This window comes from Schistocerca americana, chromosome X (assembly GCF_021461395.2).
Source record: "Schistocerca americana isolate TAMUIC-IGC-003095 chromosome X, iqSchAmer2.1, whole genome shotgun sequence".
Taxonomy (NCBI): Eukaryota; Metazoa; Arthropoda; class Insecta; order Orthoptera; family Acrididae; genus Schistocerca; species Schistocerca americana.
In genome coordinates this window covers 927,396,387-927,540,565 of record NC_060130.1, presented here as the reverse complement: position 1 = coordinate 927,540,565, position 144,179 = coordinate 927,396,387, and the positions used below count along the sequence as shown (strand labels likewise).

Here is a 144,179-nt window from a genome sequence, read left to right as displayed (position 1 = left end):
ATATCGTTTTCGTTGTGATTATCGATTCCTGAATCAAAAAACTCTATCGGATGCATACCCAATGTCTAATATCACTGAAACTCTGGATAATTTGGGTCAGTGTCGGTACTTCACGACCTTGGATCTTCGAAGCTGGTACCAACAGTTGGAGGTCGCCCCGGAAGACTCACCGAAGACAGCTTTTTCAGCACCTACAGGTCATTTTCAGTATCGACAAATGCCTTTCGGACTCAAAAATGCTCCGGCAACCTTCCAATGGTTACTAGATAGCGTGTTACGAGGGCTGAAACCTATTCAGTGTATGGTACATTTGGACGACGTAATTGTTTTCTCAAAGGACGTGCAAGAACAGCCGGCCGGTGTGGCCGTGCGGTTAAAGGCGCTTCAGTCTGGAACCGCGTGACCGCTACGGTCGAAGGTTCGAATCCTACCTCGGGCATGGATGTGTGTGATGTCCTTAGGTTAGTTAGGTTTAATTAGTTCTAAGTTCTAGGCAACTGATGACCTCAGAAGTTAAGTCGCATAGTGCTCAGAGCCATTGCAAGAACATGTGTGCCGTTTGCGCGAAGTTTTCGATCGTCTGAAAGCAGCGCGGTTAACTCTTCATATGGAAAAATGTTATTTTTTGTTGCGAGAAGTCCGTTATTTAGGTCATATTATAGGACAGGAGGGTGTCCGCACATATCCAAAACTTGTAGAGGCGGTAATGAATTTTCCGACACCTACAAAAGTAAAAGAATTGCAGTCTTATTTACGTCCCGCCAATTTTTACAGGAGGTATATTCCAAAATTTGTGGAAACTGCAAGGCCCCTCATGCAGTTGTTGAAGAAGGGAGCAAAATTTCACTGGTCAGCAGAATGCGAAGAGGCTTTTCAAAAGTTAAAAATATTTGTTAACATCCAGTCCAGTTTTGGCTTTTCCAGATTTTAGTAAACAGTTTATATTATCTTGTGACTCTAGCAATTTTGCTTTGGGTATTGTGTTATCTCAGGAAATAGATGAGCAGGAACACCCAATGGCATATGCTTCCAGACGGCTAAACAATGCAGAAAAAAATTACTCAACAACCAAGAAAAAGTTACTGGCATTAATTTTCGTAATAACCTATTTCCGGTGTTATTTGTATGTACGACGTTTCAAGGTGATTACTGACGATGCAGCACTTAAGTGTGTAGGGAAGCAGCCTACTCACGCCGTATGAAATTCACATCAGTCTTTCCATTGTGTGCCAGCCTAGTCCGCTGTAACTAGCCCTGACGTCATAAATGTTGCGCAATACTTTAAAAATCAAGTAAATAACCTGAAACGATTCTAGCATGTCAGGAATAATACTAAATCAATATGTGTTGAATATCAGTTCAATAACTTTAACCATTTTCGAAATTTGGACGTTTTTCTGTAAAAATCATTGGCGCACCAGAAAAGAGCTAGAAACTTAAAAATTTATATTTAGAGTCCTTTTGCATAATAATTTAGTAGAAACAGTATTCTGGCTCTCACAAACTAAAATTTTAGTTGAAATTCATGATTTTCTGGTTTTTGTCTTAGAAATTAAGGAAGCAAGATAGATTAAGTAGGCGAATAAATAAGGCTAGGATGTTTAAATTTAAGTAGAAGGGAGATCCGCTATAATCATAAAGATGTGAGAAGTTTCAGTTGAATAACTATAAAACTATAGCGATAGCGTGTCTCCAAAGGGCAAGTTCAGAGCTCGTCTACTGCATGTAGTGTAATTAAATTAATTCTCTCGCCCAAAATATTTGACTTAGCCTCGTCAGACTTTTATTATGATTACTTACCTGTGTGCTGATTGCACATTTAAATTGAGAGCTTCATCGGCCATCAGCAAAGGAAGCAATGATTTATTCGATAACTTAAAGTGGTGCATTACTAGCCCAGCGGCTAGTCGGTAGAGCGGAATTGATCAGGCGTTCCCTTAGCCGTCCGCACCGCGGCTTTATATATAAGAACGCTGCACGAGGAGAAAAGGCCCCAGTTCTCTCCAGACGCTGAATAGCACACCACCTGTGTCAGGAGTCGAGTCGCGTCGCGTCGCGTCTCGTCGCGTCGGTATCATTGCTATAAACAGCCTCGGATGCCGTAATAAGTTACTCGGGATACGCGTAACCATGAAATTGTTTTCGAGTGAAGTGTTAATTCTGGGATGACTTTAATGATCTATCTTCAGTTTTCGTATGTCGTATTTTCACATGCCGTCGCGGGACAGACATTCTACCATTATTTAGCATGGCGTTTGATGAACAAAAATGGCTCTGAGCACTATGGGACTTAACTTCTGAGGTCATCAGTCCCCTAGAACTTAGAACTACTTAAACCTAACTAACACACACCCAAGCCCGAGGCAGGATTCGAACCTGCGACCGTATCGGTCGGGCGGTTCCAGACTGTAGCGCCTAGAACCGCTCGGCCACCATGCCCGGCTTTAATGAACATTATCATCAAATTATGGCGAGGATTCACTTAAAAATTTAATTTGAACAGTTATAGTTGCATCAGCGCATTAGACTCTGAACTGCTCTGTTAGTTGGATTGTGTGGATTCTTTTTGGTCTGTGACTTTCAGAATATAGTGAACATTTTCAGAGAATCGTTTTTGATTATGAATCCCAGACAATCTCCTAATTCCTCAGAGCTATAAGCTGTAGCTATAAGTGTATTTCTCAGATGAAGTGGGCACTAGGAATTCTAATTACAGGCTCCACGTTTTGCTAATCACTTTCTGGTTGCCAATATTGTAGTTAGTGAGCCAGGAACATTTAAATTACAACATATATAATTCCACCCGCCGTCCCACATATGGTGAATCGGCCGGGAAATGCATCCTTTCTACATTACACTTTACATTATTATTCTCAATTAATATCCACCCCCCGCACCACATATGTTGCTAATCGGCCGGGAAAAACAAACAAAAGATTATTTTAAATAACAATAATTCCACCCGCCGTCCCACAAGTGGTTATTAGGGCTTAAAGACCCAACGAGTAGATTAACTAAGTGGGCTTTGCATCTTTGTTGTTGTTGTTGTGGTCTTCAGTCCTGAGACTGGTTTGATGCAGCTCTCCATGCTACTCTATCCTGTGCAAGCTTCTTCATCTCCCAGCACCTACTGCAGCCTACATCATTTTCAATCTGCTTAGTGTATTCATCTCTTGGTCTCCCTCTACGATTTTTACCCTCCGCGCTGCCCTCCAATACTAATTTGTGATCCCTTGATTCCTCAGAACATGTCCTACCAACCGATCCCTTCTTCTAGTCAAGTTGTGCCACAAGCTCCTCTTCTCCCCAATTCTATTCAGTACCTCCTCATTAGTTATGTGATCAGCCCATCTAATGTTCACCATTCTTCTGTAGCACCACATTTGGAAAGCTTCTATTCTCTTCTTGTCTAAACTATTTATCGTTCACGTTTCACTTCCATACATGGCTAAACTCCATACAAATACTTTAAGAAATGACTTCCTGACATTTAAATCTATACTCGATGTTAACAAATTTTTCTCCTTCAGAAACGCTTTCCTTGCCAGTGCCAGCCTACATTTTATATCCTCTCGACTTCGACCATCATCAGTTATTTTGCTCCCCAAGTAGCAAAACTCCTTTACTACTTTAAGTGTCTCATTTCCTAATCTAATTCCCTCATCATCACCCGACTTAATTCGACTACATTCCATTATCCTCGTTTTGCTTTTGTTGATGTTCATCTTATACCCTCCTTTCAAGACACTGTCCATTCCGTTCAGTTGCTCCTCCAAGTCACTTGCTGTCTCTGACAGAATTACGATGCCATCAGCGAACCCCAAAGTTTTTATTTCTTCTCCATGGATTTTAATACTTCCTCTGAACTTTTCTTTTGTTCCCTTTATTGCTTGCTCAATATACAGATTGAATAACATCGGGGATAGGCTACAACCCTGTCTCACTCCCTTCCCAACCACTGCTTCCCTTTCATACCCTCGACTCTTATAACTGCCATCTGCTTTCTGCACAAATTGTAAATAGCCTTTCGCTCCCCGTATTTTACCCCTGCCACCTTCAGAATTTGAAAGAGAGTATTCCAATCAACATTGTCAAAAGCTTTCTCTAAGTCAACAAATGCTAGAAACGTAGGTTTGCCTTTCCTTAATCTTTCTTCTAAGATAAGTCGTAGGGTCAGTATTGCCTCACGTGTTCCAACATTTCTACGGAATCCAAACTGATCTTCCCCGAGGTTGGCTTCTACCAGTTTTTCCATTTGTATGTAAAGAATTCGCGTTAGTATTTTGCAGCTGTGACTTATTAAACTGATAGTTCAGTAATTTTCACATCTGTCAACACCTGCTTTCTTTGGGATTGGAATTATTATATTCTTCTTGAAGCCTAAGGGTATTTCACCTGTCTCATACATCTTGCTCACCAGATGGTAGAGATTTGTCAGGACTGGCTCTCCCAAGGCTGTCAGTAGTTCTAATGGAATGTTGTCTACTCCGGGGGCCTTGTTTTGACTCAGGTCTTTCAGTGCTCTGTCAAACTCTTCACGCAGTATCATATCTCCCATTTCATCTTCCTCTACATTCTCTTCCATTTCCATAATATTGTCCTCAAGAACATCGCCCCTGTATAGACGATCTATATACTCCTTCAACCTTTCTGCTTTCCCTTCTTTGCTTAGAACTGGGTTTCCACCTGAGCTCTTGATATGCATACAAGTGGTTCTCTTTTCTCCAAAGGTCTCTCTAATTTTCCTGTAGGTAGTATCTATCTTACCCCTAGCGAGATAAGCCTCTACATCCTTACATTTCTCCTTTAGCCATCCCTGCTTAGCCATTTTGCACTTCCTGTCGATATCATTTTTGAGACGTTTGTATTCCTTTTTGCCTGCTTCATTTACTGCATTTTTTATATTTTCTCCTTTCATCAATTAAATTCAATATTTCTTCTGTTACCCAAGGCTTTCTACTAGCCCTCGTCTTTTTACCTATTTGATGCTCTGCTGCCTTCACTATTTCATCCCTCAAAGCTACCCATTCTTCTTCCACTGTATTTCTTTCCCCCATTCCTGTGAATTGTTCCCTTATGGTCTCCCTGAAACTCTGTACAACCTCTGGTTCTTTCAGTTTATCCAGTTCCCATCTCCTTAAATTCCCACCTTTTTGCAGTTTCTTCAGTTTTAATCTACAGTTCATAACCAATAGATTGTGGTCAGAGTCCACATCTGCACCTGGAAATGTCTTACAATTTAAAACGTGGTTCCTAAATCTCTGTCTTACCATTATATAATCTATCTGATACCTTTTAGTATCTCCAGGGTTCTTCCATGTATACAACCTTCTTTGATGATTCTTAAACCAAGTGTTAGCTATGATTAAGTTATGCTCTGCACAGAATTCTATCAGCCGGCTTCCTCTTTCATTTCTTAGCCCCTATCCATGTTCACCTACTATGTTTCTGTCTATTTCTTTTCCTACTCTCGAATTCCAGTCACCCATGACTATTAAATTTTCGTCTCCCTTCACTACCTGAATAATGTCTTTTATCTCATCATACATTTCATCAATTTCTTCATCATCTGCAGAGCTAGTTGCCATATAAACTTGTACTACTGTAGCAGGCGTGGGCTTCGTGTCTATCTTGGCCACAATAATGCGTTCACTATGCTGTTTATAGTAGCTTACCCGTAATCCTATTTTTTTAATTCATTATTAAACCTACACCTGCATTACCCCTATTTGATTTTCTATTTATAACCCTGTATTCACCTGACCAAAAGTCTTGTTCCTCCTGCCACCGAACTTCACTAATTCCCACTATATCTAACTTTAAGCTATCCATTTCCCTTTTTAAATTTCCTAACCTACCTGCCCGATTAAGGGATCTGACATTCCACACTCCGATCCGTAGAACGCCAGTTTTCTTTCTCCTGATAACGACGTCCTCTAGGAGATCCGAATCGGGGACTATTTTACCTCTGGAATATTTTACCGAAGAGGACGCCATCATCATTTATCCACACAGTAAAGCTGCATGCCCTCGGGAAAAATTACAGCTGTAGTTTCCCCTTGCTTTCAGCCGTTCGCAGTACCAGAACAGCAAGGCCATTTTGGTTAATGTTACAAGGCCAGATCAGTCAATCATCCAGACTGTTGCCCCTGCAACTACTGAAAAGGCTGCTGCCCCTCTTCAGGAACCACACGTTTGTCTGGCCTCTCAACAGATACCCCTCCGTTGTGGTTGCACTTAGCCAGCCGCGGTGGTCTAGCGGTTCTAGGCACTCAGTCCGGAGCCGCGCGACTGCTACGGTCGCAGGTTCGAATCCTGCCTCGGGCATGGATGTGTGTGATGTCCTTAGGTTAGTTAGGTTTAAGTAGTTCTAAGTTCTAGGGGACTGATGACCATAGATGTTAAGTCCCATAGTGCTCAGAGCCATTTTTTGTGGTTGTACAGCTATCTGTATCGTTGAGGCACGCAAGCCTCCCCACGAACGGCAAGGTCCATGGTTCATGGGGAGGACTTGCGTCTTAGTGAGTACGATTTTGAAGTGATTCATCGACCAGGTAAATCACACGGAAACGCGGATGGTCTGACTCGTAAAGTATGCGCCATGGAATGCACAGGAATAAATAAGAACGAATGGATGGAGGCGCTAACCGCTGACACAGATTGTCGACGATTTACCTCGCAGCGACAGTTTGTCGTGGAAGACGGGATATTGTACCGTAAAACTAGGAACGGTCCACGCATAGTCGTACCAGAAAAATTGCGAAACGAAATTTTAAGGCAAGCACATGATTCAATGTTTTCTGGTCATTCGGGTCGAAGAGCAACGGAAAGGGGGGTAGCACAGAGTTATTGGTGGTCAACGCATAGGCAAGATGTCGATCAGTATGTAAAGAACTGCATTCCGTCTGCTCAACGGGCGGAATTGAGTCATCAGAAAATTGTGTTGCAATGACTACCGGAAGTGGATAGACCTCTCCAATTACTTGGCGCAGACGTCTTGGGACCTCTGTGCAAACACCAGCGGGTGATCACTATGTTTTAACAATAATAGATCATTTTTCGCGCTATGTGTCTATGACAGCTATTCCGGACCAGCAAGCCGAAACAGTGGCTCACGCCATGGTACGCCAATGGATATTGAAATTCGGAACACCTGAAATTATAATTATAGGTCAAGGGACAAACTTTATGTTCGATTTGATGAAACAGTTATGCAAATTGTTACATGTAAAGAAATTGAGAACGAGCGCTTTACACCCGCAGACTAATAGTCGGACTGGGAGAGTTCATCGTACAATAGCTAAGATGTTAAGTAATTATGTAAATTTTCAACACAACAGTTAGGATACCCTATTCGCGTTTGTAACCGTGGCGTATAACTAAAAAGTGCATGAAAGTACAGGATTGTCTCCGTATGAAGTACTGTTCGGTCGGAAGATGCCATCTCCGTCTGAATTGATCAAGACCCCACCAGGAAAAGATATTTCGGCTGTTAAGGATTTATCCACAAAGTTGAAAACAATATGGCGGCAGGTGAAAAAAATGAACACTAAAGTGTTAGATAGACAGGACAAAGTTCACAATAGAAAGGCGGCTTTACCCAAATATCATGTAGGACAATGGGTGATGATGACTAATCCGTATGTGCAAAAAGGCAAAACGAAAAAATTTGTATCCCGTTATCAAGGTCCTTTCCAGGTGATCGAGATGACATCGCCAGCGAATGTAAAATTACAGATTCCAACTCGCCCTACTATTGTGCATGTGAGGCGAATTAGGCCTTTCAAGGGAAATTTTGAGGAACTTCCTTCATTGTCTGCAGTAACTTCTAGTGGAGAGAAAGATGCAGCTAAGAAAAAGAATAAGAAAGGAGTAGATATACAAGAGAACCAAGTTAATTGTATAAGCGATCAGACATGCTATTACGTTCTTAGGCCACGCGTAAAAAGGAAGAGCTAATGTGAGTTGTTTTTCTTTTGCCGGCCGCGGTGGCTGTGCGGTTCTAGGCGCTCCAGTCCGGAGCTGCGCTGCTGCTACGGTCGCAGGTTCGAATCCTGCTTCGGGCATGGGTGTGTGTGAAGTCCTTAGGTTAGTTAGGTTTAAGTAGTTCTAAGTTCTAGGGGACTGATGACCACAGCAGTTGAGTCCCATAGTGCTCAGAGCCATTTGAACCATTTGAACCATTTGTTTCTCTTTTGTTTCTCAGAAGGCGTGACGTTCTGGTAAGACCATCAGTTCCAGCGTCATGGGTTGCGCTGAAGAGTGAAGATGGAAGGGGTGCACTATCTCTCAGCATAGTTATTCTGTTTTGCTGTTGCAACTTAGCTGAAGCCTTGAAAGCACGTCCTATATCAAGTGGTGTGTTGTTCTCGCGGCAAGCGGACGTAATTATGTCTGGACATCAATGGACCTTAAGGGTGGACTGTGATATTTGGGCGGTTGAAGACGAAATCTGTAAATTAGAGGATACATTTAATGAACTTCATTCCACGGTGGCTAATCAGTCAACGTTTGATGACACACAAGGGGAATATCAGCTACTACGATCAGCTTTTGCACGCTTACAAGCTCAGTTGCGGCAAAGTGCAGGGTTAATACCGCACCTCCGTAGGAAAAGAGGATGGTTAGACGCAGGTGGCCGTATCCTAAAAACTGTTTTTGGGACCGCTGACACGGAAGATATTAAAAGTGTTAATGAAGCGCTACAGCAGGTACAGGATAATGTGAAAAGCAACCACGGAATGCTAGATCTTCACACAACCTAATTAGAGAGTTTGGAGTTAATAATACGCGCCAATTGCGAGCTTTGGCTGCGACCTTGATGTCCTACATTAAGGCCACAGCCGACACAACCAATCACGACTTGGGTATAATCAAATACCGGTTGGATAACATCGATTCACAGCTGATAATCGCTAAGCTGCTCCGTTTTCTTGCTGATAGTATTACGGAAGCACGCATAGAAGCCACGGAACTACAGGAGGCTTTGTTGCATGCAATGTGCGGGCACCTAATCCCGGTACTGTTACCTTCGGAACAACTTCGGGAAGAATTACGGAAAGTTCAATCGGAATTGCCCGAGTCCCTGGAGCTACTGACGACATTAACAGACGTACACTTATCTCTGTACTACAAAATGGCCACTGTTACCAGTACGCGGACGGGCACCCTGCTGAGAATTCATATCAAAATACCAACATGTAAGGATTGTATATTTGAATGTTACACCTTGCATGCGTACAATTAACCGTACGGGAAATACTGTTAGTGGCACATAACAGACAAGCTCATGCGTTCCTCGATGCACAAGACTTGCTGCATTGTTGAACAGGTCCAGTTACCATCTGCCCCGCGAAATTGTTACACACTGTTCCCAAATCTTGAGAGTATTCTCTGTTCCGCTCTCAAGAACCAGTCGCGGTGTGATCTAAGGAAATTATAGCAGGCACGGTGCAGTTCTTTCAGCAAATGGGTCCACATTGGGTATTTTCAGTAATGGAAAACACAATCGTTATTTGAGTTTGTTACGAGCAGGGTAAGCAAGGGAGTACGTAAAGAGTAGAATTGAAGGGGCAGGGACTGTTAATTAACGGCACACAGTGTGACATTTCAGGGCCAACTTTCCGTTTACCAGCCGTGATTACTGGAGCTACAATCGTGAACATGACATGCACATTGATCTATGTACCCGACCAACCGATGTAATTCGTCAGGAAAGAAAATTTCACTCTTTTGAATAGCACGTTAGATCCGACTTTGCTCGCCTCTTTGGACCAGATGCTAGCAGCTCAGGATGGACGTATAACCATGGAACATATTTTTCAACGAGTGCATGAGTACTGTAATGAGCATAAGCAACGCTTACTAGTTATTGGATCATCAACTACCGCCACCTGTATTTTTACCTTTGTCATAGGATTAGTGTACTATCGGCTGAAGGGGATGGTAGCCCAAATCCCGCCCCTTCCAACCTTTAACCTAAGGGTCTAGACAAAATCACTGAACAGTTGTAAGGCACTGCAGCAGAACACTGAGTAATGTTTGTGAACATAGATTAGACTAAGGATAGAAGTGAATAAACACAGAGTAAATAGTGAATCAATCGCATTTTGTGGTGTTTGTGAAGTGAACTGTAGTTGTTTTGACTTTTTGGTTGAATTCGGGGACGAATTCTTTTCGTACGAGGGAGGAATTGTAGAGGACAAGGGGTTATTTTTAGGAAATATGGTGCGAAATTGTGATTTAGTGTGTTTCAAAGCGCGATGCGCCAGCCTCACGGCAGACGGCGGACGAACATTGGCCAGTGCGTTATGCAGGTGACACAGTTTTGCAACGAGCGTCGGTACGTGTGTTCGTGCATGGCAGCCATCAACAACCAGAACGCAGCATTAGCAGAATTACGCAGGCGCGGGCTACGTGTGGCGTGGTTGCGTTAGCCAACTCATCGAGAACCTTCTAACAACATGGCGCCGCGTAACTGGCGGATTCAGCAGCGGTCTGCACTATTTAAAGAGCATCAGAGCTGGGAATCGGCATTCGGTTCGACCGATTGGGCGTTCGGTCGCTGTTACATCGTCGTCATCAGTGACACTGTCCCTTAAGACCGGCCAGCGGAGGGCGTTACCCGCTGCTGCACTGGCGACTCCTGGCGTCGTCATGAGCCGCACCGTCTGCAGGAGGCGGGCTAGGCCGGGCCTCGTGCTGCTAACCTCCTACCGCCTGTGCAGCCTCTGACCGAGCACAGCGTCGCATTCCCCGGGCTGCGTGCATCAGCACGTCTCCACCATGACACAAATGGTGGGGCTGAACTTCCGGAAAATGTATTGGAAGAACAAAGAATAAAGAGGAAGATTTCTAAAAACAGCCACCTTCATCTACCCAGCCACGCCCTACAACCCTGACCACGTCACCCGGCCCGGTCATCCTATTACAAAACATAACGAACTTTGCAACTCTTTTCTAACAGGGAAATAAGTTCACAACTAAATTCAAGTACTTGGAACAACAAAAGGAAGGCTTTCACAGTCAGAGTTCATTTTCTACTAGTTGACTATAAAATATGTAAGTCCTCACCTTCCTTGAGCAGAGCACATTAGAACAGATTAATAGTTAAGTTACAGTCTGTACAACTTCACAGTTTCTATAGTCTTGCCAAGAGAGTGACAGAACACCAATAGGCCATCAGCCACTTCCAAGGCGCTTTGGCGGTGACAGTGGCATGCAATCAGCAGTGTTGGATCTGGAGCAAACTCCCTCTCTTGGCTGGCTGCATTGTAACTGCCATGATCATCATGGACACAGTCCTAAATACCCACATGGCAGATTTACACTTCATCATGATTGGCTGCTTGGGACATTGGCAGATGCAGGAAAAGGTTCATTGTATGAATGACTTCTCTTGCTGATTTACACACAATCTTTACTGTGGTCCAGTGTATACAAAAGCCCTCTTCATGTTGTGCTGCGAATGATGGAGTCAGAACGTCGTGTAGTCGCAGGGGCTGAGCTGACAATCAACCCAATTGTGGTGTGTTGCCATGTGGCATCAGCACTTGACGGCTTTTGTGACATGTCAGTTTAGGTTACCAGAGATAAACTAGAGCTCTCAGGGTGGGACCAAGTGACATAAAACACTGTCATTGCTAGCCATAATAGGGAGTGCAGTAATGCTTAGTTTTCAGCTCAATGTAGTTGCTACCAAACTTGGAGTTTGTTCATATAAATGATGGGAAGATTCCCACCTACAAAGCAGGAGAAGGGGTGACATCTGAATGTGTCTGGCCAGAGACGTCAGGGAGATGCAGAGCTGTGTGTCAGATTGTCTGATACCTGTAAAATGCCTGTGTATTGGCAGGCAGACTATAGACAGGGGGAAATAGTGCACCACCACAATCACCACAATCCTTTAAAAACCCAGCCTAAGGCAGGCCAGTTGGCTAAAAGAAAGTTAGATCCTCCAGAGGAGACGATTTTGATTATAGAAGGTGCAGTTTGTTGAACAAACAAGAGTTGCAGGAAGGTGTGTACCTAGCAGCACTGCTGAGAGTACAAAAAAGCTCTTGATTAATTAGTGAGTTGCATGAGAGGAAGTGGTTTCTATTGAGATACTTCAAATTAAACTGGAAGAAGTCTCACAATTTAGCTCAAGTCTGAAGCAGGCTGTACGTAAGATAGAAAAGGTCTTGATCGAGAAAAAATGGACATTTAGTTGATCATTTAAATGCCATAGAGAAGCAGGGGTGTGTTCCATGTATAATGATATATTTCATGCGCCAGGAGATATGTTACATATACAGATACAATGCAATATAAAATAAAACTGTTTCCCAAAACTGAGGGACAAGTAATTTGCTCTCATCCTCACAGAATACCATAAGTGTAGAAGGAAGCATTACAACAGGAGATAAACCAGATTTTTAAAGATAACATAATAGTGCCTTCAATTAGCCCCTGGCATTTTCTGTTAATAATGCTTTTCAAAAAGACTAATGCATCTGGCAAAAAGAAACAATAACTGGTAGCTGATTACTGGAAACTAAATGACATCACTATTGACAACCTTTCCCCTCTTGCATATCAATGAAATTTTGGATGGTTTAGGCAAGGCAAAACATTTTTTTGACACTTGACTTGTCTAGAGGGTATTATGAGATATTGTTAGATGAAAAAGATTGGGAACTTACAGATTTTAGTACACCATATCCCAATTACGTGTATAAAAGAATGCAAAAGGGATTCCATTCTGCATCCTCCACACTCTAAAAATTAATGAATTCAGTCCTTATGGGTTTACCAGGTGAAAAAAAATGTTTATTTATTTAGAGGACATAGTAAGTTTTGGTCTATCTCTGGTAAAACACATTGCTACACTGGGCAAGGGTTTCAAGAGGCTAAGGCAGAGCAATTTGAATAGCACATGGATAAATGTGAATTATTAAGGAAAGCAGTCACATATCTGGGACATGTCTTAACTGCAGATGGGTTCAAGCCAGAAGCAAACAAGCTAAAATCAGTAGCAGAATATCCTCAGCCCAATTAAAAGAGCATTAAAGAGTTTTCTCAGATTAATCTGGTACTGTAGACACCTTCTTGGTGACTTTAGTAAAGTGGCAGAACAACTACATGAGTTTCTGAAAAAGGGTGTTAAGTATGAATATGGTGACAAGCAGGAGAAGATATTCCAAGTGCTAAAAGAGAAGCTACTCAATCCCCATGTATTACAGCATCCAGATTTTTCTAAAATGTTTATAATTATGACTGACACTAGCCAGGATGTGAATGGCACTGTTTTTAGCCAAGGGGAGGGAGCTAAAGACCTTGCATGCAGAACACTGAACAATGCAGAGCAACATTATAGTACAATTGAGAGAGTCATTGGGCATGGTTTTCCTTGGTCTGCTTGTCTGTACAGTAAAATATTGCAGTTGATTTGAAAAGAAACTTCCAAATGATCTAGAGACTTGAAAATTTCAGCATAGCTCAGAACTGGATGAAAATACTACATTAACTTGCTTTCGTGTCCAGTGTGAGGTGAATGGTATTTTTGTTTTTTGTTCGATACAAATTTTGCAGGCTCATTTGAAATTTACTTGAAAAGTTCAACATAGCTCAGAAATAGGTGACAATGGCTATATTAATGCACTTTCTTCTCCACTGTGTGGCAGAGGGTACTATGTTTTTCTGTCTGTCTGACTGTTTGGTACAATTTTTGTAACTGAGTTTAAAGTAACTTCCCGATGGGCCGGAGACTTGAAACATTAAACATAACTCAGAACTGGATGACAATGCTATATTAACTTGGTTTTTTGTCTAGTGTATGACAGATGGTATTTTGGATATCTTTCTGCTTGACTGATTAGTACTAATACTGCAACAGATTTAAAACTAAATGCCTGATGAGCTAGAGACTTGAAAATTTCATCATAGTTTAGTACTACATGATAATGTCATATTAACTCACAATTATGTATGTTGTGTGGCACAGGCTACTTTTTTCTGTCTGTCTATTTGGTACATGTTTGGAATTAATTTTAAACCAACTTACTGATGAGCTAGAGCCCTGAAACTATCAGCATAGTTCACCAATGTACTGTTAACTCACTTTGTTGTATAGCATGTGAAGGATGATGCATGAGTTTTTGTCTGTTTGTCTATTCAGTAAAATTTTGTAATTGATTTCAAACTTATATTCCAATGAGCTAGAGACTTGACACTTACAACAAGGCTTAAAGCTGGACAACAGTCGAATACTAACTCACTTTCTTGGATATTGTGTTATCGGTGTGCTTTGTTCTATTGTCTGCCTGTCTGCTGGGAACAAGATTTGCAGTTGACTTCAAAGAAACTTTAGACATGAAGCTTTCAACATAGCTCAGAACTGGATGAGAATGCATTATTGACTCACCTTCTTGCCTGGTGTGCGGCAGAGGGTGCTTTGCTTCTCTTTCTGCTTGCTTCTCAAGTAAATATTTTATAGTTCACTTGAAAATTTCGGCATAGTTCAGAACTGTATAACAATGAATATTAGCTCACTTTCATGTCTCGTATAAGGTGTATGGTACTTTGTTTTCATGTTTTTTTTTCCATTTCGTACAAATTTAACAATTTATTTCAAGTTTTCTTCATATTGAGCAATAGAGTTGAAAATTACAACATAACTCTGAACTGGGTGGTACAGTTATATTACCTTGTGTCCCTGTTTGGAGTATGTTAGTGTGTACTTTGTTTTTCTGGTTCTGCTAGGTACAAAACTTTCAATTATTTTCAAACTACTTCCCCAATGAGCTACACACCTTAATCATTCAGCATGGCTCACAACTGGACGATAATGCAATATTAACTCTCTTTCTTGCCTGGTGTGTGGCAGAGGACGCATTGTTCCTCTGTTTGCTTGTATACACAATAAAAAATTTGCACTTGATTTCAAACTGTTTGTTCACTAAAAATTTTGAAATTCATTCTAAGCTAACTTCTCGGTGAGTTACAGATTTCAGTGGTTCAATTTCACTCATAAATGGATGACAATCGAATGTTAATTGACTTTTTTGTCTGGGTTGTGGAGGAGGATGCTTTGGCTTTTCCTCTACTTGTTCAATACAAATTTTACAATTGGTCTCAAGCTAATTTCTCAATGAACTAGAGTCTTGAGTCCTAAATAGATGACAATTGAGTATTAGCTCATCTCTGTGACTGGTATGAGGTGAAGGCTACTCCATATTCCTATGTATTCGTCTGTTTGGCAGAAATTTTTTCAGTTTGTTTCAAATTTACATCCCAATGAGCTAGAGTCGAAACACAGCTCTGAACTGGACAACAATCCAATCCAATACAAACTACTTTCTAAGTGTACCTGATAAACTAAGCAAGAGCTTTACCAAAGAAGAGAAACCAACAGCACCAAAAGTAGTCAGTAGCATGACAATAAGTCCCACTAATAAATATGAAATATTGAAAGTAATTAACAGTACAAAACCCAGAATGTCTGCAGGACTGGATGAAATGCCAGTGACAATAATAAAAAAAAGTCGCCTCACAAATCTTGGAACCACTGGTACATATTGCCACTTTATCATTCAATGAAGGTGTGTTCCCCCAAAGGTTGTAAATTTCTAACATTAAACCATTATTCAAAAATGAGGATACACATGAAATAGAAAACTATAGACCTATATCCCTCCTTCCATCTTTACCAAAATTTTTTGAAAAACTGATGAAAATTAGACTCATAAGCTACCTTGACACCTTCAATCTTCTAAATTGTAATCAACATGGTTTTTGTACAGGTCACAGCACACAAACAGCTATACAGGCCTGTATGGAAGAAATTATTAGAAATTTGGACAATAACAAATGTGTGGTAGGATTCAACCTAGATCTTTCCAAGGCCTTCAATACAGTAGACTGTCAAATTCTCCCTGACAAACTGGAGGCAATAGGCATCAGAGGAATTGGGAGGAAATGGTTTGAATCCAATCTCCAAGATAGAACTCAGGTTGTGGAACTTGCCTCATCTCAGAATAAGCAAAAAATAAAGTGGGTATCTGATGCCAAGAAAGCGGCAGTAGGTGTCCCTCAGGGTAATGTTATTGGTCCCCTATTATTCCTAATCTATATAAATGACATTGAAAGGCCCAACAGATCATCAAAAATTATCTTATTTGCAGATGATACAAGCATAATTATAAGTGATAACAGCAAATACTTATTCACTACAACTGAAAAAGTTCTGAAGAGTGCACAACAGTGGTTTTACGCTAATAAGTTAACACTCAATTTAAATAAAGCAAATTATATACAGTACGGTAAAGTAAGTGAGAAGGATGATCACCATTTATCATTGAGTGAGCATGAAATAGAGAAAGTCTGGTCTAAAAAATTTTTGGGTATCTACATTGATCAGCCCTTGAGCTGGAAAGACCATGACACATACATATCCAATTCAGCATGTTTTACACTGAGAATAATTTCTAGAGTTTTCAGTGCAGAGTGTACAAGATTAGTGCGTATGGCTTATTTCGATTCTATTATATCTTATGGAATAACATTCTGTGGTGCAACTAAATGTCGCCTGAGAGAGGTTCTTAAATTACAGAAAAGGCTCATTAGAATTATTAGACACAGCTCTCCACAAACACAATGCAAGCTCTTGTTCATACAGCTAAACATACTTACAGTACCACCTTTGTACATATTAGAAAGCATAGTGCATACAAATACAAATGTTTTATTCCACTGTAGAGCACATTTACATGCAATTGGTGTTGTCAGTGTTTACATAAGAATAATAACAATAATAATTATAATATAAATTTCGACATGACAAATGTTATTAAGTACAATATTGTAATCCAGGATGGATGCAATACATATTTGTGCAAATGTAAATAACAACAAGACGTTTCCTAATAGATCAATTACAAGATAAATGAACTACATAGTTCAGTAAATGACAAATAAATAATCAAACAGATAATTAACAATAAGTACATGAAATAGTAATAAAATAGTTGCACAGTATGGCATATGTATAATTTGCAGTTAATTTATAGTTCATTGTTATAAGGAAAGTGGGTCATTTGTCACATGCTTAAGGAACTCTTGAGCAGAGTAAATTACTTTACTTTTGATCCTTCTTGAAAAACTAGTTTTAAATTTATTTACTGGCACTGTGTAGGCATTTTCAGGTAATTTGTTAAAGTAGACAGGACCAAGATATTTGTAGCTGTTATGTGTCTTTGCAAGCCTAAATACAAGAACACACTTGAGTATTTTACATGTAAATTCAGATCTTTGTGACTACAATTCACATATCTGTAAGAATCTGCATGTATAAAGAATTAGAAAAACAAAAACTCAAAAACATGTGAGCCAGTATGGAATAAAGCTTTTTAATGCTCTGCCACTCTGCATCAGGGGAACAGAAGACGAAGGAAAATTTAAGTCAGAATTAAAAGAGTATCTGATAAATGAATGTTTTTATAGCACAGAAGAATATTTTGAATCCTTAAATCACTAACTGATAGTTGTATTGTCAATATCACATTGTTCTCATTGTCAGTTCCATGTCTCATTTACACTCTTTCAACTCTAAATTATCTGTAATATGTGTTTTCCAAAATGTACTAAATATATATAAATTGATCACATACGGTACATGTTAAAGGAGCATGTACAAGAACAAGCCATTAATTCAATGTTTCAATTTTCAACGTATTATATAATGTTAATTTTATGTGTGATAGAAACCTGTAATATTCTGCTGTGCATATTCTGGACAGTATTATGACAATTCCTATATCATGTAAATGATGCAAAGGATGATAATAAATTAAATGAAATTAACTCACTTTCTCTGATGGTGTATTATGGATGTACTTTGTTTTACTGTCTGCCTGTCTACTGTGAATAATTTTTGCAGTTGGGTTCAAACAAACTTTCTGATGTGCTAGAGACTCAAAAATGTCAGTGTAGTTCGAACTGGATAACAATGCAATATTAGCTCACTTTTTTTTACATTGTGAGCTGGAGGCTACTTCGTTTTCCTGTCTGTGTCTGCTTGGTTCAAATTTTGCAACTGGACTCAAACTAAATTCCTGATGAGCTATAGGCTTGAAAATTTCAGGATAGCCTCCAGCTGGATGACAATCCACTATTAACTCTCTTTCTTTCCTGATTTGTGGCAGTGGGCGTTTTGTTTCACTCTCTGCTTGTATGTTCAGCAAAAAATTGCAGTATATTTGAAACTTACTTCCTGATGGGCTATAGATTTGAAAATTTCAACGTCGGTTAGAACTGCATGACAATGCAATATTAACACATTTTCTTGGCTGTTGTATGCCAGAGTTTACTTCGTTTTTCTGTCTGTTTGACTGTTTGGTACAATTTATGAAACTGATTGAAAACTAACTTGCTGGTGAGATAGAGACTTGAAACATTCAACATGGCTCAGAAATGAATGACAGTGCTACATTCACTCACTGACTTGTCTGGTGTGTGGAAGAGAGGCTTTGTTTTCTGTCTACTTGCCTATTCAGATAAAAAATTTGTACTTAATTTCAAACTTACTTCCTGATACTATAGAGCCTTGAAACTTTCTACATATATTGAAACTAGATGAGAATGCAATATTATCTCACGTTCATGTCTGGTAGGAGACAAAGCGTACTTTCTTATTCTGTATGCTTGCTTATTTGGTACAATATGTGCAATGGATATCAAACTAACATCTTGATGCTCTAGAAACCTGAAACATTCAACATAGCTCAGAACTGGATGATAACGCAGTATTAACCTGACTTCAAGTATATTGTGTGCCAGAAGGTCCTTTGCATTACTGCATGTTTTCTCTTTGGTACAAATTTTGCAAATGATTTCAAACTAACTTCCTGACGATCTGCAGACTTGAAACTGTCACCATAGCTAGTAACTGAATGATTATGCTGCATTGTCTCATATTCATGTTTGGTGTATGGTGCAGTGCACTTCGTTTTTCTGTTTGTGTGACTGCTTGATACAAATTTTGCTGTTTATTTCGAATGTACTTCCTGATGAGCGGAACTATAAACTTACGAATATCACAATATTCAGAACAGGATGACATTGTAATATTAACTCTCATTATAGTCTGATATGTGGCAGAGTGTACTTGGTTTCTCTGTCCCTTTGCCTAATTGGTACAAAATTTCCAATTGATTTTTAACCAAGTCCCCACCGAGCTGGAGACTTGAAACTTTCAGCACAATTTGGAAGTGGAAGACAATGCAGTATTAACATACTTTCTTGTCTGTTGTGTGGCAGAAGGTTCTTTTTTTTCTAACTTCTTGTCTGTTTGGTACATATTTTCTAATTCATTTCAATCTAGCTTATGGTGAATTAAAGGCTTCAACCAATTGAAACAGATCGGAACTTGATAACAATGTAATTGTTGTGACTCGCCGATCTTTCAATGTGGCGCCGCGCAGTTACGCGCGTCCTCTACATGCGGCGCTGTCTGCCAGCCATGCAGCAGCCGCGCCACCTAAGCGGCCAGCCAGCCAGCGGCCACTAGACTTGGACTCAGTGCTGATTCGACTCTTACCGTGTACACATGTCTTACTTTGTCTACTTGATCTGTGACTTACATGTAATGTGTCGTCTCTGAAATATATGTGTTCAACTTGACGTTATAACAATTGGCGACGAGGTAGTGATTTTTCTTTTCCATCGTTGACCCACAGATTTCCATGGCTACTTTAGAGCAACTATTGCAGGGTCTCATAGAACAGCAAACGCTTCTCACAAATGCGATTCGTGATTTCGTCGCGGCATCCAATGCGGGGCGTCTCTCGTCGTTGTCTATACCTCCTTTTCCTCCTTACGACGAGACGGCGGAAGACTGGTCTGATTACGAAAAACGTCTTCGACTGCACTTCTTGGCATCTCATGTCGCGGACGAACAAACATGTAAGTCTCTGTTCCTTTTATGGATTTCACCTCAAATGTATCGGTTGTTGTCGCAATTGGCTCCTCGAAAGATCATGCGTCTTTGTCCTTTGCTGAAATGTGCTCACTTCTGTTCGTCTATTTTCTAAAGCGAATGCATGTGGTAGCCTCTCGTGTTGCCTTTTATCGTTGTCACAAACAACCGAATCAATCCTATCGCGCTTGGGCTGCTGAACTTCACGGCCTCTGTCGAAAGTGTCAATTTGTTACAGACATTCACAAAGAATCCTACGCCGATTCCATGGTACGGGATGCTATTATCCGGTCGGCGCCTGACAAAGAAGTTAGGCAACGTGCCCTTCAGTTGGCAAATCCGACTCTAAATGAAGTCCTCTCCATCGCGCAGTCTTTTGAAATTTCTCGCGCCTCTGGAGCGCAAATAGAGGCGTGGGGTGACGTCGGGGAAATACAACCTCTGCGCGCTGTTGACGACGCGTGCGGCGTGTCATCGCCGGCCGACGTGGCCGCATTACGCTCCCACGCACAGCCTCGGCCTAAACGTAAACAACCCTCTAAGAAACTGCAGCAAAACACACGGCAACTTCCTTCATGTCCGCGCTGTTTTACGAAACATTCACGGGAGGATTGTCCCCAACGTGGGGCCGTGTGTCACAATTGCATGAAGGAGGGTCATGTGTGTTCCGTTTGCAAATTCGACCGCATACATGATGTTCATGACCGTGACGCTGATTCTGCTTCCGTGTTGTCTGTCAATTGTACTTCTTCCCTTTCAGGGAAGTTATTCCTCACTGTCCAAATACTTGGTCGGAATGTTCGCATGCAGGTGGATACTGGTTCTGCTGCCACAATCATCAATTCTCAGACATATCCTCAGTTGGGTTCTCCAAGCCTATCACCTGTCACTAGGCAATTACGGGCGTACAATGAACAGAAGATTTCTCTCTTGGGACAATTTGATGCTGAGGTATCTTACAAATCCGTCGTTCACACTGTTCCCATATTTGTGGTCGACCATAGTAACGCGGAGAATCTTTTTGGTTTCGATGCCTTTCGCGTTTTTGGGTTCTCCATAGATGACTGTCAATGTCGTCTCTGATGCTACTCATATGCTCACTTGGATTCCTTCTCGACGACGTTTTCGTCCTTTTTTTCTCCTTGGTTAGGCCGTGCAAACGACTTTTAAGCTCATATCACGCTCAAACCTACTGCTCGGCCTAAGTTTGTTTCGGGCTCGGCCCATTCCTGTGGCCCTTCGTGATCGGGTCAAACGGGAGCTGGATCGTCTCACTGCTTCAGGGGTCTTGCTTCCTGTCACTTCCAGTGAGTGGTCCTCTCCTGTCGTTGTCGTTGCTAATCCAAATGGTGATATTCGTCTCTGTGGCGATTTCAAAGCCACTGTAAATGCTCAATGCCACATCGACACTTACCCTATGCCCCGACCTGAAGAATTGTTCATTAAACTTGCTGGAGGCCAGTATTTTTCTAAAATTGACCTGTCAGAAGCTTATCATCAACTTCCACTCGACGCTGCTTCCCGGCAGTTCCTGGCCCTATATCAATACCAACGATTGCCTTTCGGGGTTGCCAGCGCCCCTGCTCCCTTTCAGAGATTCTTGGAACAATTATTGCTCCCTGTCCCTGGGTGTATCAATTACATGGACGACATTGTTGTCACTGGCTCCACCACTGAAGAACATCTTCAGAATCTCCGCATACTTTTTCATGTCTTACAGACTGCCGGTCTTAAGTGTAACCTTCAGAAATCAAAATTTTTTTCAGGCATCTATCACGTACTTGGGGTTTCAACTCTCTTGGGATGGTATTCGTCCGCTTCAGCAAACTGTTGCTGCGATCGATGCTCTTCCTCGCCCTACATCTGTTAAGGAACTGCAGGCCTTCTTGGGGAAAATAGCATACTATCATAGGTTTTTACCGTCTGCTGCTTCGGTGGCTCAGACGTTGCATCGCCTGTTGCATAAAAACGTGACTTTTCACTGGTCTGCGTCATGTGATGCGGCTTTCCAGAAATTGAAGACTATGCTGAAAAAGGCCCCGTACCTGGCTACTTATCGACCTGGCCAACATCTTGTTCTTGCCACGGACACCTCTCAATACGTGGTTGGTGCAGTCCTTTCGCACCGTTTTTCGGACGGTTCTGAACAACCCATTGCTTATACATCCAAAACTCTCACGGATGCCCAACGAAAGTATTCTCAAATTGAAAAAGAAGCTTTGGCCATTATTTATGCTCTTCATAAGTTTGTTGTTTTTCCCTATGGATCCAAATTTCATCTTGTTGCGGACCACAAACCACTTGTTTCCTCATTTCACCCATCGTCACTTCCCGACAAGGCTGTGCACCACCTCCAGTGTTGGACTCTTTACTTTTCTCGTTTCAATTATGAGATTCATTTCCGGCCGACGGCTCAACATGCGAATGCTGATGCATTGTCTCACCTTCCCATGGGTCCTGATCTGGCATTCGATAGGGACGAACTTTTGTGTTCCACCTGGATGTTGCCGAGCAGCAGGTTGTGGCTGGGTTCCCCATCACTGGGGACCGGCTGGCGGCTGCTACGGGTTCTGATCCTACCCTCTCCCAGGTTTTACGCTGTATTCAGAAGGGTTGGCCAGATCGTCCATCCACTAAGACTTCTGATCCGTTGCGGAACTACTACGCTTTGCGTTACCGCCTCATGGCTCGGGATGGTGTTATCCTCCTTTCCACCGACTATGCTTCACCGCGTGTTGTGGTACTTTGCGTGCTTCGGTCTTGCGCCTCCTTCACGAAGGGCACTGGGGTGTCTCTCGCACAAAATCTCTGGCGCGCTGTCATGTGTACTGGCCCGACATCGACTCTGAAATCGCACGCATGGTCGCTGCCTGTGGCCCTTGTGCGTCACAGGTTGCCGCCCCGAAGTCGTCTTTGTCACCGTGGCCTTTGCCTGAGAAGCTCTGGGAGCGTTTTCATGCTGACTTCGCGGGACATTTTTAGGTACTTATTGGCTTCTCATTATTGACGCCTACTGTAACTTTCCTTTCATTGTCCATTGCACGTCGCCTACCACCACGGCAACCACCAATGCTCTAGCTTGCATTTTCTCTTTGGAAGGCCTCCCCTCTACTCTTGTTACTGATAATGGTCCGTAATTTGCCTCTTCCGATTTTAAGGAGTTTTGTGCCCGTCACGGCGTCATGCATGTCATGGCCCCTCCATTCCATCCACAGTCAAACGGTGAGGCTGAACGACTGGTCCGCACATTTAAGGCTCAGATGAGGAAACTCCTGACTTCTTCTGTGGGTGATGATGCACTTCTCCAATTTTTGGCTTCTTACCATTTCACCCACGTGGGCGACCACAGCCCGGCTGAGCTCTTACATCACCGACAGCCCCGCATGCTACTTCATCTTCTGCAGTCTTCCACCTGACGGCCGCAGGTGCCTTCGCTTGGCCGATTCACCCCTGGATACCTCGTATGGGTATGGGGATATGGCAGGCGGCCAAAATAGAGTACTGGCCGCATCTTACGACACTGTGGCCAACGCCTGTATGAAATCCAGACACGCGGGTGTTGCAGTGCGTCATTCAGACCAACTTTGGCCCCGTGTGTTGGCAACGCCTGTTCCGAATGCCGCTACGCCACGTTCGGCTCTACCTGACGCTCGGGATACTGGAATCCCTCATTACTCACAACGCAGTCCTCTCATCATCATATCGGTGCCAGCACAAGAACTGACGCCACCAGGAGATGTGCCCATGCAGGAACCAGATGACCATCATTGGTCAGAGCAACTCTACTCGCCTCCTTCTCCTACGAACGCGGACACATCACCCATGTCTCCTGTTATAACAACCGGACTTGCCGCAACGGGCAGATTGGTGCAAGGGGCCCCAGCAGATTCGACCCCCACGTCTCCTCTCATCTCGACCCGTTACCATCGGGGACACTTCCGTCCGTACAGGAAGCATCCTCCTCCAGACTTTACGGCCAGTCAAACAACCCTTATGGACGTTTGCAATCTACAAGCTACCTCCATCAAGACCTGTGCAAAAAATTCAAAGGGGGGGAAAGTGTTGTGACTCGGCGATCTTTCAAAGTGCCGCCGCGCAGTTACGCGCGTCCTCTGCATGCGGCGCTGTCTGCCAGCCATGCAGCAGCCGCGCCACCTAAGCGGCCAGCCAGCCAGCGGCCGCTAGACTTGGACTCAGTGCTGATTTGATTGCTTCCGTGTACACATGTCTTACTTTGTCTACTTGGTCAGTGACTTACGTGTATTGTGTCGTCTCTGAAATATGTGTTCAACTTGACGTTATAACAGTAATGTTAACTCGCTTTGTTTTCAGGTGTGTGTGTGTGTGTGTGGGTGGGTGTGTGTGTGCAAAGGGGGAGGGGTCGGGTGGGTACATTGTTTCTTTGTTTTTCTGAGTGCTGGTCTGTTTCATATCAACTTGCATTACTGTATGATGTGTTACCGAAGGTAGTCTCTTGTCCTGTTTGTTTATCTATTCAGTACAGATTTTACAGTTGATTTCGAGATAACTTGCTGATGAGCTACAGACTTGAAACCTCAGAACTGGAAAGAATGTTATGTTAACTCGCTTTCTTCTCTGGCATGTGGTAGAGGATTTGTTTTTCTGTCCACTTGTCTGTTAGGAAAAAAATATTTGCAATTAATTTGAAACTAACTTCCTGACAAGCTAGAGTCTTTAAACTTTCCTCATAGAGTGAAACTAGATGACGCTGGGATATTATCCCACTTCCATGTCTGGTGGGAGGCGAAAGATACTTTCTTTTTCCATATGCTTGTCTATTTGGTACAATATGTGAAATAGATATCACGCTAACATCTTGATGAGATAGAAGAACTTGAAACTTTCAACATAGCTCAGACCTGGATGATAATGCAACATTAACACATTTTCAGGTCTGGTGTGTGGTGGAGGTACTTTGCATTACTGTCTGTTTTCTCTTCAGTACAAATTTTGCGGTCGATACCAGGATAACTTCTCAACGATCATCAAGCTTGAAACTGTCACCATAGCTTGGAACTGGAAGATTATGCAGCATAAACTCATATTCATGTTTGGTGTTTGACGTATTGTACTTTGTTTTTCTGTTCCTTTACCATCTTGTTACGAATTTTGCAACATATTTCAAACATATCTCCCAATGAGGTATAAAGTTGAGAATTTCAGCTTATTCAGAACTGGACAACAAGGCAATATTAGTTCTCATTGTAGTCACTGTGTAATAGAGTGTACTTAATATTTCTGTTTTTTGCCTGTTTGGTACAAATTTTCCAATTTATTTTAAACCAAACTCCTATGGAGCTAATGACTTCAAACGTTCAGCATAGTTAGGAGCTGGATGACGATGAATTAATAACACGCTTCTTTTATTTTTGTTCTCTCGTCTATTCAGTACAAATTTTGAATTGATTACAAACCAACTTCGGGGTGAGTTAAAGACCTGAGCCATTCAATAGCTCAGAACTTTATAACAATGCAATGTTAACTCACATTGTTGTCTGACTTGTGGTGAACAGTACTTCCATTTTGTCTCTATCTCTTCGGTTCCAAATTTGCAATTAATCTTACACCAAAATCCGGATGAGCCAGAGACCTGAAAATTTGTACATAGCTCAAAAGGGACAGCAATTTGATATTAACACATTTTCGTGTCTTGTGTGTACAGTAGAATACTTTGTTTTTCTATCAGCTTGTCTCCTTGGCACAGATTTTGCGGTTGGTTTCTAATTAATTTACTTATGCTCTAGTGACCTAAATCTTTCAACATAGCTCAGAACTGGATAAAAATGCTGTATTAAAACGCTTTCTAGTCTGGTGTGTAGTAGTAGTTATTATGATTTTCTGTCTGCTTATGTATAGGGTATAAATTTCGTGACTGATTTCAAGGAAATTTCCCTATGAGCTAGGGACTTCAGCCATCCTACATAGCTCAGAATTGGATGACAATTAATATTAACTCCCTTTCGTGTCTGATGTGAGGTAAAGGGTAATTTATTTGTAACCTCTGAGGCAAACAGAGATGTGTTGTAGGTTTATTGCGTGTATCTGTCTGTGGCATCCGATTTTATCACAGTTTCTTTCATTTGAAAGCTGGTTTAATCGGGACGGTTCTTAGCTGTGTTCCATGAAAGTCTCTTCAGCCATTCAAATTTCATCAGTTAATTTAAGTAAACAAAGTTTTCCACTAATGCACTCTCTTGATATATCTTATGCTATGTAATACATTAACAGCTTCAACAAATTACATAGTACCTAATTGTAGAGCTAAAAGTCCACAGTAATATCTGTTTATTTTTTACGGTTGAACAACAATGATGATTTATGTCTTTTGATGTCACTCGTTCCAGCACCTACAAAGCAGAAAAAGGATGATTGTGACTCAGCTGCGAGAGATAACCATATTCCTCGCAGACTTACTTGTAGTTCTTTTTGATGCCTACAGTTCAGTGATGGAACTAAATTAAATGCTTTTGCGCTAATAATTTAGACAGCCTATTGCAACAGAGCCCAATGGCAGCCCATTTTCTTCAGCCTTGATTTAGCACTATCGTCGCTACTTATTGCTTATGTTACCTAAATTAGCTGACTATATATCAAAACATAGTCAATGAATATATGTGTGAATTACAAAAAGAAATCCATAAATTGCACAAGTGATAATGACAAAATACGATGGTAGTGTTTAATATATTTTAATTACTAACAGTAAATAAAAAAAATGGAAAAATTATTTCAAGTTGAAATTCAAAACTGCACGTGCGGTTTTGCATTACCAAAATCTTGCAACTGTAACAATATTTTTGAAATTTCATCTATTGTCAGAATACGCAGATTTCAGCTAGGAAAGATACAGTAGTATTTGTGTGAATGGAGGATAGTGTCGATCGTACCATGTCTAATAGTAAAATATGAAGTTTAATAAGCATTATACCAAAATATGGTCATCAATATATGTGTGAATTAAAAAAGAAATAGAAAGCATAGGGACAAACAGTTCAAGAGCAAAATCACAGCAGCATGTTGGAAATGTAACTTTCATTAAGTCCAGTCATATGAGTGTATAACCAACTTCTCGTTTTGAAATTAAGAAAATTACGCATTTTCTCAGAACTAAAAGTTCATCAGGTTTTGACATTGTTTGCAACAGAGTACTAAAAATTTGTGCCCATGTAATAAGCCCAGTCTTATCTGAAATATGTAATGCATCACTAACTCAAGGCATTTTTGCAGAGAGACTGAAATTTGCCACTGTTAAACCGCTCATGAACGAATGTGATAAGAGATTTCAATAATTACAGTATCTCACCTTAGCAATAATAGTATCCTTAGCAAATCATAGTTTGGGTTTTAGAAGGGTTGCTCTACTGAGTATTCCATTCACATGTTCACTCACCAGATTTTACTAGCACCGAAAATTTTGGAAATTTGTGGTAAGGTCTTATGGGACCAAACTGCTGAGCTCATCAGTCCCTAAGTGTACACACTACTTAATCTAACTTAAACTAACTAATGCAAAGGGCAATACAAACACCCATGCCTGACAGAGGACTCGAATCTCCGATGGGTGGAGCCCGTGCGAACTGTGACAAGGCGTCTGACTGCTTCGCTAGCCCGCGCGGCACCAGCACCGAGTGAGGTGATGCAGTGGTTAACACTCTGGACTCGAATTCGGGAGGACAACAGTTCAAACCTGCATCCAGCCATCCTGGTATAAGTTTTCTGTGATTTCCCTAAATCACTTCAAGCAAAAGCCGAGACAGTTCGTTTGAAAGAGGGCACGGCCAATTTCTTCCCCATCCTTCTCTTCTCCAATGGGACCGATGAACTCGCTGTTTGGTCCCCTCCCCCAAATCATCCAACCAAGCTTTTACATGTATTAAATAATAAAAGAGCACCGGTTGGTATTTTCTAATAACCCTCTAAGGCATATGACTGTGTGAACCACAGAATTCTCCTAGATAAATTAACATTTTACAGCATTGACGGTGTATAATGTTATATCTAACGAAAAGAATGAGAAAGTTGTACTTAGTAATTCAAGCATTATAGTCCATGGACATAATTCTCACTAGGGAGAAATCATGTGTGGGGTTCCTCAAGGTGCAATCTTAGGTCCACTACTTTTCCTCATACATGTAAATAATCTTCCATCCAGTACACAAAAGCAGAATTACTTCTTTTTCAGATGACACTAGCACTGTAATCAATCCAAGCGTGCACACACAGAAACAGAAGAAATGGTAAACAAGCTTCTTAAAAGTATCATTGACTGGTTTTCTGCGAATTATCTCACCCACAATTTTAAAAAGTCCCACATAATCAATTGTGCACGTCTAGAGGTACTACACCAATGCTAAGTGTAACACATGGTGAGAAAATAATAAATATGGCGCTTAATGCTCAATCCGATTGTGAAAGTCAGAACCTAACGTGATATTGAGACCATATGTCACTATACATTATCGGTATACTACGAAACTGAAAAGTAGACATTCAGATAGACACTTAGGGCCCAATTTTTAAAATCATTTTTAATACTTTTATGGAATACTAAATAATGGCCATTCTATGCCTTGTATGAATTACAAAAACATATTTCAATAGACACTGAAACTGTAATATTTCAAACATTAAAATTGTTATAAAAAATCTATAAGATGGACTTAACCATTCCTTTCCATGTAGTCTTCAGCTGGTTTCAAACTAACTTCTCAATGAGCTAGGGAGTTGAACCTTTCAGCAAGCACATCTTACAAGGAAATGGTCCTGTCCTACATGTCGAAACCAAACCTGAAATTTTTTGGGGGAGTAAGAAAACAATGAAAGGAATAAACTGTCAAACTTTTAGCTGCTACGATGCACTGAAAACATTTTAAAAAAATTGTTTCAGTTACTCGTTTTTGCCACATGAAGAACCGCTTATGACAGCGGTTTGTACAGCCCTTCCTGTCTGGTGCACGATCTGCTGTGCGTACCGCAGCATAGTGCCAATATCAAGAGCGACACAAACAAATTTGAAGCATTACACCATACAAAATAAGCCATGTATCATTAATTTTTTGAATAAGAAGCAATTCTTATCGACAGCTTAACTGTTGCAGATAATTCTTACAAAGGTGAATACCAGAGGAAAATAAATCTAAGTACTGTTTGATTACAGTTGACTTCCATCACCTGTGACTTTAATTTGATGAAATGATATAATTCTCACACATACATCACTTTATAACAATTTCTGTAACAAAGATCCTCTAATGTGAGACCGGAGATTCTCACAGCCTATACAATGTTCAAATAATTTACAGGAACGCAGCTAGGTGACAACGTCATCCAGCTCCATACCTGTAACTTATTTGAAGTTCTTATGATGATTTTTGAATAATGAAAGCGTTACCAAGGACTAATTGTAACAGTTGTTTCGATGGTAGGGCGTGTTATATATAGCTTAACATTAATCTTAGTCTGAGAAATGGAAACTGAGGATAAATGCATTTACTTTGTGTATAAACAATTCACCTGTTCGGAATGCATTGCTAGTAGTGAAGATTTTACCAGACACCCACAGAACAATGAGGCTTAGGACGATGGGGTTTTCTACATGGAGAGATATGAAGCATGTTCAACATACAGGTAACACAAACGTAAGGGGTATGATGTTTGTGAATGTAAACGAACGTTAGTGTCTGAAGCAGACTTCCTCCACCTTTATGTAAGGTGATGAAACTTCAAAAGTTTAAAGAATAAGGATCCTAGTCAGACAGTCCGAAGACGAAACAAATTGTAAAAGTGTGTGAAAAAGTTGTTTCTAATAAAGAAAAATGTAAATTATCACACTAACTAGAAAACATCTTTTGAACGTGACGTGTGAACAGCGATTGCAAGTGTAAGTGCAAGTTAATGGCAAGGAAATCAATTATACTCTGTTTATGATCGGTGTGGTGAAGTTTTGTAACTGTGATTTGGTTTTCATTTGAAAGGCGTGTCGAGTCTTTTACAAAAAAGTTAAAAATTCTTTTGCTCTGGATTCGAACCAGTAAACTATGAGCATCTGCTTATAACAGCTGAACTACTGAATAACCTACGTGAAACTCCTTAAAACGACAATTTTTACTTAGAGTTTAATTTCTTTGAATGACGCTATCCTTACTTGTAACAGTGGGAAAGCATATCTCACAGTTAAATTAATGTTAACTTCAGAGTTCAAGACATTTTTAATTTTGTTATGGAACTTGTGCGTCAATGTGGTGGCATTTTGCTGGTTTGCTTTTGTTTGATTTGGTTTTTACTGGTCCCATTTCATTACTTTTTGTACAAAGTGTGTACTTGTAATATAGGACAAGTCAACTTAAACCTATTTTCCTATTTTCTCGCAATATTTAACCTATTTATTACAATTTAATACATGAAAGTGGCAATACTTACACTAATGTTGCATCCATTTTCCACCCAGTTTATAGGTCCAGAAAATTATTTACCTTCTGCATTATACTCATATTTAGTTTCGTCACTCAGTATTCGTTTTCTCCAGTTATTTACATATGTTCAATTAGTCACAGTACCTCTATATCAGTAATAGTAGCAGTTTTCATTCATTGATACATATACTCTTCTACACTATAAAATTCTTTTTCCATTAAATAATCCTTTAAAAGTTTTTGGAATCTTTTTTTGCTCACACTGTTCTGTAAACTCTTTGGAGGCACTTTATGAGTTTGACACCTGAGTATCTAGGACCTTCTGCAGCAACTCAAAGTCGGTGTTGGCCTTTATTTCTTGTTTCATATGTGTGAACGTCTGCATTTCTTTCTAGTACTGCAATTTCTTAAACTAGTGATATTATTGTTTTGTAAATGTATAGAGATGTAAATGTTAGTATTTTTAGACTATGGAAAACAATTCTGCACGAGTCTCTTTGTTGTTTGTTCAAGATGGTCCTAACAGCTTTCTTTTGCAATGTAAATATTTTTTTTGTATTTTTGCTGCTGGAATTTCCCCAAGCAGTAATTCCATATTGTAGGTATGGTTCAAATAGAGCATGGTACATTGTACATAGAAGCACTTGTTGGGCTGTTTCATAACAAATATTGCAGTGCTTACTTTACAGCAGACAATACCTATGTGTTGACTCCACTTGAGCTTACTATCAACTGTAATCCCCAAAAATTTAATAGTGGTAATTTCTTCCAGTCTTGTTTCATCTATGAATATATCTATGTGTTTTTCCTTTTCTCTGTTTGTGAACACCATGAACATTGCATTTTTTTAGGTTTAAATTTAAGTCATTTTGTTATTTATTGTCATTTTGTTATTTATTGACATAAACGCACTTATTTCCGGCGTTTCCAGATCGTTTTGTTCATTCATTATAGTTATGTCATCTGCATACAGTATTTTTTATCTTTATCAACAAATAGGTTCAACACAAGTGCGCCAAGTTCAGATCCTTGAGGCACTCCATACGTAATATTTCTGGTTTGAGATCTGCATCCAGTTTCTGTTTCCACATACTGCTTTTCTGTTGCTGATTCATGATTTTATCCACTTGACTGCATGTCCACGAATATCAGAGCTTTCAAATTTTTCAGTAAGTGTAGTATGCATAATTGTTAAACGCTTTAGGTAAATTCATAAACATAGCAGAGACAGAGACCTGATATGGCGGTTTCTGTAGATTTCCCTTTTGTTGTGCTGGAATCAGAATACTGTGTTTCTCCAGGACTATGGTCAATCTACTATGCATGGGCATCTCTACTATTTTTGAGAAACCAGCGATTAAGGACACTGGTCTGTAGTTATTTGGATCATTTTTATGTCATATCTTAAGTATTTGTGCTATTTTGCTTACTTTCAATTTTTCTGGGAATATTCCTTCTCTAAATGAGCACTTAGCAATATCCAAAAGAGGTTTGATTATTTCTTCATTCACATGGTTTATTAAATAATTTGATACTTCATCATGAGTTCTGTTTTTGTCACTGGTTCCAGGAACATTGTGTGGGATGGTTGGCCAAGTGTTTTAGCATGCTTTGTCCACTGATGATTTGTTTCCTCTTTTAACTTTTGTACAAAATCTATAAAGTTGTTAAATTTCTATCATAGATACAAAAAGATCCATAGGAAGGTGCTGATTGCTGAAAAAAGTCATTTAATGACAATATAATATATGATGCAGAGAATAAAAGCAGAAAATGAGGAGAGGTAAACAAACGCAGAATAACATACTGCCAAGGGAGGGGGATAAGGTATTAAATAATAATAATGTCATGTGATGGGGGTCTCCCGTCGGGTAGACCACATGCCTGGTGCAAGTCTTTCGATTTGACGCCACTTTGGCGACTTGTGCGTCGATGGGGATGGAACGATGATGATTAAGACAACACAACACCCAGTCCCTGAGTGGAGAAAACTGCGACGCAGCCGGGAATCGCACCCGGGCCCTTAGGATTGACAGTCTGTCGCGCTGACAACTCAGCTACTGGGGGCGGACAAGGTATTAAATGATCCACAACAATAGCAAACTATGTAAACGAGCATTTTTCACGTATTGCAGAGAAGTTACATCAAAAATTCCCCAAAACAAATATAAAACTTGTAAACAATGTTGCACTAAATACAATGATGTTACTTCCAACCACAGAGAATGAAGTCAATAAAACTGTTCAAAAACTAAAAAATAAAAAGTCAGTAGGCTTAGGGTACCGATGTGGGTACTGAAAGAATGCATAGGGATTATACAAGGCTCCTTAACAAATATAATAAATGAATCCTTCACGTCAGGAACATTTCCAGAACAGTTAAAGCAGGCAGGAGTGGTACCTTTGCTTAAGAAAGGTAATGTATTAGACATAGAAAATTACCAGCCCATTTCCCTGCTGACACCATTCTCAAAAATAATAGAAGCAATTATGAAAGACAGATTTATGAATTACCTGAATAAATACAGTCTTTTAAGTGAATCACAGTTTGGTTTCCGAAGTGGGCAAAAATACAGAGTCAGCCATAGTAGAATTCTCAAAAGTTGTACTTGATTCTCTTGATAAAGATGAGCGTGTTACAGGCATATTTTTGGATCTTTCTAAGGCCTTTGACACAGTCGACCACAAGATTCAATTAAATAAATTAGAAGAATCAGGAATAAGGGGGGCAGCTAATGACTGGTTTTGATCATAACTAGCAGATAGGGTAAAAAGAGTAGAGATAACACATACTTCAAATGGATCTAAACATTTAGTAAAACACTTATCAGAACGAAAATACATTAATATAGGGATTGCACAAGGTAGCATATTAGGACCAATACTACTCCTGATATACATCAATGAGTTACCCAGTAGTGTTACACATCGTGATAAAGTTCTCTTTGCTGATGACAGCAATATTATAGTCACTGAGAAAACAAGACAACTCCTTGCAGAGAAAGGAAACTCTCAAGGAAGTTTATGATTGGTCAATAAGCAATGAAGTGACATTGAACATAAAGAAAACTAATGCCCTGAATTTCAGTTTGAAGAGGAAAAATGACAATGTTAAATTAAATGTAGATGGCACCTCTATAGACTGTGTAACAAATGCAAAACTTCTAAGAATGAATATTGATTCTCAATTGAAGTGGTGTGAACACACAAAGGCACTTGCAAACAGAATGTCATCAACATGTTACGCCCTTAGAATCCTATCATCAGTGTGTAACATTCAGTGTCTTTTAGTTACATATTATTCATATGTACACTCAAGTCTTAGCTATGGCATTCTTTTTTGGGGAACAAACACACTAAATATGAACACAGTTTTCAAACTCCAGAAAAGAGCCATAAGAATATTAACCAAAAATACTTGGGTTGGTTGGGTTGTTTGGGGGAAGAGACCAAACAGCGTGGTCATCGGTCTCGTCGGAATAGCGAAGGATGGGGAAGGAAGTCGGCCATTCCCTTTCAAAGGAACCATCCCGGCATTTACCTGGAGTGATTTAGGGAAATCACAGAAAACCTAAAACAGGATGGCTGGACGTGGGATTGAACCATCGTCCTCCCGAATGCAAGTCCAAAAATACTAATCGAGCTCATTGTAAAGACCTGTTCAAAGCACTGGGGAATTTAAATGCTCCATGTGTATACATTTACCAGTCAGTTGTACACATCAAAAATAACATTGGTAATTACTGCACAAACAGCTCTGTCCATGCCCATGCAGCAAGAGCTAGACTCAACTTACATTTACCAGGGAAAAATAAACATAAAACACAAAACAGCATTTTCTACCAAGGAATAAAAATGTACAATAAATTACCAGAGAAGAGATTAAAGAAAATGCAAAAATCCACTTATTTAGAAAGACAGCTAAGAAGTACCTGTTATGCAATACATTTTATATATTGAAATTTTACTCAGATAAAACAGAGTAGGGATTTGATAAAAAAATGTTATGCAAATAAATAATAATAATAATGAGGATTATAAAACATCTATCATTCCACATAACACCTTTACTTTGTGGTTTATTCTTCATATTTCTTTCTAGAAATAGTTACCCCCAAGCTATGCATAGCACAACACTAAAACCTATTCCTCTTTCTGAGCTCAACATCTCACTCATTATGGAGGGATGCTGAGTCAGTTTTTCAGAATAGCAAATGAGAAGTTGCGATACATAGTGTGTGCAGTGACTGATAGTGAGATATGAGTGAACAGTGTGTCATTACATTATTTAATAAGTTATTTTAAAAAAGTATTGTATGGCAGGTGGAAATCTAATGATTGTCTCTAACTAGAAGCCTGTAAAAGTATGTGTATACGAATCATCTTATTTTAAATTGGTCTAAACTTGTTAATACTTTGGCATGTCCTATATCCTTGTAAAAAGAGATCTACAGATGAATAAAGCTACTACTACTACTACTACTACTACAGTATATTTGCAATTTTTGGTACAGTGCAACCACTTTTTATGCATATTCACATTCTTTGGAACACTCAAAAACAATTTTTCAGTACTTTTTTTTACAGATGTGTTTCTACAGTGTGGTATTACACACACCATTTTGAACCCATTTTCCGAAACGGAAATTCGAAAAGAGCTAACTAGTGGTGTTACAGGCATCACATGGTCGAATGGAGCGTTTTAGCAACCTTTCAAATTATTCTTATTTCATTTCCGTTTTTATAAAAGAATACAGAAATTCAAGAGGAAAAAAGTATGTTATGAGCATCAGATGACATAATTAACGATGTAAGACGATTTCCAGAAAACAGTCAAATACCCTGTTTGTAAAATTTATTTATTTATTTATTTATTTATTCTTTGCCCATGGACTCCAGCTGAAAATCCAGCTGAGAGTATTGGGTGTGTCATACAGTAGCCTTTTAACATCAAACTTGATTTCAATATATATATAAACGAAAACAATGATTAAACAGAAATAGTCCATAATCATACAAAGGTTTTACATATTTCACATTATACGTACACACAAATAAAAAAAAAACATACAGAAATGATAATTTTTACAGGTACATTTCAGTAATGATATATTTAAACACCATCTTAGTATTCACTCAAACTGTATATACATTTCTCTGTGAGATATAGTTTCAAATGATTTTTAAAACATTTTAGATCTGTTTCTTTTTTAATGATTTTGGGGAGTTTATTAAAAAACCTTTTGCCTGCTTCTTCTGGGGCAGTCATAGACAGTTTTAGATTTCTGTTTATCATGTAGTAATTTTCATTTCCTCTTGTACCGTGTTTGTGTACATCTTTATTTAGGAGGTGTTTATCACTTGACCTTACCACCATTATGCTTTGGTATATATACAGTGAATATACTGTCATAATATTATAGTGTACAAAAGCTTGCCTACAGGTCTGTCTTGGTGGTATTTTTGCAATGCATCTCACTGCCCTTTTCTGAATTGTGAATATTCTTTTTAGGTAGCCAGCTTGTGCATTTCCCCATATATGAACTGAATAAGACAAATGTGGGAAGACAAGTCCATAATACATTGATCTGAGGACTTTATCATCCACAGTCTTAGCTGTTTTATGCATGATGAAGATCTGTTTGTTTATCTTTTTACACAGTGCATCTATGTGCTCCCCCCATGCCAAATGTTTGTCTATTATAGTTCCTAGAAAATTTGTGATGGTTACTTCTTTAATAGTCTTTCCATTTATATTAACATTTATATTATAATTTTCACTATGCTTGGTCTGAAATACTACATTCATTGTTTTAGACTGATTCATAAACAGGTTGTTTTGTGTTAAATATTTATTTGCATTTTCAATAGTCAGGAGTGCTTCCTTCTCAAGCTCCTCCTTTGTGTCAGCTGTGCAAATGATTGTTGTGTCATCAGCATACATTATAAGTTTCTGATTTATATAGCTAGGGAAGTCATTTATAAAATGTAAATAGTATATAAATTACATTTATAAAATGTAAATAGTATTGGCCCAAGCACAGATCCTTGCGGCACACTGTGTTTAACTGTTTGTAATTCTGATATGTAGTTTGTTATATTTCCCCCACTAGTATGTCTGATTTCTGTGCATTGTTTCCTATTTGTAATGTATGATTTAAGTATGTCATAGCATTTTCCTCTAATTCCATACTGATATAATTTCATCATTAATTTTGAGTGGTTCACACAATCAAATGCCTTAGATAGGTCCATAAAAATCCCACAAGTCTTTTGTTGCCTGTCAAGTAAATTAAGAATGTGCTCAATTATATCTGTTGATGCTGTTTTTGTTGACTTCCCTTCTCTGAAACCATGTTGTGATGAATGCAGTATACTGTACTTTGTTATAAAACTTACAATTCTATTCTTTATTATCATTTCATAGATTTTAGCAAATGTTGAGATCAATGATATTGGCCTCTAATTTCCTAATTCATCCCTGTTCCCTTTCTTAAATATTGGCTTCACTTTACTTACTTTCAGTGAATCTGGAAATATACCTTCTTCTATCGCAGCATTCAGCATGTGTGTCAATGGTTTTAATATACATTCTCTGCATTCCTTTATGAGATGTGATGTAACACCATCCAAGCCAGAAGAGTGTTTAATTTTAAGTTGTTTTATTAGGTTTGACACTTCTGCATCTGTTGTAGGTATGAAAACCATAGTACGAGGGTCAGTCAAAAGGAATGCCTCCTATTTTTTTTTTTTCTACGTTTAATTGTCAGGAAATTTAAATGCAATTACATAGGTTGAAAACCACAACATTGAGGATCATTTTGTCATTTTTCAATGTAATCTCCGCCCATCTCTACAGTTTTGGTCCATATTTGAACAAGGGCATGTATCCCAGCACGGTAAAAATCACAGCTCTGCTTCCTAAGCCATTGACGCACGGATGTTTTGACGGCCTCCTCATCTTCAAAATGAATCCCACGATGAGCTTCTTTTAGTGGCCCGAACAGATGGAAGTCTGATGGTGCCAGGTCAGGGCTGTATGGGGGATGAGGCAAAACTTCCCATCCAATTTTGACAATCTCGTCAGAGGTGTGACGACTGGTGTGTGGTCTTGCATTGTCATGCAAAAGAAGAACATCTGCCATTGATTTTGTTGGGCGAACTCGCTGAAGACGTGCTTTAAGTTTGTTGAGGGTTGTGACGTATTGAACAGAATTTATTGTGCATCCCTGCTCCAAAAAATCAACCAGAATCACACCCTCTGTATCCCAGAAAACTGTTGCCATAACTTTCCCTGCCGATCGCACAGTTTTGAATTTTTTCTTCCTCGGCGAGCTTGTGTGACGCCACTCCATTGCTGCCTCTTTGATTCGGGTTCAAAAAAATGCACCCATGTTTCGTCCCCGGTCACAATTTTTTTCAGAAACTCATCTCCCTCCAAACGGAAGCGCTGCAAGTGTTGGGAGGCTATTGTTTTCCTTGCCTCTTTATTCTGATCGGTTAACATTCTTGGAACCCACCGTGCACAAACTTTTGAGTACCCCAATTGTTTAATAATCGTGATCACACTGCCTTTACTAAGAGAAATAATGCGACACACTTCATCTGCAGTCACCCGACGGTCACCACGAATGATGTCATCAACTTGCTGAATGTTGTGTGGAGTCACTGCACTCACCGGCCTGCCGCTCCGCTTTTCGTCAGTCAACGGTGTTTGCCCTTCAGCTTCCTTACAACGACGAACCCATCGTCTAACAGTGCTGACATCCACTGTCACAACACCATACACCTTCTTCAGTCTTTCATGAATGCGTATGGGCGTTTCACCTTCTGCATTCAAGAATTCAATCACACAACGCTGTCTCAAACGAACATCAATGTCGGCCATCTTACAAACTTCTGCTGTGCTGCCACCTGTTGACACAGAAAGTTACTACTGCAGTGGATTGCAGAAGAAGGTTTGAGGAATGGCGCCAAATTCAAATTTTTCACTTAACTTAATTTCTTTAAGTAGAAAAAAAATGGGAGGCATTACTTTTTGACCGACCCTCGTATGATTTGTATGTGGGGGGCTTAACAATTTACTTACTGCATTTGTTTTATTTTGACTTATTAATTCGTCTGCTACAATAATATAATATCTATTAAAAGTATTGGCTACTTCTAGAGGGTTTGCGTTGCTTTTCCCACTCATCAGTGGGCAGATGTCCTCTGCCCGATTTGTTACTTTTCGTCTCTCTCCATTAATGAACGACCATAAACCTTTTGAGTAGTTCTTTCCCTTATCTATAGACATCCTGATGAATGATGCTTTAGTTTCTCTGATAAAACTACAGTACTCTTTCTTTTTTATTTTATACAGTGTGTTGTAGGCCTCATTATTTTTTTGTTTGGAGAGGTCATAATACACTCTCAGATTATTTCTGGCATGGATTACTTCTCCAGTCACCCAGCTTTTCTTTTTTTGTTGCTGTTTGACAAGCCTTTTACTAACAGGACATGTAACATCATAATAATAATTGAATAAAGAATAAAACTGGTTTCATTTGGTGTTTGCATCTTTAGCAGCATATATTGTTTCCCAGTTTTCTGCCTCTAACATCTTTTTTAGCAGATTTATGTTATGTGGGTAGTTCTGTCTTCTCATCTCCCATATCTTCTGCACTGAATCACTAGTCTTTATACACTCCTGGAAATGGAAAAAAGAACACATTGACACCGGTGTGTCAGACCCACCATACTTGCTCCGGACACTGCGAGAGGGCTGTACAAGCAATGATCACACGCACGGCACAGCGGACACACCAGGAACCGCGGTGTTGGCCGTCGAATGGCGCTAGCTGCGCAGCATTTGTGCACCGCCGCCATCAGTGTCAGCCAGTTTGCCGTGGCATACGGAGCTCCATCGCAGTCTTTAACACTGGTAGCATGCCGCGACAGCATGGACGTGAACCGTATGTGCAGTTGACGGACTTTGAGCGAGGGCGTATAGTGGGCATGCGGGAGGCCGGGTGGACGTACCGCCGAATTGCTCAACACGTGGGGCGTGAGGTCTCCACAGTACATCGATGTTGTCGCCAGTGGTCGGCGGAAGGTGCACGTGCCCGTCGACCTGTGACCGGACCGCAGCGACGCACGGATGCACGCCAAGACCGTAGGATCCTACGCAGTGCCGTAGGGGACCGCACCGCCATTTCCCAGCAAATTAGGGACACTGTTGCTCCTGGGGTATCGGCGAGGACCATTCGCAACCGTCTCCATGAAGCTGGGCTACGGTCCCGCACACCGTTAGGCCGTCTTCCGCTCACGCCCCAACATCGTGCAGCCCGCCTCCAGTGGTGTCGCGACAGGCGTGAATGGAGGGACGAATGGAGACGTGTCGTCTTCAGCGATGAGAGTCGCTTCTGCCTTGGTGCCAATGATGGTCGTATGCGTGTTTGGCGCCGTGCAGGTGAGCGCCACAATCAGGACTGCATACGACCGAGGCACACAGGGCCAACACCCGGCATCATGGTGTGGGGAGCGATCTCCTACACTGGCCGTACACCACTGGTGATCGTCGAGGGGACACTGAATAGTGCACGGTACATCCAAACCGTCATCGAACCCATCGTTCTACCATTCCTAGACCGGCAAGGGAACTTGCTGTTCCAACAGGACAATGCACGTCCGCATGTATCCCGTGCCACCCAACGTGCTCTAGAAGGTGTAAGTCAACTACCCTGGCCAGCAAGATCTCCTGATCTGTCCCCCATTGAGCATGTTTGGGACTGGATGAAGCGTCGTCTCACGCGGTCTGCACGTCCAGCACGAACGCTGGTCCAACTGAGGCGCCAGGTGGAAATGGCATGGCAAGCCGTTCCACAGGACTACATCCAGCATCTCTACGATCGTCTCCATGGGAGAATAGCAGCCTGCATTGCTGCGAAAGGTGGATATACACTGTACTAGTGCCGACATTGTGCATACTCTGTTGCCTGTGTCTATGTGCCTGTGGTTCTGTCAGTGTGATCATGTGATGTATCTGACCCCAGGAATGTGTCAATAAAGTTTCCCCTTCCTGGGACAATGAATTCACGGTGTTCTTATTTCAATTTCCAGGAGTGTATTTATGTCTATCATGATTGCAAAATGGTCTGCTAATGTGGAGTTTATTACCTGTGTGTCACAATAGCATGTAGGAATATTTGTTATTACATGATCAATAATAGTTTCACAATGCTTTGTTACTCTGGTTGGTTTATCTATTTTTATTTTTAGATTTTTAGATGTGCTGATGCAAACTGATAATGCGCAAAATGACTGAAATTTAAGAATGTTGTTCTCTTGATATACCTCAAGTGAAACGAAACTATCAGAAATTGTAGTGTCTAACAGTTTCCTAAAAAATACTTTCCACAGTAGAAAAAAATCTTTATCAAGAGTCACATTGGTTGTTCTGCGTGGAAAATGAGTCATATCAACAGTCTTCTCGTCGTCCTTCTCGTTATTTCCAGGCCAAGATTTCAACAAAAGCAGTGAATTAATTTCTGCAACTGGTTAGAAACCATTTCAAATTTTGATAGGTCAGTTATAAGATTTTTGCCATTAAACAGTCTTCTTTTTTATTTTTGGTCCTAATGTGTCTTGAGATCGCTGAGGACAGATACAAAGTTGTGGGACCAATTATACATTCGTATTTATCACTGACATAGTTGTATACGAATGGGTTATAGTATTAACTGATTTACTCGACTACACACCAGACTACGTCTCTCTTCGCCTCGAGATGTGACATGCGGTTTTCTCACAGTTCCTTTACGAAACCTAATGATCGGCGTTAGGCACAGCAGATTTGGTTGAGATAACAGCAAGCTTCGTCTTCACATCGGCTACGAATTAATGGCATCTCCTCTCCACCTGTATTTGAAGTAAACGCCGTTATTTTGCTGCTAAATTTGGTTAACCATGTAGCAGAAGCCTGGAAATCGTCAACATTCATTCAACTGAGATTTAGAGTGCCCAGCCTACTAGATCTTCATCGGTAATGATGTACTGCATCTCATGAGCAAGTCTATGCGGTTCTTATCTGTCGAAAACTAATCTAAACACCTGTTGTTCATGTTATATATTTAAATTTAGAGGTTTGTTTGGTTAATAATGGGAACTTGTGGCCAACCTGTAGACTGATCATTTCGGATAGTTTTTCTTTCACCCCCTTGCAAATTTAATTTGGGCGCCTATTTATTATTTTGGAAATGTCTTTTTTCCACTTATACAATTCAAGGTCATATTTTACGAAGCAAAACCATGTTTGCACACTGTTTGACACTAAGCCTTAAACACAATGAATATTAATTCAGTTTTATCTCCATTGTTAACACTAACTTACCGCAAAAGCAACTGGTAATTATTATGGATAATGTCACTTTGAGTGCCACGCCCATAATATTACGATGCTTTCAGTGTTGGAAAGAATGCCACATCCGTAATATTTCGGCCATAGCATTTTTGTGACCAATACTACGCCCTTAATATTATGAGTTTGGAAGTCCTCAGTAAGATGTGGGCTCCCAAGAATATTATGGGCATGTCATTACACTACGTTATGTTAATACTTGCTCCATAGATCATAAATACGACATTTCATAATGATGTGGAACGTGTCAGTTTAAGTGTTTTTTTCCGAGGTTGAAAACAACGTTGTATTACCATCAAGTCGTTCTGTGTCAACCAGTGCGCCGCCAACCCGGGATATGCATTTGCCGTGTTGCGCATGGGGACTCCGCAACAGCTCGGGTAGGGGTATACAAATCGCCAGCCGCCTGGCCAGCTACGAATTCGAAAATTTTCAACATTTCTTGAGGAAATATTTGCAGTCTGTTTAGGAACTAGCAGCTGTGTCAGCAGCTAAAATTTTGACAGAATATTTCTTTCGGTGTAGTCTTCTTGTATCAAAACTTCAGGTCGTGTTATGACATGTTGGCTTGGATCATTACTTTGTTAGATTACAGTGCAATATTAACGGGCTCTCTTGACGGCTGTGTGTCTGCTGGTACTTTGCTTATCTGTTTGCTTTCCTCTTCAGTACAAATGTTGCAATTTATTTGAAACAAACATCCTGGTGAGCTACAGACTTAAAATATTCATTAGGCCTTTTGCTCAGAACTGGATGAAAATGTAGTGTTAACAGATGTCTTGCACATGGTTCTTTGTTTTTTTATCTGCTTGTCAATTCGTTAAAAATTAAACAATTGACTTTGAACCAACTACCCGATGAGGTAGAGACTTGGAAATTTCAACATAGCTCAGAACTGAATGACAATGCATTATTAACGCGCGTTATCGTCTGGTGTGTATCGTAGTGTACTTTTTTTCTGTCTGCTTGTCTGTTCAGGGAAAAATTAAAATTCATTTAAATTAAATTCCTTATCAGCTAGGGACGTGAAACTTTCAACATAACTCATAACAGGATGACAGTACAGTATTAAATCGCATTACTCTCTCATGTGTGCCGCAAGGTGCTTTGTTTTTCTGTTTTTTTGTCTATTCGGTGCCAATTTTGAAATTAATTTCAAACTAATTTCCCAATAAGCTATAGACTTTAAAATTTCAAAATAGGTCAGAACTACATGACACTGCAATTTTGACTCACTTTCTTGTCAGGTGTGTTGTGGTGGGGACCTTTTTTTAATGTGTGCTTGTTTGCTGCATAAATATTTTACCGTTTGTTTCAAAGAAATTTCCCGATGAAATAGAGACTTGAGACTTTGAACATATCTCAACGCTGGATTACAATCCAATATTAACTAGTTTTTTTGTCTGCTGTGAGGCACAGGCTACCTTATTTCTGTGTCTGTTCCTTAGAAATTTGCAATTGGTTTGAAACTAATTTCATGAAGGGTACAGACTTAAAGCTTTCAGCAGAGCTCAGAATTGGAATTCAATACAATATTAACTCAATTTTTGTCAGATGTGTGGCGTAGTGCACTTTGCATGTATGTCTGTTCAATACATGTTTTGCAATAGATTTCAAGCTAACTTCCTTCTGAGATAGAGACTTGAAAATTTCAACGTTGGTCAGAAGTGGATGAGGATGCAATAGTAAGTCACATTACTGTCTGATGTATGGTTCAGAGTATTATTTTTCCCTCTGTCCATTCGGTACGAATGTGTGAACTGACATTAAACACCAACTTCTCGCTGAGATAGAGTCTTGAAACTTTCATGATTGTTCAGAACTAAATGACTGTTCGATAGTAACTCTCTTCCGTGTCTAGTGTGAGGCGGAGGCTACCCTTTTTTTACGTTTATCTCCGTAGTACAAATTTTGCATTTGGTTTGAAGCTAACAAATGGTTCAAATGGCTCTGAGCACTATGGGATTTAACATCTGAGGTCATCAGTGCCATAGAACTTAGAACTACTTAAACCTAACTAACGTAAGGACAGCACATACATCCAAGCCCGAGGCAGGATTCGTCCCTGTGACTGTAGCGGTCGCGCGGTTCCAGACTGAAGCGCCTAGAACCGCTCTGCCACAACAGCCGGCTCAAGCTAACATCCCGAAGAGCTAGGGACTCGACACTGTCAACATAACTCAGACCTGGATGACAATGCAATATTAACTCGTATTACTGTCTGTCTATTAGGCACTAATTTATCAGTTGAATTGAAACCAACCTCCCAATGAGCTGGAGACTTGAAACTTTCAACATTGCTCCGAAATGGATTACAGCACAATATTAACTGACTTTTTTGCCAGGTGTGTGATGGAGGATGCTTTATTTCTCTGTCTGTTTGTCTGTTCTGTAAAAATTTTGGAATTGATTTCAGTCGAACATACAGATGGGCTGATGACTAGAAAATTTCAAAATAGCATAGAACTGAATGACAATGCAATATTAGCTCCCTTTTTTTCTAGTGTCAAGTGGAGGCTACTTTGTTTTTCGCTCTGTTTGTCTTCTCAATACAAATTTTCCAATTGGTTTCGGATTGACATCCCGATGAGCTCGAGAGCTGAAACTTTCAACATAGCTCAGGATGGGATGACAGTGCAGCATTAACTCTCTTTCTTGTCTGGTATGTGGCGGATGTACTTTAATTATCTGTCTACTTGCATGTTGAGCACAAACTTTGCAACAGATTTCAAAGTAACTTCATGCCTAAAGGCACCACCATAAAAACTGCAAGATACTGTGAGATCCTCAGAAAACTGAAAGTATGAATTTGAAGAGTTGATCCACACATGCAGTACCCTCTCATTCGGAATGGCAATGCCAAACTACACATGATGCCTGCAACACCTGCAACAATCACGCTCTTTCCGTTCACTGTTATCAATCACTTTCCATATAATCTCGACTTAGCTCCATCGAGTTTCATCTGTTTCCATGACTTACAGACTCCTTTGAGGACTACACCTTGATAGTGCTGAAGCAGAGCAAGCAGAGGTAAGGTTGTGGCTACATCAACAAAGTAAAACATTCTACAATATTAGTATCAGCAAACTGGTCTATCGTTGAGAGAAATACTTTTGTCGACAGGGTGACTATTCTGGGAAATAAATACGTTGACATGAAGTACGAAGTTTGTTTTATTTAAAGAATTTTATGAATTTCACTTAAAAAATTAGGAGGCATTACTTTTCATCATCCCTTCGTATATTGTATATTACATTTTCATCTATTTTGGATAAGACAGAAAATACTGAGATTGATCTGTAGTTTTCAGTTTTGTATTGGTCACATTTTTTAAAGATCAGTGTTACCTAGACTATTTTTTGTCTGTCTGGAAAGGTGCCTGTGTCTATTATATTATTTACTACTATAGACAGAATTATGGAGACACTTTGTCTGCAGTTTTAGTACATGCATTGCAGAATTGGAGGATATTAAACAGTTAATGATTTTCATAATTTCTTTGCAATTTGCAGTGGCTCCAACTAATCATTCAATGTTCAGTAAAGTATTATTATGATAATATTAGCAGTATATCGTAATCTGCTGTTTCAGTGTCTTTCATCAAGACAAATAAGATGTTTGTTAGACAATCTGCGTTGAGAATTATTCTAAAAAAATTGTCTGTTGTCCCACCGAGACCACAGCCGAGTCCAGATCTGAAGGCACAGTCATTGGTGAAGTACAACACTTAGAACTGGAAGCACATTTATTACTGACACATATGTACAGCCAGAACAGAACTAGTGGTATTGATCCCTCTCCTGGAGAAACACGAAGCTGTTATTTCAGAAGTCTTGATTGGAACCGACTACAGTACCTTGGCTCTAGATCTTTTCAATTGTTCTCTGTATGGCGGCACTGGTGAATCTTCTCATTCTGGTCAAGTTATCACATTATCTTCATTTTGATGAGCATCTAACGTAGACCCTCCGTTTGAAATTTCATGGTCATCAAATTGGTTTTCAGTTTCTTTGAACCTTCCATCATCAATCTACATATCTGGGCTGTAGTAGGGCTTCATATGGAGGATACGAACGAGGTCTCTTCGCTTTCGTACCTCTTGATGAACGGTCATAATCCTTGACCTCATATGTGACCGGGGCTACAACATATCTCAAAGCAGCAGTTTAGTAATTTTTCCCAATAGTACCACATTCCACATAGGTATAAAAATCTGTACCAATCCTCCCAGACGGTATTTCACTAGCCAAAGCTTTGCTTTGTAATACTCTTGGTCATTCTCCTGGGCATCCAGGGTCCCTATGTAAGTCACTTGCCTTACTTCGTTAGTCCTAGTGATGAGGTGATTCACATAGTTATCCTGAGTATCCTCTAGTTGCAGTGAGAACAGTGTATCCATTTCTGGCCAGCCGTTGTTGACGAGCGGTTCTAGGCGCTTCAGTCTGGAAACGCGCGACCGTTATGGTCGCAGGTTCGAATCCTGCCTCGGGCGTGGATGTGTGTGATGTCTTTAGGTTAGTTAGGTTTAAGGAGTTTTAAGTTATAGGGGACTGATGACCTCAGATGTTTAAGTCTCATGCTGCTAAGTGCCATATCCATTTCTGTTTTGACTTCATAGAACTTTATGAAGCCTGTAGCGTCTTGTTTCACTGTGATGTATACAAATGCCCCGACAAGCAATATTGTATCCCGTTCTCTCTGTTTGACATCGAAGTACAATGAGAGCATATCTACCAACATTTTATTAAAGCCATCTGCGAGGCTGTTTGCCTGTGGACAGCAGGTAGGCGTAATACTGTGAGTGATGTCACAACATGAAATTATCTTTGATACTAGTCTTGGCTGGAAAACTTTTCCATGATCAGACCTGATCACAAGGGATGTTCTGTGTTTCAGAATGATGTGTGGTACAGGGAACTTTGCAATTTCCAGAGCTTTTGGAGTTACACAGTGTGGGTTAGTTAGTGCAGACTATTATCCAGCGATTCCCATTTCAGATCGTCCCTAACGATTTGATTCCAGGGTTCATGTTTTTGTGGCTGCTTTTGTATAACACTGTGTCATCATACTCCTGAGGCCTCAGTGCCCTTCTCAGCAGATGACCTGATGGATACTTCAGGCTTGTCAGTGAGCACAGAGAATGGTGATCCACCTCAATGGTGAATGGTTTGCCAAATAAATATAGCTGGAACTGTTTGTCGGCCCAAAAAACTGCAAGGAACTCTCTCTCAGTTTTACAGTGGTATGTCTCAGACTTGGAGAGTACTCTGGTAGCATAAGGTTTCAAATTTTCTGCATCTTTACTAATTTATACTAGAACTGCCGTATCTCAAAACTGATACCATTAGTGTGAGGTTCTGTCTTGGCATTCTCAGCATACAAAATCTAGTAGAAAGAAGAAGGTTTTGCTGCTAGGTAGTTCCCATGGTAGAGGTGTGGGCCAGCAATTGCAGCAATTGTTGGGGAGTGACTACCAGGTCACCAGCATTGTGAAGCCTAGTGCAGGGTTGACTCAATTGACTGTCAGAATAGGGGAGTTAAGTAGGAATTTTATGGAGGATCAGGTGGTGATAGTGGGTGGAGCAAGGAACAGTCTTGATAGGAATGAGGAATATGATGCAGGGGGTAACCTGGTAAATATAGCTACTCAAACTGGTGGCACTAATCTGCATTTCGTGCAACTCTTTCAGCGTCATGATCGGCCTCACCTAAATGCGGCTGTTAGGCTCGTTTATATGGGGCTGGGGAGGGCGCTGTTAGCAGAAGTCATGGGTCACGTCTCAGTGGTTCCAGTTCAGTCTATCAGTAGATCGGGTTTCACTACACACGGCCTGCACCTCAATAGGTATGGGAAGGGGAGGCTGGCTAAGCTTACAAAAATGGTTCAAATGGCTCTGAGCACTGTGGGACTTAACTTCTAAGGTCATCAGTCCCCTAGAACTTAGAACTACTTAAACCTAACTAACCTAAGGACATCGCACACATCCATGCCCGAGGCACGATTCGAACATGTGACTGTATCGGTCGCGCGGTTCCAGACTGTAGCGCCTAGAACTGCTCGGCCACTCCGGCCGGCGGCTAAGCTTACAGGTGACAGTGTAGTAGGTGATGGTGGTGGTGGTGGGGCCACTCATGGAAAAATTCCTGTAGTAGTTGGTGTTAGAGCTGCACCTTTTTTTAGATTGAAGTCTGCTGATAAATATACCTGTAATGTTTCCAAGTAGAGAAGGAATTAGCATATTTCATCAAATTAAAAGAGGTATTAGAGATAAAGTTAGTGAACTGCTTATAGATGTTGACTCTGAAGTTATTGGTATATCAGAGCACCACTTAAATAATTTGGCAATTCAAAAGCTTCCTTTACCAGGATACAGATTGGCTGGCTGTTTTTCAAGGAGTTCCTTGCGGGATGGGGTAATGGCTATGTATATAAAAAACAGTATTCCATTTGAGTCCATAGACATATCACAACACTGCACTAAAGAGATATTGGAATGTTGTGCAGAGCCAGTTGAATTTAGTGAAACTAAACTTCTAATTGTTGTTGTTTATAGATGCCCTAACTCCGAATTCAGCGCATTTCTACTCAAGCTAGAGATGGTTCTTGACTCACTTTGTAGGAAATACCAAAATTAGTAATATGTGGAGACACAAATATAAATTTTGTATAGGATGGTTCAAGAAAGGAGATGTTGGTAGATTACCTAAATTCATATGATCTGACCTAGTCTGTGTTTTTTCCAACTAGGGTACAAGGGAACAGTAGCACAGCCATAGACAATGTTTTTATTCATTCTTCATTACTAGATGGGCATTCTGTTAGTAAAAACGTGAATGACCTTTTAGACCACGATGCACCAATTTTAACACTAAAAATCTTTTGTACTCAAGCCAATGTCATACTTAATTACACACTATGTACGAAAGTTAATCCAACAGCAATAGAGAGGTTTTTAAGCCTTGTCAAGGAACAAGAGTGGCAGGATGCTCATAGTGCCGATAACATCGATGATAAATAAAATGCCTTCCATGACACATTTCTCATGCTCTTTGAGAGCTGCTTTCCATTAGAACGTTCTAATCGGGTTACTAGCAGTAATAGGCAGCCCGGGTGGCTGACTAGTGGGATAAGAATATCTTGTAGAACAAAGCGGTAATTATATCAAAATGTTAGAAGTAGTCACAATCAAACTACAGTAGCTCATTATAAACAGTATTGCAAGGCATAGAGTATTTGGTATGCACATAGAATAGCTAACTCACAGGATAAAATTAAAACGATATGGTCAGTTGTGAAAGAAGTGTCTGGTCAGTAGCACAAGGTCAACAATATAAAGTCAATTCGTAGTATAAATATTTCTGTTACTGATAAATCAGATATATGTACAGTAGTTAACAATAATTTTCTGAGGATTGCTGGTGAACTAAATAAAAATTTAATTGTTGCAGGAAATCGTATAACTTTCGTGGCAAATACTTTTCCAAGATTGATGTCCGAAATACTCCTCTGTGATACAGACAAGAGGGAGATTGAGTCAATAATTAAATCGCTAAAGACTAAGGACTCTCATGGTTATGATGGAGTGTCTAGCAGAATATTAAAGTACTGTGCTGCACATGTCAGCCCTGTATTTAGCAATATTTGTAATTTTTCCTTTAGGAATGGTCAGTTTCCTGAGCGATTAAAATACTCATTAGTAAAGCCACTTTATAAAAAGGAAGACAGGAATAATGTAGGTAATTTTAGACCTATTTCTATGCCATCAGTGTTTGCAAAAATATCACACGATTTATCAAATGTACAGTTCAGCTTTAGAAGTCGTTTAACAACTGAAAATGCTATTTTCTCTTTTATCTGTGAGGTTCTGGATGGGCTAAACAAAAGGTTTCTAACGCTTGGCACATTTTTTGATTTAACTAAGGCATTTGATTGTGTTTAGCACAAAATATTGCTCCAGAAGTTGGACCATTACGGAATACTGGGAGTAGCTCACAATTAGTTCACCCCTTAGTTTAGCAATAGGCAGCAAAAGGGCATTATTCACAGTGTTGATAACGGATGTGATATGGGGTATGAGTGGGGTACTGTCAAGTGGGGGGTGCCCCAGGGATCAGTGATGGAAGTACTCCTGTTCCTTATTCATATAAATGATATGTCCTCTAGTATTACGGGTAACTCTAGAAGATTTCTGTTTGCTGTTGACTCTAGCTTGGTAGTTAAGGATGTTGCGTGCAACATTGGCTCGGTTACAAATAGTGTAGTACATGACGTAAGTTCATGTCTTGTAGAAAATAAACTAACGTCAAATCACAGTGAGACTCAATTTTTACAGTTTCTAACACAAAATTCAACATAACCTGACGTTTTAATTTCACAGAACGGGCGTATGATTAGCGAAACTGAACAGTTAAAATTTCTAGGTGTTCAGATAGATAGTAAGCTGTCATGGAAAGCCCACGTTCAGGATCTTGTTCAAAGACTTAATACTGCCATTTTTACTATTCGAACGGTATCAGAAGTAAGTGACCGTTCGACACGAAAATTAGTCTACTTTGCTGATTTTTATTCTTTTATGTCATATGTTATTATATTTTGGGGTAACACTTCCCATTGTAAAAGGATATTTTTGGCTCAGAAATGGGTGGTCCAGGTAATAAGTGGTGTAAGTTCATGAACCTCTTGTCGACCCCAGTTCATGAGTCTGGGTATTTTGACACCGGCCTCATACATTTCTTGTTAACAGTATTAACTTATTCACTAGAATAAGCGGCTTTCACTCGGTTAATACTCGGCAGAAATCAAACCTGCATTTGGAACGGACTTCCTTAACTCTTGTGCAAAAAGGTATGCAGTATACTGCTGCATCCATTTTCAATAAGCTACCACTCGAATTCAAAAATCTTAGCAGTAATCCACAGCTTTTAAATCGAAACTCATGGGTCACTCCTTGTATTCTGACTTGGAGTTCCTTGAAAAACTAAGCTGATTCTTATTAACATACATAAATTACTCTATCCCCAAGGCAGTAAAATATAAGTGGGGATACAAAAGGCACTGCTATACAGAAAAAGTGAATACTTTCATCCAGTTGTTAGCTAATGAAACCTGGGAAGATGTCTTTGCACAAACAACAACCGAGGAATCTTTCAATGCTTTTTCTAGTACATTCATGTCCCTATTTGAGATGTGTTTCCCAAAAAAGCTCACAAAGATCAATGTCATGCTTAGGAACACAAGCCAGTGGATAACACCTGCTATTAGAGTATCTAGTCAAACACTAAAACATATCAGTCAGCTCAAAAAAGATAACAAAGATGTACACTTCACAGATTATGTTAAGACATACAAGAAAATTTACAGGAAGGTGATCAAAAAAGCCAAGGCAATGCACAATGACAGTGTAATTGCTGGGTCAGCAAACAAATCGAAAGCTATATGGAATGTAGTAAAAAAAGAAATATGCCCAAGCAAAAATGTTAGAAATCCGGATGACTTTGTTTTAAAAGATGATCAAGGTGCGCTAGTCAGAAATCTTACTTTAGCAAATTACATTAATGACTACTTCATAAATAGTCCAATCAATCTGAGTAAAAATTGTTCTAAGATTAGTAGAACATCATTCCCAGAAGAACAAAGTGTTAATTCATTATTGCTACCTCCCATGAACAAATTGGAAGTTAATCGAATAATAAAAACAATGAAGAATAAAATGTCCTCAGGGATTGACGAGATACCTTGCTCAGTCATGATGAGGTGTGCTAGTGTCATATCAGACCCACTCCCACACATCATAAACATATCATTTTCAGATGGTGTCTTTCCACAACGATTAAAAATTGCAAAAGTAAAATCATTGTATAAAAAGGGCAATATACATGAAGTGGGAAACTATAGACCAATAGCTTTATTATCGGTATTTTCAAAAGTAATAGAGACAGTCATGAAAAACAGAATTACAAATTACCTCGAGAAATTCAATCTATTGTCTGTAAATCAACACGGGTTTCACAAAGGAATGAGTACAGAGTCAGCCATCACCCAATTCATTGAAAATATTGTAACGGGGCTAGATAAGAACAACAGTACAACAGGAATAAATTTGGACCTCTCAAAGGCATTTGATACTGTCCAACATGATATCTTGCTAGACAAATTAGAATATGTCGGTATACGAGGAGTAGCTAAAAAGTGGTTTCAGTCATATCTCCATAATAGGAAACAGGTAGAAGAAATTGCAACAACAAACAGTAAAAACCAAAGTATTGTTTACAGATCGGATATTCAGACTGTGCCAATTAGGGGAACCGCAGGGGAGTGTTCTAGGACCTCTCCTATTTCTTCTTTACATAAATGATATCAAGATTCCAGTAAATGGTGCTCATATAACCCTGTTTGTGGATGACACAAACATTGTAGTAACTGACATAAACCGGGTATTGCCAACATCTGCAACCAGAGTTATAGAATATTTGCAAAATTGGTTTGAAGTGAACAAATTAACCATAGATATCTCTAAAACTAATTATATCCATTACAGGAAAGCAAAGTCACACTCTGATCTAGATCTCAGAATACAAAATAAAGAAATTGTGAGAGTTGCTACCACAAAATTCTTAGGTGTACATATAGACGAAAATTTAGACTGGAAATCCCATATCCTGTATCTCTCGCATAAGTTAAGCTCTGCTTGCTTTGCTTTACGTGTTATTAGCTTTGTATGTAGTAGGTAATGTAACAGAGCTGTTTACTTTGCTTATATACATTCTGCTATTACCTATGGCCTCACCTTCTGGGGTCATAGTAAGAAAAATCTCAAAACCATCTTCACTCTACAAAAACGAGCTGTTAGAATAATTACCAACAGTTCAAGGCTAACTCCTTCAAAGCAATTATTTAAACAGCTGAATATTCTACCCCTACCATGCCTCTATATAGAGAAAAGCGTAATTAATGTAAAAAGAAATATTAACAATTTCCAATCCAACTCGGATCTACATACTTACAACACAAGAAAGTGCAATTACATTCATATAAAAAGAGTTAACAAGGCTTTGGCGCAGAAACAAACAAACATACAAGGAAGCAGATTGTATAACAAACTACTGGTAAAGATAAAAGAAATAAAAAAATTGTCTTCATTTAAAGAAGCAGTATTCAAATTTTTAATGACCAACTGCTATTATAGTGTAAAAGAATACCTGGAATAGCTTCATACCAAACAATTATATTTATGTACTCTGTGCCAATAGTAATTTCTATCTGATTGTTGCTATCATCTAAATAAATAATAAGTACAAAAGTGCTAGAATTGTATGTGTTATATGCAAATATCAACTGTGTATTCCATGTAAGAAGTCTTTCTCATACATCAATGTAAATAATCAAAGTTGTACATGCTATTTCAATGTGGTCTGATGTTATGTAGTCTACTATGCACATCTGTATTTTGTATAGTATTGTTAACCCTATATGTGTGTATATATATACTATGTATTTTTGGACGAAATCCATGCAATGTACATTGTCTCTGGATGAATAAACTACTACTACTACTACTACTACTACTATTGTATTGTTGATTGTGTTTACTTAAACTTTGGATTGATGTTTTATGGGTTGATGAACATTTATTTCTATCTGTTATTACTTTTATGTTGTAATTTCATGTACTGACACATTCCAAGACCTTGGAGATTTGCTCCTCAATTTGGTCTTACGGAACTTGACGTGTAAATAAAATAAAAGAATGCCAGTACTGGCGAAGATCTTAGCACTTTCTTAAGGACAAGGAAATACTTTCTTGCAGCTCAGTCCAGGAAAATTTTGCATCTCTCTGCGTTGGTACTCACAAGCGTCCTCAATCGCCAGTAGTACAAGCTATTCTGAGAAGCCTTCCACATATGTGTACCAAGGAGTCAAAAAATCTGTGAATCCTCTTATTTTCTTTAGATCGGGATGAAATCCATCATCACCCCTTAGGTGCTCCAAGATTATTATAGCTTGTGCAACGAAGGTGTGCTTTTCTGATTCAGACAGAGACCTACAGCTTGAACACATTTCAGCAGGTTTGTCAGTTGGCCTGGGTGTTCTTCCCAGTGAGCTACAGACTTGAAATATTCATTAGGCCTATTGCTCAGAACTGGCTGGCAATGCATTTTTAACATGTGTTATCTTCTGGTGTGTATCAGAGTATACTTTGTTTTTCTGCCTGCTTGTCTGTTCGGGGAGAAAATTAAAATTCATTTCAAACTAATTTCCTAATGAGCTAGAGACTTAAAACTTTCAACATAACTCATAATAGGATGACAGTGCAGTATTAAATCACATTAATCTCTCACGTGTGCTGCAAGGTGCTTTGTTTTTCTGTTTCTTTACCTGTTGGGTACCAATTTTGAAATTAATTTCAAACTAATTTCCCAATAAGCTATAGACTTTAAAATTTCAAAATAGGTCAGAACTAGATAACATTGCAATTTTAACTCACTTTCTTGTCAGGTGTGATACTGTGTGCTTGTTTGTTGCATAAAAATTTTACATTTGTTTTCAAAGAAATTTCCCGATGAGATAGAGACATGAGACTTAGAACATATCTCATCGCTGAATGAGAATCCAATATTAACTAGCTTTTTTGTCTGCTGTGAGGCAGAGGCTATCTAATTTCTGCGTACATCTGTCTGTTCGGTAGAAATTTGCAATTGGTTTGAAACTAATTTCATGAAGGCTACAGACTTGAAACTTTCAGCAGAGCTCAGAATTGCAAGTCAATACAATATTAACTCAATTTTTTGCCTGGTGTGTGGTGTAGCGTGCTTTGCATGTATGTCTGTTCAAAACATGTTTTGCAATAGATTTAAAGCTAACTTCCTTCTGATATAGAGACTTGAAAATTTCAACGTAGGTCAGAAGTGGATGAGGATGCAATAGTAAGTCACATTACTGTCTGATGTATGGCTCAGTGTATTATTTCTCTGTCTGTCCATTCGGTATGAATGTGTGAATTGACAATAGACACCAACTTCTCGCTGAGCTAGAGTCTTGAAACTTTCACCATTGTTCAGAACTAAATTACTGTTCAATACTAATTCTCTTTCATGTCTAGTATGAAGCAGATTCTACTTTTTTAAGTTCATGTCCTCAGTACAAATTTTGCAGTTGATTTCAAGCTAACATCCTGATGAGATGGGGACTCACTACTGTCAGCATAACTCAGACCTAGATCACAATGCAATGTTAACTAGCATTATTGTCTGATGTGTGGTGGAGGATACTTTAGTTTTCTGTCTGTGTATTAGGAACTAATTTATCAATAGAAATGAAACCATCTTCCCAATGAGGTAGAGACTTGAAGCTTTCAACATAGCTCTGAAAGCATCACAGATATGACGAACTTCATAATTTTTATTTCCAATTTTAGCACTTCCTCCAAATAAAAAGTATGAAAAAAACACTAAATGTCACACAGATTTAATCTTCTGCACTCCAATTCCTTCATGCAGCATCTTGAATCGGACCCTTTCCATTGGCTTGGTTAGTAGGTTACTTAGTTGATACGTCCCGTCAATGTGTTCTAATACAAGATCCCCATTCAAAAATCTCTCTGTAATGTAAAAGTGGCGGACTTCAATGTGCTTTGATTTTCGATGATACATTGGATTTTTAGACAACTTCATTGTACTTGCATTGTCAACACAGAGTGTGAGAGGTGTCACTTTTTTGAATGTTCCAGTCTGTTCATACAGCAGCAACCTTTTCAGCCAGAGCAATTTCTTTGCTTCTTCACTGGCTGATATTATTTCTACTTCCGTAATGAATGTTGCGACTGTCTGTTGTAATTGACTGGCCCATGATACAGCCCCATGAGAGAGTGTTGCGACAACACCTGTTGTTGAACGCCTTGTGTACTTGTCAACAGCATAGTCAGCATCACTGTAGACTTTTAAACAAACTGCATTGTTCTTGTAAATAATTCCATAAGTCATCGTATTCTTCAGGTATCTAAAAATTCTTTTCACTCGATTCCAGTCTTCAAGTGTAGGATCTTTTATGGCTCTAGCCGCTTTGTTCACGGCAAAAGCAACATCCGGATGGGAGAGTGTAGTCAAATATATCAGACATCCCACTGCTTCACGATAAGGAACTTTGGCTGTGACCTTCTTCTTGGCGTCACTTTCTACACGTCCAACTGGAGTAGAAACTCCATTACCTTCATCCATTCCAAATCTCTTCAGAATTTCCATTGTATAGTCCTCTTGATTAATTGCTATTGACCCCTCTTCATTTTGATGTATCTTCATACCTAAAAAGTTGTTGAGAGATCCTCTAATTGTATGAAACTCCAGTTTCAACATTTCCATGAACTCTTCAATATCTGATTTATTGCCGTCCACAACTAAACCGTCATCAACATAGATTGCAACATATAAACAATATTTGTTGCTCTGACACTAGAAGAGACTCGGATCAGCCCTACTGTTTTCAAATCCAGCTTTGTTCATGAAGTCTAGGGAACGCTTGTTCCACCAATGTGGTGCCTGCTTGAGACCATACAGACTTTTTTTCAGTAAACATACACATCCAGTATCATCTTCAAAAACTTCAGGTTGTTCCACATATACATCTTCTTCTAGTACACCATCGAGAAAAGCTGTTTTGATGCCAAGCTGGTCGAGTTTCATTTTCTGTGCAGCAGCTACTGCCAACAAGGTAGCAAGCAACAGGACTGAATGTTTCTTCATAGTCAGTTTCCTGCCTTTGTACATGTCCTTTGGCCAAAAGCCGACTCTTGAAACGTACATTCCCATTTTCTGCAGTTTTCTTATGCATGACTCAACGATTCTGCAAACCCTATGCACCACTTGAGCACTCAGCTAATACCCAAGTATTATTCTCTTTGAGGGACTTCAATTCTTCATGAATAGCCTCCAGGCACTAAATTTTATTGCTAAACTGCAAAGCTTCAGAATAAGAACTTGGATCCTTATCCCTGATTATAGAGCTTTCTGCCATGTACACGTAATCTCCACTGGTCATCCATTCTGGTTTTTTCTTCTCACGTTTGCTTCTTCGTTTCTCTCTTAAACCTTTACTTCCTCTGGAACTTGATGTTGTGTTTAAATCTTCTTCCTCCTCACTTAATCCATGTGTCCTTTCGTTATGACTGACATTTTTTGATTCCTTTTCCTCATCAGAAGTCTCATTAGGTTCACTTTGTCTTTTGGTCACATCCTGAGCAACTCCAAATTCAGTAACATTTGTCTGCACATTGCATACAACTTCAGCCTTGAATTTCACATCACGACTTAGCACAACCTTCCCCTGAGCTGGAATCCAGACCCTGAAGCCATATCTGTCATTCACATATCCAACCAGATGTCCATGCACGGCCTTGTCGTCAAACTATGTGCAAATTTTCTTGTTTACATGGTCGTAACACTCTGTTCCAAAGATTCTCAGATGACTCAGGTTGCCTACTGGTCGTCCATACCGCAGTTAATATGGAGGTTTGTTTTCAATAGAGGACTTCCCAGTGTTATTCAAAAGGTATGAAGCAGTATTGCATGCTTCTGTCCTTAGTTCTTTTGGCAGTTTACTGGGGTTCAACATAGAATGTGCACATTCCACAGTAGTTCGGATTTCTATTTCGGCAACACCATTTTGCTGTGGTGCGTAAGGTGGGGCGATGCAGTGCTCGATGCCTCTGTTTGCCAGCAATTCTGAGACCTTCTTGTTGTCAAATTCTTTTCCTCCATCACACTTTAACTGTTTAACAATATGACCATTCGTCTTCGCTTAATTCAAGAACTGTTCCAAGACAGTGCTGCCTTCACCCTTCTGCTTTAGGAAGAAAATTTTTCGAAATTTGCTAAAGTCATCTTTAAAACATACACAGGAACGAGCTTTTTCAAGAGATTCTATAGGCATAGGTCCATTTACATCAGCATTGATTTGTTCACCAGTAACCACTGGTCAATTCATTCGAGTCCTGAATGGCAATCTACGCGTTTTACCGATTGCACATCCATCACAAAATTCTTTTTTTGCACCCTTCCACATTGATGTTGATCTCTTCAAAACACTTTTCTCATGTTGTTTGTGTTGGTGGCCAAATCTCTCGTGATAAAAAAATGTCAGTGTATCTGACGATGTCACTAAGTTCACTTGAACTGGTTGGAATTGTTTAAATATACGTAGGTGAAGAACATACAGATCATGATTGACATGACCAGTCATCATTGTTTCACCAGTCACTTTGTCTTCAATGTAAACACTTTTGTCATCAAGTCTTGTGCAGAAACCTTTTCGTGCAGCTGCTTTTACAGAGAACAAGTGAGTACTTGCTTCAGGAACATAAAGCACTTCTCTCAGTTCAGTATTCTTTGTGGAATTATGCAACTGAATCTGAATTTTCAGTTCCCTGTCCATGAGCCAATGTGCTTACAACTCTTTTCCCAATTGAAATCTATTCAGGAACAGCAAATTTTGTATAATACACAAAATATGGTTTATTTGCAGTGGTGTGGTTTGTGGCACCACTATCGAAATACCAACTCTCGACTTCAAAACTGCTTTTGACTGAGGCACCAAAAACTTTTGCCAAAAATGCAACATTCTTTTCAGACTGATTGATGCAAATGTTATTATCTGACTTTTTCACTAAACACTCTGCTGCCCAATGCCCTACCTACCCACGTTTATGACATGGAAATTTTCGTTTTGCATGTTCCAAATTCTTTTTCGATTTTTCACTATCGTTGCATTTAATTCGCTGAATTTTCTTCTTAAGACTACTGCGTACAAGGTGCATTCAAGTTTTGAGGCCTCCAATTTTTTTTCTCCGGACTGGAAAGAGATAGAAACATGTGCATTGTTTTAAAATGAGGCCGCATTCATTGTCAATACGTCCCAGAGATGGCAGCACCATACGGCAGATGGAATTTTACCGCCAGCGGCGAGAATGAGAACTGTTTTAAATACTTAAAATGGCGACGTTTTCCTTACTTGAACAGCGTGCAATCATTCGTTTTCTGAATTTGCGTGGTGTGAAACCAATTGAAACTCATCGACAGTTGAAGGAGACGTGGTGATGGAATTATCGATGTGTCGAAAGTGTGTTCGTGGGTGCGACAGTTTAATGAAGGCAGAACATCGTGTGACAACAAACCGAAACAACCTCGGGCTCACACAAGCTGGTCTGATAACATGATCGAGAAAGTGGAGAGAATTGTTTTAGGGGATCGCCTAATGACTGTTGAACAGATCGCCTCCAGAGTTGGAATTTCTGTGGGTTCTGTGCACACAATCCTGCATGACGACCTGAAAATGCGAAAAGTGTCATCCAGGTGGGTGCCACGAATGCTGACGGACGACCACGTGGCTGCCTGTGTGGCATGTTGCCAAGCAATGTTGACGCACAATGACAGCATGAATTTGGACTTTCTTTTCATCGATTATGACAATGGATGAGACATGAATGCCATTTTTCAATCCAGAAACAAAGCGCCAGTCTGCTCAATGGAAGCACACAGATTCACCGCCACCAAAAAAATTTCGGGTAACCGCCAGTGCTGAAAAAATGATGGTGTCCATGTTCTGGGACAGCGAGGGCGTAATCCTTACTCATTGCGTTCCAAAGGGCACTACGGTAACAGGTGCATCCTATGAAAATGTTTTGAAGAACAAATTCCTTCCTGCACTGCAACAAAAACGTCCGGGAAGGGCTGCGCGTGTGCTGTTTCACCAAGACAACGCACCCGCACATCGAGCTAATGTTACGCAACAGTTTCTTCGTGATAACAACTTGGAAGTGATTCCTCATGCTCCCTACTCACCTGACCTGGCTTCTAGTGACTTTTGGCTTTTTCCAACAATGAAAGACACTCTCCGTGGCCGCACATTCACCAGCCGTGCTGCTATTGCCTCAGCAATTTTCCAGTGGTCAAAACAGACTCCTAAAGAAGCCTTCGCCGCTGCCATGGAATCATGGCATCAGCGTTGTGAAAAATGTGTACGTCTGCAGGGCGATTACGTCGAGAAGTAAAGACAGTTTCATCGATTTCGGGTGAGTAGTTAATTAGAAAAAAAATCGGAGGCCTTAGAACTTGAATGCACCTCGTACAACGAACGCAGCTACATCCACTGTACTTTGATCACAGAAGTCAATAGTGCACAATTTTTTAAGCGGAAGATTCACACTCAGATTTTCAGACGGAATTGTGTTCCATAAGCCTTTAATGTTGTCATATTCTTTGCCTAGCGTGGATAAAATTCGGCCATTTAAGATTCTTTGGGACAAAACATTTTCTTCGTGCTTCTGCAGTTCGTCGTTCAAGTCTACAAAGAGTTTCTGCAATTTCATAACGTGAGTGCTAATACCCTCTTTGTCGTCACGCTGAATACGATAAAATGTCTCTATCAACATGTTCAGTCGTTGCGTACTGCTACACTAGAACCGCCCACATAATTTGTCCCAAATTTCACATGCATGAGTGCATGTTAAAACGAGTTCGGCTACCGACTTCCCTAGTGCACTTGCTAATAAACTATCCGCTTTTGCATCGTCTTTCATCCACTGATGATGTGCTGCCCTTTTTTCCGCGGTCGCATCTCCTCCCACTTCAGGACACTTGTATATACCTGTGACGATGCCTTCCAGTGCATATGCTCCCAGCAGCATCAATAAACGCCACTTCCATTTCGCCCAGTCTTCAGGTGCTTTGGGATTGTCCACATGTATTTTACAGTTGCCAACACTGGCTGCCATTTCCGTTGAACACATACAAAAATAACAGGCAAATTCACGTTATTTGTTATAAAGTCATGGGCGAGAGAAAACAAGCACTTCAAATGTTCAAATGACTTAACTGCTAAGGTCATCAGTCCCTAAGGTTACACACTACTTAACCTAAATTATCCTAAGGACAAACACACACACCCATGCCCGAGGGAGGACTCGAACCTCCGCCAGGACCAGCAGCACAGTCCATGACTGCAGCGCCCTGAGACCGCTCGGCTAATCCCGCGCGGTGAAAACAAACACTTCACGGCTTTTCATGCGTGGTCTGGACCCATAACCTGAAAGGATTACTTATTTACGTCTAGCTAACAGTTTCATTTCATACTCGAACTCCAACATCTAAAAGACTGAGATGAAAAACACAGCTTTTACATAGTACACATTCAACTTGTCTTACATTCCAAAGATATAGAGCATGACTGATATGACGAACTTCGCAATTTTTATTTCCAACTTTAACAACATTGATACTACTGAAGCAGAGCAAGCAGAGGTGAGGTTGTGGCTCTATCAACAAAGTAAAACATTCTACAATATTGGTATCAGCAAACTGGTCTTTCCTTGAGAGAAATGCATTTGTCGACAGGGTGACCATTTTGGGAAATGAATATGCAGACATAAAGTATGAAGATCGTTTTATTTAAAGAATTTTAAGAATTTTCACTTAACAAATTCGGAGGCATTACTTTTCATCATGCCGTCATATATTGTACATTACATTTTCATCTATTTTGGATAAGACAAGAAGTACTGAGATTATTCTGTAGTTATCAATTTTGTATTGGTCGCCCTTTTTAAAGAACAGTGTTACTTAGACTATTTTTTGCCTGTCTGGAAAGGTGCCTGAGTCTATTATATTATTTACTGCTATAGACAGAATTATGGAGACATGTTGTCTGCAGTTTTAGTACATACCCTGCAGAATTGGAGCATATGGTCTACCCAATGGGAGGCCCTAGTCACACGACATCTACACATCTTATTTCTTTGCAATTTGTAGAGACTCCACAGAATCATTCGATGTTCAATAAAGTATTATTGTTATTATATTAGCAGTATATTGTGATCTGCTGTGTCAGTGCCTTTCGTCAAGACAAGGAAGATGTTTGTTACACAATCTCCATTAAGAATGCTTTTAAAAAAATAATCTGTTGTCACACTACGACCACAACCAAGTCCAAATCCGAAGGCACAGTCATCAGTGAAGTACAACACTTAGAATTGGAAGCACATTTATTACTGACACCTATGTACAGCCAGAACAGAGCTAGTGGTATTGATCCCTCTCCTGGAGAGACAGGAAGTTGTTATTTCAGAAGTCTTGACTGGAACTGACTACAGTACCTTTGGCTCTAGATCTTTTCAATTGTTCTCTGTATGGCGGCACTGGTGAATCCTCTCATTCTGGTCATGTTGTTACATCATCTTCATTATGATGGGGATCTAAGGTAGACACTCCTGTTGAAGTTTTGTGGTCATAAAATTGGTTTTCAGTTTCTTTGAATCTCCCATCATCAGTCTGCATATCTGGGCTGTAGTTGGACTTCGTATGGAGGATATGAACGATGTCTCTTCACTTTAGTCCTCTTGATCGCTATCGCTATCGCTTGCGCCTTTGTCCTGCATGCTGTGCGGAGTTGGCGTGGTTAAATCGGATTTGGCATGTTAATGTGAAGGGGTGGCCAGAAGCCCTTCCTGCTGCCACCACGTACCCACCGGGACGGAATCAGAGTACCCCATCTGTCTGCATCCAGTGTAAATCATGGGAAATTGCGGATGTGTTTCAAATGTCTGTGAGTCGTGTAACTGAGGTGGGACGTGGGGATCAGCCTGGTATTCACCTAGAGGGATGTGGAAAACCGCCTAAAAACCACATTCAGGCTAGCTGGCACACAGGCCCTCATCTTTAATCCGGCGGGCAGATTCGATCCGGGGCCGGCGCACCTACCCCAGATAGCACAGTAAGCCGGTTTCAAACTTGTTTCCAGATGTAAAGTTCAAGTATATAAGCTTGATCAAAGCTGGAATATTCAGGCCTGTTAGTTGGATTCAAGTTTGAAACAAACATCAAAGTTGGCAGAGTTCAAGCTATATTTCAAGCTTGACTTATCAAGTTTGGCTCCAGCTGTGTCTACACACGTGGATTACAGCCTGGTATTTACAGCTTGTTTTAAGCTACATAATTATTAATCTTAATTTATTGAACCTAATTAATTAAATAAATACCAGAATGGAAATGGTGTGAAAAAAATTATCAAGGCATGTATGTTTAATTTTTTTATTTTTAATTTTTTTATTTTCAAAGTGTTTAAAATTGTTTTATTTTAAAATTTAATTATTCTGAAGCCCCTCCGGCCCCAGCACACAGACCAGAGCAGGATCAAATATCGCGGACTTCTGCCGGTATAATGATCCTGTAAAAGGTAAAAGAAAATGTTAGCCATACCTAAACATAAAAAATGTAAAAAGTTTAAACTGATCAACCTAAATATAATTTATGCCCCAGATTAGCAAAATAACTTCAAACTCACTGATGCAGTAAAAATCATTAACTAGTATAAACGTCACCGAGTAAGCAGCTGCTTCTGGTGACTTCATTCCAAAGAGTTTTTAAAGCATTTTGAAATAACTTTTTGTTTGAAATTTTTAAAGTAAAGATGATATTTGGGTAATTTTGCGATGACTTCATGAAGAAGCCACACATCACTATTTCTAACAGTTTCAGGGCCATTTAAACTGAATTACAACGAAACAATTACTTGAAATCATATACACCTCATACTGTAAGCTTATAAGGAAACTACAGCTTGGAAAAATGTAGACACTTTATTCTATCCACAATTATTTTTTGGTGAGTAAAACTGAATCAAAATGAAATAAAAGATGAAATCGAAACGAATTTAAGAAATTACCAGTTCAGTGGAACTGAAATGTAAAAAAAACAAAAAATGTTCTCCTTGTCATATTTTAATACTGCCTTTTTTTAGATTTCAGCCACATTACAAATAACAATAAAATTAAAAAGTACCTCTAGGCCTTGCAGTATTATTTCACCTAGGGAACAACAAAATTAAGAGCAGATGAAGAGCAGTCAAAGCTACGTAAATAAAAAAGACTGACACCTATATAGTGACTGGTTCTTGAGCACTTTTTCCCGTTCACCATGTCATTACTATTTGTATTCGCAAAGACACTTTTCACACTTCACGATTATTCATTCATGGTGTGACACACGCGAGTACTTACAAGTAAACAAATGTAATGGGGCGATATATATAAAAAGCCGAGATTTTAAAAAGGTAAAATAACATTAAGTTTTAATTTATTGGTGCTGAACAACTTGTAATATGTATTCTTATCTGGTAATCCATTTCACTTTCATCCAGGCTCAATTTTTCTACGTAAAAGAATATGATATTTCTTTACGTTATGTAATAATATTTAACATTTGTAATATTAACGTACCACTAGAGAAAAATGCACCAACGTACCTGTAATACACTATATATCTTCTTCAGACCCAGTGTAGCAGTAAGGCAGGGGACGCCACACACTTTCCGAACTATTTTCCAGTATAAAACAAACTTCACAACAGTCAACAATCATTAACGCGCGTCACAAAAGTAAAATGGCCGTAAACCTAGCAGAGTCAGTGCAAGGCTTATAAACGCTTGTGGCGCTTCCCGTGGACATCTATGGAAGCTATGCTGCGAGCGCATCTGCTGTACAGCCTTCCAGGGAAATTACAGTTTATTTCAAGCTTGGGAAAATTATTTTAATTCAAGCTAAATTTTTACAGCTTGATGTAAACTGAGTAACAGGTTGATTTTTCAATCTTGAATTTTCAGCTAAACCTAAACTCAATATCCACCTTGAAATAAGCTGTGTAACAGGTTGATTTTTCAATCTTGAATTTTCAACTGAACCTGAGTGTGCTCCCTGCCGCCGTTGGATAAGCAGCTGAGCAGCAAGTCGTATACTCCTAGCTCACTCATTTGTTACATAGTTTAATTCTTAATTTCTTTGCGTGTTTTTGGTACTTGCATTGTTTAATTCATAAATTTCGGGCGTATTATAGTATTTGAGAGTTGTAGCATCGCGTTTTAGTACCTGAATAGTGTAAATTCGCATAGTCGTTTGTCTACTGTTTTTGTTTTGAACGGCCAGTGTCGGTTGGTCACAGTCAGTGTGCTCCCTGCCGCCGTTGGATAAGCAGCTGAGCAGCAAGTCGTATACTCCTAGCTCACTCATTTGTTACATAGTTTAATTCTTAATTTCTTTGCGTGTTTTTGGTACTTGCATTGTTTAATTCATAAATTTCGGGCGTATTATAGTATTTGAGAGTGTAGCATCGCGTTTTAGTACCTGAATAGTGTAATTTCGCTTAGTCTCCTTCTGCCGCCGAGCAGTGTCTGCAGTGCGCAAGTAGCAGCATTACTGCATTTACTAGGCAATCTTGTATTTTAATAACCGTTTAAATTTTGTCGATTTGTTTGCGCTTTCTGTAGACTAGTTCAGACGTTCTTTGCAAAACAGTTTTTAGCATGGATAGGGACTGCAACTGCTGTGTTCGGATGCAGGCTGAGTTGGCATCCCTTCGCTCCCAGCTTCAGGCAGTGTTGGCTTCGGTCACACAGCTTGAAGCTGTTACCAATGGGCATCACTGTGGGGGTCCGGATGGGGGTTTGTCGGGGACGGCCAGCTCGTCCCACGCATCCCCTGATCGGACTACGACTGTGGTTGCCCGGGATACTGCCCGCATTGAGGCTGATCCCTCACCTGTGGTAGAGTGGGAGGTCGTTTCAAGGTGTGGCAGGGGGCGAAAGACATTCCGGAGGGCTGAACGGAAAGCCTCTCCAGTGTGTCTGACGAACCGGTTTCAGGCTCTGTCTCAGGCTGATACTGATCTTCGGCCTGACATGGCTGCTTGTCCTGTTCCAGAGGTTGCCCCTCAGTCTGCAAGATCCGGGCAGTTGCAGAGGGTGGGCTTACTGGTAGTTGGGAGCTCCAACGTCAGGCGCGTAATGGGGCCCCTTAGGGAAATGGCAGCAAGAGAGGGGAAGAAAGCCAATGTGCACTCCGTGTGCATACCGGGGGGAGTCATTCCAGATGTGGAAAGGGTCCTTCCGGATGCCATGAAGGGTACAGGGTGCACCCATCTGCAGGTGGTCGCTCATGTCGGCACCAATGATGTGTGTCGCTATGGATCAGAGGAAATCCTCTCTGGCTTCCGGCGGCTATCTGATTTGGTGAAGACTGCCAGTCTCGCTAGCGGGATGAAAGCAGAGCTCACCATCTGCAGCATCGTCGACAGGACTGACTGCGGACCTTTGGTACAGAGCCGAGTGGAGAGTCTGAACCAGAGGCTGAGATGGTTCTGCGACCGTGTGGGCTGCAGATTCCTCGACTTGCGCCATAGGGTGGTGGGGTTTCGGGTTCCGCTGGATAGGTCAGGAGTCCACTACACGCAACATGCGGCTACACGGGTAGCAGGGGTTGTGTGGCGTGGGCTGGGCGGTTTTTTAGGTTAGATGGCCTTGGGCAAGTACAGAAAGGGCAACAGCCTCAACGGGTGCGGGGCAAAGTCAGGATATGCGGGGACCAAGCAGCAATCGGTATTGTAATTGTCAACTGTCGAAGCTGCGTTGGTAAAGTACTGGAACTTCAAGCGCTGATAGAAAGCACCGAAGCTGAAATCGTTATAGGTACAGAAAGCTGGCTTAAGCCAGAGATAAATTCTGCCGAAATTTTTACAAAGGTACAGACGGTGTTTAGAAAGGATAGATTGAATGCAACCGGTGGTGGAGTGTTCGTCGCTGTTAGTAGTAGTTTATCCTGTAGTGAAGTAGAAGTGGATAGTTCCTGTGAATTATTATGGGTGGAGGTTACACTAAACAACCGAACTAGGTTAATGATTGGCTCCTTTTACCGACCTCCCGACTCAGCAGCATTAGTGGCAGAACAACTGAGAGAAAATTTGGAATTCATTTCACGTAAATTTTCTCAGCATGTTATAGTCTTAGGTGGAGATTTCAATTTACCAGATATAGACTGGGACACTCAGATGTTTAGGACGGGTGGTAGGGACAGAGCATCGAGTGACATCATACTGAGTGCACTATCCGAAAATTACCTCGAGCAATTAAACAGAGAACCGACTCGTGGAGATAACATATTGGACCTACTGATAACAAACAGACCCGAACTTTTCGACTCTGTATGTACAGAACAGGGAATCAGTGATCATAAGGCCGTTGCAGCATCCCTGAATATGGAAGTTAATAGGAATATAAAAAAAGGGAGGAAGGTTTATCTGTTTAGCAAGAGTAATAGAAGGCAGATTTCAGACTACCTAACAGATCAAAACGAAAATTTCTGTTCCGACACTGACAATGTTGAGTGTTTATGGAAAAAGTTCAAGGCAATCGTAAAATGCGTTTTAGACAGGTACGTGCCGAGTAAAACTGTGAGGGACGGGAAAAACCCACCGTGGTACAACAACAAAGTTAGGAAACTACTGCGAAAGCAAAGAGAGCTCCACTCCAAGTTTAAACGCAGCCAAAACCTCTCAGACAAACAGAAGCTAAACGATGTCAAAGTTAGCGTAAGGAAGGCTATGCGTGAAGCGTTCATTGAATTCGAAAGTGAAATTCTATGTACCGACTTGACAGATTATCCTAGGAAGTTCTGGTCTTACGTTAAATCAGTAAGTGGCTCGAAACAGCATATCCAGACACTACGGGATGATGATGGCATTGAAACAGAGGATGACACGCGTAAAGCTGAAATACTAAACACCTTTTTCCAAAGCTGTTTCACAGAGGAAGACCGCACCGCAGTCCCTTCTCTAAATCCTCGCACAAACGAAAAAATGGCTGACATCGAAATAAGTGTCCAAGGAATAGAAAAGCAACTGGAATCACTCAATAGAGGAAAGTCCACTGGACCTGACGGGATACCAATTCGATTCTACACAGAGTACGCGAAAGAACTTGCCCCCCTTCTAACAGCCGTGTACCGCACGTCTCTAGAGGAACGGAGGGTTCCAAATGATTGGAAAAGAGCACAGATAGTCCCAGTCTTCAAGAAGGGTCGTCGAGCAGATGCGCAAAACTATAGACCTATATCTCTTACGTCGATCTCTTGTAGAATTTTAGAACATGTTTTTTGCTCGCGTATCATGTCATTTCTGGAAACCCAGAATCTACTATGTAGGAATCAACATGGATTCCGGAAACAGCGATCGTGTGAGACCCAACTCGTCTTATTTGTTCATGAGACCCAGAAAATAATAGATACAGGCTCCCAGGTAGATGCTATTTTTCTTGACTTCCGGAAGGCGTTCGATACAGTTCCGCACTGTCGCCTGATAAACAAAGTAAGAGCCTACGGAATATCAGACCAGCTGTGTGGCTGGATTGAAGAGTTTTTAGCAAACAGAACACAGCATGTTGTTCTCAATGGAGAGACGTCTACAGACGTTAAAATAACCTCTGGCGTGCCACAGGGGAGTGTTATGGGACCATTGCTTTTCACAATATATATAAATGACTTAGTAGATAGTGTCGGAAGTTCCATGCGGCTTTTCGCGGATGATGCTGTAGTATACAGAGAAGTTGCAGCATTAGAAAATTGTAGCGAAATGCAGGAAGATCTGCAGCGGATAGGCACTTGGTGCAGGGAGTATCAACTGACCCTTTACATAGACAAATGTAATGTATTGCGAATACATAGAAAGAAGGATCCTTTATTGTATGATTATATGATAGCGGAACAAACACTGGTAGCAGTTACTTCTGTAAAATATCTGGGAGTATGCGTGTGGAACGATTTGAAGTGGAATGATCATATAAAATTAATTGTTGGTAAGGCGGGTACCAGGTTGAGATTCATTGGGAGAGTGCTTAGAAAATGTAGTCCATCAACAAAGGAGGTGGCTTACAAAACACTCGTTCGACCTATACTTGAGTATTGCTCATCAGTGTGGGATCCGTACCAGATCGGTCTGACGGAGGAGATAGAGAAGATCCAAAGAAGAGCGACGCGTTTCGTCACAGGGTTATTTGGTAACCGTGATAGCGTTACGGAGATGTTTAATAAACTCAAGTGGCACCTCTGCAAGAGAGGCGCTCTGCATCGCGGTGTAGGTTGCTCGCCAGGTTTCGAGAGGGTGCGTTTCTGGATGAGGTATCGAATATATTGCTTCCCCCTACTTATACCTCCCGAGGAGATCACGAATGTAAAATTGGAGAGATTAGAGCGCGCACGGAGGCTTTCAGACAGTCGTTCTTCCCGCGAACCATACGCGACTGGAACAGGAAAGGGAGGTAATGACAGTGGCACGTAAAGTGCCCTCCGCCACACACCGTTGGGTGGCTTGCGGAGTATCAATGTAGATGTAGATGTAGATGTAGAACCTAAACTCAATATCCACCTTGAAATAAGCTTGAGTGCTAGCTGGGACCCGAGTCCAGGAAGCAGCGCATTAGCGCTCTCGGCTAACCTGGCAGGTCGCTTTAGTCCTCTTGATGAACATTCATAATCCTTGACTTCATATGTGATGAGGGATACAACGTGACTCAAAGCAGCAGTTTATTAATATTTCCCAGTAGTACCAAATTCCACATAGGTTAAAATCTGTACCAATCCTCCCAGACGGTATCTCACTAGCCAAAATTTTGCTTTGTAGTACTCTTGGTCATTCTCCTGGGCATCCAGGTTCCCTATGTTAGTCATTTGCCTTGGTCTGTTAGTCCCAGTGATGAGGTGTTTCACATAGTCATCTTGACTATCATCCAGTTTGCAATGAGAATAGTGTATCCATTTCTGTTTTGACTTCATTACTTCATACAACTTTGTGAAGCCTGTAGCGTCTTGCTTCACTGTGTTGTATATGAATGTCCCAACATTCAGTATTGTATCCCATTCTCTCTGTTTGACATCAAAGTACATTGAGAGCATATCTACCAACATCTTATTAAAGCCATCTGTGAGGCTGTTTGCCTGTGGACAGCAGGCAGGCGTAATTCTGTGGGTGATGTCACAACATGAAACTACCTTTGATACTAGTCTTGACCGAGAAACTTTTCCATGATTAGTTCTGATCACAAGGGATGTTCTGTGCTTGAGAATGATGTCTGGAACAGGGAACTTTGCAATTTCCAGAGCTTCTGGAATTGCACAGTTCTGGTGATATCATAGTGGGTTAGGTAGTGCAGACTATTATCCAGCAATTCCCATTTCAGATCATCCCTAAGGGTTTGATTCCAGTTTGGTGGAATGGTGCTGCTGCAGGTAGGACTGGGGCCAGTTGTCCCAGAGGTAACTGTGGCATGTGCTTCCATCATTGGCGTTCCTTACAGTGCCTGACATAGTGTCTAACAGTTTGGCAGAGACTTGGCCGGGGATACCTATGTCTGATTCAGTCTAGAGTCTTCACAAATCCCAGGTGACCAGATATTGGTGTGGCAGACAGGGTCTTTCTTTTTGTGTCTGCTTTTGTATAGCCCTGTGTCATCATACTCCTGAGGCCTCAGTGCCCTTCTCAGCAGATGACCTGATGGATACTTCAGGCTTGTCAGTGAGCACAGAGAATGGTGATCCACCTCAATGGTGAATGGTTTGGCAAATAAATATAGCTGGAACTTTTTGTTGGCCCAAAAAACTGCAAGTCTCTCTTTCTCAGTTGTACAGTGGTCCATCTTAGGCTTGGAGAGTACTCTGGAAGTATAAGCTATCAAATGTTCTCCATATTTCATAATTTATACTAGAAATTCCCTATGTCAAAACTGCTACCATTAGTGTGACTTTCTGTCTTGGCACTCTCATCATACAATGCTACTACTGGAGTAGATGTTAGCACACTCTTAAGGACAAGGAAAGATCTTTCTTGCAGCTCACTCCGGGACAATTTTGCATCTCTTTGGATTGGTACTCAAAAGTGTCCTCAATCACCAGTAGTACAAGCTATTCTGAGAAGACCTCCACATTGATGTGGCAAGGAGTCAGAAAATCTGTGAGTGCTCTTATTTTCTTTTGATCAGGATGAACTCCATCATCACCACTTACGTTCCCCAAGATTTTTATTACTTGTGCGACGAAGGGGTGCTTCTTGTGATTCAGGCACTGACCTGCCACTTCAACACGTTTTAGCAGGTCTTTCAGTTGGCCTAGGTGTTCTTCAAATGGCTTCATATAAAGCCAATATCATCCAAATAGCAAAGACACATTGTCCATTTAAGGTGTCGAAACAGTTCAAAAGTGGCTGAAGCACCACATAGTTCAAACGTTATAACACAGAAATCGTACATCTCATTACGACTACTTTACTTCTATATGTCAGTAGCCTGTTGCATGTCCGTAGCTGGGAAATACATTCCTCCTTTCAAGCAGTCCAGGGTGTCATCTTTGCGTGGCCTGAATTGTCAGCCATTCAGCTGGTGTCACTCTACATGTCCGTTAAAAATGAAGACAAACAGTCTTGACCACAAAAATATTTATTACCATGGTAACTGGTTTCAGTCAGTTTTGACCATCCTCAGACCCTTATGCCAAAATGGTAGACCTTGGCAGTGGATGGACTGGGTGTTGTAACTCCACAAATGTCAACTGGAGTTACAACACACACTCCGCTCACTGCCACTGCCTGCCATCATGCATGAGGGTCTGAGGATGTTCAAGAACTGACCAAAACTGATTACTTTTGTAATAAATGTTTTTTCAGCCAAGACTGTTTGTATACATTTTTTAAGGTACTACTAGTCACACAGCTGTTTCTCTGTGAAATGTTCTTAAAAATTAATCTCCATGTACACTGACTATTTTGGATGATTGCCAGTATTGACCTGGTGTTTTATTATGGGTCGCTTGGTCTGTCCTTTGAAAGCATAAAAAACTGATGAACAATGGATATTATTTACCAATGTTGTTCCATAGTCAGGCCAGATCCTACTGGCAGTCGGATAGCACCTACATATGATTTGACAATCAGGAGCTGTATAAAATATTATTCCAAATTATTCGCCAAATGTGAATTTCATGACATCAGCTACAGTGGGTATAGATGTATTAGCCAATTGTGACATATGAAAATTTGTACCAGACCAGGACTCAAACCTTGATTTCCTACTCATGGTGAATGGTTGCCTTCATTATTTCAACTATCCATGCACAGTCTCTGGCCCAATCCAAACCTCATGTGTCACTGTGCACTTTCTTATATCATAGTCTTATGTACAACTGCTGTTCATCAGTGCATACATAAGTATCACAAACTGAGATGGGTCATACAATGGTAAAAATGGTCTCAGTTCCTTGTGGCAGTGTCATTGTCCATGAGCGGAATTCAGGTAATGTTGCAAGCTTAAAGGAGATGTACATAGGACTACGATATAAGGAAGTGGACAGTGACATGTGGAGGTTTGGATCGGGATGGGGAGCATGCACAAATGACAGAAATGGTTAAGGTAACTGCTCACAGGAAGCGGAAAGTCCAGATTTGAGTCCCAGTCTGGCACAAATTTTCATAAATCGCAGTTGGGTAATACATATATACCCATTGTAGGTGATATGATGAAATTTGCATGCAGTGAATAATTTGGATTAAGATAGATAGTAGTTTGCTCCCCTGCATTGTCTGTAGTGGTAGCAGACTAGTATTATTTGTCGAGGACATTAAGCTGCCCTTCCTGGATTGGTTCAACTGTCGCATACCTTTACAAAAAATTTGGGGCTGCTCATGACAATCAGTGATCCAAAGTTCTCCATGACCAACCACCATGCTTATCGTTGTTGTTGGCACATAGATTTATTCTATAACCATACATAGCTGTTTGTGATCAAATAAACTTCACAGTTTAACTGTGCATTTTGAATGATGTCTGAAACTTCTCTCATTGATGACGGCTGGATAATAAACCTGTTCAGCAGCATATAACTGCCCAGAGCAATCTTGGTTATGTGCGCTTGTTGGAATAGTTTTGTCAGTCAGAAGCTCTGATCTTTCAGAGTCTGTGATTGCTTGTGAGGCCTGGCCGGCCGGAGTGGCCGCGCGGTTCTAGGTGCTACAGTCTGGAACCGAGCGACCACTACAGTCGCAGGTTCGAATCCTGCCTTGGGCATGGATGTGTGTGATGTCCTTAGGTTATTTAGGTTTAATTAGTTATAAGTTCTAGGCGACTGACGACCTCAGAAGTTAAGTCGCATAGTGCTCAGAGCCATTTGAACCATTTGTGAGGCCTGCAAGAAGTCCCATCCTAGAATAAAATGACAAATTCAAATATCTGCATTCCATCATTGACAGTTATTCTTGCAAAATATGTTCCTGTCTGGTGAACACATTTCCCACTTATGACTTTTAGTGTAATCACTTTTGTGTTACGGAATGCAGTCTTCTTTAGTTTGTGGCAGTAAGAATTTGTCATTACAGAAAAAGAAGGCCCTGAGTTGATCCGTGTCCTGATTAGTTGGCAACAATGATAAAGGCAATTCGGCTTCCTGTCATCTTGAGGACAGAGATGGGTTACGGTAGTCTGTACAGTTGCGCAAAGCCACTGTGCCAGGTTGGCTCAGTGGTTAGCACATTTGCATAATGAGCTGGAGATCAGAGTTCAAATCCCAACCTTTCTACAAACTTTCATTCTTCGCTACAGTCTACATATGTATGTCATAAATGTTTTAGACCTGAAAATGTCTCTGGAACCATGTAATTTTCATCTGAGAAAGCACCTATGTATGAATTTCAGGCAGGATTCCCCATTTTGTTCAAAGATGAGCTGCTTTTCCAATAGACTTGCAGAGCCTCTGCAATGCTGTTCAAGTTTAGAGGGAATGCCAGTGGGCGGGGGCACGAACGCGAATTTGGATTGAGGAGGGAGCCTTGCTAGGGCGGTCCATGCAGTTGTGCAAAACCACTGTGCCAGGATGGTGTAGTGGTTTGTGCATCTGCCTCATAAGGGGGAGACCATGGTTCCAACCCTGGTCTTGGTACAAATTTTCATTTTTCCCTTCAGTCTGCATATGTGCAACATCTTGATATCTATTGTTCATGGATGATTTTCATTTGTGCTAACCACATATTTTTCACGAATTTATCAGTTAGATGAGTGGCTAGTACCTCTCTACAGCAATGGGGAATGGCCATTGCATGTTGGTACCTCATCCAGGGTACTGTGATGAGCGTCAACCTGTAGATTGACTATAATCATCTGCAGCTGTTTGGTGTGAGTAGTACTGTTATGATGGTTAACACCTAGCAGCATAATAGTTATCAAACACTCACCTTCTTTCTCTGCAGCAGCACACAATGTGCCCAGGATATCCACAACGCAAACAGACTGGCATGTTGTCCTCTGTAGTCCAAAGGTCTGTTCGTTTGCAGGCTGTTTTACTTGGTGGAGGAGTAGATTGTACCCACATTGGTCAGATGCTGGGCTGTTTGATGACAACAGTGTAAGTATGAGTCTGCTCTTCATGGTGAGTTCAACTGGTGATGGAGATCAGTGCTAAAGATCAATACAACTCTTCACCATTCTCTGTTACCTTGTGATGTGTAAGATTAATGTTCATGGCTGCTGTCACTTGTTTAATTGGTGTGACAGTTCTGGCTGCCATACATTTCTGCATCTCCTCTCATACAACATGGTATATGAAAGAAGTGAGGTCATGGTGATCTTCCATAACTGCCATAGTTGATCATACCTCTTTCATCCAACTCCAAAACTCCAACTCTCTCTCTCTTTTTTCTTTTTTTTCCTTGTTTTTATGCAATTTTCCCACACCACTTGATGAATTCTTTTGTTATTGTGACAGCCTTTACCCAAAAAGCTTGGTTCATGTCTTCTATGACTTCTTTCATTGTGACATTTTGTCTGCTTCTGTTATATTAAGATTCAGAATATTGCACAGTGCCAATTCATTCTGTTATATGACTGTTGTTTTACCATGATGTTGGTACCTGTTCTTCAGTTGTTCTTCTGCTTGTTGATTACCACCAGCCTGGAATTTGTCCCAGCTATTGTTCTCAAACTATCTCATTTGCTAAATGTGTCATGTCATCCCACCTGTCTCCAGAAAACACTGATGGATGTCTGAAGTACAGCTGACTTACTTCTGTTCGGAATCAAGCTGTCTGCTGAATAGAAGGTTCTTAGAAATGATATGCTGCTTGTATTCTAGTTCCTGTTGAAGCAGGAACATGTGGATACCACCACTTACATGTCACTTATCCAGTGAGCCAGCTTTACAGCTGCACTTACATATTATGTTCAAAGAAGAGGACAAATGATGTCTGTTTGTAATGTCTGTTAACTGGCAGTTGTGCTAAATGGTGTCTGCACAGTAGACCCACTGGAACACTGGATCATATACACTCCTCAGTGATAAGAAAGAGTCATCCAATCATGTAATCGCAGAAGAACAATGGATGTGTGTTCAGAACGAAGTGAACTTTCTTCGCAATCTGCGGGATGCTGTGTACTTTATGGATATGATGAAATGAGAGCATAACAAACATACAGCACCAAAAAAATTTCCATATACATTGGTGGGGAGCTCACGGTAAGCTCAATCCATGTGGGCTGCTGCTTTCAGACTCAGCCTTTGGAATATAGATCTGCACAATACGGTTGTCCAGCTTGCACTGCTTTGTTCCCTTTGCTCTCAAGTGTGCCACACCATTATCTGAATTTTGGCCTATACGTAAATCTTCTCATCAGTAGTTGCCATGTGTTGCATGCTTTGTGCTGACTGTAACTGTAGTGTAGTGTCGCGGAATAGTAAAGAGTTGGAAACGTGGAATATTGTCAAAGTTTCGTTGCCTATGCCGAGAGCCAGAGGCAGTAGGTTGGCCAAGAGGTAAGAGTGTTGCACATGTATCGGAATGTGTCATCACGCAGGGGCAATGGCCTGGTTACACACAACAGACGAGACAGAATTGCTTAGCACGCGGGTTTGTGTTAGACGGAGACTTTCATAGAGTATAAGACAGAGGTATAGCATCAGCTGTACTGTATTTCACAACTTCGCGTAAGTCTATCGTAACAACACGTAACTCTGACACAAGAACACCTAAGGGGCAAGTACGACAGATGAATCAGCAGTATAAGTGGAACAAATGCGTTCAATGCAAACGAGCATGACATCAGGACGTCGCTTGTGCTTCCTTTAAATACACCAGCTTTGATACCAACAAGGCACTCACAGTTAGACTTGCAGTTAGAGGTGTACTGGGACGCTGCGTAGCGCTCAGACATGTTAATCTTTATTAAGGAGATGTTGCAATAAGGGCGGCCCATCCAGCAGCAGACGTGATGGGACAGTACCAGCTCTGGTCCTCACTGCTGCCACTGTCAATCATCAACCCAGGATTAGCAGACATTGTGGCAGACTTGCTCGCCGCCAATGCTGACCACATCAGTGAGCCGTCGTCGAGATCGTGTGGGGCCTAGACCCCGTGCATCCCCCGTCACAACCGGGTGAGCCGACGACGCTGGAGGACTGCAGCCCATTCCGTCCGTCCACCACGGACGAGTCACCAGGAAGAGCAGGGAAGAAGATGGGGTGGGATAGAGTACACTCTGCACTACAAGAACGCCTCTCATGCCGACAGCGCCGGGAGTCCAACCCAGAGCCTCCTGTCCGCCGCCGAACCAGCTGGCCAGCCGGGCACAACCAGCTACGTGGGGCCAAAGTACGAAGTAAGGGCATTCCATGGTACGTCACAGCACGCGGCGCTGCGCTAGCAAGACTGGTGCGGCCCGGAGCTGGTGTCATCGCTACGAGTCAGTGAGGACTCGGGGAAGGTCGTTGATATCACCAAGCTCAGCCAGCCTTTGTTACGTGGGCCACATTGTACTCGGCAGGAATAAAGGTGTTATGAATTAATAATGTTTCTTTGGCGTTTCTGACGCGTCCAGAGTCATTTCCTAGACTGGGCTAAATGCTTATCATGTGTTTTGTATAATGTTACCAACTTTTTCTTTGATCTACAACTCTTTTTTTCTGCGGTTACCATATATGTGTTCTACATGTGTCTCCATCAGTACTCCTAAAGCCACCTAACAATGTGTGGTGGAGGGTACTTCTGGTACCACTAACTGATCCCCCATTTCCTGTTCCATTCACAAATGGCGCATGGGAACAATGATTGTCTCTAAGCCTCTATATTACCTCTAATTTCTCGTTGTGATCATTTCGCAAGAAGTATGTGGGAGGAAGTAATAAGTTGCCTGACTTCCTAAAAAGTATTCTCTCGAAATTTCAATAGTAACTCTTTCTGTGATGCACACCATCTCTCTTATAGCGTCTCCCGCTGGACTAAATGATCCCGTGATGAAACAAACAGCTCTTCGAGTTACTGTCACTCTGGATAGATACTTCTAGATATTCTGCAGTAGTTACTGTTAGTAGCAATTTATCATCAATAATGTAGTTGTAAAGTAGTGGATTTCTTTTCCTATTTATTTGCAATATGTTACATTTATTTATGTATTCACTGCCTGTCCCTGCACCATTCCTCAATCCTCTATAGTCCCTTTGGCAAATTGTTGCCATCTTCTGGCGTTGCTACTTTCTTATAGACAGCCACATTATCAGTGAATGATTTGAAAGAGCTTCTAACGGATTTATATACAATGTAAACAGTAAGCAGAGCACTTCCTCGGTAACTTCCCAAAATTACCTATATATCTGTTGACTTTGTTCCATTAAGAGTAATGTATTTGTTGATTTCTGTCTGGAAGGAAGTCTTGAAATGTTATTCCATTTAATTATTCTCCTAAGTATTTATTTAATGTGTAAGAGTAATGAAAGAAGAGTGATGGAATTAAAATCTAAATGGTGAGTGTGTAGGGGAGAGGGAGGGGACAAAAATGAATGAACAGTGAGTGCAAAGTGCAAAGTAGTGGAATGGAGAGTGACCTGGAGAAAAAGGGTGAGGAGCAAGAGATGTAACGAAATGGGGGGGGGGGGGGGGAGGGGGGGGGGGGAGAGTGAAGGATGGGAAAGGAAAAGTTTTTTCCATTATGTGATTTTTTCAGTTATTTTATACATTGTCTGGTTTACATTATCTGTTTGGTTATTGAGTAACTGTTTATTCTGTGATAATGCTTTGTGTATATGGAAGTTTTCTTAGAACTGGAGGAGATATCTGTCTTTACTGATTTTTTTGATATTCATATGTATTTCTCTAGCGCTTGTTCAGTAGTATTCCTGTTTAAGGTGAACTGTTAATATTGAATCATTCATACTGTATTTGAGCTAGCAGATGCCAGATTGTTGGTATCTGTTCCAATTTTATTTTATTTTAGGGATGTGTTTATGCATTTAGTTATTTGTTCTGTATGCAATGTTTATGGCTTTTTTTAAAATATATTACCTATTTTGTATGTGAATTTCTTGTGGCAGGTCATTGCTCTTTGTGGTGATCAGAAGTGTTTAGGGAATCTTATTGCGTGTGTATCTGACTGCAGCTTGTTTGTGACCCTTCGGGTGGTTCGAGGTTGCATTTATCACTGTGTCTGCTGTTGTTGAGTTTCTGCATATAGTTATGTCTAGACTGTTGAGTGTATTTTCTTGTTCTTCTTCCATTGTAAACTTTACATTCTAGTGTGTAGTATCCATATTTTCTAGGTCACCTCTCTTAGGGGCAGGCAGGACTTTTGAATGTTATATTAACTTATGGGAAGCAACTTGTGGTTAAATATTCTTTTATGATGTGGTTTCAGCGATATTTTATATGTTCTATACAGTCCTTCAGCAAGCACATTGACTCTTCATCTAATACTACAGAGGTTTTATTTTTTAGGTTGTGCATGACATTTTTGACTGCCTCCACAGTACTGGATACAGTAACATTGACATCAGTATGTAGTCTAATGTTTCAAGGAGTTGTGTTTCCTTAAACATCTGTTACAGCTTAGTTGCTGTGTTGCTGAAGTATTGTTTTACAAAATTTGATAGCTTTGTTTTAGTGTGTATTGTGACTTCATTGTACCTAATTTTTGTGTTTACTTTTTCTGTCTCTGCTTTTGTTTTCTGCAACTCCTGTAATCCTGTTTTTTTTGCTATTATGCTGGACATGTGGTAGAAGTTTAGACATGCAGGAACACTTAAATTGTGAGGATTTCATAACCCTTCCACCAGCCAGTTGTTTTCGTTTTGTGATTTAATGTAAATTAACACATTTAGAAGTAGTTATTCATTCAAATACAAGCAGTGGGAAAGAGTTGGAGAACTCATGATTGAAACTAGTTACTTAGGCACACAGCATCTCAATTTTCATTGATAAATTCAAAATTTTGTAAGTTGCAGAAAATCTAGCTGTGGTTGAGTATTTTAGTTGTATTTTCTGCAGGATTGTTTAATTTTAGAATCTGACTGGACTAATCTGAATGATCAAGGTTATCTACAACAACATCATAGTTGTCTTCTTCTATTTCAGTTGCAAGTGCTGTGCATGTAAAAAGGTGGCTTGTGGGGTGATGTACCAGCCAATAGAGACAATTTCCTATATCTCTCTGTAGCCTGCACTGTCCAGTGTGTGTTGATAAGTTAATGATGATTTTTTTGTTTACATATGGTGCTGACTCTTTTCCCATTAGTGTGTTCATTAAGGCTGACATAAAGTGAATTAAACAAATATTATGTTAACAGAATGTAACAGTTCTGTTCCAATGTACCCTTTATACAGTTTTTTAAAAAGAGTGTCAAAAGTGGGAGCAGTGTATTCCATTTCCTCCAGTCCTACCTATGGCACATACCCCAACATTTAAAGCTGTCAGAAGAGAAAACAGCTGGGTGTTGTGGTGTGGGGCAGAGGCAGAGATGCCTCTGGTGACACAGTACAAGTATTCACTTGCTCTGTCTGTATAGAATGTGTCATGCATCTTACACGTAGGTGCAAATTTCTCTTCATATGGTCAATGATGCTTGTTCTTCTGGCTGTTCCCATTTCTCTATGGATTTCGAATTTTTTAATGGGTTTTCACAGATGTTAGTGACAGTTGGTGTCCAGACGCCCTACCTGATACCAGTTACATGATCAATAATTCATGCTGAAAAATTGATTATTTTTGTGACAGTAAGTTTTTAGTGATATTTTATAACTGTATAGAATATCAAGAATTTATCTCAGAATCTGCGTATATTCACTGTGTTGATTTTTAAATTGCCAAAAATGAGTATTTTGATTGAACGTTTAGAAATACTATTCAGGGCTTGTATTAATATATTTACCCTTATGTGACTGATTGAGCCAAGCATCCAGCCTCCCCGACTGGCTAAAGGGGTGAAGGTATTGTGCATGTGACTGGCAGATGGCTGTCTCAACCATACGACCACTGCAGGCTTTGGCCACTGTTGGTTAACTGCATGTTTCAGTATGCATAGAACTACTCTTTGATAACATTCTTTAGAAAATCAGTATCACACTGTACAGTCACAATGGTTTGCAGCTTTTGATAACCACAAAAGATAACTTCAAATCTAATCCAAGATATCTGCTATAAGTTTATCCTGGGCAGAGAAAAAATCTGTTTAGAAAAATGGTAAGGACTTTTCTACTTGCAATTGGAAAACTCTGTAACGTGTGACTTACACTAGCAATATATGTGCCTGTAACTTAAACAAAAAAACTCATTAAAATCAGATCCATATATTTCAAGATATAACATTTTAAACATTTTAAAGTTAACAGTTCCTAGCAAAGACACCCATAACTCTGACATTCTTCTGTTCCATGCAGCAGTGAATGTTGCTGAGAAATTGGAAGTGTTTTGCTGCACTGCTTAGCTTTTGCAACATCTGATAAGTAAGTTGTGTAGGATGATACATCTTCTTTCACATAATATATTTTTGTATCATGTGTACTTTGTAGATCATGAAATGACCAAAAAAGCTAAATGAGGATGGTGGCACAAATATTTGAATCACCATCTTTCCACCACAGCACCAACTTGCTCAATTTATAGTTATGATACAATTAATCCTGTCTATAACTGTTATTATGCTGTATATATCAGTACTCTACGTAAGGTTATACTTTTAACTTACATAAACAGTAATGAAGTACAATAGGTGGGCAGAATACTCAAGAAGTTATCATTGGCTTCACCAAAATCTATTTTGTTAATAGTCATCATACCATAATTTTGTATGTCACATCACCACAAGCAATTACATAAAATCATATTATGGGAAATGATTTATACATTATTACTGAAAATTATTTTTGTTTCATCAAAACAATATGTTTCATAAATTTGAATAAAACCAGCATTTCTCTCTTAACATAAAATCAACTACAGAAAAATGTTTGCCAATGAATTTAATGATATATGTAAATGACAGATTCTGCTGCTATGATTTTCACTTTTGTAGGAAAACTAAAGCTATAAGCTGAGTGAAAGTCAAATTATAGTTTAATGTTTTTCTTTTAGTGATTAACATTATCATCAAAATCTGTTCAAGTTCTCTTCATGCTATTGTTGGTGTTACATACAAAGGATATATAAAATTCTGAAAGGTTTGCAACATGTAAATTTCAAGCTGCCAGAGCCTTTTCATTAGAATGAAATCAAGCTCTGGCCCTATATTTCTATGGATGCAGATATAAGTGAAAGTCAGATACTATCTGATCTGGCTCTTCCAACAACCTATACTACAATTTCCTCAAGCTTCCCATTGCCAAAACACCTTTGTGGGCAGGAATAATGCTCTACTGAAACAACATTTTTTAAAATATACAAGGAATGTCCAAAGTGTACAATTAATGATCTCAGAAAATAAAGGAAACAAGAGTTTCAAACAAAATACCTTTACTGACCTTCAAAGTAATCACCATTAGCTACAACACACTTCTGAAATCAGTTTTAATATTGTTGGAAACTGTTACCAAATGTGTCTGCCCACTTAGCTGAGTGGTAATGGCTTGCCTATCATGCAGTGGGCTCAGGTTTGATTCCTGGCCAGACTGGAGATTTTCTCTGCTTGTGGACTGGGTATTGTGGTGTCTTCATCATCACTGATGTGCAAGTCACTCACTGTGGTGTCACCTCAAATTGCACCCGACTGCCGAACTTTCCCAAACAGGACCTCCCAGCCATCAATGTCACACGCTCATTTCATTTTTTGTTACCAATTGTTAGCTATCTGCATGCTTACCTATGTCACCCTGGAAGGTAACTATTTTTCAGCACTCTCCTTATTCTCCAGATTTGGTACCAGCAGACTTCTTTTAGCTTCCCCGCCTAAAATTAGCCCTGAAAGGTTTATGCTTTAGAGACATTGCACAAGAACATAAGTGTTTCAGGGCTAGTTTAAGGTAGAGAAGCAAACAGAAGTCTACTGGCATCAAATATAGAGGATAAAGAAGGTGTTAGTGAACAGTCTAACAACATGTGACCATGATGCTTCGAGCAATTCTGCAAGATGCCACTTGTTGACAGTTTCAAACAGCTTTACAACCAACGTCAGAAGTGTGTTGTAGCTAATGGTGATTACTTTGCAGGCCAGGGTAGGTATTTTGTTTGTAAATCTTGTTTTGTTTATTTTCTGAGACCATCTGTGAGATTTTCAGATTTGTTTCATGTTTTATACTTTTACTTTACCAGATGATGATCAAACAGATAGAAACTGAAAGCTAATAAAAATTTGCTTACTAGAATCTCATGGTGATGTACAAAAATGACTTTCATTAAACATTTTTTCCTTCTATTTCAGTATAGGACTCTTCTTACATATTTACTTTCTGTTGGCTCAGAATACTTTTATATTGTTTGCCAGTGTTTGTTTTATAATTTTTAGGGCATTCAATGAGAGGAATCTCTTTTGAAATCTAGAAAACTATGTCTGTAAATGTTTGCTGCATAATTTTCATTTTCATGTTTTTAGTCCAGGGCCAGCATGTTGCAATTGATACTACTTCACTTTTCACATGAAGTAGAGGAGGATCTATATCCATCCATTATAACAAATTAGTGGACAAACCCAGTCACTAAAAAATTCACTTTCCCAATTTCTCTTTGTCAGCATTCTACAAATGCAGCCCATATCTTATGTAATGTAGATAATTTATCAAGTAAAATCCGCCACATTCTTCCTTCTGTAATGTCTATTTTGTAATGTCTATGACATGAACTACTTCATGTATCTGTAATTGACAATTGTTCAGTACCATATTGGACATTTTTCTTTCTGTGGTTGTGGACCATCCTCAGGAGAAGTACACTACATTCAAATTCAGCTGCTCATTTCTCAACTGTCGAAAATTAAGAACCAGCTTGCTTCTAAATTTTCACCAATTCTGGATGAATTTCCTTTTGTGATACACTTTCCAAAGATGAATTTTTTTAAAGACATAACAGTATCCATGTTTATTCACACATAACGTGACTACTTAAAGCACTTTAGTAAAAATCTTTACCACAGATTTAAAATATTGAGCAACATGTAAGAAAATAACATAAACAAATTTTAATTGATATCAGAGCCATGTGTGTGCCGGCTTGAGAAATTTTCTTCCTGCATTCCTGGAATGTTTTCACTTCATAAATAGAAAACTTACTGGCTGTAAATAGTCAAAGTTTTATTAGAAATGCCCACAATGTTTATTTATATTAACATCATTAAAATTTAAGTGTCCCCTTTATAAACAGTTGAAAACAATAGAGTCAGCCATTTCTCAATTAAAACCTATTCTTTTGCCCATGATAGAACATCATTCAGAGCACTTTAATGTGTCAGTCATATCTGTAGCAAATAATTCGAGAATACATAGGGTAATTTCTTAATTTATACATACAGGTTTGTTTTCTGTGGCTTTAGTATACATGCACTTGAAAACAGGTTGCAAACAAATTTACTGCATGTTTTAAGGCAGTTATTTTACTGATACAATACAATACATACAATTTTTAGAAGGGGTCACCAGTTCCAATGTCAACGCCACAGATATACCGTTCAAGAACTGGTTCATTTCATTATTTCAGAAATGCAGCTAGAAATCATCAGTAACCTCCTTTTTCATTGAAGTACCACAAATTCAAAATCAGCACAGTTACATTCTGAAAGTATACTCTGTTTGTGTTTAAGATTCTGCTCATGCTGTTGGAATTCTGTTGTGCTTTACCACATTTTCATTGATTTCACATAATAATTGCCACATATAGTGGTTATGATACTTTTTATTACAGTAATCTATTTCTAGTTGTAATTTTGGTGTATCTTCATTTTGTTTCACTTTGTTAATAAAATAGGGTACAGAAATTGATGCAATAAATGAAATTGCAGTAATAAAAAAATAAATTAATTGCCCAATCAAATTTTGCTGAATGATAGCTGTACTACTGTTTTGTTCACCAAGAGGAAACTTAAATGAGAAAAGTGGGACAGTAAAGTCTACTGTTGTGCTGAATTTGGAAGCATGTTTCAGGTACTGGCTGGCCAGGGAATGCAATGTATGCAGCTTGTAATGAGTACCTGCAGGTTTTGATCTCATAAGTGAAGTCTCTTCCGTTGAGATATAGCCCAAGCAATTTAGAACCAACACTGTAAATATAACAGTGACTGCATAACTCATTGCCTGGAACAAAAGCAAAAAGACTTGGCAAAGCTTTAAACAAACATATGGCATTAATAAATCCATTCATTTAACATTTATTACCACCCACTTACCATTACTGCTCAGGTCAGTTAGTCTAATTATCCTATAAAATATATGAATTCTCTTCTTGAGCTAATAATTTTGTAATTATTATATTTAGTGAAAGGCATGTTGGAAAATACACCAACAGTTGTGAAGTTGATGTCTTTAGTGTGCTATTAGTTGAGATCTCAAACTCATCATCAGATTATATTACATTGCCTGAGAATATTTATATATAATCCATCATGATATCTATAATGGTCATTATGTCTAAAGTGTAAAACATGTAATGTCATTGGCCTCAGAGTAGAAGTTAACTATTTAATAAAGAATAGTTCTCATGAAAGCAAGGAGGAACAGTGGCATAATTCTACAGCAATGTCTGATATTACATGTGGCTATGTACCATTACGAAAACAGGTAATCAGAATGTAATAGACGGCAAAAGAAAAGACATAACATTAATTTAGATGTTGGGAGGGGAAGTTGTGTCTATTCTTAAATTAGATATGTTTCATTGTAAAAATTTGTACTCATAGCCAATTTTAAGAGAAAAATAGAATATTATGAGGATCTTTGGACATCGGATGGCCATCTGAGCTACAGTCTAAATAAGTAATACTTGTATCTTAAAATGTGCAACTATCAGATGGTAAACCAAAAAGAAAAGGAGAGAAAACAGAAATCATGTCAGTTGGAGGCAAAAACGGTAAAGATAATATGAAACTAGATTTATTTACTTCCTTTGTTTTGCTTAGTTCTTCCCCATTATTTCTTGTTTCCTAACTCAATAGCAAAATTTCTGTCTTTTTTGTGAAGCAAAATCTACTAACTGTACGATTAGTTTTTTAAATGAATTTAAAAATGATGATTTCTCAATTAATTGCACAGTTTCTTTGATACTGAGGCCAGTACTACAACATGCCACGTTATGAAGAGAAACAGACCCATTTATGTATTCAGGACAAATTAAACACTTTTGAGCTCATTCTATTTTCAGAGAAGGATCATGTCAGAATAAGGACCAACAAATATTAAATAGTTCCAAAATGATTGCTGTCCTTCCCTGCAAACAGGCTATTCTTAAATATTTTAACTGATCAGCTAATTAATGCAAACTAATGGAAGTGACACAGCACTTGATGTTACAGCCCTGTTAATACCTACTGCTACATCTGTTTCAAAATGCTGCAAGTAAGTCATGAATTACAAAGTGGTACCTTGTTGTTCTTGTGGTTTTCAGTCCAGAGACTAGTTTGATGCAGCTCTCCATGCTACTCTATCCTGTGCAAGTTTCTTCATCTCCCAGTACCTATTGCACTCTACATCCTTCTGAATCTGTTTAGTGTATTCATCTCTTGGTCTCCCTCTACAATTTTTACCCCCCTCACACTGCCCTCCAATACTAAATTGGTGACCCCTTGATGTCTCAGAATATGTCCTACCAAGCGATCCCTTCTTCTAGTCAAGTTGTGCCACAAATTTCTCTTCGCCCCAATTCTATTCAATACCTCCTCATTAGTTATTTGATCTACCCATCTAATCTTCAGCATTCTTGTGTAGCACCACATTTCAAAAGCTTCTATTCTCTTCTTGTCTAAACTATTTATTGTCCATGTTTCACTTCCATACATGGCTACACTCCATACAAATACTTTCAGAAACGACTTCCTGACACTTAAATCTATACTCGATGTTAACAAATTTCTCTTCTTCAGAAACGCTTTCCTTGCCATTGCCAGTCTACATTTTATAGCCTCTCTACTTCGACCATCAGTTATTTTGCTCCCCAAATAGCAAAACTCATTTACTACTTTAAGCGTCTCATTTCCTAATCTAATTTCCTCAGCATCACCCGATTTAATTCGACTACATTCCATTATCCTCGTTTTTGCTTTTGTTGATGTTCATCTTATATCCCCCTTTCAACACACTGTTCATCGCGTTCAGCTGCTCTTCCGGGTCCTTTGCTGTCTCTGACAGAATTACAATGTCATCGGTGAACCCCAAAGTTTTTTCTTCTCCATGGATTTTAATTCCTACTCCAAATTTTTCTTTTGTTTCCTTTACTGCTGGCTCAATATACGGATTGAATAACATCAGGGATTCAGAACATGCTTGTGGTTTTTGAATGTGTACGGGCATCAATGAGGCGACATGCTGAAGGGTGTCTTCCAATGAGCAGTGACCATGTGGAACACTTGTACTTTATTTTCCTCAAGTGTATATCTGCAGTTTGAACCATCACTGACTCTATTATAAGGTGTTCATGTACTCAGTCATAGTGCATCATGCTGGCCGCGGTGGCTGACCGGTTCTAGGCACTGAAGTCCAGAACCGCGCGACTGCTACGGTCACAGGTTCAAATCCTGCCTCGGGCATGTGATGTCCTTAGGTTAGTTAGCTTTAAGTAGTTCTAAGTTCTACAGGAGTGATGACCTCAGATGTTAAGTCCCATAGTGCTCAGAGCCACTTGAACCATAATGCATGACACCAAGGAAACCATTGGCTTCCAGACCATTGTTTATTAGAATTATTTGCTTGTATCATTGTCCTCTACTCATCCTTTTAGTCTGTACCTATAAAAGTCAAACAATATGTATATGCTGAGAACATTTAAGGAATGCCAGGGTAAAAGTGTATGCCAGATGGGAACTTGAAAGTGGGACCTTAGCCTTTCACAGGCAAGTGATCTACCAACTGCACTATTCATCATGACCCAAGACCCACACTTAGATCTTGACTTTCACCTTAACCTCCTCTCCTACCTTCCAACCTTCTCAGGGGTACTCCTGCATACCTTGCAGGACAAGCACTCCTGGAGGAAAGGATATAGTGGAGACTTGGCTTAGCCACAGCCTGATGGACTATTTCCAGGGTGAATTTTCACTCTGCAGTAGAGTGTGCACTGATCTGAAACTTCCTGCCAGATTAAAACTGTTTAACGTACAAGGAAACTTCAAACCAGTGCACACTCCACTGCAAAGTGAAACCTGATTCTGGATTATCAAATAATTTTGTACTGTATTCAAGATGAATAATTTTAAGAATGAGAGTAAGTTGTTATGGGATAAGATAAAAATGATTTCAGGAAAGCATACAACAGCATGATTCAGTTACAACAGGAACTGATAGTACCCACTTTGATTAATGAATTTCTTAACATAATGCAGAAAACTGTTTTTAATTCACCTCACAAACACACAATTAATTTAGTGTAATTGACGGACTTGCACCATTTCATAGTACACAAAAAAAAAAAAAAAAAAAAAAAAAAACCAAATATTTTAATATAAAATTTACATATTGTTAACAGTATTTTAGCCACAATATGAAAAATATGACACTTATATAATTTTTATAATAATCACATTAACAAGAAATTTTTCCATGCCTGTACTGTTGTTAACCCCTCTATAAAATGAAGTATTAAATGAAAATTGTTGAATGTGAAAACTAAAACCTTTATTGAAAGTTGCAGAAAAAATTGTAGTGTAAAACATGTGAATGCATCTATAAAAAAAGAAAGTCTAGTTCTGCCAAAATCTGGATCTCATCAGGGCTTTTTCACTGAAAATACTTGCTATAAATTAAACATGCAAAATATCATCAAGCATTCATTTTGTGAAACTGAAATTTTACAGCATTTAAAACAGAATTAAATAATTTCCCCTACATCTGACTGATAGGAAATACAGTACTAGACACATGGATGTACCCAAATTTAAATTCTGCTAACATAAATAAATACATAAATGACAAATTTGAAGCTGATTTACATATTTCTCATTCTTATAAATATAACGTAAATGTAATTACATTAGTGTAAGAGTTAGCGTCATGTGAAATAAGGTAAAAACTGTTAAAACATGTAATTTTTCTTATTGCACTTACAATCATAAATCTATGTCTAATATTATGCATGAGAATTATACAGACAGAATAACATAAATTTCTTTTTCATTTGTAAATGCAAAATTTGAATTTTGACACCTAAAAGGGGAAAGAGACACGGGGTGCTGGGAAAAGGTGGCAAGTAATGGGTGAACAGAGGTAGAGTTAATTAGCAAATTTGAAATTTATTTCAGTAGTAGATTTAATCTGCTAACAGAATCAGAGCAGGCAGAGCCTCATACAGATGTAAAGAAATGTAAGGAGCAGCAAAACAGAAACATACTAATAAGTTGGGTGAAAATCAGAGCAGGGAAAGAAGAGCTCTCCTGTTAGGTAGCAGACATGGAATGGTGTAGGCCAGCAGCTACAGGAAAAATTAGGTGTGGAGTACCAGGTCACAAGTTTTGTGAAACCAAGTTCATGCCTTTAGCCATGTATCTGAAAACCTGGAACAAATATGCAAGGATTTTAACAAAGAAGGTCAGGTTTAAATAATAGGGTGAACTGAAAACAGACTGGCTAAAAATAAAAAATTATGGCATTATGGGTGACATGTACAAAATAGGAGCAGCTACCAAGTTCACAAATTTGGGTTCTGTGGAGGCTCTGTGGCGTCATGAATGGCCATGCATTAACTCTGCTGTAAAGGAAGTAAATCTGACAGGGTTTCTTCTGATGGATGCAAAATATCATACTGGTTCTGTTCCACTAGTTGCTATTGGAAGATGGCCTACACTTGAATAGGAAATGTAAGGAGAAGGTAGGAGATCTACTAGCAGAAAACATAGGGGAGGCCACCTGCACACAAAGGAAAATTCCTGCAGTTACTGAGGTCAAGTGAGACACCTGCATTAGGTCAAATTCAGAATTCAGAGAGACAGCATTAAAAAAAATTATAATAGAGGGGAAAGTGAAATCAACTTGTTTCATCAGAATATTAGGGGGCAGAGTCATTAATTTATTTACTGGCCTTAGTAGTAGGAAAGAAATTGTGATTTTTCTGTCCTAACACCATATAACCATAGGTATAGAGATTATAAGTAAGGTGCATATTGAAGTATCAAGTCTGAATAAAGTAGGAGTTATCACATTCATAAAAAAGGGATATAAAACAGAAATGTAGAACTAAGTAAATTCTGCATAGATCAGGATGTGGAAGTGTCCACATATGAGTTGCTAGTGGGAAAAGTAACATTTTTGATTGGTACAGTACAGGTCTCCACTAGCTGACAGAAATTTTCATGAAAAACTTTGATGAATTGTTGTGCTCTCTGTCAGACAGAAGGGAGGGATTATTAATTTGTGGTGATTTTACTATAAATTTCGGGAAAGAATCTGACAGGAAAAGTGGTCTAGAGATCCTTTTGCCATTTATTTGTATCAATCTAGATTTCCCTACCCAAATTGGTCATAGTAGTAGTACCATACAGATATTGTTAGTGGCCACTTCCTATGCCTTATGAGGAAGAGTCCTAGAGTTCTCCACCCAGTAATGGAGGATGAAAATCCATATTCAAGTCATTGCAAAATCATCTGTGTCTTTAGTTTGATCACCACCAGGCCTCAAACTGAGGACTGTGATCAATTCCAAAAACTTATCACTTGTTAATTAAGGTTTTCATCAGTGAAACATTACAAATACAGGTATCAGTATGTCATAAAAGACTTATTGCACTGCTGTAATCTAAGTACACAAAATATTTGAAAATTATTTATTTCATGTCTTCATGTGTTTGTGAATAACACTGTATCTTCTAATGTAGGTAATACCTTAAGCAAAACATGCTGTGAGATGGCACTTCATGCATGTTGGTTATGACATACTAAATTTTGGCTGTATAACTGTAATTTGCATTTTGTGAACATCAAAAATTCACCCAGGTAAAATGTGATAAGTCATCACTGCCATGCACGAAGTGCCACCTGGTGGTCTGTTTTGCTCGTATCGCAGTTTCATAAGGTTACTCTTACAATAAGTTGACAACATACTGTGCCTATATTGGATGGATTCATTCTGCTTTTTGTTATTCATAACATTGTTATGTTTTAGGTGATTGTTAAATTTTATGCATTTTTCTTGGTCTACATATTATTTTGGTTGTTATCAAGTGTCTGTCATTGATATCAATTTTTTGTAGAACCTTTGAAAATGGTGTAATGCCAAAATGCATAAGGGATAGTAAAGTGAATTAATACAATGGTCAAGAACCACAGAATTATCAAAGTGCAGCTAGATGAGCGTGATATCTCAAAGAGATATAGATATAGATAAGGTAAATGTAAGTGGTTATAAGCTCTCTGCACATGTAATGAGAGAAAATATGGAGAAAGGAGGAGTTGCCATATATGTCAAAAGTTATCATTGTGCAAAAAGTATAGAAACAAAAAAGTTTTGTGTAGAGAAACATATAGAAGCATGTGCCTGTGAGCTTAAATTAAATAAAGGCACATTTATAATTGTAACTGTATATAGGTCCCCATCAGGAAATTTTCATCTATTTCTGAAAAATTTGGACTCCTTGTTGTGCTATCTGTCAGACAGGGAGAAGCAAATTATTATTTGTGGGGACTTCAATGTAGATTCTCTGAAAGAGGGTAATAGGAAAAATGACCTTGAAGTATTACTCGGTTCTTTCAATTTGACACCCGTTATTGATTTTCCTACTCGGGTGGTAAAGGATAGCAGCTCACTGATAGATAACTTCTTTATAGACCAAGATAAGTTTAACCAGATAAATGCTCAGCCTGTTGAGAATGGTCTTTCTGATCATGGTGCACAGCTAGTTACAATATATGACATAGCTCCATTCACCAATACTAAACAGTCCTCCAAAGTAGTACATTCAGTCAACGATTTAACAATTGCAAATTTCAGGGAAAGCCTACAGCAGTTAGACTGGGATGAGGTGTACCGTGAACCTGATGCCAATTTAAAATATAATTTATTTCATGACATTTTTGTAAATGCATTTGAAAACTGCTTCCCCAAGAAAATAGTTAAATATACTCGTAAGAAACCTTGTAACAAACCATGGCTTACTAAGGGTATAAAAATATCTTGGAACCGGAAAAGGGAAATGTATCTGACAGCAAGAAAGAGTAGTGACCCAGAAACTATCAAAAATTATAAAAACTACTGTGTTATATTAAGAAAAGTTATTAAAAAATCCAGGAGTATGTGTATCATGTCTGAAATCAGAAACTCTGATAATAAAATTAAAACAATTTGGAATATTATTAAAAGAGAAACAGGTCAACCAAGAGCAGAGGAAGACAGTATTACCATCAAATTGAATGAAAACTTTACGAACAAAAAGTCAGAAGTTGAAAATATTTTTAATAATCATTTTCTAAATGTTGTGGATATAGTAGGATCCAGGTGTTCATTAGAAGATGCTAGGCTGTTAATGGAAGAGGCCATACCTATGCAATTTGATACAATTGAAATCTTACCCACTTCTCCCTCTGAAATTAGGAAAATAATAAACTTGCTTAAAAGCAAAAACTCACATGGAATTGATGGCATTTCCAGCAAAATACTAAAAGCTTGTTCTCAACAGATAAGTAAGATTCTCAGACACCTGTGTAATAGCTCTCTGGAACAGGGCATTTTCCCTGATACACTGAAATATGCTATTGTTATACCTTTGCATAAAAAGGGGGATAGATCTGACGTCAACAATTACCATCCAATCTCCCTTCTAACAGCTTTATCCAAAATTTTTGAGAAAGTAATGTATTCAAGAGTAGCTTCACATATCTGTAAAAATGAAGTACTAACAAAATGTCAGTTTGGTTTCCAGAAAGGTTTTTCAACAGAAAATGCCATATATGCTTTCACCAGTCAAATTTTGAATGATCTGAATAACCGAACACCACCCATTGGGATTTTTTGTGATCTCTCAAAGGCTTTTGATTGTGTAAATCATGAAATTCTGCTAGACAAGCTCAAGTATTGTGGCATGAGTGGGACAGTGCACAAATGGTTTAATTCGTACCTAACTGGAAGAGTGCAGAAAGTTGAAATAAGTAGTTCTCGTAACATGCAAAGATCAGCACATTCCTCAAACTGGGGAACTATCAAGAATGGGGTTCCACAAGGGTCAGTCTTGGGTCCTTTGTTGTTCTTATTATATATTAATGACTTGCCATTCTATATTCATGAAGAGGCAAAGTTAGTTCTCTTCGCTGATGATACAAGTATAGTAATCACACCTGAGAAACAAGAATTAACTGATGAAATTGTCAATACTGTCTTTCAGAAAATTACTAAGTGGTTCCTTGTAAACGGACTCTCACTGAATTTTGATAAGACACAGTACATACAGTTCCGTACAGTGAATGGTATGACACCATTAATAAATATAGACCTTAATCAGAAGCATATAGCTAAGGTAGAATATTCCAAATTTTTAGGTATGTCCATTGATGAGAGATTAAATTGGAAGAAACACATTGATGATCTGCTGAAACGTTTGAGTTCAGCTACTTATGCAATAAGGGTCATTGCAAATTTTGGTGATAAACATCTTAGTAAATTAGCTTACTACGCCTATTTTCACTCATTGCTTTCATATGGCATCATATTTTGGGGTAATTCATCACTGAGGAATAAAGTATTTATTGCACAAAAGCGTGTAATCAGAATAATAGCTGGAGTCCACCCAAGATCATCCTGCAGACATTTATTTAAGGATCTGGGGATATTCACAGTAGCTTCTCAGTATATATACTCTCTTATGAAATTTGTTATTAACAACCAAACCCAATTCAAAAGTAATAGCAGTGTGCATAACTACAATACTAGGAGAAAGGACGATCCTCACTATTCAAGATTAAATCTAACTTTGGCACAGAAAGGGGTGAATTATACTGGCACTAAAGTCTTTGGTCACTTACCAAATAGTATCAAAAGTCTGACAGATAACCAACAAGTATTTAAGAAGAAATTAAAAGAATTTCTGAATGACAACTCCTTCTAGTCCATAGAGGAATTTTTAGATATAAATTAAGAAAAAAAAACAAAAATATTAAAAAAAACACAAAAAAATAATGTTGTTATATTAACTTAAGTATGTTGTTAAATTAACCTAATTATGTCATGTATTGGAAAATTCGACTCGTTCCACATCATTACGAAATATCGTATTCATGATCCATGGAACTAGTATTAATCTAATCTAATCTAATCTAATCTAATCTAGAGCATTTATGCAATGTATAGCAAACTTCTAAACACTAATTTATCCAAGCAACAAAGTCACAATAAATTTTGTTTCATAAAAAGCTTGTTGTTTGCAGCTTACTGAGAGAAGCACTGACAACTATAGCGCTAGCAATAATAATAATTCCCACTATTCACAATTTAAATACTTAACTGTTTCATCAGTGAATAAAAGTTGCTGATAGACAACAGAAACTATTTTTTAAAAAAGGTGTCTTTTTTGTTTTGTAGACCTGTACAGATATGTATATATGTGTCAACTGCAGTTAATAATTCAAATCCAAGGTTACTTAATATAATTAGGGCAGACTGGAGCATGGATGTCACATTTTATGTTTTAGAATATTCTGTGGTAAAATTAGATAATACTTATGGATTATTTCATGTAATGTAGGAAGCCTATGCCATCTAGTTTCTATCTCATGCTATATGTTTGTTCTAATAAAAATTTTAGATACAGCAAAATGATGTGTAATTCCCTACTTTAGCCCTATCATGGTGCTCAGTGACCACAGGCATGGGGCACAGTGAGTTAAAAAACAACACAGAAGACAGACTGTACACATTCATTTTCCTTAGTAAACATTGTGTAATATGTTGAACTGCTAAATAATAAAATCATTAAATATTGTAAAGTATCCGTGTCAATGAGAAGAGACATTGCTACAGCTTGTTTTGTGCAGTCGACTGTGGAAATCTTTGGTAGTCTACAAATGACATGTGTGAAGCTAATTTTATGTGCTTCTGCATCTGCAGCAAGCAAAACATGTCAGTCAAATTTACACAACTTCTGGAGATTAGTCACAGTTGAAGTCCTTTAATTTTTATTAACTGAATTGACATGTGCTATGAAATGGCGAAATGGAATTTCTTTTCTTTTTGTTGACACTTTCTCAATAACACAGTCATTCTCTTTGAGCTCAACATCTATGCTAAATTCTTCCATGTCATGAAGACTCGAATTATCATGACTGTCACTCACCTGAAGATTAGCAGAGCTGCATTAGCTGCTCTCTGGCTGAAGTTGCCTTCTGACATTTTTACAAATGGAGTTATTGGTTGTTTGAATTTTGATAGTTTGGCCAATTTTTCTTCTTCCGATTTCCACATTCTAGAAGCTGCTGCTTTTCCAGGATGTCAGTAAGAATTCTTGTCCTTTCTCTTTTTCTTCCATGCTAAGCTGTTGTCTTACAAGTGGATGCTTTTCAAAAAGGTCGAGTTTCCTTTGGTGATACCAAGTGTCTTGAACTGTTTAAAAAGGTACTAGTCACAGGGAGGCTTACAGCTGGATAGTGCTTATGGTGTTGTTGTCTGTTATATCTGCCCTATTTGTATCATTATCAGTATTTTCTGGTACACTTCCAACTACTGCACCTTTTTTACCAGCATATTACCAAGATAACTAACCTTTTTAGAGTCTGTCTAGGGATGTTATGTCATTTTACAGCTGCCAGAACTTTCACACCATCTTGAATTACACTGTTCACAGTTTTCTTCATTTCTTCAGCAGGTGTTAGACCAAGAGTAGTTTTAATTTCTCTATAGCAAACCATCTTTCGTTTTCTGCATGTATGCTGACTCTGTCCAGAAAACATTTTACACTCTGCCCCATACCGCATCAATACAATTAAATATATTTATTCAGTTATACACAGATGTTATAATTCTGTACTTTATATTGTATGAAGAGACAATACCTATGATAAGTACTTACATTCTCGATATTTGGTTTCTACAAAATGGAGAAGAGATGGCAAAATTTACAGAGGAGCATGGTAAAACATACAAGTCACAATTCATCTAGTTTTCTCAGGCCTCTAAATGATGAGAGAGTATAGGATAAATTTGCAAAACTATGATGACATCCTATCAGTCCTATATTTTATATTAACAATTTCTCACTATGCTCCATGACCCACTGTGTTCCAGTCTCCCTTACAACCAAAGTCACTGATATAAGTGGTCAGTATGTGCAGTGTTCTATGAAATATGCAAATAACTTACCCTGGAGTGTTATAAAACTTGCAAGATTCAGAAGTCAACTCTTAAATGTTTTTCGTTACTATCCATTACATTTGCATATCACTTGTTATGGTCAGTTCACGAATTTCTAGTGCACATCGCCAACCCATAAAAAAATATGATGAAAAACAAATAGCAGTCCAATTTTTTTGTATCTGAAAAACAGAATGCATTTTTGTTATTATGAAAATGAGACAGCACAGATTTTTTTTTTATTCCAAAATTAGAAAACATATATGAAATTACTCCCTCAATTATCACTTTAATGGATAGTTCAAAATTTTTAAGACTTACTAATTATATAAACATGCTAAGCAAAGTCTAAGTCACAACTACATCAGCAACAACTCAGATACCTCCAGCAAGTTCACAGCAAGCCACTAAATTACTAATCTCACAATGATGCTGTGCAGTATCAATTACAAATGACCTGATGATACCAAAATATACACCATTGTTCATGTGGTTTACAGTTGCTTGATAGAGTCACCCCATAGGCAGAATTCAAGAAGTTCGACTTAGCATAATGTGCACTTAGAATTAGCTCCTATTGGACTGACTTGAACACTAGTGTCATTTTGTTTATGCTTGTTACCTCATGGATTGATCTCATGTGGCAATGTAGTAACTTAAAAGAGATATTCATAAAAAATGAGCGAAATGAAGAATGGACAGTCATCAGCAACCTCAAATAATATCCTGACCTAATCATCCTTCCTGCAGACACCACTGTCATGAGTCACAGTGACTACTGACAGAAGGATTCTGCCAACTCTCTGACTTCTCCACCTACATATCTGTCATAGTGATCCTATCCCAGAAGTACAATATAGTGTCCAATCCCTACTGAAATCCTTACACCCATCTCAGAACCTCTCCTGTGATACCATTTCCGTCCTCACTCCAATGATACCCTGCACCTCTGCTTTCTACGTGCTACACAAAACCCACAGCTCTGGATGCTGCATTGTAGGTGGTTATTGTGCTCCTACAAATAGAATTTCTACTCTGGTTGACCAATATCTCCAACCAGTTATCTGGAACCCAGCATCTCACATCAAAGTTACTAACCACTTCCTTCATAGACTCTCCATCATGCCCACCACTTTACCTCCTGGATTCCTACTCATCACTGTTGATGCCATCTCCCCATACATGAACATCCCTCATACGCATGGCCTAGCTGCTATTGAACACTACCTCCTTCAACATCCTTCAGATTCCTGCGGCACAGTCATGAACAGCATCTTCCCATGCCAACCATTTAATGGGCCTTCTAGAGGAAACCTTCCTAACTTCCAAAAACCCTAAACCCCTTGTCTGTTTCAGGTTCACTGATGACATCTTCATCATCCGAACTTGGGGCCAAGACACCATATCCTCATTCCTCCAAAACCTCAACATCTTCTCTCCCATCTTGTCTCTAACCTAGTCCTACTGTGGCATCACCTCTCTGATGACTCCATCCGTATCTCTGTCCACATTAAACCCAATAACTGCCAACAGTACGTACATTTCAACAGCTGTCACCTGTTGCACACCAAAAAATCACTCCCATACAACCGAGCCACCAGTGGATGGTTTACCTGCAGACTCCATTGCCCTGTAAGCTGAAGGTCTCACAAGGGCCTTCAGAGACAGGTACTACTCCAAACCTAGTCCAGAAGCAGATTTCCCTTGCCATATCCTCACACACCTCTAATCCTCTCACTACACTCATGAACCAGCTACACAGGAGCACCTTCGGTATCTCATTACCCAGTACCAACAAGGACTGGAACAGTTGAACCATATCCTTCATTAGGGCTTTGATAATCCATCATCATGGCTGGAAATCGGGGATGTCCTACCGAAGTTCCTTCCCACCCTTCCTAAAGTGCTATTCTGTCACCCATACAACCTGCCTGGAAATGAGGCACAGTATACTGGACCTAACCGTTTTCCCTTCCTCTTTCCTGTCATCCCCTCCCAAACCACATCTCTGCATCAGCTTCACTGTTCATCCTGAATGACACTCTGACCAGCTCTGGTCCCTGTGTATCACATACCTGGCCAAAGTTCCTTCCCATCCCTCCTATAGTGACCGAGTGATATGGCGCAGTAGTTGGCACACTGGACTCGTATTCGAGAGGACAACGGTTCAATCCCGCGTCCAGCCATCCTGATTTAGGTTTTCTGTGATTTCCCTAAATCGCTCCAGGCAAATGCTGGGATGGTTCCTTTGAAAGGGCACGACCAATTTTCTTCCCCGTCCTTCCCTAATCTGATGAGACCGATGACCTCGCAGTTTGGTCTCTTCCCCCAAACAACCCAACCCCTCCTATAGTGGTATTCTCTCATCAATGCAACCTACACTACATCCTCATCCATTCCTATGCCACTCCTACTCCCTCCCCTTGCCACAGGGATCACATCCCTGTGGAAGACCTGTCTAATCCAACCACCCAGTACTTCCTAATCCAGTCCATGAAACTGTGGCCAGGAAGAAAATTGTCCATCCAGTTGCACAACATGCAGCTGAGCACAACATACTTGAGTTCAATGGCTGTCTCACAACTCGGACCATTTGGATACTTCCCTCTGCCACTATCTTTTCTGAAGTATGCAGATGGGAGGTATCCTTGCAACATATCTGGCACTCCTGAAACCTCCTGGCCTCAAAGTTCACTAACCTACATCCTCTACCCAACCGTTTCCCCTTCCTCTTTCCTGTCATACCCTCCCAATCCACGACTCTGCACCAGCTTCACTGTTCATCCTGAATGACACTCTGATCGGCTCTAGTCCCTGTGTATCACTTAGCTGGCCCATGCACTTGCCACAGCAAACTCCCACATTCCTAACCTGCAAACCTACTACCACCTTCCAAGCTGCCAGCTACTCATCCTGAACCTCTCATCCTGCCTCCCATATTTCTCTCCCCTGCCCACCACATCAAACACAACCCACACTCCACCCTAGTCCACCTACCGCAATGCAATCCCAGACGTGTGTTCAGCCAGTACAACATAGCAGAGCATTTGTGAGTTGTGTGGAATGTGTGTACCTGCACGCTCGTGTATGTGTGCAAAAATGCACATGCGTGCGCGGATGTGTGCGTGTATGCATGCATGTGTGTGTGCACGCGTGCGCGCATGTGTGTGTGTGTGTGTGTGTGTGTGTGTGTGTGTGTGTGTGTAGTCTAGCTTGATAACTAGCAAATTTTCTTTGTCTTTTGTGTGTACTGGTTGACAACTCAGTGCTTCAGCTATTCTGTGGATGGTCTCACTCCTAAAATATTTTCAAAAATAATATTAATTTAGCCTTTCTTTTCCACCACTTAGCTGCAAAACTTTTATATGATTACTAGTTACTGGCAAGACCAGCTCCATATATAAAATAAAGTAAAACTAAATCAAAATCTATGTATGAGAGGCTTTCAATAAGTGACACAGCGCTTTTTTTCTGACAGCAGGTTGTTTTTTCCAGGATTCCAGTACATCATATTATTCCCCAGTCTTTTAGCTAAATATCCCTATTTTTCAGTGTAATCTCCGTTCAATGCGACGGACTTCTAACAATCTGTCGAATCCATGCCATGTCAAGTTGTTGCACCAAGCCGGGCAAAAGGAAGTCCGACACGATATTAGAAGATATCCCATGACATTTGTCACCTCAGTGTGTACTGCAGCGGCGATTTGGTGCTACAAAAGAACAGAATGTTGCTGATGGCTTTAACACATTTTGGATTTGTCACGCAAAATTTAGAATCCATCCTGTAATGCATATTATTTTACAGTAAGAGCTGTACTTCACGAAATCAGAGAACCTTGCCAGGTTTCCGTGATCATAATCGTTTGACGGGAGGTGGCACATCTGTTTGATGACATGTATTATTTTTCAAGGGTTTATATGACAGATGCGCATGTAAAATTTTCAGGGTTGTTTGACAAATATGCACGATCCTAATTTTATCTCAGATCGGACATTACAATGCGAGAATGTAGCACATCGATTCCGCCGATTACAAGGCAATTCAGAGGCATGTGGACGTTTATTTCGCGGAACATTTATGCTAAATTTTACAGAATCCACAGTTGAGACAGGTAGGAGAATGATACAGATTTCATGTAAGGACGCCCCTGAAGTACCGTTACTACATGGACTGATGTGTTTTATGCGATGTATAATGAATGACATCAGATTTTTTCTCTGGATTTCTTAGTCAGACGTCGAAATACCGCGAGCAAAGCGGTATCGAGCTGTTGAATAGCACATCGGTATATATTACAGCGTCGATTCTGTGTTACACAAGAAGAGAAAGCCGCCTTCCAGATGTAGTCTTGTGCTTTACAACAAAGAGATGGTCTCTCCCCCTTCTATTTAACGTGGCCCAGGTAAAAATTGTGAGGACATGGGAAAAGGAAATAAAGGGAATTCAACTCAGGTTTAAAGAATAGCAGAGAATCAATGTGAAGTATCTGGCTTTCGCGGACGATCTTGCCATTCTGACCAACAGTAGAGAAGAAGCCAAACCTGCAAGGAGAATCTTCACGAAATCTCATAGAATACTGGCCTACAAATCTCCTACAAGATTCAATACATCGAAAGCAAGCATGCATATAATCTCCCCATTATAAATCAGAACAGGAAAGTGGCATGAGACGTGCACTTCAGATATCTAGGAGAGCTAATCCAACCATCAGGACTGAACTACACAGCCAATCAAGAAAGAATTTCCGACTTACAGAAAGCATATAAGCTCACTTGGAATCACTACAATAAAACATATATTTCTGTCAATGCAAAACTGAAGCATTACAACACAATGTACCAGAGGCACTCTACGCTGCAGAAACTACAGTGATTCTTGGTCATACCAAAATTAGACAGATTGAAAAGCAAGAAGGAAAAATTCCGAGAAAAATATATGGGCCAGTGTTTCGTGAAGGAAATAGGATAAAGAGGCTAACAAGAGAGATCTACGTAGAGATAGAAATAATAATGGGCACCTTTACAACGAGAAGTATGAAATTTTATGGACACATCAGCTGGATGAAAAAGAACAGCATCACAAGGCGAATCCTTAACATAGTAAACACTAGCAAGAACAGGACAAAGCCAGACGTGTACACACTTCAACTCTGTCCTCCCTGTCAGCTCCCCCAAGTACTGGTCTCCCATCCTGCATTACCCTCCTCTCCACGACAACTGCCTCTTCCCTGACAACCTCAGTAAAGCTAACCATTTGATTCCCACCTCTTCAAGGTCTTCTACATTCCTGAGGATACTCATTTTGATTACTATCTCTTCCCCACTGTAACTGAACAAAATGGCTCTGAGCACTATGCGACTTAACTTCTGAGGTCATCAGTCGTCTAGAACTTAGAACTAATTAAACCTAACTAACCTAAGGACATCGCACACATCCATGCCCGAGGCAGGATTCGAACCTGCGACCATAGCGGTCGCTCAGTTCCAGACTGTAGTGCCTAGAACTGCACGGCCACTCCGGCTGGCGTCACTGAACACACTAATACCTCTGTCACGCCAGTCTCTCCTAGTTTCCCATACTTAGATCAGTTACCCCCCTCAGACATAAACACTCTCATCACCGTGCATGACATCAAACTCGTCCTCCGATCCAGTCGTAACAGCACCCATAGTCATGACGGTGTCACCTACCGCCCCCTCAAGGAATCCACCCCACCCTCCTTCCTGGGTGCCCTTGGTACCCTGTACAACATCCTTCTCTCCACCAGCTTTTACCGTGACCTGATGAAGATTTCCCATGCCCTGCTGTTCCCTAAACCCAACAATCCCCCTCTGACACCTCTCCCTATCATCCCATCTGCCTCATCTCCGTGTTTAGTAAGGTCTTCGAGTCCATCCTCTCCCGCCATATTCATCATCACATTAACCAGCACCATCTCCTTCCCCTTACCCTGTGTGGCTTCTGACCCTCCTTCTGAACTGACGATCAGCTCCTCAACCTTGCCAATTTCCTTTCTCTCCAACTTAACTTATGTTGCTCTGCTATCTTTGTTTCTCTCTAGACCTCCAGAATGCGTACGACTGTGTCTGGCATCGTGGGATCCTCTTTAAAATCCAGACCTAGACTCTCCCCTTCAATTTCGTCCATCTCGTTGCTGCCTTCCTCTCCCATCATACCTCCTATATCATTATACACAATACCAGCTCCTGTACTTTCTATCCCAATGCCGGCATGCCCAAAGGCTCTGTCTTTCCCCTCACCTCTATCTCCTGTATACAGCCAATATGCCCAAACCTCCCCTGCCTGTTCACCTCCTCCAATTTTCTGATGACACCGTCTTCCCAGCCCTTTATCCTACCCTTTAACATTCCCAATGTACCCTTCAAACCCACCTCGACCAGTCCACCGCCTGGTGCAACCAGTGGCTCCGTCGCATCAACCCTTCCAAAGCCCAGGCAATCTTCATAGGTCATACCCCCTTCTCCTCCTGGCTCCACGGTATTACCTCACCATTTATGGTCATCCTATCCACCTCACTCCTACCTTTAAATACCTGGGCCTCACCTCCGACCATCACCTCACCTGGACTCCATCCTCCTTGGATGCCTCATTGCAGATATCCTCGATCCAATTAGAAGCAAGTACCCACCTGTTCTCCTCACCATCTCCTACACACTACCTCATCCTCATGTACCCCATCCCAGCCTCCTCCAAATGCTGTCCATGATTAGTTCCATGTCAACTGGAATGCCTACTGGGAATCCATTAGGTACCCACACTGAAAGCCACACCATCACCTTCCAGAAATCTGACGAAGTCCCCTATGCCATTATCTTCCTGCAGCAGATATCAGCAGACATTGTTGGATGCTACAATACCCACACCCCTACCAAGACTTCAACCTACCTAGTATAGACTGGGATGTCTATGGATTCATTACAGGTGGTAAAGACAAGCCGTCGTGTGAGTTACTTTTGAACACATTATCCGAAAACTGTCTTGAGCAGCTAAATCGACAGCCAATGCGTAATGGAAATATTTTAAATATGGTAGCCACGAACAGACCAGACCTCAGCGACGGTGTCAGTGTTGAGTCAGGGATTAGTGATCATAATGTTGTCATTACGACTATGGTTACAAAAGTTCAAAAGTCGGTCAAGAAGGCTAGAAGAGTATTCTTACTAGAAAGAGCATATAAGCAGTTGTTAGCATCCCACTTAGTAAATGAATCGACTTCATTTACTTCCGGTACGACGGACGTGGAAGAATTATGGGCAAATTTTAAACACATTGTAAATCACGCATTGGAGAAGTATGTGCCGAAAAAGTGGGTTACGGACGGAAAAGAATCACCGTGGTTTAACAGCGCAATTCGGAGAATGCTCAGGAAGCAAGTGGCAGTTGCACTCGCGGTACAAGAAAGATCGGGAGAATGAGGACAGGCAAAAGTTAGTAGAGATTCGTGCTGCTGTAAAAAGAGCGATGCGCGAAGCATTCAACCACTACCACCGTCATACCTTAGCAAAAGATCTAGCTGAAAACCCAAGGAAATTCTCGTCTTACGTAAAAGCGTTTCAAAATGGGTCAAATGGCTCTGAGCACTATGGGACTTTACTTCTGAGGTCATCAGTCCCCTAGAACTTAGAACTACTTAAACCTAACTAACCTAAGGACATCACACACATCCATGCCCAAGGCAGGATTCGAACCTGCGACCGTAGCGGTTGCGCGGTTCCAGACTGTAGCGCCTAGAACCGCTCGTAAAATCAGTAAGCGGGTCGAAGGCTTCCATCCAGTCACTCACTGATCAGTCTGGCCTGGCAACGGAAGACAGCAAAACGAAAGCTGAAATTTTAAATTTAGCATTTGAGAAATCTTTCACGCAGGAGGATCGTACAAACATACCGCCGTTTGAGTCTCGTACGGATTCCCATATGGAGGACATAGTGATAGACATCCTTGGGGTTGTGAAGCAGCTGAATGAGTTGAAAATAAATAAATCGCCAGGTCCTGATGGGATTCCAATTCGGTTTTACAGAGAGTACTCTACTGCATTGGCTCCTTACTTAGCTTGCATTTATCGCGAATCTCTTGCCCAACGTAAAGTCCCGAGCGACTGGAAAAAAGCGCAGGTGACGCCTGTATATAAGAAGGGTAGAAGGACGAATCCTCAAAATTACAGACCAATATCCTTAACATCGGTTTGTTGCAGGATTCTCGAACATATTCTCAGTTAGAATATAATGAATTTCCTTGAGACAGAGAAGCTGCTGTCCACGCATCAGCATGGCTTTAGAAAGCATCGCTCCTGCGAAACGCAACTCGCCCTTTTTTCACATGATATCTTGCGAACCATTGATGAAGGGTATCAGACGGATGCCATATTCCTTGACTTCCGGAAAGTGTTTGACTCGGTGCCCCACTGCAGACTCCTAACTAAGGTACGAGCATATGGGATTGGTTCCCAAGTATGTGAGTGGCTCGAAGACTTCTTAAGTAATAGAACCCAGTACGTTGTCCTCGATGGTGAGTGTTCATCGGAGGTGAGGGTATCATCTGGAGTGGCCCTGGGAAGTGTGGTAGGTCCGCTGTTGTTTTCTATCTACATAAATGATCTTTTGGATAGGATGGATAGCAATGTGCGGCTGTTTGCTGATGATGCCGTGGCGTACGGGAAGGTGTCGTCGTTGAGCGACTGTAGGAGGATACAAGATGACTTGGACAGGATTTATGATCGACGTATAGAATGGCAGCTAACTCTAAATATAGATAAATGTAAATTAATGCAGATGAATAGGAAAAAGAATCCTGTAATGTTTGAATACTCCATTAGTAGTGTAGCGCTTGATACAGTCATGTCGATTAAATATTTGGGCGTTGCAGAGCGATATGAAGTGGGACAAACACGTAATGGAAGTTGTGGGGAAGGTGGATAGTCGTCTTCGGTTCATTGGTAGAATTTTGGGAAGATGTGGTTCATCTGCAAAGGAGACCGCTTATAAAACACTAATATGACCTATTCTTGAGTACTGCTCGAGCGTTTGGGATCCCTATCAGGTCGGATTGAGGGAGGACATACACTCCTGGGAATGGAAAAAAGAACACATTGACACCGGTGTGTCAGACCCACCATACTTGCTCCGGACACTGCGAGAGGGCTGTACAAGCAATGATCACATGCACGGCACAGCGGACACACCAGGAACCGCGGTGTTGGCCGTCGAATGGCGCTAGCTGCGCAGCATTTGTGCACCGCCGCCGTCAGTGTCAGCCAGTTTGCCGTGGCATACGGAGCTCCATCGCAGTCTTTAACACTGGTAGCATGCCGCGACAGCGTGGACGTGAACCGTATGTGCAGTTGACGGACTTTGAGCGAGGGCGTATTGTGGGCATGCGGGAGGCCGGGTGGACGTACCGCCGAATTGCTCAACACGTGGGGCGTGAGGTCTCCACAGTACATCGATGTTGTCGCCAGTGGTCGGCGGAAGGTGCACGTGCCTGGGACCGGACCGCAGCGACGCACGGATGCACGCCAAGACCGTAGGATCCTACGCAGTGCCGTAGGGGACCGCACCGCCACTTCCCAGCAAATTAGGGACACTGTTGCTCCTGGGGTATCGGCGAGGACCATTCGCAACCGTCTCCATGAAGCTGGGCTACGGTCCCGCACACCGTTAGGCCGTCTTCCGCTCACGCCCCAACATCGTGCAGCCCGCCTCCAGTGGTGTCGCGACAGGCGTGAATGGAGGGACGAATGGAGACGTGTCGTCTTCAGCGATGAGAGTCGCTTTTGCCTTGGTGCCAATGATGGTCGTATGCGTGTTTGGCGCCGTGCAGGTGAGCGTCACAATCAGGACTGCATACGACCGAGGCACACAGGGCCAACACCCGACATCATGGTGTGGGGAGCGATCTCCTACACTGGCCGTACACCACTGGTGATCGTCGAGGGGACACTGAATAGTGCACGGTACATCCAAACCGTCATCGAACCCATCGTTCTACCATTCCTAGACCGGCAAGGGAACTTGCTGTTCCAACAGGACACTGCACGTCCGCATGTATCCCGTGCCACCCAACGTGCTCTAGAAGGTGTAACTCAACTACCCTGGCCAGCAAGATCTCCGGATCTGTCCCCCATTGAGCATGTTTGGGACTGGATGAAGCGTCGTCTCACGCGGTCTGCACGTCCAGCACGAACGCTGGTCCAACTGAGGCGCCAGGTGGAAATGGCATGGCAAGCCGTTCCACAGGACTACATCCAGCATCTCTACGATCGTCTCCATGGGAGAATAGCAGCCTGCATTGCTGCGAAAGGTGGATATACACTGTACTAGTGCCGACATTGTGCATGCTCTGTTGCCTGTGTCTATGTGCCTGTGGTTCCGTCAGTGTGATCATGTGATGTATCTGACCCCAGGAATGTGTCAATAAAGTTTCCCCTTCCTGGGACAATGAATTCACGGTGTTCTTATTTCAATTTCCAGGAGTGTAGAAGCAATTCAGAGGCGGGCTGCTAGATTTGTTACTGGTAGGTTTGATCATCACGCGAGTGTTACGGAAATGGTTCAGGAACTCGGGTGGGAGTCTCTAGAGGAAAGGAGGCGTTCTTTTGGTGAATCGCTACTGAGGAAATTTAGAGAACCAGCATTTCAGGCTGACTGCAGTACAATTTTACTGCCGCCAACTTACATTTCGCAGAAAGACCACAAAGATAAGATAAGAGAGATTAGGGCTCGTACAGAGGCATATAGGCAGTCATTTTTCCCTCGTTTTGTATGGGAGCGGAACAGGGAGAGAAGATGCTAGTTGTGGTACGAGGTACTTTCCACCACACACCGTATGTTGGATTGCGGAGTATGTATGTAGATGTAGATATCCACATAATCCTACTCTCCTCCCACAAGCCCCACTCCTTCTCTGAGTGTCTTGTCGTTTATATCAGGCTTCCTAAGGACTGCAGTCCAGGATACACATACATGCCACTGGCAAATACAGAGACACATCAGAAATTTACTCAACGCTAAAAAACTCTGAGACTGGCGTCAGACATGCACCAGACTCAACACTACAATCACCATTAATTCTTCCAAGTACTGGAGAGCATTCCACTGACTCACTGCAACCATTCCATCCCTCATTACCTGCTCCTTCACTACAACCATCCATTCCCTGACAACCAGGGCAAAACTGGCCGCTTTACATCCTATCTCTCTGAAATCTTCTCAATCTCGGAGGACCCTCATTTTGATTACTCACTCTTCCCTACCATCCATGTATGCACAAATACCACTGTCCCACCCCTAAGTCCCTGCTACCAGTACTTGGACAACATACCTCTAATGGAATTAAACAACCCAATTACAGCATATGACATAAAACAAGTACTTCACAGAAAATGCTACACATCCTCTGGTCATGACCACATAACCTATCGACACCTTAACCCCTCTCTCTTTTTAACCAGCTTCGCAACCCTTTCTTTATACCTCTATCCTCTCCACTATCCTGAACTGTGGAAAACCTCAAAAATCCTACTTTACCTCAAACTGCATAAGCCCCCTACTGATCCCTCCTCCTACCACCCTACCTCCCTCATCTCAGTATTCAGCAAGGTCTTCAAATCTACACTCCTGGAAATTGAAATAAGAACACCGTGAATTCATTGTCCCAGGAAGGGGAAACTTTATTGACACATTCCTGGGGTCAGATACATCACATGATCACACTGACAGAACCACAGGCACATAGACACAGGCAACAGAGCATGCACAATGTCGGCACTAGTACAGTGTATATCCACCTTTCGCAGCAATGCAGGCTGCTATTCTCCCATGGAGACGATCGTAGAGATGCTGGATGTAGTCCTGTGGAACGGCTTGCCATGCCATTTCCACCTGGCGCCTCAGTTGGACCAGTGTTCGTGCTGGACGTGCAGACCGCGTGAGACGACGCTTCATCCAGTCCCAAACATGCTCAATGGGGGACAGATCCGGAGATCTTGCTGGCCAGGGTAGTTGACTTACACCTTCTAGAGCACGTTGGGTGGCACGGGATACATGCGGACGTGCATTGTCCTGTTGGAACAGCAAGTTCCCTTGCCGGTCTAGGAATGGTAGAACGATGGGTTCGATGACGGTTTGGATGTACCGTGCACTATTCAGTGTCCCCTCGACGATCACCAGTGGTGTACGGCCAGTGCAGGAGATCGCTCCCCACACCATGATGCCTGGTGTTGGCCCTGTGTGCCTTGGTTGTATGCAGTCCTGATTGTGGCGCTCACCTGCACGGCGCCAAACACGCATACGACCATCATTGGCACCAAGGCAGAAGCGACTCTCATCGCTGAAGACGACACGTCTCCATTCGTCCCTCCATTCACGCCTGTCGCGACACCACTGGAGGCGGGCTGCACGATGTTGGGGCGTGAGCGGAAGACGGCCTAACGGTGTGCGGGACCGTAGCCCAGCTTCATGGAGACGGTTGCGAATGGTCCTCGCCGATACCCCAGGAGCAACAGTGTCCCTAATTTGCTGGGAAGTGGCGGTGCGGTCCCCTACGGCACTGCGTAGGATCCTACGGTCTTGGCGTGCATCCGTGCGTCGCTGCGGTCCGGTCCCAGGTCGACGGGCACGTGCACCTTCCGCCGACCACTGGCGACAACATCGATGTACTGTGGAGACCTTACGCCCCACGTGTTGAGCAATTCGGCGGTACGTCCACCCGGCCTCCCGCATGCCCACTATACGCCCTCGCTCAAAGTCCGTCAACTGCACATACGGTTCACATCCATGCTGTCGCGGCATGCTACCAGTGTTAAAGACTGCGGTGGAGCTCCGTATGCCACGGCAAACTGGCTGACACTGACGGCGGCGGTGCACAAATGCTGCGCAGCTAGCGCCATTCGACGGCCAACACCGCGGTTCCTGGTGTGTCCGCTGTGCCGTGCGTGTGATCATTGCTTGTACAGCCCTCTCGAAGTGTCCCGAGTAAGTATGGTGGGTCTGACACACCAGTGTCAATGTGTTCTTTTTTCCATTTCCAGGAGTGTATTCTCTCCCAAGATATCCATCGACCCCTGAACCAACACTGCCTCCTTCGCTTTAACCAGTGTGGCTTCTGCACCAACTTCTCCTCTAATGACCAGCTCCTGCACCGTATCCATCTCTTCTACTATCATCTCAACACCTGTCTTCCTCATCTTCCTCGACCTGGAAACAGCCTATAACTGTGTACGGCATTGTGGTCTTCTCTTCAAATTGGAGACCTACGCATTTTCAATTAATTATGTCCCCTTACTGCATCTTTCCTCTCTAATCACTCATTCTTTGCCACAATTAACAAAGCCAGTTCCCATATGTTCCAGTCCACTGCAGGTGTGCCTCAATGAGCTGTCCTCTCTCCCCTCCTTTACACTGTTGATATGCTCAAACCACCTCCACCAGTCCTTCAGTATGCTGATGATTCTGCTTTCCTCGCCCTTTATTCTACACTCCAGAAACCTCAATGAACCCTCCGAACCTACCTCAATCAGTTTACCTCCTGGTGTAACCCCAATGGCTCTTGAAGACCAACCCTTCCAAAACTCAGGTAATAATTTTAGGACACCCCACCCACACCTTACATCTCCATGACTTCTACCTCACCATTTACAACTGTCATATGCAGTTAATTAACACACTAAAATCTTGGACTAAACAATGACTGGCAGCTAATGTGTAACCCTCATCTATTAACCATCCAACAAAAGGTCCACAATAGACTCAAACTACTAACTGGCCGAACTTGGGTATTGCATACCTCCACTATCTTCCACATTTACAAAACCTTGATCCAACCCATCCCTTACTTAGCAAATGCGTAAGTTCTATAAGTCCACCCAAATCCTTGAATGCATGCAGTCCACTTTGCCTTCTGCATTTGACAACCTTCCACCACGTGGATCCTTTACCAACTCATCACTTTACCACCTCTTCTCCCTCACACTGAACACCTCTGAACAACCTACATCATCGAAAAACTCGACTCCAATAATTCTGTAGCTTCCCCTCTACTTTCCGACCCCTGTGAGTTGCTGTGCCTCTACCAACACATCCCACTAGACCTACACCTATGCACCCTCCACACACTCTTCCAAAGGAACTTCAACCTTCTCCCCTCCCAGACCATGAACTGCATCCTGATATTCACCCCTCCTATCAACTTAACACCCTCTTCACCTATTCCATCTCATCAAGGCTCCTTATCCCTCCCCTCTCCATATTTTCTTCACCCCCTTTTCCCCTTGCACGCTTCTATCCCTAACTGCTTTTCCTCTTCAAATTTTAGCCTCACCCTCCGCCACACACCGTCAGGTGGCTTGCGGAGTATGGATGTAGATGTAGATGTAGATGTAGAACCCCTCTTGCATCCCAAAAGCCACTCCTACCCGACTTATACATGCACACAAGTCCTACATCCATACAACATTTACCTTCTACCCTCCTCAGCGATCAACCTACCCCCTTCAACAGCCTTAGTTTCAGCAAAATGCTTCTTTTTAACATCAGTGTTCTGCATAAAGATTTTTTTAAATGTCCTTTTTTTACCTTTTATTACAACTTTTTTTAACTAAAAATGAAAGAAGTCGCATCCCATATATAAAAACTTCTGTTTTATTTCCACCTTTAAAAAGTTTTAAATTCATTGTTAATATCTCTCCTTTCTGTTTATTATTATTTCATCTGATTTAAATTTTCTTGTCAGTTGGCTGAAGAACAGGTTGACTGAACCGATGACATCCTCCCCCCACCTCCCTCATCCATTCATATGGGGTGAGGGGGTATGAAATATCAGTAATGAAGAAAAAGAATGGCTCTATCATGTTGAGTATGTTACTGATGGTAAATAGCCACCATCCATTCAACACACAAATTCTTTTTTTGGCAAATTTTACAAGCTCAGCTTCTTAGAATCCATCTTTTTGGCTTCAGAGCCACCACACAAATGTCTAATCATAGCGTTTGAAATCGGACTTTCTATATTCCATTTGCCGTTAGGTTATCGAATTGGTAGTATGTGTAAGGTGTACCTTTCTGAGTGGAGCTGTCACTGACAGACGGTGTGCTAACTGTCAGCAGCCAGACTCTTATGTCTTAGTGAGCCCAGTGGTTGACAGTTCTGCCTACCTTCTGGGAGTGTTAGGGCTGCGGAGTGGAGGACTTCTTGACTGTGGAAAGGGAGCTCCCCCTATAAAGGCATTTGTTTAAATAAAGATGAAAGTGCTTCCTCTGTATGGTGTACAGTTTGAACTTTAACTTAGGGGAATAAGTCAAGAGGTGGTGTGCCCAGAAGGTCTGTCGCTCCTGGTGTTCGTTTAAATAAAGGCACTTGTAGAGAGACTCAAACTTAGAGTTATGAGAAGCAGTGACGATACACCTCTGTGTGAACAGTTGGCAAGGAAACAGACGTCGTAGTGCCAGTATTCTGGAACTTGGATTGTGACATCATAGAACCCATTCTAGTATCTCAAGTCTGGGCCAATAGGTCAGAATACCACAGTGCTAAAAATAGCCCAACAGGTGAGAGCAGGACTGTGATGTCACAGAGCCAGTGTCAGTACTCCAGTTGTGGGTCAGTATACCAGAATTCTACACTGCTGCAAATAGCCCAACAGGTCTCAACTGGATTGTGATGTTGCAAAGCCTATTTCACTAATCCAAGTCACCCAACATGATGATGCATAATTCTGAATTTACCAGCATTACATTCTTAGGACCACAACCTTACTTCCATAGGAAACACACTAACGCAATTGGGGTATTTTTTAATTTCACACCAAAATTAGAATTCCCCGCCGTTTTACCGTTTTATACATAGGGCGATAGGCCTTTGTCAGACTGGGGAGGGAAGGGGGGGCAGTGGGTGAATCCCACGACTCATCGATTACATTATCCGTGACGTCATCAGTGTCTCTGTCCATGAACTGGCCCAGCTATGCTACTCCCTGATACTACATCAATCCGTTGTGACCTCTTAGTTCTAATCATTACATGCTATTGGTGGGATGTAAGGTATTAGAGGAAACATTGTACATCACTTGAAGACAAATTTTGACTCATGAGTTTAGCAAGTAGAATATAATGTCAAAAGCGCCAAAAGCTTTGCCGAAATCCAAAAAGCACATAATAGTCACATGTTATTTGTCCACAGCTTGTTTCAGTTCGTCAGTCACTTTTATAAGAGCTGTCGTCGTTCTGCGATATTGCCGGGAACCCGACTTACATGCATGTAAAAGATTATCTGATGTTAAATAATTGGTAAGACGTTTGTAGACTATGTATTCAAAAGCCAAGGATAATGCTGGTAGAATGAAAACGAGCCTGTAGTCGGAAGGTCGTTTGGAAGATTTCTTCTTGGGTAACTGTTTTATGAATTTGATGCTGATTGTCAGTTATTTTGGGCCGTAGAGGCTCGACGAGAATATCGATCATTTGCACTGTTGTATTATTATGTACTGCGGCAGCCGAACGTGTAAGCACAACGGGCTTCCTGACAGTGTTAGGGCTTATGGGTTGCAGAAAATAAATTTCGTTTCTTCCAACCACTGATACTTTATGGGAGTCGATGGTTTGTGGTCATATGGGTTCTTCAATTATAGATATCGGCGTTGCGAAATAGTCATTTACATCCTCAATAGGAACTATTGGTTCAGCTGTAGATTTAGGTTTGTCTATTCCTAGGCCTCGTAGATTTTACCATGGGACAGTGAGTGGAAATACCTAAGTTTTGCATTGCTCACAGATTGATTAATTCGGTTGCGTAGTTGCTTGTAGCTGAGATGCTTACCAAAGGTCGGGTGCCGTTTGAATGTCCTGTGTACTGCGTCTCTGACACACATAAGGTGATTCAGATATCAGTAAGCCATGGCGCAGGTTTTTCTTCTTGCTCTTAATGTTTTTAGATGAGCGTGTTTATCGTATAAATTATTAAGGCTCTCGGTAAAATTAAGTGCTTCATTACTTATGCCGAAGTTATTTCTTGCCATTGTCCGCAAAAAATATCGTAGGCGTCACCTGTTAAGTTCAGACATGTTTATGCGTTGAAAATCTCTAAAACTCGCCACTTGTTGTTTGTTCTTCGGGAATCGCAACGAGTATGTTACGAATGTTACGTCATGGGTGGACAAGCCAGGTGGAGAGATCTTACCTGCGCGAATTACTCTATTTTGACATATGCTTATGAAAATACCGACAAACATATGAGAGTCAGCTGTATGGTGAGTAGGCCCAAGTGGACTCAGTGTATGGTTTGAGCAGGAATGCACACGTGTGAATTTTGCTACAGAAGATATATTGTTTAGAAAATTTTTATTCATTTCTCAGCCTACAATTACGTGTTCATATGAAGATTCACTACTCGAGAGTGCAGATTTAAAGCTAGAGAGCTGGACTGTATATTACACAGGTGAGACACTTTCTGTTGAGAGGTTTAATTTCAATGGACATGTATTCGGGCTGTTTGTCTTCGGTTTTGGACGTGAGCACGACTTTGGGAACCAAATTTGCGCGTATATATGTTGCCACACCGTCCCCTCTTCAATTACATATCTCACGTCTCAGAAAAATGTAACCATCAAGACATACAGAAGTAGAAGGGATATTCAGCTTCAGCTATGTCTCAGACAGGAGTATGACACGAAGACTGAGCTACTGAAATATGCAGCAGATCTGAGTAAGGTGGGCAGGCAAGGACTGAACATTTGCGTGAGCTGCAGGGTGGAGCTGTCACGAGTCATTTCCGCTATAATCTGGCAGGTGGAATGGCCAGCTGTACCCCTGAAAGGCATGACGCAGAACCCAGGTTCTGATCTTACGTTAAATCAGTAAGTGGCTCGAAACAGCATATCCAGACACTCCGGGATGATGATGGCATTGAAACAGAGGATGACACGCGTAAAGCTGAAATACTAAACACCTTTTTCCAAGGTTGTTTCACAGAGGAAGACCTCACTGCAGTTCCTTCTCTAAATCCTCGCACAAACGAAAAAAATGGCTGACATCGAATCAAGTGTCCAAGGAATAGAAAAGCAACTGGAATCACTCAACAGAGGAAAGTCCACTGGACCTGACGGGATACCAATTCGATTCTACACAGAGTACGAGAAAGAAATTGCGCCCCCCCCCCCCCCCCCCTTCTAACAGCCGTGTACCGCAAGTCTCTAGAGAAACGGAAGGTTCCAAATGATTGGAAAAGAGCACAGGTAGTTCCAGTCTTCAAGAAGGGTCGTTGAGCAGATGCGCAAAACTATAGACCTATAACTCTGACGTCGATCTGTTGTGGAATTTTAGAACATATTTTTTGCTCGCGTATCATGTCGTTTCTGGAAACCCAGAATCTACTCTGTAGGAATCAACATGGATTCCGGAAACAGCGATCGTGTGAGACCCAACTCGCTTTGTTTGTTCATGAGACCCAGAAAATATTAGATACAGGCTCCCAGGTATATGCTATTTTCCTTGACTTCCGGAAGGCGTTCGATACAGTTCCGCACTGTCGCCTGATAAACAAAGTAAGAGCCTACGGAATATCAGACCAGCTCTGTGGCTGGATAGAAGAGTTTTTAGCAAACAGAACACAGCATGTTGTTCTCAATGGAGAGACGTCTACAAACGTTAAAGTAACCTCTGGCGAGCCATATGGGAGTGTTATGGGACCATTGCTTTTCACAATATATATAAATGACCTAGTAGATAGTGTCGGAAGTTCCATGCGGCTTTTCGCAGTTGATGCTGTAGTATACAGAGAAGTTGCAGCATTAGAAAATTGTAGCGAAATGCAGGAAGATCTGCAGCGGATAGGCACTTGGTGCAGGGAGTGGCAACTGACCCTTAACTTAGACAAATGTAATGTATTGCGAATACATAGAAAGAAGGATCCCTTATTGTATGATTATATGATAGCGGAACAAACACTGGTAGCAGTTACTTCTGTAAAATATCTGGGAGTATGCGTGCGGAACGATTTGAAGTGGAATGATCATATAAAATTAATTGTTGGTAAGGCGGGTACCAGGTTGAGATGCATTGGGAGAGTCCTTAGAAAATGTAGTCCATCAACAAAGGAGGTGGCTTACAAAACACTCGTTTGACCTATACTTGAGTATTGCTCATCAGTGTGGATCCTTACCAGATCGGGTTGACGGAGGAGATAGAGAAGATCCAAAGAAGAGCGGCGCGTTTCGTCACAGGGTTACTTGGTAACCGTGATAGCGTTACGGAGATGTTTAGCAAACTCAAGTGGCAGACTCTGCAAGACAGGCGCTCTGCATCGCGGTGTAGCTTGCTGTCCAGGTTTCGAGAGGGTGCGTTTCTGGATGAGGTATCGAATATTTTGCTTCCCCCTACTTATACCTCCCGAGGAGATCACGAATGTAAAATTAGAGAGATTCGAGCGCGCACGGAGGCTTTCCGGGAGTCGTTCTTCCCGCGAACCATACGCGAGTGGAACAGAAAAGGGAGGTAACGACAGTGGCACGTAAAGTGCCCTCCGCCACACACCGTTGGGTAACTTGCGGAGTATAAATGTAGATGTAGATGTAGGTACACTTTCCCGACACAGTACGTGAAAACCGAAGCTGCTTGAGTTTTCCAGTGATTGATAAAACACAGCGACAAAGTGAGCTGTGTATAAAACTATGAGATAATTTAATAAAAGCGTAATCATACTGAAAATAATAATGTGGAAGGAAACAGTAAGAACAACAGAAAACAAGATTATACTGAAACAGGAATCAAATAATAGTGTAAAAAAGAAAACAGTAAGAGCAGCAGGGAAGCAGTATATCTAAGGTTGTGCTACGAAAGAATAAAATGATAATTAGACAGTAAATTAATCGTCTGAATCAAAGCCCCTGTCAGAATAACGAAGTAAGAGTGAAATAAGGAACTATATAGGTATTGAAAGTATGAACATTGAATAGAAAGTCTACAATTGGTACTAAAAGTATACATAAATGAACAAATGATAATAACAGGAAACTGTTCTAAGGAAAATTGAAAGGTGACAGGCACTTCTGGCCCCTACACTCTCGTTATAAGGCCCATCATGTCCTTTCCCATTCATTTGCTTTTTTTCTCTTAATAATGTAAAATGCGAGTATGACACAATTTAGATGTGTCATTTTATTTCTGTTATGGAATACGAGACACGAATCGGTGATTGAGCTGACAGTATCTGCATGTCTGGGGAATTTCATCCGTGGGGCTATGGATTTCTTTTTTTTTTAATACTACTTTTCGCCCGCTGTAATCGGGGGTTGCATTCGGTCGAGGCAAGGTGGCCAGGGGTTGCGTCAGTGTGACAAGCTGGTGGTCTTCCCGGAAGGAAGCGAGGACAACACGTGAAACCGGTGTAGGGCCTCACAGTCAATCTTTGAAGCTGCATCCAAGTTGCCTCGGCTCTGCGCCGGTCAAATCGCTCTTCTGCTCGCTCTCTGCGTTGTTATAAGCCTTTTTTTTGTGGCGATATGGCAGAATGCTGGGCTCCGGCGTTAACAAACGCCCACCGCAGAGGCACCGCATGTACACCAGCAAATTTACATGTCCGGTCATTGCACCCCATGCGTGAGTTGTCCAGCGCGCGGACTTGGCAGGGCCTGTGATTGGTGGGCGTACTGTGTACGTCTTTCGCCTTCAAAGTGGCCTTTTGGGTTTGGCGGGACGCTTTGAGATTGGTGCAAGTGGTTTTTCTGTTGTGGTGGGAGCAGAGAGCGCCTGTTTCGAGGTCATGGTTGGTGTCGGTTTCATTGCTATACGAGGATTGGCAGTTTTCGTGTTGTGGTGCAAAAGAGAGAGGTCAAGGGACTTGCTTCTGAATGGTCGAAGAGTAAAGTCGCTTTATCTCTTTCGTATCCACGGAGAGACTCTCGCAGAGTTGTGCTCTTCCGGACACCCGGACGAAAATTAACTTTTCACGTGACCGCAAATTAATCGTGTTCCTCCCCGGAGTACGGCAGACGGGACGCTGTGTAGCTGACAACTCTTGCAGTTTCGAGTCGTCAGTATACACCTGTCGGTCTGTGGTTTTGATACCGTGTCAAATAGAGAATTCGAAGCTACATTACCACCACTTGCTGCCTTGTTGCCATGTGTAGTAGCCGCAGTCAGCGCTTCTCTGTTTGCATGCAAACCCACGTCTTTTCTAAGTGTGGTCAATCACCTTCTGAGTTAGGTAAATTCCACGTTAGTATTAACGATCCTCCACTCACAGTAGCGTCCACAGCACGCTTTCTGTAGTCAAATTAGGAACACAGGTGTGTATTGTTAGCAAACCAGCAGCAAATTTTATTCATGTTCGTGATTTTTGTACAGTCTGCCACTCTAATATTCTGCGTGAAGATCCAAGTATTAGTTTTATCCTTACGGAAATAAATCTACACTACTGGCCATTAAAATTGCAACACCACGAAGATGACGTGCTACAGACGCGAAATTTAACCGACAGGAAGAACATGCTGTGATATGCAAATGATTAGCTTTTCAGAGCATTCACAGAAGGTTGGCACCGGTGGCGACACCTACAACGTGCTGACATGAGGAAAGTTTCCAACCGATTTCTCATACACAAACAGCAGTTGACCGGCGTTGCCCGGTGAAACGTTGTTGTGATGCCTCGTGTAAGAAGAAGAAATGCATACCATCACGTTTTCGACTCTGATAAAGGTCGGATTGTAGCCTATCGCGATTGCGGTTTATCGTGTCGCGAAATTGCTGCTCGCGTTGGTCGAGATCCAGTGACTGTTAGCAGAATATGGAATCGTTGGGTTCAGGAGTGAAATACGGAACGCCGTGTTGGATCCCAACGGCCTCGTATCACTAGCAGTCGAGATGACAGGCATCTTATCCGCATGGCTGTAACGGATCGTGCAGCCACGTCTCGATCCCTGAGTCAACAGATGGGGACGTTTGCAAGACAACAACCGTCTGCACGAACAGTTCGACGACATTTTCAGCAGCATGGACTATCAGCTCGGAGACCATGGCTGCGGTTACCCTTGACGCTGCATCACAGACAGGAGCGCCTGCGAAGGTGTATTCAACGATGAACCTGGGTGCACGAATGGCAAAACGTCATTTTTTCGCATGAATCCTGGTTCTGTTTACAGCATCATGATGGTCGCATCCGTGTTTGGCGACATCGTGGTGAACGCACATTGGAAGCGTGTATTCGTCATCGCCATACTGGCGTATCACCCGGCGTGATGGTATGGGGTGCCATTGGTTACACGTCTCGGTCACCTCTTGTTCGCACTGACAGCACTTTGAACAGTGGACGTTACATTTAAGATGTGTTACTACCCGTGGCTCTACCCTTCATTCGATCCCTGCGAGACCCTACATTTCAGCAGGATAGTGCACGACCACATGTTGCAGGTCCTGTACGGGCCTTTCTGGATACAGAAAAGGTTCGACTGCTGCCCTGGCCAGCACATTCTCCAGATCTCTCACCAACTGAAAACGTCTGGTAATGGTGGCCGAGCAACTAGCTCGTCACAATACGCCAGTCACTATTCTTGATGAACTGTGGCATCGTGCTGAAGCTGCATGGGCAGCTGTACCTGTACACGCCATCCAAGCTCTGTTTGACTCAATGCCCAGGCGTATCAAGGCCGTTATTACGGCCAGAGGTGGTTATTCTGGGTACTGATTTCTCAGTATCTATGCACCCAACTTGCGTGAAAATGTAATCACATGTCAGTTCTAGTATAATATATTTGTCCAATGAATACCCGTTTATCATCTGCATTTCTTCTTGGTGTAGCAATTTTAATGGACAGTAGTGTATTTGTATTAGCTCAGCATATGTCTTATTGCTTTGTGATCATCAGTTAACTTCCTTTCACTGCTCACGTATTTTGGAATGGTAATGACATAATATATTTAACAATTGTATTTATGAGAAATTAGTCACCTCATTAGTATATGTATGAGAGCCAAAATTAATTAATGTTACTCTTGATGTCATATCAAAATTCTTCACTTTTGATACTGACGAATGTAAACTAGTCAGTCTTAAGCATGACTCACCACAGAATAACTTTCAAAGTATTACAAAATCAATTGTTACATACGTAATGAAGACACAATAATAAACACACTAAGTAGAGACTTCAAGAGTTGACATGTTTTTAGTTCCTAATGCACAGGCTTTTGAGTTCATCTGCATTTCTAACTGGTCTTTTCCCATTTTGGGTCTTCACCATTAGCCTTCCGTCGTTTGTCCACATGGTTTGTAGCCCAAATCTCGAGATCGCACCGTTCAAAATATTTAGTCTCTTACAAGTGAAATAGCCAGATGTGACTGAGAGTTTCTTCTCTTCTCTGAAGATCTGAGATCTTTTCCTGTACGACACAAACTTCACTATTATGAGTCTAGGTTTTGCAGATCCTGAAGTCTGACACCCCACTCTAAGACTCCTGTCTATTTTATTTAGTGTCACTTGCGGGCCTAGCTTCTCTCGGGCAGGACTGATCACTAATGAGTCTGTAACCTCTACGTTGTTCTCTGGAATCCCTTCTGAACAATGTGAGACTATCGCGTCTCGGGTATTGTTCAAATTAGTCAGATTTCTCGATCAGCTTCTGTTCGAGCAATCGTGCCCTATCCTCAGTTTCCTTTAAAGATTTGTCCAGAGCACAGACTTCGCTAGCATTCGTCTCCAGTGTTTCCCGTATTTTGGCAATCACAGAATTACATTATTGGCCTTAAAATTGCTACACCGCGAAGATGACGTGCTACAGACGCGAAATTTAACCGACAGGAAGAACATGCTGTGATATGCAAATGATTAGCTTTTCAGAGCATTCACACAAAATTGGCACCGGTGGTGACACCTACAACGTGCTGACATGAGGAAAGTTTCCAACCGATTTCTCATACACAAACAGCAGTTGACCGGCATTGCCTGGTGAAACGTTGTTGTGATCCCTCGTGTAAGGAGGAGAAATGCGTACCATCACGTTTCCGACTGTGATAAAGGTCGGATTGTAGCCTATCGCGATTGCGGTTTATCGTGTCGCGACATTGCTGCTCGCGTTGGTCGAGATCCAATGACTGTTAGCAGCATATGGAATCGGTGGGTTCAGGAGGGTAATACGGAACGCCTTGCTGGATACCAACGGCTTCATATCACTAACAGTCGAGATGACAGGCGTCTTATCAGCATGGCTGTAACGGATCGTGCAGGAACGACTCGATCCCTGAGTCAACAGATGAGGACGTTTGCAAGACAACAACCATCTGCACGAACAGTTCGACGACGTTTGCAGCAGCATGGACTATCAACTCGGAGACCATGGCTGCGGTTACCCTTGACGCTGCATCACAGACAGGAGCGCCTGCGAAGGTGTACTCAAAGACGAACCTGGGTGCACGAATGGCAAAACGTCTTTTTTTCGGATGAATCATGGTTCTGTTTACAGCATCATGATGGTCATATCCGTGTTTGGCGACATCGCGGTGAACGCACATTGGAAGCGTGTATTCGTCACCGCCATACTGGCGTATCACCCGGCGTGATGGTATGGGGTGCCATTGGTTACACGTCTCGGTCACCTCTTATTCGCATTGACGGCACTTTGAACAGTGGACGTTACATTTCAAATGTGTTACGACCCGTGGCTCTACCCTTCATCCGATCCCTGCAAAACCCTACATTTCAGCAGGATAATGCACGACCGCATGTTGCAGGTCCTGTACGAGCCTTTCTGGACACAGAAAATGTTTGACTGCTGCCCTGGCCAGCACATTCTCGAGATCTCTCACCAATTGATAACGTCTGGTCAAGGGTGGCCGAGCATCTGGCTCTTCACAATACGCCAGTCACTACTCCTGATGAACTGTGGTATCGTGCTGAAGCTGCATGGACAGCTGTACCTGCACACGCCATCCAAGCTCTGTTTGACTCAATGCCCAGGCGTATCATGGCCGTTATTAGGCCAGAGGTGGTTATTCTGGGTACTGATTTCTCAAGAATTATGCACCCAAATTGCGTGAAAATGTAATCACATGTCAGTCCTAGTGTAATATATTTGTCCAATGAATACCCGTTTATCATCTGCATTTCTTCTTGGTGTAGCAACTTTAATGGTCAGTAGTGTACCAAACAGCGTGACTGTCTAATAACAGCTCCAAAATTGTGGTAAACTTGCGAGCCAAACTCACGCGCGTCACTCACTCGTCGCTATCTTGTCTATACGTATACGGTATGTGTATAAGCGTTTAATTTTTACTATAGCGAGTGCGCCTGCTATTTCACAACACAAACTGCTGTGTGCGACTTACCTTGCGCAGGTGTGGATCATCGTCGAATTAGTGCTGATCTGTGATCAGACGACATGAGGCGTACTTGAAACGTAATTAAGAAAACTGCGGAATCTTGCAAGGGTAAAGAAAATACCTAGCTCGCATTCTTGTTCAATGGGCATCCTGCCAACACATCACCATGTAGAAGGTATGGAGACGTTACCTAACAGCAAAAATAAACTTGATATAATTACAGACCTTTCTAAAAATAATTAAGAGGTCTGCTGAGTTCATCCGAAGTACAGGTGAGTCATGCTGGTGCTCAGTCGGCTTAGACGCAAAGGCATAAACACGGGTTAGTCGCAGTTATAGCCCGTAAAAACCAAGATGGCAGTACACAATCAATCATGTATGGGTCAGACACATTAAATCAGTTGCAAATCAGTTATCTTCAAATTGGAATGGGGGTATTAGCGACTATACATGAAGTAAAGAGGCTCCATGTTTACTTACATGACGTTAATGTCACTTAGACTAACTTAGTAGTTGTTGAGGCCAACACAGGTGTCTCAAAATGAACAGTTCAGCAATTACAACGCTGGGAATCCTTTCTCACCTCCTATTACTACCAGATATACCATATATAAATCTTACATAGACCAATTCACATGCTGAGGTGTTGGACCTCCTTTTGCCCAGTGTAATGCAGCAACTCGGCGTGGCATGGACTCAACTAGTCACTGGAAGTCCCTGCAGAAATACTGGGCCAATTATAGCCGTCTATTATTGCAAAATTGTTGCCAGTGAAGGATTTTGTGCAAGATCTGACCTCTCGATTTAGTCCAATAAATGTTCGATAGGATTCATGTTGGGCGATCTGGCTGGCCAAGTCCTTCGCTCGAATTATCCAGAATGTACATCAAACCAATCGTGAATAATTGTGGCCCAGTGAAATGGGGCATTGTCGTCCATTTAAAATTTCATCGTTGTCTGGGAACATGAAGTCCATGAGTAGCTGCATATGCCCTCCAATTAGCTGAGCATAACCGTTTCCAGTCAATGATCGGTTCAGTTGGACCAGTGGTCCCAGTTCATTCCATCTAAACACAGCCCACACAATGTGGAGCCACCACCAGCTCTCACAGTGCCTTGAGGACAACTTGGGTCAATTGCTTTGTGGGGTCTACGCCACACTCGAACCATACTATCAGCTCTTACCGACTGGACTCATCTGACCCAGAAACTATCAAAAATTATAAAAACTACTGTGTTATATTAAGAAAAGTTATTAAAAAATCCAGGAGTATGTGTATCATGTCTGAAATCAGCAACTCTGATAATAAAATTAAAACAATTTGGAATATTATTAAAAGAGAAACAGGTCAACCAAGAGCAGAGGAAGACAGTATTACCATCAAATTGAATGAAAACTTTACAAACAAAAAGTCAGAAGTTGAAAATATTTTTAATAATCATTTTCTAAATGTTGTGGATATATTAGGATCCAGGTGTTCATTAGAAGATGCTAGGCTGTTAATGGAAGAGGCCATACCTATGCAATTTGATACAATTGAAATCTCACCCACTTCTCCCTCTGAAATTAGGAAAATAATAAACTTGCTTAAAAGCAAAAACTCACATGGAATTGATGGCATTTCCAGCAAAATACTAAAAGCTTGTTCTCAACAGATAAGTAAGATTCTCAGCCACCTGTGTAATAGCTCTCTGGAACAGGGCATTTTCCCTGATAGACTGAAATATGCTATTGTTATACCTTTGCATAAAAAGGGGGATAGATCTGATGTCCACAATTACCGTCCAATCTCCCTTCTAACAGCTTTATCCAAAATTTTTGAGAAAGTAATGTATTCAAGAGTAGCTTCACATATCTGTAAAAATGAAGTACTAACAAAATGTCAGTTTGGTTTCCAGAAGGGTTATTCAACAGAAAATGCCATATATGCTTTCACCAGTCAAATTTTGAATGATCTGAATAACCGAACACCACCCATTGGGATTTTTTGTGATCTCTCAAAGGCTTTTGATTGTGTAAATCATGAAATTCTGCTAGACAAGCTCAAGTATTGTGGCATGAGTGGGACAGTGCACAAATGGTTTAATTCGTACCTAACTGGAAGAGTGCAGAAAGTTGAAATAAGTAGTTCTCGTAAAATGCAAAGATCAGCACATTCCTCAAACTGGGGAACTATCAAGAATGGGGTTCCACAAGGGTCAGTCTTGGGTCCTTTGTTGTTCTTATTATATATTAATGACTTGCCATTCTATATTCATGAAGAGGCAAAGTTAATTCTCTTCGCTGATGATACAAGTATAGTAATCACACCTCAGAAACAAGAATTAACTGATGAAATTGTCAATACTGTCTTTCAGAAAATTACTAAGTGGTTCCTTGTAAACGGACTCTCACTGAATTTTGATAAGACACAGTACATACAGTTCTGTACAGTGAATGGTATGACGCCATTAATAAATATAGACCTTAATCAGAAGCATATAGCTAAGGTAGAATATTCCAAATTTTTAGGTATGTCCATTGATGAGAGATTAAATTGGAAGAAACACATTGATGATCTGCTGAAACGTTTGAGTTCAGCTACTTATGCAATAAGGGTCATTGCAAATTTTGGAGATAAACATCTTAGTAAATTAGCTTACTACGCCTATTTTCACTCATTGCTTTCATACGGCATCATATTTTGGGGTAATTCATCACTGAGGAATAAAGTATTTATTGCACAAAAGCGTGTAATCAGAATAATAGCTGGAGTCCACCCAAGATCATCCTGCAGACATTTATTTAAGGATCTAGGGATATTCACAGTAGCTTCTCAGTATATATACTCTCTTATGAAATTTGTTATTAACAACCAAACCCAATTCAAAAGTAATAGCAGTGTGCATAACTACAATACTAGGAGAAAGGACGACCTTCACTATTCAAGATTAAATCTAATTTTGGCACAGAAAGGGGTGAACTATACTGGCATAAAGTATTTGGTCACTTACCAAATAGTATCAAAAGTCTGACAGATAACCAACAAGTATTTAAGAAGAAATTAAAAGAATTTCTGAATGACAACTCCTTCTACTCCATAGAGGAATTTTTAGATATAAATTAAGAAAAAAAAAGGAAAAAAACAAAAATATCAAAAAAAAAAATAAAAAAAATAAAAAAAAAAATAAAAAATAAAGAAAAACAAAGAAACACAAAAATAAAGTTGTTATATTAACTTAAGTATGTTGTTAAATTAACCTAATTATGTCATGTATTGGAAAATTCGACTCGTTCCACATCATTACGAAATATCGTATTCATGATCCATGGAACTAGTATTATTCTAATCTAATCTAATCTAATCTAATCTAATCTGACCACGGTTTTCTAGTTGTCAGGAGCCCAGGAGAGACGCTGCAGGAGACGTCGTGCTGTTAGCAAAGGAACTCGCATCGATCGTCTGCTGCCATAGCCCATTAACGCCAAATTTGTCCGCATTGTCCTAACGGATACGTTCGTCATACAACATACAATGATTTCTGCGATTATCTCACGTAGTGTTGGTTACCTGTTAGCACTGACAACTGCACGCAAGTGGCACCGCTCTCGATTGTTAAGTGAAGGCTGTCGGCCAATGCTTTGCCTGTGGTGAGGGATAATGCCTAAACCGGCCGTTGTGGGCCGAGCGGTTCTAATCTGGAACCGCGTGACCGCTACGGTCGCAGGTTCGAATCCTGCCTCGGGCATGGATGTGTGTGATGTCCTTAGTTTAGTTAGGTTTAAGTAGTTCTAAGTTCTAGGGAACTGATGACCTCAGATGTTAAGTCCCACAGTGCTCAGAGCCATTTGAACCATTTTGATAACGCCTAAAATTTGGAATTCTCAGCACACTCTTGACACTGTGTATCTCTAAATGTTGAATTCCCTAACGATTTCCGAAATGGAATGTCCCATGCATCTAGCTCCAACGACTATTCCGCGTTCAAAGTCTGATAATTCCCATTGTGCGGTGATAAACATGTCGGAAAACGTTTCACACGAATCATCTAAGTAGAAATGACAGCTCCGCCAGTGCACTGCCCTTTTATACCTTGTGTATGCAATACAACCGCTACCTGCATATGTGCATATCGCTAACCCAAGTCTTTTGTCACCTCAGTGTATATAATTTCCACTCATAGTGCAAGCCATTGTCGAAGTCACGTCATGCAGCCCATTAGTAACAACATTCGCATCATACAGAAGGGATAGAAGTACATTCAAAATGAAATCACCATAGACGCCCTCTTTTCTGAACTATATGCACTATTAATAATAAAAGGGGTTGTTATTATAAGTACATGGGCACGCCAGGTAATTCTCCCAGTTACTAATAATAATAATAATACTAATGTCGTGTGACGAGGGCCTCCCGCTGGGTAGACCGTTCGCCTGGTGCAAGTTTTTCGATTTGACGCCACTTCGGCGACTTGCGCGTCGATGGGGATGAAATAATGATGATTAGGACAACACAACACCCTGTCCCCGAGCGGAAAAAATCTCCGAACCAGCCGGGATTCGAACCCAGGCTGATCACTCAGCTACCGGGGACGGACCCTGAGTTACTAAGATCTCAGGTTGTCCCACTTTTGCACTAGGCCTTCTGAAAAAAAAAACAGACAAAATTCTAACTCACTGTCATTTACACTTTCCAGGGTAATCGAGGGCATTTAAAAGATAACACACTTGTGTCAGCTTTGCACTGAAAATCATTCAGTTCTGCACTTAGTTTTTGACCTTATTACCTACACCAGCACACCAGTGAGAATGACTATATGCAGACTATGATGGCCCATAATGACGTTCATGTATTTACTCAGCATCTATCCAATACCTTAAGGTTGATGGCATCAATATAAAGTCTAACATTACTGTCAAAAAGTTAAACAAAAATTTCGCTACGGAAATATTGTCACATGACTTATTTTGGATAATGGATTTCAATTTTCTTTCACCAGTTTTGAAAGGTTTGTAAACAAAGTAGTGTCTCTTACATCACTTTCATTCTCAAAAGAAGAGGGTGCCAGAGGTTTTGTTCAAATGCCCGAAGCTCAAATGACCAAACTTATTAAAGCATTTCATCAGAAACTGGTAAAACTCTGACTTTGATCCGGAGCACATTCAGAAGCACATTGATGAATAACAGCAGTGTGGCAGACATCCTGCACTATCATCAACTGTGGATGCTTCTGACTCTCCTGGTCCCATCAACACCACCATGTCATGAGTTCCATCCTGGTGCTACGGTATGGGCTGAAACTTTTGATGGATCTCAGTGTTGGACAGCTAGACTATTCTATTTGTTGGCCATCAGATAAGGCACTTCATCTCACCACCAGACCTGGCTGCACTCTCCGTGGACAGATCCAACATTTGCCACCACTACCACCATAATCACTGCCATTACCCTCGTAAATGCTGCCAACTCCATCATTAACATCGCCGACCTTGCCACTAATCTTGTGCCCTCGAAGTGCATCATCAACTTCATTATCTTTACCATTGTTGACAGTCATACCATACCTTATTTGACTCTGCTATCTTGAGTTACATTTGCAGCTCCCACTACATATGCCCACTGCAACTAGAGTTAACAAATGTCCCGTCAAACTGTTTATGGGTTGATGAGGGTGTTAGATTTCACTGGCCATCGGAGGTCCGATAAACCATCTCATCTCTGAATGTAACCCTGCTGATGGAAACCTGAAACTAGAGTGATTGAGCCAACGGGTTCCCTCCTACTGTGTCAGACCAGCTAGGTGAACATGTGCCTCCAGTATCGCTTCCTTCCTCTATTTCTCAGAAGAGAAATCCACTAAACTGCAGGGTATGCGTGCCTATTTGAGGTGTTAGGGCGGCTATATTTCTGGAAACAGATAAAATCTATAAAGACGAGTCCATGGAAAGTACATGGCTCCAGAGGGTGCAACGTTAGCTTGTTTATCTGTGCTATATTCGTTGCTCTCATGCTAGGAGCTCTATACCACTAACTTCACTCTCCACAGCCTTTGTGTTTGGACATTCTTCAGTATCATACTAGCTCTTCTGTTGGCTGCGCATCTATGATGGTCCATTGTAACGTTGATGTATTTAGGCATCATTTATGCAATACCCAAAGTTTTTGTGTTATCGATATAAACTCCAACGTTACTGTCAAAAAGTTCCGCAAAATTTTCCTTATCGAAATATTACCACAAGACTTGTTTCAGATAATGAAGTTCAATTTGTTTTCGCAGGTTTTGAACGTTTTGTAAACAAAATGAAGTCTCTTACATCACTTTCATTCCCAAAAGCAGAGGGAGCCAGAGTGTTTGGTTCAAATGTTCAAAAGTCAAATAATCAAACTTATTATGGAATTTTAACAGACACTGATACAACTCTGTGTATTCTGGAGCCCATACCGAAGCACATCGATGAATAGCTCTGGAGCACATACAGATGCACATCGAAGAATAACCTCAGTCTGGCAGACATCCCACACTACCACTGGTCATTCGAGGTCTGATAAACCTGGTCAACTCTGAATGCAGCCCTTCTGATGACAACCTCATGCTAGAGAGCGTGAGCCAACAGGTTCCCGCCTACAGTGTCAGTCCAGCTGGATGAACAGGTGCCTCCAGCATTACATCCTACTCCATCTCGCGCAAGGTTCAAATGGCTCTAACCACTATGGGACTTAGCATCTGAGGTTATCAGCCCCATAGACTTAGAACTACTTAAGCCTAACTAACCTAAGGACATCACACACATCCGTGCCTGAGGCAGAATTCGACCGTAGCAGCCGCGTTGTTCCGGACTGAAGCGCCTAGAACCGCTCGGCCACAGCGGCCGGCCTCGCAGAATGGAAGTCCTGTAAACTTCAGAGTATGTGTGCCCATTTGAGGGGTCAGGATAGCCACATTTCGGGAGACTGATAAAATCTCTGAAGAGGGTCCCCTGGAAACTACATAGTTCCAGAAGGTGTATCATTATCTTGCGCATCTGCGCAAGATTAATTGCTTTGTGGTTGGAACTCTGTTATCCTCCACAGCCTTTGTGTGTGCTGTTGGTTTTGCATTCATAAAATCAATACAGGGCATCAGTCGTTGTTTGAATTCACTTATTGTGCTCTTTACCACTAATTTTAATTGAGAACATGTAAAGATATATGATAATACTAGACGCATCATAATTTAGTGTTCCAACTTAACAGCAGAAGATACAATAGAAAATAGCTTGACACTCATTTAAAAATAATAGTGTGAAGTTCCATATAGTAAACAATAACCTGCAAGTGTCTAAAATTTAGATAAATTGACAAAACTTTGATAAATATTCACATGTGAAGCTTCAAGACAGTTATCGAATGTTCAGTTGAGATGGAATGAACGTAGTATAAATAACCTGCTACAGAAATTAAGATTTGTATTTTTTGCCATAGTATATATTTCCATATGTGTTGTTATCATACTATCACAAGATGTACAGCTGAGGGTTATTGCTGTGGTCTTCTTACAGGATAGTGTTGCTTGGGTTTAAAAAGTCAGCAAATGATGAAACAATAGCTAACGCTGAAAGTAAAAGCAAAGAAGCCTGGGAAGGCGTAAAACAAGAATCAGGAAAACAGCAACAGAACCACAATAACTTTCAGAAAATGGACAGGGGTAGGTCGATAAATGATACGCAGAAATTAACAAATTTTGTAAATGAATATTTTTGAGGTTCTCTATAGGAGAGAAATTAGAACAACAATCCTCAAAATCAATGTTGTTCTAGTAAAACCTTATGTAGTAAGTACAATGCTGTTGTTAGAGACCACACAGTACGGCACGAGGAAAATAGTACCGGTGCAAAAATTAAAAAAAATAAGAAGTTAGCAGATGTAGATGAAATGCCAATCTTTGTGTGTACTTAAGCAACAGAATGACGGTGTATAATCCCCATTAAGTGATATTATTTATGACTCTTTCAGCTGAGGTAACTTTTCAGATAATTTTAAATAGGCAATAGTTGTCTTTCTGCTAATGAAAAGTGACAATCCTATTTCTCTGTTGTCATCATTCTCAAAAATAATACAGTCTGTTATAAAACACAGACTAATAATAATAGTAGAAATACAGAATTAGTCACAGAAGAGTTTACAAAAGTTGCATTTGATGCACTAGACAAGGATGGTAGTGTCACAGTTATATTTTTAGACGTGTCAAAGGCCTTCTTTCCCACTGACCAAAAACTTATACTAAAGATCTACAATCACAAGAAGTAAGAGGGAATTGTCAAACACTGGTTCCGATTATACCCAGAGACAGGGTGCAAAGAGTCGAGTAGCACAGGCTTCTGGTAAACCAAAAGTTTTAGTGTAAAATTTATCAGGTTCCAAGTACATTAACACAGGTTTCGGAATGTCACAGTTCTCGGCTGGAATCCAGGGGGGTGGGGGGGGGGGGGGGGGTCACAAGGTTTAGAAGTGTAAACATGTCCTTATAGGCTTTTTGAGTCTAATCACAGCACCAAAAAATGATTAACGTGGAGTAATGAAATTTCGGGAATACATTTGTGTACATAACATATGTATGTGATCCACATTGCAAGACCAGAGGTTAATGTAAGTGCGAGATAAGCCATTGCAAATGTGACATGCTGTGTACATCAGTAACCGGTGTAAGTGTGCCAGAATGCTGAATGTAAGCATGCACGCGTGCATGCATTGCGTTGTACAGGTTCCAGGCTGTTGCACTTGGTCGCTCAATACAGGGACATTTAAAGCTGTTTCTGAATAATGGTGGAGGTGTCGTCTGATGATGTGCCATATATGATCGACTGGACATAGATCTGGCGATCGAGCTGACGAAGGCAACATATTGGAACTCTGCGTACTGGTTTACAACAGCGGTACGTGGGGAAGTGTTATCGTGTTGGAAAACACCTCCTCATTGCTGTTCACAAATGGCAGCACAACAGGTCGAAACACCAGACTGACGCACAAATTTGCAGTCAGGGTGCGTAGGATAACCAAGAGAGTGTTCCTGTTGTCACACGAAATCGCACCCCAGACCCTAACTCTAGGTGTAGAGGTAGTGTGTCTAGCACACAGACAGGTTGATTGCAGGCCCTCATTTGGCCCCCTTCTAACCAACACAAGGCCATCATTGGCACCGAGACAGAACCAGCCTTCATTAGAAAACGCAACAAACCTCCAACGAACTACCTCTTGACACCACTGAAGTCGCAAATTGTTTGCGGTCAGTGGAATGTACTCTACAGGGCGCCTGGATCGGGTATGACCTTGACTCCTTAAAGGCGTTCTTGACTATCTGCAAGTCACCACGTCCAATCTCAAAGGTTACTAACGGTCACGACTGCTGCAATGTGTATTTAAAGCAAAACTAATTTGCATTCTCATAGTAATGCTAGTAGCACTACTCTTATGCGACTGGGGCGAAATTGGAGCAGACATCATCTTTCATTTATGTCGCACAGCTCCTTCTTGGTGTTTGTATCTTTTGTCGTCAGTATATATATATATATATATATATATATATATATATATATATAGGATGGACCATTTTAATCCATAACGGGTACCAGCTCGGGATGGAGATGAGATACAGCAAAATGCTTTGATAAAAGTTGTGGGTAGCAAAGAGAGTGACGCATTGCTACTAATGGCTGTGACCCTGAACATGTTTTTCAATGTTATTTTGTGGGTTAAAGTGAGTTTTTGAAATGGGAACACTAATATTTGATTCAAGATTTGAAAAGAGAGACAAATTTTACTTATAAAATGATACATTATTCAAGATCATGTCTAGCTCAATGGCGGTCAAAAAAGCAAATATATTTTTAGTTCTAGCAGTGATTAAGTTAGAATAGAGGAGGAATACAGCACAATACAATGCTGGGTACAAATTGGAAGGAGCATCCCGAGGAATGAGAGGCGAGGCAGCTAATTCAACGACTTGTAAATCAGTGAGCTACCTTTTATTTATGTTTGTTCTGTTTTGCAAATTCCACAATAACATTTATACGTTGTGATGTATTATTTTTGCCAATAAACACGTTAATTTAAACTTAAAGTTCAGATCACTGCTTGCTCCTTCCAAATCCGAAGCCACAAATAGAAGTTTCCACGAAACAAATCTCAACCTTCGATAAATATCTTTAAAATCATGGGTAACCATATGTGACCACTTATGCCCCTTCCAATCTGCATCTAACATTATATTTTGCTGTATCCCTCCTATATTTCAAGTTAATCCCTACTGGCACTGAAAATATATTTGATTGTTTGACCTCAACTGAACGTTGCCATGATCTTGAATAATGCATCATTTCATATGCAAAATTTGCCTCTAATTTCAAATATTGAATGAAATATTAGGGTCTCCATTTTTAAAAAATAACTTTAACCTTCAAATCACCTTGTAAGTCATGTTCAAGGTCATGGCCACTGGTAGCAAGGTGTGACCATCTTTGCCACATACAACTTTTATCGAAAACATATTCCTGTGTTTCATCTCCATCCCGATTTGTTCCCCATTATGGAAATTTGTGGTAAGTCCCTATGGGACCAAACTGCTGAGGTCATCGATCCCTAGGCTGATACACTACTTAACCTAACTCAAACTAACTTAAGCTAAGGACAACACACACACCCATGCCCAAGGCAGGACTCGAACCTTCGACGGCGGAGCCGCGCGAACCGTGGCAAGGCGCCTGAGACCGCACGACTACCCACCGCAGCTACCCCAGTTTGGATTAAAATGGTCTACAGTGTATATTAGAAATTAATTTTATTACACTCATTATCATGTATGATACACATATCAGAAAATTAATTTTATTTGAGGCATAATTTTATCACAGTAATGTCATGCAATGAAGGTTTCCTCTTGTGTTTCCTGCAGTAAACATCCAACACTTCCTCTGCTTTCATTGTTGATGCAACACCTTTGATGGATATGCTTCAGTGTCAATCCATTTAAACGATCTCATGTCATCCTGATGATTACATGTGACTTCAGACGGCGCAAAGTTGAGAAACATATCTCCGTAGCGCTGGTTGTTACAGGAAGTGTGTAAAATTGACGCAAGACTCTAATATTTGGCACCATCATTGTCTTTTTTTTAAATATATCCCTACGGGAGACTTTTCCTTATTTTCATCCATTTGTTGCCAAATTTGTAGCTCTTCCTTTGAAGCTGCAAAACAAGGGATATCGTCTTCGTAGGGTTCAACAAACTCTTCTCTATCACTAAAGTTTTGATACAGCAGTTTTTGTAGATGTCCGATACTTTGCATCTGAGTTGTGGGGAGTTTTAATGACATTTGATTTAACATTTGATCGAGAAAAGATATGAACTGTGACAGACGGTAATAACCCTTTACAGAGTGTGTCTGAAAATGAGGTCTGTTCAAAGCATAGCTGTGCTCTGCTACGTAAAGAGAGTGCTACCTGTAAGCATTTCCGAAAGCTCTCCATCAGTTAGTAGTAGTGTCTATTTATTTATATATTCAGTTAACTTTTACCCCCGGCTTCGTTCGCGTATCAGTAGTATTGACGTACCGGTACTGTTGTGATGAGTAAGTATCGGACAAGCACAGCTGGCGATGTGCGCCGTCCCCTCCGCTTCCACATCGCACGAAGACAGGTGTTATTAAGTCTTTATATGTCTATGGCATCACACTTCCGACACGAATGCATCGATTTTAATGCAGATTTTTTATTTATTTGAAGGCTAGCCAGAACTGTGATGATATATGTTTGATGAAATTTTGTTCAGCCGTTAAAAGGTAATCTGCTATATAAAGTAAAACGTTTGCCGGCAGCAACACGCTGCCTAATCAATATGTTGAACATAATTTGAGGTCATACTTCAACATAGATCTTAAATATCTCTACAAAAAATTCCGCGAGAAGATATAATTATCTTTGAGTTTTCATCCACAGTCACCATTTTTATGTCTTTCGGATTCGCTGCGCCAGTTGCAGTCAAAAGACAAAAATTATTGTGGGTGAACCGAAAACCATAAGCATGTGCTCTCAGAGACTTTTATGTAGATCTTTTTGAAATCTACAGTTTCGTACTCCACAATTTGACGTAGCGCTTGTTTCCGGCGCAACTGCTTTCGCTTTTATGATATTGGTAACTTGTGGATTACTCACTGTGCCTTTCAACAAGAAGTGAAGTGCTGTATCATGACTGAAACACGCTGGTTCCTGATAGAAACGCCAAACAGGACACAAGGTACTATTTGCCAACACGAGGACTTTGACGAAATGTCAAAGCGCACGGAACAACAAATGTACTGCCAAGAAAAAGCCTGATACTGATGGAAAATCGAAACGTGTAGGTTTAAATAAAGCTGTTTATGGTAGTAACTCGTGGTAGTACTACTTCTTACGAACTAGGAAACGAATCCAGAGAGATCAATTATTTACCAAAAATATCCGAATGTGTGAGCCTGATGGCAGCCCTAGAAATTTAGAAAATTTTCACAAAGATAACTTCACTTGCATAGCGAGTAAAACCTACACAATAGCACATTTATCTGCTACGTAATCATGAAACGATAAACGGCGTCATGTTTTGTTGTACTTGTATCTTAAATTATGACAAAGAAACAAGAAGGCATTACATAACAAGTCACACCTCCTCTTATTCCAGGCCGTCTGCATTTTTTAAACTCACAATTATATGCTGCCCGTAAGTGTGATTATGCCGAGATTTTCTCTCTCTCTCTCTGACTGTCCGGGAGGGGGGGGGGGGGATGAGACAATAATGATTTTCAGGACCGAATTCCATATTTTTGTAGTGGGCGCTATTTATGAAATTGGGATTTATACTGTTTGCATTTAACAGTACAGGTAATTTGAGCAAGAAACTTATTTTGAAACACGCTCGACAAATACGCATTTTAAAGTTAGTTATCTTAAAAACATGAGTTTTTCAGTCTTGTTTACTAAAATAACGGTGTAAAAATCTAAATAGAATTCTGGTGTTAGCAAGAATCAAATGCATTTTGAAGTTGTGAATTAAAATGTGAATTACGAAGCAGTTTAAATTTTCCAGATTTCAACAAAACTTCAATTCAGCAAGTTTGGTAAGGAATGAAATGCATTCTGGATTCTCCATCTCCTAAGCTTCCTGGTGGGCTATATCTTTTGGAAAGGTATTTACTTTTTTCAAATGAGCATATTTGCAGATTACATATATCATTAATTTATGTTTCTTTGATATCCTGTAGGACCTAAGGTGGCTTTTTTGTTTCTCACAAACTTAGCGGTCGTTGTAAAACTAGAATGAGTGATATCCTTATTTAGATTGTTTCATAATATATTGGTTTTGGATTATTGTGTATTCCAAATGTTGTTGTAATTATGACTTGTCAACAAACTTTGTACTCTTTACTAAACATCGGAACATTCGACGAATATTGTGACCTTGAATAACTATAGGTATTTTAAACAGTATTTCGAAGTTTGACATTTCAATTACAAACATATTCGCTGCAAACAGATTGCGAAAACTTAAAATGAAACTTTCAGTACCCAGTAAAATGTGGTGCAAGGTTCGATACCTAACTGCATTAATTATTGAATTACCCGATACCGTGCCTAAACCGTTACACCGTCCTTCATGGTAGTATTTTAGGACCAATACTGTGTTTAAATGCATCAGTGACTTTACAGACAATTTTAGACACGGGGAACATTATTTTTCCTGATAATAACATTGTGTTCGTATATAAAGCCAGAACTTCTACTAGAGAAAGCAAAACGTAATCCCAAAGGATGTATATAACTGGCCGTCCTGCAATAAACTTACACTGAACCGTAACGAAACTAAAGAGCATGAATTTCTGTTTAAAGAGGGAAAATAATCCTGTAAAATTAAACATGGATGAGAATGTCATAAATTGTGGAGCAAATTCCAAATTTTTTGGTATTAATATTGAGTATATACCTGAAGCGGAACGAACACGCAGATACAGTAGCAAAGAAAATGTCATTAGCTTGCTATATCCTTAAGAGCCCTATCATCACTATGTTACAAACAATGCCTTAAAGTAACATATTCTTCCTATAAGCATTCCATCGTTAGCTACAAAATCATTTTTGGGGCCCGATACACAAAAGATGGACACAGTCTTCAAAACGTAGAAAGAGCCTTTATAATCACCACTAACAACAGTAGCCCTGTAAAGACATTTTTTTAAAACAGCTGGTGATTCTAATTGTGCGGTACATCTGCCTGTCTGTTATGCACATCAAAAAGAACATCAGTGACTATCTCACAAACAGTTGCCTTCACTATCATGTAACAACAGTCAACATAACAGTTACCAAGAGTAAACAAACGAAAAACACAAAGCAGCATTTTCTATGAAGTGATAAAACTGTACAATAAATTTTTCAAGGAATTTAAAGAGATAACTAAAATCTAAATACACTGCTAGAAAAAAATTAGTACATTTGGAAAGACGACGTCGATTTTTATCCGGTAACGGTGTATGCCACCTGGGGGATATCAGATGTACTGATTATGCTTTCAATGTCGTCCACCAACAGATAGCGTAGTAGCATAGCTACCAGGGCGCCATCTGTGTCTACCTTTTAATAGGGAATGCTCAAGGCCAGAAGGCTATGTGTGGTGCAAACGCGTGAAGCAAGCAGGCAACCACGCCATGAAGATGCACTCGTGCTTGCTACATCCAAGTGAGTGAGAATGAAAGGTGTCAAATTGTGCCATTCCGAGTCACAGGGGGGTCCTTTAGGAGGATAGTCACACACGTTGGACGTGTTGCGTCAGTTGTGCAGTGACGCTTTTATCAGTGGTCTCGTGAACATTCGCACACCTGTAGACGAGGTGCTGGATATCCATGCAGCACAGACGCCCGCCAGGATCGTTGTATTTTAAGGCCAGCAGTGGCAAATCGCAGCACCAGCATCGACGTTCACTGCTCGACTGGAGCTGTCGGAGGATCACTTGGAAGATGAAATGGCTTGCCGTGGTCTTCAGCGATGGAAGCAGATTCTGCCTGCATGCAAGTGAAGTTCGTCTGCACACTTAAAGTAGACCTGGTGTCCGCTGTCTCGTAGAGTGCACACTAGCTCCAGCCCAGACCGTATGGCCTGGTGTGCAATAAGCTACAACTTTCGTTCACCTTTGGTGTTTCTGGAGGGGACGCTAAACAGCTCTCGGTACGTGCAGAATGTTGTTAGACCCGTTATTTTTACGTTCTTGCAAAAGGGAAGCGATGTGTTGTTCCAAGAGGATAACGCTGGCCCACACACTGCCCATGCAACTCAACATGCTGTGCAGATAACATACAGTAGAGAATGATAAAAAGTTAACTATATTTACTAATAAACAGTTGTCATTCTACAGTGAACTGTCATACTTTAATGAATTTTACTGTATAATCCTATACCCACGATATGTGATGGATAATTCTATCCTCTTTCCATATTTGTGAGATCAACTTGTAATTCATCGTGGTGAGATGTTGAGCAAGCATTTTCAGAGAGATAAAGAGAGGACAACATGAAGAATTCAATAGAATGGCAAAAGTATTTTGAGGATCCTAAAGACAGTAGGAAGAGAGGGGAGGGAGAGAGAGAGATAGAGAGAGAGAGAGAGGGGGGGGGAGGGGGTGGAGGGAGACAGTGTGTGTGTGTGTGTGTGTGTGTGTGTGTGCGTGTGTGTGTACAACACCATATGTAGTGTAGTGTAGTGTGTGTTTGTGTGTAGCGTGAGCAATGAGCAGTGACCAGTGATGTGATACAAATGAACAGTGTAAAAAAGTTGTTTTGATAAATAATATGTTTGTTTGCAAATGTGTATAAAAAGTACCATACACAAGATATCAAAATTAACACCATATGTTAATCCGGGTTTACTTGAGGAATAATTATTCTATGCATGATTTAGTTACTTATTTAAAAAAATCTACTAACAAGACTGAAAGTTACCCATTAAACTTTCGTTGTATTCCTTTCACCTGTTTCGATCAGCTATTGTACAATGCTACCTTTGAAACTTTCAAAAAGGTCTGGTTCTTTCGATTTATCCATTTTCTAATTTATGAAGTTTTTCTCTCTTTAAACCGCAGTTCGTTACCAATAAATGATGGCCGTCAGAGTCCACGTCTGCCCCTGGAAATGTTTTGCAGTTTAAAATCTGATCTCGAAATATGTCTTACCAATATACACTCATGGAAAAAGTATAGGAACATCAAATATGAGTTGTGCAACATAAATTAAAGTTGGTAGGCGTGTTTCTACATCTGAAAGATTGTGTCTATTCGAGTTTTGCTCCAGTCACATATGAGTGGTACTACTAGCGTTACTACGAGAAGGCAGATCAGGTTTGCATAATCGTGAGCATTAGTTACTTTTGAGACTGGACGTGGTGAGTTGGAGTTAGTCAAGAATGCCTTTAAGGCGTCAAAGATGCCATTGTCAGCACCTCACTGAGTTTGAAAGAGTTCATGTAATAGGGCTACTAGGAGCAGGATGTTCCTTCTTAGATATTGCAGAAGGACTGGGTAGGAATGTATCCACCATACGTGACTGCTAGCAGCGGTGGTCACAGGACGGTACGGTAGCAAGGAGACTGGGCTCCAGACGGTCACATGGAGTTACCAAAAGGGAAGACCATCGCGTTCGTCGCATGGCTCTGGCGCATCTTACTGCATCTGCAGCAACAGTTTGAGTACCAATTGACACCACAGTGACAGAATGAACTGCTAGAAATTGGTTACTTTGAGTACAGTCCCGATCCGGACGTTCTGTAGCGTCCATTCCACTGACCGCAAACCATTTGTGAATCCAGTGGTGTCAAGTGAGAGCTCATTGTAGGGCAGCGTGCAGGTCTGTTGTGTTTTTTGATCAAAACTGATTCTGCCTCGGTGCCAATGATGACCATGTGTTGGGTAGAAGGAGGCCAGTTGAGAGCCTACAACCAACCTCTCTGGGTGCTAAACACACTGGACCTACACCTGGAGTATTGATCTGGGGTGCGATTTAATATGACAGCAGCAGCACTCTCATGGTTATCCCCCACTCCCTGACTGGAAAATTGTATGCCAGTCTGGTGACTCGATCTGTTGTCGGGTTTTCCAACAGGACAACACTCGCCCACATACTGCTGTTGTAACCCAGCATGCTCTGCAGAGTGCCAACATGTTGCATTGGTCTGCTCGATCACCAGATCTGTCTCCAGTCGATTGCATATGGGACATCATTAGACGACGCCTCCAGCATCATCCACAAACAGCATTAACCGTCCCTGTGTTGAGTGACCAAGTGCAACAGCCTTGGAACACCATCTCACACACTGACATCCAGCACCTGTACAACACAATGCATGCACGTTTGCCTACTTACATTCAACATTCTGGCGGCTACACTGGTGATTAATGTACCAGCATTTCATATTTGCAATGGCTTATCTTGCAACCTGTGGTCTTGCAATGTTAGTTACTTACCTAGACAAATATATTACCGAAATTTCTTTACCGTACATTTATTACATTTTAGTGTTGCCATTTTTTCCAGCAGTGTATAATATATCTGAAACTAGATCTCTTCCACATATACAAACATCTTTCATGATCCTTAAATCAAGTATTAGCAGCGACTGAATTATGCTCTGTCCAAAATTCTATGAGGCAGCTTCACCTTTAATTCCTTTCCCTGATTCATGTTCAAATATTTTCCCTTTTCTTCCATTTCCTACTATCTAATCCAAGTTTCTCATCACAATTAAATTTTCGTCTCTGTTAGCTATCTCAATAATTTCTTTTATCTTATCACATCTTGTTTCAGTCTCTTCATCATCTGCTCAACTAGTAGTCTCCTGCTGTGGTCAGTGTTGGTTTCATGTTTATCTTGGCTATAATAATACTTCACTATGCTGCTCTTAGTACCTTACCCAAATACCAGTTTTTCTTATACATTATTAGACCTACTCCTGTATTATCCCTATTTGCTTCTGCATTTGTAACTCTGTATTCACTCTACTAGAATTACTGTTCGCCCTGGTGCCACACTTGACTAATTCCCATTATATCTTAAGTTCAACGTATACATTTCGCATTTTAAATTTTCTAACCAGTCTACCTAATTACGGTTCTAATATTCCACTTCCCTGTACATAGAAGACCTGTTTTGTTTTCTGGGACAAGGACATCCTCTTGAGTAGTCTCTGCCTGGAGATCAGAATGGGACTATTTTAACTTCAAAATATTTTATTCAAGAGGATGTCATCATCATTAAGCCATATAGTAAAGCTGCACACTCTCAAGAAAAATGACAGCTATAGTTTCCTATTGCTTTCAGCTGTTCATAGTACCCACATAGCAAGGCCATATATTCCACTGTTACAGGGCCAGATCAGGAAATCATCCTGACTGTTGCCCCTGTAGCTACTGAAAAGATTTCTGCACCTCTTCAGGAACCACAGGTCTTGCAGCATCAGAGATACCCCTCTGTTGTGACTGACCCTTGAGTATCACTATTTGTATCGTTAATGCACTCAAGTCACCCCATGTCAGCAAGGTCCATGCTTCAGGGTGGATACCTTATATTAATAAAAACTGAACTCCATTTAATCCACGAATGCAATACAGGAAGTATAGAAGCCCATATACTTCTGATCTTACTCTAAGCAGTAATTTTGTCAGTATAAGCTTTGAATATTACATATGGAGATGTGAATATCTCTTCTCATATGCTACATGATGCCTTTTGTATTGATTTTACTGTTGTAATTTACTGAGCATCTGCGTAACATTATTGTGTTGATAAATAAACACCTCATAAATAATAATATGGTGTGTCTGTTGAATGTAGGGTATTTCTAATGGATCTATATGCAATGAGGTGTTAGTTCTGTGTTGTGTGATAATGAGTGAAGGGAGAGAAAGGGTGAAACTCAGTGTCAACACACAGCCTAGCCTTCTTGAACAGTACCCAGATGGACACCGAGCTTAACATCCCAGCCAGACAGATGGGAGGAAGGAAGTTCAGAGTCTAATTTCCCATCGACATTGAGGTCATAGAAATGGAGCGCAAGTTAGGATTTTTTCAGGAATGGGGAAGGAAATCAGCAGCGTCATTTAAAATGAATCATTCTGGCATTTGCCTTAGTGATAAAGGGAAATCATGGTAAACCTAAATCTTGATGGTCGGGCCCACATATAAAGCATCATCCTCTCAAATGTGGGTCCAGTGTGCAAACCACTGCATCAGCTTACTTGGTCCAACTCGTGGTTCACCACCTCTTAGAGTTAATCCAAGACATTCCAAGTTCCACCACCAGGATATGAACTGGCTATGTCCAAGACAAACATGGGCATAGCATGCATTAGCTATCTCGGCTTAAGAGGTGGATAAAGTCAGTAAATAGACATCCTACAGGCCACTACCACTGCTTCAAGAATGGGATGTATCTGTGGTCATATATTTGTGCATTACTCATTCATGATATTTGTTGCTAGCATCAAGAATCTTGTCAAAAAAAACCTGAGATATCAATGTACAATATACAAGTCATAAATCTAATTATCATTAAAAAATCTGTATAACCAATTTGTTCAAATGCTAGAATCTTCACATAGTTCATTATGACAGGAATAAGTTTCAGAAAATTAAGGGGAAGAAAACTGGCCAGTTTTAAGCAGGCTAGAAAATACAGTTCAAAATATTTGTGCTCAGTTTGAGCTACTACACAAAAAAGGTGTGCCGATGCATATGAAAAAAATATACATACGGGTTGAAATAATAAACCAGTCATATAATGTGCCTTGAAAATAAGGGAGGAACTTAAAATATTATGTGAAAGTACTCTAATAAAGTAATGAATAATTAAAGATTGTATTACAGGGAATAGAGGAGAGTGCACAGCAGACTTATGAGAGAAGCTAAATAGTTTTTAATGAAATGAAACTGTTGCTTTGATATATATATATATATATATATATATATATATATATATATATATAAAAGACAATGTGGTTCCATATAAATTCAAACAGAAATGGCTCAAATTGAGAATAATGTGGAAACAGAATATTGAAGAACGAGGAAATACTGTTGAGAGGTCAAAATGAAGTCATAACTGTTTGAAATCATCATTATCTTGAGATAGTAAATAAAATCATTAATCATGATACTGGTAGTTTAAAAGTGTACTTCTCAAACTCTGTCCCCAGTGCAACAACTGCATATTCTTCTTGGCAACAAATGACTTAGAAATATAAAAAAAAATGTTGTAAAAAGAGTACACACAGAGGAAATATATGATACATATGCTAGAATAATTAAAAATCATCCTTGCCAGAATGAGATTTTCACTCTGCAGCGGAGTGTGCGCTGATATGAAACTTCCAGAAGAGCTTCTGTAAAGTTTGGAAGGTAGGAGACGAGGTACTGGCAGAAGTAAAGCTGTGAGTACCGGGCGTGAGTCGTGCTTCGGTAGCTCAGTTGGTAGAGCACTTGCCCGCGAAAGGCAAAGGTCCCGAGTTCGAGTCTCGGTCGGGCACACAGTTTTAATCTGCCAGGAAGTTTCAAAAATCATCCTTGTCAGTTGCTGAGTGCAATGGCTATTCCTGTTATTCACTGCCTAAAGAGAGTGGGATAACATCTATAAATAAATAAAGATGGGAGCTGGATACATATTGGGAATTATTCTGTTTCAATTATTTCTTCTATCATAGCTAAAACAACAACAACTGTAACAAAAACGGAAGAATAGATTCTACAGAAAAGAGTGGAAACTACAAAAACAGTAACAACAAATCTGAAGCCAGCATGGCAGAGAAATTAGAAGGATAAAGGAAAATTAGTAGTTAATGTTTGGCTATATCTAAGGTATCTCACATGATATGCCATATACATCTATTCCGCATAATTTGTTGCTAAGGAATAATCAATAAAGTTGCTGATGCTCTAAAACAATGTGTGAAAGCCAGAGATCAGTGCATGTATGAAAAGCATAATATCAGTAGTAAACATGCTAATGTTTACTCTGACTTCTAAACTAGTAAAGCATGGTGTACCATAAGGATCATTTCTGTGGTTACTTGTACTCACACCATATATATGCCTTCAACAGTTTGTGACCAATGTAATCATGTGTGCTGATAACTGTAAATGAAACAGACATTTGTGAGCAGTTGGTGGCTGTTGTTGATAGGTACTTTAGACACACACACACACAGACACACACACACACACGCAAGTTCCACTGCCACTAATTTGATAAGTCTTCTATGATGATATTATAGCAGGACATTTCATTAACTAGGCCGACGTGTTGTACAGCAATACAAAAATATGTTTGTTCAACACGTTATCAAGTGACAACTCTGCCAGTTTGTACATTTATCAGAAAAACTTACAAAAGATCACAAGATTCAAATATATGGACTCTTAGAAGGTGGAAATATACTAGGATGAATAAGATGGATCAAATGGGAAATCAACATGAATTCGAAAATTAATTGAACTGCTTTGTTGGACAGAAACAAAACTAAGTAAAATAAACATGTACAATGCAATATGAATCATGGTTCCAGTGCAGTCCTGCATAAGCATTATGAGACAGACATTAGAAATTTCCAGGAAGCGAAATATATTTGTGAATTCATAACCTGTATTAAGCTACTCTACACATTATGTGTAGCTGTTTTGCCTGACAGCATTAATATTTTTCGTCCTTTGAACTGTTCCCAATATGTGAAGAAACTAACATCCTGCTAATGGTGAAAATTCAGATCATGAAATTACAGTTTGAGAAAAAAAGTTACGTTTTAGTGCTATGTATTATGGCTAACCTGTCTAATAGGGATATCCATATACGTGAAATTAGCTTTTGTGTTTCTGTGTTATGGTTTATCTTTGTAATTTACTTACTTAATGATGTTAATACATTATTATGTTGTTTCTAGGTGAATAATGAAACGAAATGCAAATGAATTGTATAAGTTGCTCATATCGACATGAACAGCAGCAGCTTATGAGACTAGATGTGACAGCTTTTGCATAGACAACATTTTATTTATACAGGAAAGGTATACTACAGTGTGACGATTACTGTTTGCCACTAATCTTGCAAAGATTGAAAGCAACTAGAAGCACTCCAGATTATCGCCATTCTCTTATTACCTTTGAGTATCGACGATGTTTATACTTGCTGCTACATGTCTGTGTGCATGAATCTGTCTCTTCAGTACACTGTAAAACATACTTGGTGCACTAACGTAAAGTTTTGTGCATATTCTCTGGAAGATACTCAAGAAATTACCAACAGAGCCAAATCTGACCAGTGATTAAATAACTACCGGTAGTATCTATGGTAGCATTCACTTTCCTGACTGACGAAAAGTTCAACAGCAATTGATTTACTGTATCTAGCTGGTGAGAGTTTATGCTAAACAGAGATAAATATCGGGGACAACTTAACAAGCACATGAAGAATTCTGGCAGCTTACATCGGTAGGAAATCTCACGTGCGGTAAGTTTATTTCAGTATTTTTAAAGGTATTGCAGTATTTTAAAAATAAAATATATTTTGTGTTTCGCATGATTAAAATACCAGTACCATGAAGAACTTCGACTACAGTTAATGCAGCCCTTTGTTATGTATACTGGTACATAATTGTACATAACTGTAACAGATTCCTAGACATTTCTTACACAGATTTCAGAATATAGATAAGTTTGTGTTCCAAATGAAATACTGACGTATATAAGGAAATTGTAATAAAAATCACTTACACCAGTCCAGAAAGGGAACCAGCGATCCACATGTAGCAGCAAGAAGATGTCACACTTGTTGTGCACCTTGGGCTTCGTTCGGACTGTGGTCCGGAAAGATCATTGAAATTCTTTTCAGCACTGAGACTCAAATACGAAGCACAAAGCGATGCGAAATAGAATATGTATGATGCGCCGCCTTGGCATACTAATGCTGCAGTGAACGTCGCCATAAGACGTTGCGGGTAGCGGAATGTGGCAAACGCCTATTCATAATGCCTTTTACGGCAGCGCCTTCAAATACCACCATGAGTTCTTTCCTTTTAGACATAAATCACGCAAAACGTATTTCTGAAATAAGAACAGCACATATTCGAACTAGTCTTTGAGTGTTGATCTGTGCAGCCTACTGTACGCAATCACAACTCCTTGAACGCAATATAACAAACTACAAAGCAGTAATAATGAAACAGTTCATTTTAGTATTGCTATGTCTTCAATGAATTAATTTCCTCGTTGCTTTCACTAATCTCAAGACGCCTTTGTTATTTGTACGTTTGTATTCCTTCTCCGAAAGGGAATCTAAAATTACGCTGACTTTGTAGTGTAGCCTCTTAGCCACCTCCCTCTCTATCGTACACATGGGCATCTCACAATCGGATACGCTTGCCTCCCCGCCCCACGCCCCCCCCCCCCCCCCCCCCCCTCGGGAACCTGGACTAACGATCGGTTCTCTGCGATATAGTAAGTTTCTTGTG

The 144,179-nt window shown here is 40.5% G+C and overlaps 1 long non-coding RNA gene across 1 annotated transcript; it reads right to left on the bottom strand.

The window, feature by feature from the left end:
• Positions 1-80,217: 80,217 nt before the first annotated feature.
• LOC124554912 lies at positions 80,218-143,544 on the bottom strand. Its single transcript, XR_006968490.1, has 3 exons — positions 143,443-143,544; positions 95,346-95,518; positions 80,218-84,160 (listed from the first exon to the last, which is right to left on the bottom strand). It is a non-coding gene; the product is annotated as an uncharacterized LOC124554912 (long non-coding RNA).
• Positions 143,545-144,179: the final 635 nt, after the last annotated feature.